Genomic DNA, 124,981 nt, shown 5'->3' with positions numbered 1-124,981 from the left:
CCTGAACAGGGATCTCCCTCACCTAAAATCCTTTCTCAGGATCCTGGGACAAACCTCCTGGTCTCCCAGTGGAGAAGGATTTAACAGTAACACATCATGGGGGGAAATAAACCCAGCACTGCTGCACATCCCTGGAAATGCACCCCACACTGATCTGCCAAAGGAGCCCCAAGGAGCAGCCACAGCCAGACACAGGCTCAGGTTCTCCAAGAAGAAATTCCCACTCAGCACCCGGGCAGCATTTCCAGGGTGGAAATTCCAGAGCCAGCTTCTGGAGTGGGCTGGGGAAGCAGCGAGCTGGCTCAGGAGATGGCAGCAAACAGCTTGCACGGAGTTTTGGGGTAACAGACACAACAGAGGTGCTTGAGCCACCCCTGGCTCTGCCCATCAACGTTCCAAGCAGGTAAAAACCCTGCAAAGGGCAGATTCAGAATGCAACAAACAATAAAAAAAAGGTTGGAGAGGAGCAACACGAACGTGTGACAACGATGGTGCAGATGCCTGGTGGGACACACCGGAAAACAGGAGCTGCTTTTGGTGATGTGACATCTCAGGTCCTTTCCTTGTTGCTGAGAACTCTCCCCCAAAAAACCCCAAACCAATCCCTTCCCTCCCACCTCTGAACATTCTCCAGCTCTATCCAACTTTGGGGGACCTTCCTGCTCCTCCCAGGAGTGTCCACAGAGCACAGCCAAACTCCAGCAGAAGTTTGCAAGTCTCAGTCTCTGGGTGCAGCTGGGGATGTGGAATTTTGGAGAAGCACCTACAACTGTCCCCAAGTGTTTCCATCTACCCTGTTTCCTTCCAGAGCATCCCAGTTCCCTGGATCATCATCGTGTTGTGTCCCACAGCCCCGGGGCTCATCTTGGAGCACCTCACCAGCAGCAGCTCTGAGCCAAAGCTGCTGAAATCCCTGTTCTCCATGCCCATCCTTTTGCAGCACGGATGCACATCCAAGCAGAGCCTGACATTTATGAAATAACTCCCAGTGTTGGTGCCAGGGAGTTTGGGGCTGTGGCAGTGCAGTTGTCAGCTGTGCTTCCTAAGCAATCCCCAAAGGGTTGCACTGCTTGTTCAGCAGATTCCAGCTTTCCACCAACTTCCCTTCATTTCCATGGACAAACACATCAAACCCCACACACAGCACGTCAGGGACGTCTTCAGAAGCGACAAAATAAAGTCTCAGACCAACGAAACCAGTCAGGTACAAATCCAATTTTAATTGTCAAGCTCACTTCTAGCTCCTACATTCAATGCAAGGATCAAAAACTACAAGTTTGAGAGTAGAATTTCATTCTCTCCCCAGTTTCTGATCGTTGTGGCAGCTGTCAAACGGCAACTTCCAAAATCCACTCGTTTCAGAAGCTTTTCCCTGCCTTGCAATGCCAGGTGAACCCCACGGACTCTCCCAACAGCTCTTGACACCTTCCAGACTCAGTTCTTTGGCAACAGTTATACAGAGCATTGTGCGTATATAAAGAGCTTATAATAAAACTTCTTTTACATTCTAATTGTCTTAAACCTTCACAGAAGTATTAAAGTGCTCAATCAACTCTGAACAAACCCTCCTTCCCTAGTCAGCTACTTCCTGGAAACGCCTGCACTTAAGTCAGCAAAACCAGAAGCAAACAAGAAGAGAAAAGGCATGGAAAAATAAAATAAATCCTCTGCAGGATCATGAAAACCCCTTTGGAGACAAGAGGCCTCGAGTCTCGCATCTCCCTTCTACCCAAATATTGAGACATAGGTCCAAATGTTCAACCAGTCCAAGCCAGCACAGCTTCTTTTCTTCCCCCCTCGAGCTGTGCTGATTTCCCATCAGTTGATTATTTGGCCCCTGACTTGTGTAAGAACAAAAACCCTGCAGAACAGAACCCTACTGATGCTACAAAGAAAATACAAACACCGAAGTCACACCGGTGGAGGAAAATAAAAGATACAAACAAGAGATGTGGTGGATATTTAACCCTCCCTGCTGCCTGGATTTTAAGTTCTCTCTGCAACATTTGACACTATCTGAAAGGGATCTTTCAAAAAGGCTTTAAATGGGGACATTTTGGGCTCTTCTAAGTGGGGGATGGAGGGTGCATCTCAAAACTATTTCATCTGGCAAGACCTGCAGGCCAGTCCACCCCAGTAAGGCTCTGTGCCCGAGGAAATCCCACCCAGAGCCTCAAAGAGGACCAAAGCCACGTTCCCTTGGGCACATCCTGTCCTTCCTCCAGCCACAGCACCCAAAATACCCCTTAAACCACCCCACGAGGTGACTTTTTCCTGTGGAGGCACCAGGAATTCACCCGCAGGACGTGTGTGTGTCAGCCAGAGGATGACACCTCTGATTGCAGCTTTGCTGAAATCTTCTGACATCTGTGGGAAAAACACATTATTTCAGCCTCAGCAGCCCTCTGCACTCCCTGGCTTCCAGCAGGTCCTGAACTGCTGCCTGTCACCTGCCCTTTTGCTGCTGACTGAAGATCAGACAGAGTTCTGCCACCTCTCAAAGCCTGCCTGCCCCTGCTGCTGCACGCAGCCCTTGCTAACAGCTCTGAGTGATCCTGGCTCAGAGATGACTCAAAAGCCAGGAAGTCTTGGGGAAAGTGGTCAGAAACCATGCTCAGGTTTGTACCTGCTCTTGGCAGGAGCTGTCCCTGCTGCCCCCGAGGCTGCTGAAAGCCAAATTCCCTGCCTTGATGCACTGGGGTGGTCACCCTGACCCTGACACTTCTCAGATCAGCTTGGTGCCACAGGAAGGTCGTGGTTTTGCTGTCTGTGACGTTGTTTTTCTTGCTAAGCTGAGGGGTTTCCCCTACAATTCTCTCAGGGATATAAACCCAAGGATTTAGAAACTCTCACTGCTCTCCACCCTCGAGCCTCAATACAAAGGGTTTCGTAAGAAAATGAAAAAATCAGATCTACACACGTGTTTGAGAGCCGTGGGCAGCTCCACAAAGATTAAATACCCTCTGATCTTTAGTGCAAATACACCAAATCTGCAGTGGCTTGAGCCCGGCTTAGCGTCAGCACAGGAGCTCTGCACCCAAAGCCTTCCTCCCTCACCATGCTGGGGTGGGAGGAAAAAACTCTGCACCATTTACTGGGCAAGCAACTGGTAAGAAACACTTCTTTGTACTGATAAATTCATATTTTACATTCCTCTTCTTCCCTCATTTCTGTTCTTTTGAAAGTCCACAATTCTCTGGACATTTTTAGTTCTGACCTGTGATGTGCCAAGCACTGAACTAAAGGGCAGCTCGTTTCACAGTACTCCAAATAAGAAAACTGACCATAGTACAAGCAAAATTAAATAAAGTGAAATATAAAAAGACAGCAGAAGTTAAGATTCAACCAGAAATATAATATAACGTCTGGGAGTGGGGGGAAACTGGAAATCAGCTACACAACAGAAACAATGAAATGACCAACAAATATTGATTAGGCGAAAAGAGGAAAACTTTCATTGCATTCTGTACATCAAAATTAAATGAAAAATTCACGTGTTGGAGCCACGAGACAGAATGATGAAGGTCTCAAGCCATAGGAAGAAGAAAGCAAAGAAAACACCTCGAATAAAGCAACACGTGAACAAAACCAGTAACTGAGCAGCTTCCAAAGGAACAGAAGTGACCATACCTCAAATGAGAAAAAAGCAGCACTGAAGCAGAGAACAAGAACGTGGTCAGGACGTGGTGGGTAACACTGACTGCACAAAACACTTGTGATATTTGGAGAGGACCAGGCCTATTTGTATATCTATGCAAAATATATACACAACTCCATATGTATATATGTACACATAGGCACTACTGTACATATGTATATGCAACCTCCACACAACTGCCCTCTGGGTGCAAGCAAAAAAATGCTGCAGTCGTGCAAAAACCTGCAATTCTGTGTTTGGTTACCCAGGAGAAACGGGAGGAAAGATCCAAATTAATTCCCAAACAGCTCAAACCCAGACGGGGTTTCGTCCACAGGGCCAGCTTCTGAATGTTCCCAGCTCGTTTGCAGGAATTAAAAATTCATCCAAAGCCGTGGATTGTAGCAGTACACACTGCAACTGTTTCCAAACCCATTAATCTGAGAAAACAGTCACAATCTCTCCTGACATCAGTGGTTCAGCACAAAGCCATCCCACCCAGAACACCAATTTGGGAATACTGGGTGCACAGGGAATTGGATTCAAAGGCCAGGCCAGGGCTGTTGTTCTATAAAACAAGGGTCAATTGCTGCTCTTAGTGTCGGGGAAGAGAAGGAGGTGGTGCATTAAAAAATCCCCCCCCACCCTCAAACAAGGGGACACGGGACAACTCTGGATGCTCCAAGCGTGCAGCCAGGCTGGTCTTTGGGGTTTGTGTGCTTGGGGATGTGGAAAGTAGCATTTCCCATAAAGCTTGTTCTCCTCACAGCTCCAGAGAGCAGCGTCCTCCCAAGTCCAGGCTGCCCTGGTGTGGCACAGGCCCCGTGGAGCTGCGACAGGAGCGCGCTGCCAACGTCAGAGCACGGAGAAAGGTGGTGAAAGAAAATGCAGGAGAAGGTCCCACGCCTCTTCCAGCCCCGAAGGAGTGGCCTCTGCTGCCGTCAGTACTCTGCATCCATGGCATCCAGGTACTTGGCCTCGATGATCTTGGGGAGCAGGTTGTACCTAAGGCACAGCAGGGACAGGGTCAGCCCTGGTTTGTACAGAGGTTTTCTCTCTGTCCCGAAGCCCCTGGGTGAGCCTGGCTGTGACATTCAGCCAGCTCAGGGGGACACAACGTGGGGGACAGCAACACCAACCAACGCTGCAAGCAAACAGAATTTACAGCAACAGCAGTGCCAGGCTCCTCTGGAAGAGCCTCCTCCTCTCAGCTGGAAAGGAAAGGAACATTCTCCTCTCACAGGAGGAAAATCACTTTCCTAGAGCTCTGTCACCACCAAGTCCTCAGCGTGACAAAAATACAAAGGTGAATTTTTGTATTTTTGACTCCAGACAAGACCACCTCGACCTGATTTCTGCCCTCTCCACGTGGAGACAGGGATTCCCTTACTTTTAAAGTTTTTTTATAAATTTTATTTTTATAATATTACATCCTCACAAATTAATACATTTTGGTGAGAAAGGCACTGTGAAGTTGCTCTTGTAAGTCCCAAGGCACATTTATGTGGCATTTTCCCTTGTTTAACTCTTCAGCTGTTAAAATAACTCATAAAGCACCAAAAAAATCAGTTTAAGATTTCAACATCTGTGCAAGAGATCCCAAACATCTCTTATTAATGAGAAATAACCAGGATCTCCTTAAATAGACCCATCACAGAAAAAAATGCTTGAGAGCCATGGGAGCCCAGACAACTTGGAGAGAAGATTCTTCTGTGGGCAACCAAAAGCTCATCATCCCAAAGTTCTGAATCTCAGCCAGGAACTGGGAATACCCAAAGAGATCAGGTTTTCTTCCAGCAGGCTGTTTTCTGCTGCAATAATGGATTTCAGTGGCTTCTCAGTCCCTGAAACACACCAGTGATCCCTCAGTAATGACAACACAAATCATGTTTCTACAGCTGTTGGATGGATGGAAATGTGGCTTTGGGACGTGGCTGGATGGGACACCAAGCCATGCCTCCCTCATTTGTGTTTGATTCTTGAATTTGCCCTCTGGCTACTGTCCCATCTCCTCTTTCTCCCTTCACTTCTTAAAAAAAAAAAAAAAAAAGGGGAGAAAAGAGATTAAATTTCTTCAACTGCCTCATCTATTTAGAGTGCCAAATCTTTGGGAAAACGTCATTAACTTCAGAGCTCATGGATCACGGTGCTGCCTTCTTGGCTGGAGGCCACAGAAACTACATGAAGGCAACAAGAAATCAGAGGAAGGGAAGCCAAGGGCAAATTTCCATGCTGTGCCAGGCAGCAGCATCTTCCCCTTGGCAGCAGGGCTGATTATCCAGCTGCCGGGAAAAAAGTGCCTGGAAAGAGAAATGAGTTAGCAACACAGAGGGCATAAAGTGACAGCATCTTATTTACTGAAAAGAAGATATATTTGCATATTAGTATCTAGCTCTTAGTACAACATCAGGTTTTTTGACTGCAATCTCTCCACGCTAATTGAGTTTTTCATACCATGTCCAATACCTGAATTTGGCAGAGTGTGGCCCACGTTTTCTGCTCTGCACTGAGCTGGCCCTGTGTGCAGAGCTGCAATTCCCACAAGAGCCACTCATTGCTCACAGTTGCAATATTTACCAGCCACTCATCCAGGCACCCCGAGTGCCACCAGTGTGAAGGGCAGGTGAGGCATCACTGCCAGAGGAACAATAATTTCAGTGTTTCCCAAACCTGTTTGTCTTTTAAAATCCAGTCCAAATGGCTCTGCCATGATCCTGTTGAAAGCCACAGTAGCTCTGACATTTGCTTTTGCTGCAGAAAGGACTGGAGCCATCTTTGTCAGCCAAGGAAAACACCACAGCAGGTGGTGCAGATCAGCAAGTTGGCAGCCCTGAACTTTGGGATCACAGGGAAGATCTCTGGGACTGCAAGCTCAAAGTCAAGCAGATACCACTGGTACCATGCTGGCCTAAAAATAATCAAGTGGATTGGAAACTTGAGCTGTTCCTTCCAAGATCTTATTATGGCCTTTCATTATATCAAAGGACTGAGAGCATGAATGATTTAACTGGAGAATGATGGGCAGTGGCTGCTAATGAACCCCAAGGAAGAAATTAGTTCAATTTCTTAATGATTCTCTTTCAAGACTACAAGATATTGTGGGATCCTCCCAGCTTTAAACATGTATTTTAAGTCTAAATGTAGCCAGTTTCACCCAACTGATCATTGACAGGGGCATCCAGCAGGTCTGTGAGGTCACCACAGCACTGGGTAAGGGAGAAGGATTCCTCTTAGGAAAAGTTTCCAGCTCTGCTGTCAGCACTGGCCTGAGGAAATCAAACTGCGAAGTTGTAAGGAACATTATCAAATACCACCTAGAGGTTTGGACTATGGCTTCTCAGGAAGATGAGGCATCTCATCAGGCAGTAAAAAGGGGGAGTTTTTGCTTCCTGGGAAGCTGGAAGAAGAGCACTTGCCAGCCCAGAACCCTTTACACAACTCCCAGCAGCAGTGAAATCCTGATTCCTCCTCAGGCTTGAGCAGCAGCTGGTAAAAACAACCCCTCATCATTACCCACTTCCAGAGCTGCTTAGTCTGGAAAATGCAGAAAACCCTCCTGAACTCAGACATCCTGCAATAGCTGGGATTGGAAGGGACCTCTGGAGATCACCCAATCCAACCCCCCTGGAGCAGGTGACACAGGAATGTGTCCAGGGGGGTTTGGAATGTCTCCAGAGAGGGAGACTCCATGGCCTCCCTGGGCAGCTGCACCCTCAATATAAATAAATTCTTCCTCATGTTGAGGTGGAACTTTTAGTGGTGGTGTTTTAGTTTATGGCCATTAGTCCTTGTCCTGTCGCTGGGCACCTCTTGAAAGAGTCTGGCACCATCCTGGAGATATTTGTATGGATTGGTGAGATCCCCTCTCACTCTTCTCTTCTTCAGACTGAACAAGCCCTGCTCCCAGCTTCCCCTCTCCTCAGACTTCCAGTAATCCAAGCCTGAAGACACAAGGCTCTGCAGACAGGGAAAACCAGACAGCCAAGCCTCCTACCTGATGGGGATCATCCCTATCATGATGAGGGGGAAGATCATCTTCATGTAAGGCAGGGGTGACATTCCAAAGCCACAGAGGATGAGGAGCTGCAGGACCTGCAGGCCTGTGAAGTAGTGGATCTTCCTCTGGGGAACTCTGCGGATGTAATGGGTCGGAGGATAAGCGGTCTGGGAAGAGAAGAGCCACACGTTAGACATGCCTGGACACGTGTGAGAACACACCGGGACTTGAGACAGCAGAATGGGCCTTTGGGACAGCAGGGTTTGAGGGAAGTCATCAATCTGTACAAGCACTGCATCACCGTCAGGCTCCTGAAGAGGTTCAGCAGCTGAACGTGGGATTTGTAGGGTTAATCCCAGTGCCTGAAACCACAGCGCTGGCAGCAGGATCCAGAGGATGACAGGGCACTGGGAGCCTGGGGAGGACAGGACACCCTCAGGGCCAGGACTGCCTCTGGGAACATCTGGAGTGCACTGTGACACCTTGGGAAGGGCAGCAATGAGATTCCCTGAGGAGGGTTGGGATTGTCAGGGCTCCACAGCCAGAGGAGCCTGCGGGGTGTGCAGGGGAAGGAGAGCAGATGCATCCAAGTGTTGTTCCTGTCCAGGCTTCCTCCACCTGACACCCAGCTCCTCATTATTTCAGAGCCTTCCAAGGCTCCAGGCTTGCCCCTGGTGCTCCCATCTCCCGGCTGAATCCCATTAGGGGAGGACCAGGAGATGAGGGAAGCGCAGGAAGAGGCTGTGCTCAGACTGCAGGCATCTTCTCAGCTCCTGTAAGCCACCCAGTTTTGAGAAATGAGGGGGAAAAAAATGACATTAATAGGCTAAATATGGTGGTTTCTTTTGACAGCTCCTTGCTCATGTCTGAGCAGAGGCTTTGACTCACTGTCTATACATCAATGAAGAGGATGAGCGACTGTCTGCTGGCAGCAGCACAGCCTCAGTGGCTTTCAGATTGTGCCACAACCCATTAAAAGGTTTCCACAAAAGGGAGTTTTCCATATTTGAGAATACTTTTTAATTTTCCACGCCAAAGCCTGGAAAATTCCACACATAATTCCTACTGAAACCAGAACTATCAAGTCACATACATCAGTAGCTGCTCAACCCTCATTCAAAAATTGACATGACAAATGTAATCTTTACCTGAATTTCAGAGTTTTAACCTCTGGGATGTAATATTGGAGATCAAGACAGATTAGCAGAGATGTAGAGCCAAATGTTGGGCTTATTAAGCCCTTGACCCTTGTTATATAAGAGAAGGTGAGCTGGAGATTGCTCCAGGTACCACCCACACTGCCAAACAACACCTTTTTAGCACTTGTAACAGAGACAGATTTAAAAAACATCCTACAGGTTTGTTTCCAGCCCACATCACAGAGGTTTCAATAACACAAATAATTTCATTTCGAGTTTAAAATCCCATCTTGCGGTATTTCACCCAAAATGAAACCGTAAAACAGCGCAAAAAAAAAAAAATTACCTGCCTGAAGCTTGGCCGGAGAAATCAAAGATCATAATTTCCTGATGCTGTGCTTTTTTTGTATTTTACATTATTACTTTTTTAAATTCATGTACTCTGCAGATGACACGACAGCGCGGGGAGGGTTTAAAACTCCCCCAAAAAAACCCCAAAAAAACCCCAAAAAATCCCACACTGAGAGAGCAACAGCTTGAGCAGCTGTTGCAAACCCAGCTCCAGGTACCTGCTCCTTGAGCAGCAGAGCCACCCTTTCAAAGAGCTGGTTGCCATCGATGGAGGTGAGGGCGATGTAGAGGAAGAGGCCGAAGAGGACGGGCTTGGGGATCCACTGCAGAGGGAAGGGCAGCAGCAGCAGCGACAGCCCCACCAGGACATGGGCCAACAGGCTCGTCAGCCGCGTCTCCTTCACGCTCACGATCCTGGAAGCAGGAAAAGAAGGGTCAGGAGCTGGGATAACACACCCCAAGAGCCGTAAGTGTTTATCCCAGCGGCTGCTCCGAGGAGGAGCAGGACACGTGCCACCAGGGAAAGGGAAACTCATCCCCACCACTCTGAAATCAGCACTTGAGGCCCCGTGCTGACACTGAGGAGGCAGAGCCTGGCTGGAGCCAGGCCAGGCACTTAATCCACAGCTCAAACAGAGCAGCTGGAAAAGTGCCAAATTCCCCTTCTGTAAAGCTCTACAGATCCTATCCTGAACTAAATTGCCCTCAAAACTGATTCTGTTTAGCACAATGCAGAAGAAAAAAAACAAACCAGGCAAGAATCCTCTTTCTTGACAGTAATCCTTCCCTTGCTTTACCCTGGACTGGCTTCTGTCCCAAAGAAAACTCACTGGCTTCTCCAGGAAATAAGGAACGTCTTGGGAAAAAAAAACAAACAAAAAGAACAAACAGAAAGTCAGCATCCTCCTGATGGCGAGTCAGCGTTTTTGATGGATACGAGGATCTCCCTGTTTACATGGAAGGGAATGCTTAGAGCACCACACAGGGATTCAGCCCTGCTGTGGGCAATTGCCTATTACCATGCAAAACATGTCATTAATTAATGCAAATTTTCCAGAGCTGACAGGCCACAAATTGAGCTTTTTTGAGGGGAAGACTGACAGGAAAGCAGGCAGCAGCTTTAGCAACCTACTTGAGAGGGGAGCCTGCTGTGTTTTCTTTGCACTTCAGCTAAACCTGTGAGCATCTCCTCCCAGTCTGAAAAAATCACCAGAAACAATGGGAGGAAAGAAAACCCACATCTGTCAAGACTACTTACAAAGAGAGAAAAAGAGGATTCCTAACTTTCTTTTTTTTTTTTTTTAGAAGATAAATCCAACAATTCAGTGGCTAAACCAGTGAATAAATCCCCCTATTATGAGGGATAATTTTTGTCTATAGGCTGTTTTGGTGTCATTTAGTGACCTCATTCCCTGGATGAGACCCCTCAAATTGTGAATTAACCCTGTACACAAATTTCTCTGAGGATTGACACCAAATATCTATCAAAAAACAGTTCCCTCCTTTGCACATGCACTGCTGGGACTTCATAATCCCTTCTGGACTAAAGAAGATTGGATTATTGCAATAATAAGTTGGGGAGTTTTGCTTAGAAGGAAGGTCAGGTTGAACTTGGAATCTGTTTATACCTTCAAGGATCAAAATGAAGCTGAGGGGATGAAGGAGCTTTCCACACCTGTATTTGGAGAGGGAGGGGAAGGGTGACAGCCCAAAGCTTGCTCTGAGGATTTGGACTACAAGGCAGAATTAACACCAGCAGTCATGAGACCTAAGCAACTCCAGGTACCACAAACAGTACACAAAGTCCTTAGAACAGCACTGAACTCTTCAGGTCGTACAAATCATCCAGGATTACCAGGACAGGATGCACAGAGGTGTTAACCTTCAAGTAACCTTCCAACAGGTTTAAACCACAGCTTTTCTCCTTCCAAACAGAATCTTTTGGATCCTCTTGCAAGTCTCCTACGTCCAAGGCATCCCTGCCAGTGCCTAGAGAAGCTGAGGGAGAGCTTCGCTCGTGGCAGCTCTGGTAGAACTGGGACATCCCCTAAACAGACAGAGTTTGGCATCTTCCCCACTGCCTCCAGGCCTGGATCTCCACAGAAGTCCTGGAGATGAACAGAGCCAAGCAGCTTAAAGTGCAACTGGAAGGGCTGTGCCAGAGTAATTCCAGAGTCTGGGCACTCCAGAGCTGCCAGAACCACGATGAGCCTCCGTGGGGGCTCAGAGAAGCAGGAGTTTAAAAGGATGCACTGATTTAACCTCACCCAGGTACAGCAAGAGTTCCTCCAGCACTGGGTCAGCCCCAGAGGAAGAATTTCTGCTGTTTCAGACAGAGATCTCCCCTCCTGCTGGGGAGGCTCCTGCCCTGCAAGCACACACAAGTCTGCAAGGGAAGTCATGCAAATGGAAGAGCTCAGGAACAAAACGAGCCACAAAACCACATTTCAGTCAGCTGCAAGGCTTCGAGTGCAAGCTCAGAGTGGCAGCCCTTTGGTAAGAGATCCCTGAAGTTCATGGAATTTTCTACCACCTCTTAGGGATGCAGCAATCACAGCACTGTGTTTGATCACAGACAAGATGTACTGCAATTGCTGCCAGCTCCTGCTAATGCCACTTAGTAGTTTGGAATATTTTATCAGAACATAGCTAAAATTGCTCATAATTGGCCAAACATGTTATTTTTAAGACTGATGTTCCCAAGCTTAGATGGGTCTTCTGCTAATTCTAGCACCTCATTTCCAGAGTAAGAACATCACAGTCACATTAAATCAACACAGGAATCCTTGATTTCCCTGTGTTCTGAATCTGGTTTGGCCCTTGAGGAAACAGCTCCAGAAAGTCTGTGCTGTGATGGAAATAAAGTAATTAATGGAGATTAAAGAGCATAATCCAGGCTCATTTCCCCAAAATCCTCTAAATATGGCTAGCATGGGATTAGCCATTCCTGAACTTCTCCGAGTAAGCAACAAGAGCCTGTTTGCAGATTGCCACAGGAAACTTAAATTGTTTCTCTACAGGGGAGAAAAAAATTTTGCTTTCACTGTGACAGATCTTTATCCTTGTTTATATCATCATCCTGTGGGAGCTTTGATTTGAGTGCAGGGAAGGAGCCTGCCAAGGGAGACAGAGCTGATTTTCTAATTGAGCTTCATTTCTTTTTCAGCAGAGCTGGCTAAGAGGGGAAAAATAATAAAAGAAAAAAAAAAAAAGAAAAAAAGATGACTACATTGCTTGGAGCCTCCTGTTCTAGCCCCAGTGCTTTGCAGAGAACAAAAAGCTTTGGTCTCAAAGGGAGTTCAAAGCACTAGGAAATCCTCATTCCCATTTTCACTCCCAATTTCCAGTTCCCAGCATGGATTTTCCTCCAGCAGAGCAGAGCAGAGCTGTGCCATGGGGGAACACGCTCAGGGAGATCAGGGCAGACCTCAGCCCTTCCAGGATAATCACTGAGCTGTATCTAGGTCAGAGGGGCCAAAAAGGCTTCTCTGGTCCTTTTTTGGGGGGCAGCTAGGTGAAGGAGGAGAGGACAAGTGCAGGAATTAGTCCTTAGTTCAGGCAGGGGACTTGACTTTGTCAAGGCAAAGCCAGAATACAGAATTATGACAGTGGAAAAACAGGAAAAAGAGGCACTCAGATATTAAAAGTGACAACAGGAGACACAGGAGGGAGGTTTGGTACATGGGTTTCAAAGTGTGAGCTCTGCATCTCTCAAAGGAACAGAGAGTGGAGGTATCCCAGAGCACATCACGAGCACAAGGAGCAAGGGCATGGATTAAAACCCTACAGAACTCAAATTTCAACGCTGATTTTTTCTTTAAATAGGGTTTAGCATTTATTCAAGAGAGAAATAGCTGTGGATACAACTGATAGCAACATATCCTAATGGATTACAAACCCTAGGGACTGATCTCCCAGGAAAAGATCTGTAGAAGAGTTACAGCAGAACTCAGCAATTTCCAGATGTGGAAGGTGAAATCTGACCCAAAAAATCAGCTGTGCCTGGCTGGGCTGGGCCATTTGGCACCAAAACAAGCATGAAGGCAAGACTGAGATAAGGAGACCCACTCCAACCCCACAAGTCAATGATCACTTAGCCTCACTTCTGATAAGTGGCAACTCAGAAAATGGAAACCAAGGCAGGATAATTAAAACTAATGGTATGTGAATGGAAATTGCCACTCCTGTGGTAAAAGCACTCAGCTGTAACAGACTGAGATCAAACGGGCCAGATCTGCTCCAGAGCAGAGATTGTTCCATGAGAAAAAGGTTTTTAATTTGTTTTTAATAGGTCTGTGATAAGAATGTGTTGCTCAACTCAGAGCAGCAGAAGAGTTGGTCTTAAATAGAAACCCATGACCCAGCCATGGCTTCACACTTGTTTTTGTTTAAAACCCAGAGAATTTAAGCAACTCCTTCCCAAAATGTGGTGGGAGATGTTATGGGAGCTCTGAAATAATGGTGCATTTTTCCTCCCCTTCGTAATAACCACCAGACAGGTTTCAGGCAGTGAATCAGCTTTGGATTCTTTCTGGGGAAAGCATCTGGAGACACCCAGCCAAACCATCTCCTCAGCTTTCCACAAGGCTGAAACTGGAAACGGCCTTGCCTGACTTTTCCAGAGGAGAATTTGCAATGGAGTGGGTGGGATCCCTGTGGGATGCTGCCACTGGCCAGGGCGTGAATTTGAGTGCTTGAGTGAAGGGGATGAAGCCAAATCAAGGCTCACTGGGTGCATCTTTCCATCGCTTTCATATCTGGAATACCACTGCCAACGCCCCAACCACGCAACCCGCTGCTCCCAAAGGGCTGGGAAGCCACAAACGAATCCAAAGGGATCTACTTACGTCTCATAGATGTGTCCACTCTCCACCCTCTCCTCCACGTAGGCCAGGGCCCGGACGTGCATGGGGGAGTGCGGGAAGGCCGCGTGGATCCAGGGCAGGCCGAACACCGACAGCCCCGTGTTGATGAGCGCCACGAGCAGCAGGTCCCAGTGATAGGCTGTGCCCTTCACCAGCCTGGAACGAGGCGTTGGGGACACTGGTTACACCTGGTGCAAACCCTACAGGCTGCCTTTGTCCAACACTCAAGTGCTCTCACACACACACACACAGATTTCACACCTCTGGATTTACCGTGTGCACGGTACAGCACTACATGTGAATTCCAAAGGCAGTGAAACGTGATGGTTTGCTCCCAAAGCTGTTGTCATCTGAAAGAACAGCTCTGAGCAGAAAGGCAGCCTGGTAAGTCACAGCCTATGAAAATTTCATCAGCATTTTTCTCAAACATTTATTGCAGAGTCTACATAAAATCCATGTGTGTGTCTGCTCACGGAGTCCACACAGGGAGTGGATAAAATCCTGAGCGTTTGCTGTCAAAGTACTGACACTGAAGTTTCTTGTTTGTAACCCAGATCTCTCTCCTTCCCCACGAGCAGAACACGTGCTCAGTATGCTGCAGTAATCCCCTAATTATGTAATTGCTACTGCATGATAAGAAAATGGGACAGGAATTCATTAAACTTCAGCTCCTCCTTGGTAGTCACCGAATCATGGAATGGATCACAGAATGGTTTGGGCTGGAAGGAACCTTAAAGATCATCCAGTTCCAACCCCCTGCCATGGGACCTTCCACATCCCAGGTTGCTCCAAACCCCATCCTTGGACACTTCTAGGAATGGGACAGCCACCGCTTCTCTGGGCAACACATTCCAAAAGGCTGGTGGCAAATCAAGGAGACGTGCTCCTAAGTTCATCAAATATTGCAGAGCATTTAATTTTTAGGGGATGGGAGACAGCCTTCACTGAGGAATCTGAGCACACCCAGGACTGTGCAGAAAGCAGCACCAAGACTGAACTCACATTTTCTTTAACCTTGCCATTTTTTGCAAGGTCTGTCCCTTTCTTGAACATTCCCATCTTGTACCAATTGCTGAGATATTATGAGTAAAGTTTAGAAAAAAGGCCAGGGAAGGATTCAGCTCTCAGACTTTAAACCCTCACTGCAAGATCTAAGGCTGTATCTCTGCCACTGGAGCACTTGACATCCTCACACACCGTGAGGGATCAGCTGAATTCTCTCTGGGCACCACCAGCTGGAAAGGGAGCATCATTTACATGTGTCAGTCCCAAAAAAGCTCCACTGAACACCTCAGCACAGACTTGGAGCAATCCAAGATTCCCGGACATGAGGCACATGGAGCTGGTAGAGTTGACCCAGCACACGAAGATCAAAGCCATTGTTTGGGCAGCAGAAATCTTGGGTGGGGCTCAGTTTTGGGACAAAAGCCTGGTCCCACTGGGAGTGTCCCCTTCCAGTGCCTGAGGAGGCCGTGGGGTGAGTGGGTCAGGCAGGTGTCTGCCCTGCAGTGCCTCTGGAAGGTGCTGGCAGGAAGGGTGGGACTGCAAACGCGTTTCCTGCGCTGGCTCACACTTTGGAAACGCAGCCCCTGCTCACGTGCTGCTTTCTCTGAGCAAAGGCACCCTCAGCACCCTCAGGGTCATTGTTTGCTGTCCTCCCCACTCTTTTCTGAAGGCTTTAAGGACATCAACCTGTTGGAACGAACCCAGAGGAGGCCACCAAGATTATCAGAGGGATGGAGCAGCTCTGCTGTGAGGAAAGGCTGAGAGAATTGGGATGGTTCAGCCTGGAGAGGAAAAGGCTTTGGGGTGACCTAACTGCAGCCTTCCAGGACCTGAAGGGAGCTACAAGAATGATGGGGAGAGACTTTACAAGGGCCTGGGGTGACAGGACAAGGGGAATGGACTCAAATGGGCAAAGACTAGATCTAGATGGGATATTAGAAAATAAACCTCCCCTGTGAGGGTGGGGAGGCCCTGGCACAGGATGCCCAGAGAAGCTGTGGCTGCCTCTGGATCCCTGGAAGTGTCCAAGGCCAGGTTTGATGGGGCTTGGAGCAACCTGGGATAGTGCAAGGTGTGGATGGCACCACAAACAGATGGTGTCTAGACCTAGTTTTTACATCTCTAAAAATCCCTGCCCTGTTTTTGCATCTTTAAAAATCCCTGCCCCAACACCCGATCAGCATCAGCTCAGCCCCGTACCCAGGCACTCTGAGAAACTCCAAAGTACATTTTACATTCCTTAAAGACACTCTAGTGGAAAATACCAAAAGTTTAGACGGAATTAATATTAGCCAAGAGATGACCCACTTACATACAGATTTATGCAACACTTTAAGGGATATAATAGAGATAAGAGCTGGTCAAAGGAAACTAAATTAGTGTAGCTGAATTTGAGCTTGACTCCTCTCTCCTAATACTGTGTCACTCCAGCTACAACATGGAGAATGCTAATGGATATTATGCAAGGAGAGAACCCTCCCACGCATCACATTAGCAAAAAATCCTCAGAGACATGGTAGTTTCCCTGGAAAAAAGTCATCCACGTTCATTCTTGACATCACATTTGATTGCAGTTGGCACAAAAACATCAGAGGGAATATTTTAATAGTGCAACATCTCAAGGTTGCACATAAGTGAGACTTATCAGACATTGGACATATTGTTTTATTGCACTTCCACCTTTTTTCAGTTGGAATTTACCAGCTCCAAACACTCCTGATGCTCAGAGGCAGCATGTTTTGCTACAACATTTATGTAGGTCATTGACTTCTCATTTTCAACAAATTCTCTGTACTGCAAGAGCAGTGCAAGTGTCCACATGTGTCAGACACTCCCTAAATATCTTGAGGTGCATCCAAAGACCTCAAACCATACAAAATATCCACTTCACATTCACTACGCCACCTCTTGGCTCCCAAAACTCTTCCTGAAAAATGCCTTGGGAGTTTTAGGGGACCGACAATGGTGTGGAGCAGAGAGTGAAGAAGAAACAGGCTGAGGTGATGAGCTGGCTGAGGATCTGTGGTTTTGGCTCACTGCCACAACGCTGAGCTTTGGGGATGGTGAGGAGTTAAGCAGCAGAGTTACCTCCCCCCATGACAACAAGGAAGTGTTCAAAACACACCCTGAATACATTTTCTGATGCTCAGGCAAGCTTTGGGCAAGCAGTGGTGGTGACAGAGCCGGGGACAGAGGGAGAAGCAGCCCCGAGGGCGTTACCTGTTCTCCGGGGCGCTGGTGAGGGAGGCGACGATGTTCTGCTCGATGAAGAAGAGCATGGAGAGGAGAAATCCCAGCCCCATGGCGCTCATCACCGACCCGATGGACAGGGACTGCACGGGGGCCAGCACAAACAGGCTGTCAGAGGCGTTGTAGTTGAATTTGGACACTGCAAAGAGCAGGGGAAGGATGTTAGGAGGCACCTTCTTGTCCAGACATCAACGCTTTACCCACACCGTGAATACTGGGAAGCAAGCAGGGAAGCAGGCGTGATGCTCTGGCATGTGGGAGCCTGGAGGCCATGGAAGATGGGTCCATCTGGCTGGTTTGGTTTATTTTTTTCCTCCATCCACTTAGGATTTGGCTGCCATCCTGATGGGGCAGACCACTGCTAGTCCTAGTGAGGCATTACAGATATTGGAGCAAAACAAAAGAGGGAAACTTGTTTTCCACAGATGCAAGGTGTTTTCAGATGAGGAAGCCTTATTTCTAACCAGCACCATCATGCTCAGCTCATCAACCCACAGAGGCATTTGAAAACTTCCTCATCTCCGACAAGCTGTGCAAAGCATTTTAGTATAAAATCTGAATCCAAACTCTGCTGCCACTGGAAGCAATCCATGGCTAGGGATAAATCACACATGGCCATGCAGCATTTTGCAATCCAACTGGATGGAATGGCCATCACAATTTAAAAAAAAAGCCATTTCTTTTTTGTTTCCATACATTTCCTCACATCACCCGCTCACGTCACTGAAGGACAATGCAATTCCTGTCCCCATTATCACTTCCTGATATGGAAAAGTTGATCTATCTGGCCAATGAATGGTGTCTCATTTTTAGATTTCCTTGTGTAACTTCGAGCTGCCCAGATGCTCTGCACCATTTCACTTAAATTAGGAAAACAAACTGGAGACTGAAAGGATAAACTGGGATGACCAACTCCATGTTGATATGACTGGCAACAACCCTTCCTGCCTGCTGATTACTGTGTCCTTTGTTCTTTGCCAGAAATTGTTCATCTCCCTTACTGTGACACACACCTCATTGAAATGACACATCTGGGTAATTGTTCTTGCCCCAGCCTCATTTCATCAGAGCTTTGAATGACATAAATCTAATGGTGAGGAAATCTGAGCTTTGGTGGGAGGTGCACACTGGATCTGTGAACTTATATGAAAGAACTTTACTTTTTAGCAAAACTTTTCTAGGATTTCACTTCTGTCTTTTATAAACCCCAGTATTCCAGAGAACAAACCCAGAACTTACTTTCAATTTCCCTGAAGATATAGGAACCCACAACAGAGAAGGTCAGGACTGAAATGGGTAAGGCACAGTCGGACAGAATTTCGCGTACCCTCGCGTGCAAATATGGGCTGCAAAAGGGACAAAAAATTCCCATCAACACCTGTCAGGACAATCACTCAATCCAGACAACGTTTAATGCTTTAGAAGCAAAAATTCAGTCCCATCTTGCAACTCTGAAGAGATGCTTGGAGTGACGAATTAGCCTGTCACTCAATCCTAGTTCTTCTGGAACCTACAGCCTTTGAAGGCTGATGAATGCAGAAGTAGAACACAAAGAAACAAGAAAATAAGATGCAAGCTAAAAAAAAACAACAGGCCTTCAAGCACCAATTTGTGTCTCATTTGTACTTTAATTGCTTCCTGCATTTCAAATGAAGAGTTTTAAGAGCAATAGGAGCAAACCCCAAATTAGAGCCGGTGTTTGACTCCCAAGAGCACACTGAAGGGACATTCCCAGTAGACCTTCCTGCACCATCAGGAATTTTTGCCCAGTAAAATGGTTCAATGCCTGTTTGGAGGGAGATACAAAGATCCCAACATGAACTGGGAACTCAAAGCTTTTTTAGAAAGTCATTTGTGAGGCCAAACCGAAGACGGAAGGGCATCGTCCACCGAATGAACGTTTTGCTTGCTGGGACTATTTTCCAGGTGGCCCTGCCAAGTTCACCTCTGCCTTTGGCTTCCTCCTGATTTTCCTGGGTTGCAGAATTAAGATCTGAGCTGTTAATGACTCCCTCAGAGAGAACACGAAATGATCAGCACTGAACAACCCACCTTTTCTTGAACTGGTAGAGCGTGTGGCCGAGCCAAAGGGTTCCCAACATCAACATGAGGCTGAGGATGGCGGTCTCGTGCCCGTCGTGCCCGCTGTGACTGCAGGTCTGGTTTTCACTCACTGAGGAGTTCATCAGGAGGGTGGTGTTGATGCCGAGGCCTGGGATGGCATCAGCCTGTGATTTTCCACCTCCTGTGTTCCCGTGGTGGTAGTATTTCTTAAAAACTGCACGAACAACCAACAGCCAAGCGTTAGGACAGGAGTGTGACAATCAAAGCACGTAAAATGAAGCGGGTTTCTTGCTAGATCATGAAGTATTAACGTTATGCTTCACCAGCTCTGCCTCTCAAGCCTGCAGAAAGAAATCAGAGCTGTTGCTCTTAGCAAGCCAGCGCTTCACAAATTGATTTTTTCCACTTATTTTAACAGGTAAGAGTTAAATTAATCTATAAAGCAATACTGTAAGGACTTCCAGTGCTAATTAGGTGGTTTTGTTCCCAACACTGGAAGCACTGCTCTTAGATATACATATAAATATTTCTATCTAGACACCTGCTTTCAGCAGCCTGGCAAACAAATTCCATCAGGATTCTCTGGAAACGCTAAGAGCAGCCAGGCTGCACAGATCCTTAAGTGGATTACAGAGTGTACAGTAATTACTTTTCTTCCCAGGCTAGTCCAGATTTTAGAGATAAGTGTGGATGATATGCAAAAACTGGCAGAACATTTAAATTTAAAATGCAAATTAGAGTTACAGGGCACCTGAAGTAAACCTGCACCAGCAAAATACTCAGTAAAGCTCCTGGAACTGTCCATTAATTTTTTAGATCAGCTCAAAGGCATTTATATAAGGAATGAACAGCTGTAAAGACCCTCTTGCTCTTGGGCATTTACTGTGTTCCCATTTCTATGTCACTGACTGGCTCCAATAAATATGGTTTTGGAATCATTTAACCTCTTTGGGGAAGAACGGCCTGAAGGATGAAGTAAAACCAGAAGATGGGAATTGGGCTTTGCAGCCTCAGTGTTCCCACAGTATCTGCTCAAATGGCAACATGCAGCATCCACACTTCCCTGTACCCACGGGAAATACAGGAGGCATGGAAATCACTATGCAAGAGCTTTGCAGTGCCACTTACCTTCTTCATTTTAGTCAAAATACCCTTTAAAACTCTGCATAGAGAACTTCAGGGCGGGACCATCCTCTCTAGGCAAAACACAACCACCTGAAGCCTAGGCTAAAATGCACCTCCTAACATTTCCCTCACCATCAAATAATAATCCAGGTTCTCAAAGCCTCCAACATTTCAGCTTTTCCATCTGCAGTGGCCACAGGGAAAGCAGGGCAGACTAATTCTGAATATTTGACTAAAACTAATTCTGAATATTTGAAAAGAAACTTTGAATGTTCTCGTGCAGCACAACCGATATTTGCAACCCCTCGGGTCTGGCTGAAGCCCAGGTTGTGTTACTGCTGGTTTGGAGCTCACCCTGGAGTAAAATGCCCCAAGTTCAGCCAAGAAGCCATTTGAAATGCAGTAATGATCTTTCTTGTACCATCCTCAGAAGGATTTAAAGGTGGTTTAAAAGGAGTCTGGGCATTCCACAAGTGGAGGTCAGCGTGGCACGCAGGCCACAAGAGACCAAGACTGTCGCATTCAGAACATCTGTACATAAAATTAAACATCACAGAAGGTTCACAGTTTAAAATTTAACCTCTCAAACTGCACCAAGAGCAGCCAGGAGTGAGGAGAGACCTTAAAGCTCCAGAAAGGTTCCCCCAGTGAGGAGCAATCCCATCCCGACCCCGGTCAGGGCTGCGCGTTCCCCATCGCGTGCTACGGAAGAGGCTCTGCTCTCCTTTATTTCCTCCCTCTGTGCTCCAGCTGCCCCAGGCCTGGCAGGACACCCACACCTGCTCTGCAAAGAGGTGACACTGGGGCTCAGGGCACTGCCACGACCCACAGCCTGGCACAGAACGGGTCGTTAGAAGATTTGCACTTTCCGGCTCTGAACGCCAAAGGACGCTTTTGTGCTGACAAAAAGGATTCTGGCAGCATTTCCTGGGAATTCACAGCTGGCCAGGGAGAAAAGTCTGCTCACCCTAAGTGCTACTGAGTCCCAGAGACACATCTGAGCATCAGAGAAACCAGCAGCACAAACAACCCAGGAACTACAGAAAATGTATTTGCATTCCTCTGGATTAAGATTTGGACTGGAATGAGAAACAAGTGACTTTGTTTTGGGTCTTGCAGATTTTCTCAAGCTCCCACAGATGGCTATATTGCAATACTGTATTTAGGGCTGGGACACATTGCAATAACATATTTGGGGCTGATCTTTGGTGCCCTGTGCTCAGCTTGATTACACCGCTCCATGTTCCACCTCTGAGGCTGCAATTCAATTTATATGCACCAACCCAGGCAGGACTGCTCCAATCCCTCCTGCACAGAGGTGAAAACCTTGCTTAACTCTTGTATTTTAACTAAAGCAAGGAGATCACACCAAGACAGAGAGTGGAGACCTTCATCCCATAGCACCTTGCTGGGAAGGATTTGATTCCTGAACATTTCTAGTTTGTTTTCACACCAGAGCTCAGCGAACCTCGTTGCCAACATCCTGAGAGAGCAGCGGAGCCGGGGGTGCCCTGGCTGGAGCCCTTCTCCAGCCTCCAACAACACGAGCTGGCTTTGTTTTCCTCTGCCTGCTCACCACCATTTCCTGCCCAGTGCAGATGTCAAGATCAAACAAACACAGCCTCGGTGGCCGGGCCAGGCAGCGAAAACAAAGTGTCACCAGGACCGCGTGAACGCTCGTGGCTTTGGTTCCTCTGCAGGGCAGGGCCACCCTGCTCCTTTCCTGCATGTGTACCTTGCAAAAAATCGTGGTTATGAACAGGCTGGGAAAACATCTGGGCAGAGGTGGCACTGTCCCCTGGCACTTAGGAAGCCCAGAGTTGGTGCCAGCTGGATAAGGCACTGCAGGTTTAAACAGAACGGGGAAAATACCAGCTTTCACTTCCTACTGAACTGCTCAACCAAAACTCTGAGTGGGAGGAGGAGGTGGCAGCAGCAAAGCATCACCTCCTCGAAAACAGGAGGGGAAGAACAGAGCCATGAGTTGCTCTTGTGTCATGTTTTTAACTATGGGCTCTAAGAGGGTTGAGGGTGAAGTCTGTGCCTGCCAGCCCGGTGCCCTCCTGTGTCTGGAAACAGCTTTGGTCCCACCTGTGGGTGCCCTGAACACTCTCAGGTGCACCTGAAGCCAACATGAGCTGGCAAAGGAGTGTTGGTGTGACTTTATTACCATCATTCCTACAAATTCGCCCCTTCACAAGTACAAAGAGAATTCAGCTGGTTCTCTAATCACGCATAAAAACACAGAATGTGTTGGGCTGGAAGGGACCTCTAAGATCATCTTGTTCCACCCCCTGCCATGGCACCTTCCACTATCCCACCTTGCTCTAAGCCCTGTCCAACTATTGGAGACAGGTGAAAGAAATTCTAAAAGAAAAGTCTTATAAAGTATAGATTAGGCCCTGCTATTTTAGTTAAGTGCAGATAACTTCCAAGTTCTCATACAAAACAATCTTGGGTATGAAGAGTTTGTTAGCACAACAATCTATTCTCAGGGAGAAAAATAAGTGCACCTACATAAACATTAGATCTGTTCCGTGAGAACCCACAAAGGAAAAATGTAAACAACCTGAACCTTAACATGTACACAAATCACCTTCTGACCAATAAATAAAGCAGTAAGAAAACTACCAAACAACAGGTGTTGCACATGAGGTCTGTGAAAACTGTATAAATTAGTTATGTAAATAAAGAATTAGCTTTCCTGCATGAAGAAAATGAGTCTTGGCTAACGTATTTCAACATCCAGCCTGGCCTTGGACACTTCCAGGGATCAGGATCAGCCACAGCTGCTCTGGGCACCTGTGCCAGGGCCTCACCACCCCCACAGGGAAGAATTTCTCCCTAATATCCAATCTAAACCTGGTTTCTGTCAGTAAGGTCACTGCTCCTTGTCTTACAGGATCCTCTCCTGTTCCCACCGCAGCACTGAGGATTTCCTTGCATATTCCTGAAAGTCTGGCAGACAAGACCAGTGGATGCTTCCTGCACTTTTAACCTGCACCCCACACCTTTACTATGGGAGATCAGCTCTGGGCTACAGAAACTTTGTTTATATTTGCTAATTTTTACAGAGCAGCTGGATGTTCTGCTGAGAGAACTGTTCTGTTTGGACACTGCCCCATGCTTCCAAGACAGGGCACTGAGAGCACACACTCAGCAAAGCTCCCAGACTCAACAACTATCCCAGAGAAACTTCTCCCTCACCAAGCTCTAAGCAGGAGATTTAAAAGATGCAGGTGTTGTGCAGAGAAAAAAAAAAACCTCTGATTGCACAATCAAAGCACACAAGGCAAATTAAGGATTCCCAGTGAAGCGAGAAAGTATCTCACTTCAAATTGCTCTGCAGTGTCAAATCTCTTGGAAAGCATTCTCTTGCAAGCCTGAGTGCCTTAAAAACAAGGAGTGTGCTTGAGTGTATCTTAAAGGATTTCAAAGTATAGCCCAAACTTTGGGATGCTGGACCACAGGTCTTAAAAATCAAGGAATTGTCCAACTCCTCACTGGGATGAACAGAAATGCTGCCACTCAAAGGTGTTTCTGCTGACGTGATTCTCCTGCTCAAACACCTCCTGCCAATCCCCATGGGGAGGGAGAGAGGTGTCAGAAGAATCTGTGAAACCCCAAGGCTCCCCATGGAGACTTAGAATTTAACCCAGAAACGGGAAAACCAAGTGGCTGGAAAGGGAAGAGGAGCTTTAGGAACTGCAGTCCTTGTACTGCCACTAAAGAAGGGCCTCAGAGCTCAGGGAAAAACAGGAAATCTCAACCCATCTTTTAACTCCTCTCCACAGAGTCTGAATAATGTGTCAAGGAACAAGGACTCCATAGATGCCATTTAAATTGGACTCTCTTTTTTTGCCAGGACCATTCAAAACCAAACTGGAATCAGGAGAAGAATCACATCAATAACATCATGGTTTCTCCATTTGGTGAAACTTTAGAAACCAATTCTGTCTCGACCAACTGAAATTAGAGCTGTTAAAAATTCTGCACACCCAGGTCAACTGATGACAATGGGCTGCTTCCATCTCACACACACTGATTTTCTTTTATTCCCTGAAGACTCTCAATGAACACAGAACAAGTAAACATCACACATTTTTGCAGCCTTGTGCTTGCCTTTGACAAGGCAGCAAAGCAGAGATCTGCTCTGAAAACGCTCTTGCAAGACTTACCTTTATAAATGCCTTTGATGGCATCAAGCACAAATGTGATGGATATAAAAAGTGCAATTATTTCTTCTGTTGACCTGTGGAAAAAGCCCAGGAATTAATAGAGCTGCATTCAACTCTGTTCAAAGAAAAATCAGCATATTCATCCATTTACATGAAAATATACCAATTTGAGTTGGGCTCCAACTTAGAAACAAAACCCAGTAAATCAGAGAACTTCTTTCAAGCTGGAACAATAAGCCAAAATGATACTTTCCTCATCTCATAAAACACATTTTGCAGCAAGTTCATAATTAAGGAGCTTGTGGAAGGTGTAATTTTTCCATTTGAACAATAATCTGATCAAAATATGACTTCTTGAAAACAGCTACCTTTTAAAGAGCTTCATCAGGAGGCTTAAATTAAAGAGGGAGTAGATCATAAGGAAAAAGCTGTTCCAGAGTCCAATCCAGGCATAGAAAGCGCCGAAATGCAAGTTGTAGTCATCACAGATTCCTCGGATGACTGCAAAAGTGAAGCATTCATGTGTCACAATCAACTCCTGCCACTGCCACCCAGTGATTCCCATCTGCTCCAGGCCAAAAAAAAAACCAATTTCAAGACTTCACCCCAAAGCATTTCTTACAGATACCATTAAATCCAAATTCCTGCACTTCCAGAGGGACGCTGGATCAACACAAACTGTTCTCCCCTTCCATCATGAGAAATGGGAGAGAAACTTGGAAAAATATTCCCCCCCAACACTGCTCAAAGCACTTTTCCTAGGGACTGAGGCCACAAAAGCAGCTGGAATTTGTTCTCACTGACATTTTGGGATGCTATTGAGCAAGGGGTCTCACGGCTGCTCTTTCCAGCTGGCCATAGCCCATCCTCTGATTATCCCCACAGATACTGAGCTTGTTCCTTTGGTTGATCTCTGCTTCATTGAGATCAGCTTGCAGTACCTGGAAAGCTGCTGATCATACTTTAAAACATCAATTAAAAAAAAATCCACAAACCCCAAAAAACTTTGTCTCAAGCTGGTTAAACACAGCCACATGAGGAAACCATTACTGAAACAGATTTCCTCACTGAAGCTGAAGAAATGCTCATTTTCGTGAACTTTTTTCTCTGCAAAATGATTTCTTTAGAAAAACAATTTGAACTAAACCAGGAGTTGGTCTCGATGATCCCTGTGGGTCCCTTCCCACTTAGGATATTCTGATGGTGATGGAAAAGGGAGGAATTTGATTCAGGTTTTGCAGAATCCCAGAACATCCTGAGCTGGAAGAGACCCCCCCAGGATCACTGATCCAATGGTCTCACACAGGACACCCCAACAATCCCACGATGTGCCTGAGAGCCTTGTGCAAGCATTCCTTGGCTTTGTGCCCTGTAACCTGCCAGGGGAGCTGTTCCCGTGCCCCTGGCAGGAGAACTTTCCCCGACAGCAGCCTTTAAATACCGATTTACCAAACACACACAACCCAAGCTGTACAAAGCTCTCCCCAAAGCTCCAATGCCCTGGTGCAGCCCTGCAGCAGACTCACCGCTGATGTAGATGGCCAGGGGAGCTGTGGTCAGCAGCACCACCAGGGGCTGCCCCGAGAAGAGGGAGTAGAGCAGGCCTCCGATGCACTGCCCGAAGATTGTCTTCCGCACATCTGGAATTGGAGGGGATGGGAACAAAAACAGGGATTTGGGTCAATCCCTCCCTCATCCAGGAGCACTCATAGGGCAGAGAAACCAAGCACTGACGAGCAGAAGAAATGTTTGAAGAGTGCAGAGGTAGCACATTCATAAATCAGAAAGTGACCTTTTATTTGTACCCATAATTTAGGCTTCCAGATGTTCAGATAATTGGTGGGCTCTGGGATTTTTTCTGTGTATTTTTATATTTTATATATACATTTTAAATATACTTATTTTATTTTAACACCTATAAGACATAACCAGTGCTTGTTTGAACTGTGACTGCAGCACAAACTGCTTCTTCAACTGGGATAAAGGATGATGTTTCTGTCCCAGGGATTTCAATCCTGACAATCAAATCCAGGTCAAAAGCACAGGAGCTTGTATGAAGAAAAATGGGCAAATAATTACATTAAGTCAGCATAATTCAAAAATATAATAGCATATATTTTTATCAGTCCAAGTCAGGTGATAATACTCAAAGCAGTGTTCAATTTTTCTGGTTTTCTACAAAAGTCATGAACTTAATTAGGAAAAAACATCCTTCAGTCATGGTTTTGGATTTGTTTTTGTGATATAAATAAAAACTATCAGAACTTTCTGTGACCAGAATGACATTTTGAATACATGGAATCAAATGCGCAAAACTGACAAATTTAAGAAGCACAAAACTGATGAACTCACCAATAGCTCCTCGGGTATTTTCATCATTGAGGGATCCAAAGGCAATGGAGGGAAGGAGGCAGGCAAAGTACAGAAACGTCATGGTTGTGATGTACTTCCCTATAGCTTTGTTGTTCCCAATAATACCTGGGACAAACCACAACAAAAATCATGTTGCTAAAGCACTGAAAACCTTCTCACATCAGCCACAGGCACCATTAGCTCATCTGGAGAAGCAGAAATTCAGTCCACACTTTAACACGTGTAACCGAATTGTTAATATTTGATCCTGCACAACCCACATTCTTCTGTTCAGCTGGGACCAGAAGTAGCACCAAAACTGCCACCAGACCTTTTTGGCTTCATCAAAACAGGAAATACAAGAAGCTTTTTGCTCAGTTTTGCCAGTCCCCAAAGCTCAGAAGAGGATCAAGGCAGAAACTGGAAGTTTAGAGTTCATAAACCCCCAACCCCTGCCTTTCTAACACCAACTTTTCAGGCATTCTGGACTGTGTCCCTAATGAGCTTCATGAAAATCTCTTGTCTTCCCTACTCTTGGGCAGGAAAACACGAAGCACTTCGTTTTTCCCTGGACAGAAGTCTAAGGCTGTAGATTTGAATCAATAATATGCTCCCCTGAGCAAAAAAAATGGCAGCAGGACACAAAATCAGCCTCAGGAATGGCTACATTGAGTTTTGCTTTAAGGCCCTGCTGAAAGAACAGCCTCTCTCTTTCCCGTCCACTCACCCCTCTCATCTCCATCGGAAAAAACACACCAGGCCAAAACACAACGCAGCCAGAAAGAGAATTAAAGTGTCAGAATATCAATTTAAGAGCCTCTGAAGTAGCTTCCCTTCCCCTTCCTGTTTTCAGGCTGATGTTGGTATGAGCTCACTGGGGATGCACAGGAGAAAGGATGAGATGACAGCAGCTGATACTGCTCCAGGAGAACACAAGTTTTTCCACATAACAGAGAGGATGCACTGGAGAAAATCTCCAGCCTGCCTGTGCCACCATCCTTGATGGTGCTCTTCCTCTGAGGCAGATGGAAAAGCTGGAGCTGCTCAATTCCGCTTTCTGGAAGGCTCCAGAGCAGAGAATTCCCACACAGGAATCTGCCCTGAGCTCCCCAATGCTCACTTAAGCTTTTGCAGCATCAGCCCCTTGCTGAAAGAGATAAAATCCAATGAGTTGGATCAGATAAAGGAGAGCTTGGCCTTAGAGGTTATTGGTGCCACACTGAAAATCTATCACCGGGATGAAAAGAACAAAAATCTCTCAATGGCTTTGGGATCTTATCTAACATCTGCTTTCTGCACCATTTGCAGGGCAGAGATAAGGATGGGAGGAGGATGTAAAATGCCCAAAATCAAAGGTGATGTGTAAGGAACAGCAGCCACGTGAACAAAGGGCACCTTGTGAGGTGCCTGCTTGCAGGCAGGAGAGGAACAGACACAAACAGCACTTGTGATGCTCAGCATCCTCAAACTCCAGGCTAAATCCTGACAAGAGACACCTCAAGCATGCAAAGATGAGCTTGACCTTTCGGGAGTCATCGGACCAGCTGTTCCCAGGCAAATTCCTTCCCATTTATTGGGAAGACCCAGAAACCACAGGTCACATTCCTGACCACTCCTGGCAACCCAAAGGGCCTGGAATTTAATTCTCAGAGATGAAGATTTCCCGTGATCCTGATCCAACAGCTGCAGGCTCCTACCTCACACTCCAAACTGCTCGAGACCTTTGGAGAAAAGGAAGGATTTGGCAGGACAAACAGGACTGAGGGGGTGGTTCCACGAGTAGACACGGTCACACCCTGCTTCAGAGGGTTCTCTGTCACTCCAAAATATTGCTTTTTGGACAAGGGAGTCTTTCCAGTATGAAAGGTCAGGGGCAACAATGCCTGGAAGCTTTGGAATCACTTCTGAAAGGACAACCAGGTCCAGAGAAGCAAATAATGTCTTTTTTTAAAAAGGTTCAGGTAGTTAAGCCATAATATGAGAGAGCAGAAGGAAGAAACCTTGAAGAGCATCACAAAAGCTCATTTTCAGTTTCAATCCTGGCAAAGGAGCCCTTGCTGGTCATGGAGGTCCTTATGTAGAAGGATATGGCCTCAAGCTGTGCCAACTGAGGTTCAGCTGGACTTCAGGAGGAATTTCCTCCTGGAAAGGGTTGTTAAACACTGGAATGGGCTGTCCAGGGAGGCAGTGAGTGCCATCCCTGGAGCAGTCCAAGGAAGGACTGGAGGTGGCACTCAGTGCTCTGGGCTGGTGACAAGGTGGGGTTTGAGCACAGCTAGGATTCAGTGTTGCAGGTTTTCCCCAATTTCAGTGATTCTGTGATTCATTCTGGCTGGGTCCAAGACTTCCAGCACTTCCTTTAATCCATAATCAGCCAGATAGGATTCTAGGATCAAGAATCCTTCTAGTGGGCAACAAAATTCACTCTGTAATGGAGACAATAATTACAGACCAGACTAAACACAGTCCTTGCCAAAGCTGATTGCTCACTCTTTAATTGCAGTCATGACCAAACATTGCCTCTCCCTGTACAGATCCACCTGCCACAGGCACTGAAATCCAGCATTAACCACAATTTACCTTTCTGCCTTTTTAAATTCAACATCTGGTGAAACATTTTCAGGATGTTCTGCAGCCCATGGACTGCCATGGCTTCATTCAGAAGAGGTTGAGCTGCATTAGGATGATATTTCATCTGTGACAGGCTCATAAAGCCACTGAAAAATGTGTCACTCCACCTGCACCACGGAAATTCACAGCAGAAAAATCAACTCCTGGTCCAGCTGTGGAATTTGAGTAGCTGATTATTACAGGAGCCTTCCCCTGAAATTAAGGTATAGCTACACACTGGAATGGGGAGCAATTATGTTCATCAAGGTGACAGTTCCATTTTACCTGCCTGGATTTCTGAAATGTCACAGTTTGTAGAGACAAGGTTACAGTTTCAGGGGAAACTGCAGCAGTTCTGGCCTCACTTTGCTTGGGATTCCACAGCAGTAAGTTAATGACCAGCAGCCTTAAAAACCGGGTTTACAGCTCCTGAAGTCTATTAATTGTACATTTACTAAATCAAAATCACAACTGATGGACATTCTCTGAACTGCCTGCTAATGTTTCTTCCCAGTTCTCTGAGATATCCCATGCAAAGAAAGTTTAATTACACTGATCTGCAGCACAGCAGCAAGGATGTGTTTATTAAAGCCCTAATTTTAAAAAAAACACTTTTTAATATTAAAAACACTGTAAAAGTCAGAATTACAAACTTCTCCCAATGCCCTCAAGCTGGGCTTTCATTTATATGATGGCTGCTGGACTCTAGCCAAGGTTGTGGAAATGAATCTTCCCTGAAGTCCTGTGGAGAGTCAATCACAGAACAAGTGGGACTAAGAACTCAACTGGAAAAGGAAATCCACTCAAGGAGTTTGGAGCAGAAGCCAAGCATATGCTGAGAGCAGAGGCATGAAAAATCAGATCAAGGTTCAGACCTTTCCCTTTCCATCTCACTTCCTTCAGCCCATTTCCCAAGAAATCCTGGGTCTCTTGGAAGGAAACATCCATAGAAAAAACACGATGCTTTTGTGCATCTTTAGAACATTCCCATCCACCCCTGACACAGAGAGACCCCAAAGCAACCCAGGCTGGATGCTCTGGGGAATCATTCCAAGTTCAGGATGTTAAACTTTGGTACTCAGGTGATATTTAGGGATGGAGGGCTGCAGAGTGATGCAGGAACTCCCTCATATCTGATCTGGGGCAGGAGAGGCACAGAAGAGAAGGGGAAAAGCCTCTCTGCAATCCTTTTATTTCCCCTCCTTCCTCAGGAATGGAATCCAGACAGACAGAGTGGCCAAGGCAATCACGCAGGAAAGCTGATGAGGATTTGGCACATGTCAAACCCAGTCCATGGTCAACATTTCAGCTCTGGGCTCAGATCAAGGTTTAAGCTCTGAGCTATCTCAGACAGCCAGCAAAACAAAAGTTCTCTTTCAAATCCCATTTCTGCAATGTTTTCAAGCCTTCCATCTCAGCATGCCCACACTGCAGGGAGCTTTGGAGATCTCCCTCCAGCAAAACACCACAGCAAATCCCAAGGATGCTGCCAGCAGACCTCAGGAGCTGCTCAGGGACTCTGCAGGACCAAGGACAGGGAGAAATCCACACTTCCAGCAGAACCATCCACCCACCACAGCCAGGTATCAAAGGCACAGGCCCAGAAAAACCAGGAGAATGAGAATAAACCTAAGTTCTCCTCTTTTCCCTTCATTTTCCCTCCCCAGGAGGTGAAGGGATACGGATCTGTAAGAACACAGCATCAAAGCTCAGCATAAAAATCTCTGGCACCTCTGATTTCCCACTGGGCACTTCAGGCACTGCAATTGTGTTTGTTCCTCTGTGTTGTACCAGAAAATAACACCAAAGAATGAGGACAGCAGCTTCCAGGAGTTTCAGAAATCTTGTATCTGAGCCCAGGCAGAATCCCCTTTCACTCAAGCCAGCCTCAATATAAAGAAACTTCTGGAACCTTCTACAGTTTGGGGCTTAAAGAGTAATAAAATTGACACACGAGTGCTTTGAGCCAATTTGACAGGATCGTGATGAAGCTCAGTCACACTGTTTTTTAAGACAGAATCCTGCACACAAAGGTCACGGTCACATGCCAAATGGAATAAATTCCAGTTTAAAGGAAAACTACAGGAGTTCTCAGGCTCAGCATAACCCAGTTGTTCATCTGCAGATGCTCCTGCTGGAAGACATCTATTACAAGCCATCTTTATCACCAAAATCCTGGAGCAAAAGTTTAGACAACTCCTCCTTGATCCTTTGACCCATTCAGTAAAACACACAAGACTTTGCCACAAAACAAAGCTGACAAGTTCCTAATCTGGAGTAAAAGGGGAAAAAAAAAAAGAGAAAGACTTTTCCTTTAAGGATAATTTGTGCAGTGTGTGAAGAGGACCAGCCCCACAAAACTCCAACTGGCCAAAGATTTGCTGGTCCTACAAAAGCCTCATTATTTATCACCCTGCCCCTGATGGGTTTATCTGTCTAACCCCAAACCCCAGGATGCTTCTGAGATTGAGGATTTAGAGACTCCAACCATTCAAAACGCAGCATCTTTGTAATTCAGAGCTCTTTGATGGTGCACATGTGGCTGTCTGGAGTGCAGACACTCGGCTCAAATCCCTCATGTTCTGATGCACCACTGCTTTGAGATGCTGCAGGAATTCCACATTCCTGATCACCTTCACTCTCAGTGGTTTATGGCAGATGCTTCATGCTCCATCTGCTTTTCATTTCAAGCAGTTCCTTAAGGAATTCATCCTAATTTCTGGTTTCTGGGAAGAAATGGCCTTACTAATATACAGTGGCTTTTAGAAAATCCCCTTTTCCCCATTTCCTATTGAAAGGGCACAACAGCTCCTAAGGTGAGAACCTCCCATTTAAGCTGAAGTAGCTGTGGAGTTTCACTGGGTTCTTTTCCACTCTCCAGAAGTTGTATAACAAAATACTGACATTTCTTAACCTGTGGTTGCATTTTACCCTATTTTTATGCCCATTCTGTACATCAGTGTGTGCAAAGCTTGCAGAGCTTACAGCCAAGAGCCCAGGGCTGAGGCAGCACCCACAGGCTCATCTGGATGCAGTCAGAGCCACAATATGGACCTTGAAGTGGTTTCCAAGTCTGCTGGCAGCCAGAATTTGCTGCAGGACCAAAACCCAATGTTTCTGTGCCCGTTGTGCTCAGACAGGCACAGCAGACTCTGCTCTGTCTTGAGGGGAACATGGATACCCACAAGGTGCTTCTCCAGCAGTTCCTTTCTCAAGTGCTTCAATATCCTTTTATAATGAAAAATATTTAGAGCCTTTGACAGCTCTAGAAAGCAACAGCCAAAGGGATGAAGTGTCCAGATTAAGAGCTGAAGTCCCCTGCCAGACCTGATGCCAGTGATGCACACGCCAAAAATTAATGTTTCTGCTTTATCCAAACCCCTGCTGCTCCCCCTGAAAATCATTTTATATCCCCCATCCTCCTGAAAAACCCTAAAATCCCCAGAGAAATCAGTGCTAGGCCTGCCATCACACTGAGTCTCCTGGAAATGGTTTCATCCCAGCAGTGCCAAAGCACCTGGAAAAAGCACCCAGCACTTGACCCCTGTGCTAAGCCTACATCTCATTCACATTCCTCTGCTGGCTGGAAGGGGGTGAGGACAAATTCAGCCTTGGCCAGGCTCCTCTGAAGCTTAAGCTGCCTGTGGAAGGTGGCTCTGCAAGAGAAGACTCTGAAAATTGGATTTTGGGTGGGCATCTTGGTGTTTTTATGTCTAATCCAAGGAAGATCACCTCATCTCCTGAGCCCTCACAGCACTTGGGCACTGAGGAAGGCAGGGACACACGCTTGAGCTAAGGTGGATTTAACAGCAGAAAGGGATAAATTCCTGATTTATCTGATAAATCTCCAAGGTTCTCCCTGTCTACATTTTAATTCTCTGTTTTATCTGAACTTCCTGGGTATGACAGTGAATATATTAACCAGCTCCCCAACAAGCTGCAAGAAACACGTTTTGATGTCAGCCTGGGGCTCTGTAATCCCGCTCTGCCCCGAAGATTCCTCCCAGCCTTCAAGAAAGTGAAAGTCTGCGAGTGAAAACAACTCTTAAAAACCCCAAGGCCACAGTGGGAGCTGCATCAAGCCCAAAAGCTGAGGCTCACTATAAACACTGTGCTGCTCCTGTGATCTGGCGGCAGCGGACGAGCCGTATCCTGTTTTTCACAACACCGGCCTGAAGTTACTGCGGCTCACATTTTGTTTAAGCATTCTCAACTCCCACAGCATCACTATAATTAGTGTGGAGCCGGCTTGCAGAGGCAGCAGAAAGGGCCTATCAGGCCAGTGCTGAGTAATTAGATTGCAACGAGTTGATCTGAGTCTACACACGGCAATAATTGATCCATTTAATCACTGCTTAATAAAAATTAAAATCCTCGTCCGCGCGCAGCCAGCACCTTCATTAAGGAAACGCTGCAGGAGCCTCATCTCCACGCTGCCCATTCACAGGCTTTTGCCAAAACACCCTTTTAAACAGGGGCCAGGAGAGCTGTTACACATATCAAAGCACTGTAAACAGGACATCACATCACAAAAAAAAAATCCCCACTCGGGCAGTGCTTCCACAAACATTGGCCAACGTACCATCGGTGAAGTCCAGCGCGTACACTGGGAATCTTCGTGCAATGTCATCAGAAATCCCCTTGCCAATACTGAGAAAGTCGTGCAGCTGAAGAAAGGAAGGAAGTGCTGTGTCAGTGTAAAGGCTCATGCATTGTTAAAGAGATTAAGCTCCTTATTCAACCCCAATAGGAGCGAGAGGGCTCGTTTTGAATAGGGCATTCAAAGCCCATCTTGTCATGATAATAAAAATAAACTCGCCGGGATTCAGTTTATATCCTCATAGCATTGTAAAAGAGAAAATCCCCCAGACCACCCTGTTTTCCTCCCTTCCTTCCCTTTTCCCCCTCCCATTCCTATCCACACCCCTGTTTTGCAGGTGAGGGAACTGAAGATCCACTGGAAGGATCCATGGGTGCCATGGGGTTAAACACATCTTGGGTGCCTTCCCCATCCCTCCACACGACTCTTCCTTTAGATGCCAGCCCAAAAATTCCCCTAAATCCATGTGAAACCTCTGAAAGAGGATCCCCAGCAAGTGCTTCTCCCTTGGCACTGCCACAGCAAAGGGAGACCTCAAAGAGATGTGAGGGAATTCAGGCTGTCAGCACCTCAAACTCCATCAACGGGGAAAAGCTTGGATAACACAACCAAGCCATCATTCCTGCCCATCAAAACAAAGTAAAAACACTGGGGAAGGGTTCCAAAAATCCAACATGTTCCCTTTTATTCCTGGTTCGGGGGCCTGCAAGGTGCAGGGGGATTGCTGATAGGATCTGCTGCTCACCACAGGCAAGGAGGAGCCTGTCAGGAATATGTGACAGCTGCTATTGACTCTCAGCCTCCCAATCCTCACAACTCCTTCCTTATGGAAAGCACATGGAGAGCGTCAGGGTAGGCAACACTTACAAATGAGGCACCTGTCAGATTTTTTCCTGTTATTCTCAGAGCACACAAACCACTCTGAAAACCAAATGCACCTTTATGCAGTGATAACAACCCCAGCTGCCTCAGCTAAAACATTTCATGTATTTGTTGCAGAAGCAGGCACAGAAGAGTTATAACCTCTGCTAGTGAGTGTAAGGGGGGAAATAAAAATCACAGAGACAAAATTTACACCGACAGATCATCTCAAAGCAGCAGGGAGCTCTTCCTTTGGCTGGTTCACGTGGAAATTGATAAAAACGACTGCTTTAGAAAGGACTTGACACTACAGGGCTCATTTAATGGACTACACACAGCCCTGACTTCTCTCCTGGGACTCACCTGTTTGCAGCACCTGGAAAATCAGAACCACAAACAAAATAAAGAAGGGAATCTTCTCCTTCAGAAGGAATACACTGGGCACAGTAATCACTGGGTTTGGGGTGCAAAAGAGCTCCTTTATCAGTGACTGTACTATCTCAGATTTCAGCCATTTAAGTCAATTCTGTTGCAATTTGCCAGTACACCTGTAGGACTTCTCGAACTTTAGGACAGTTTCAGCTCCAACCTGAACAACCAGGATGAGCAGACAGATGTGCTGCCAGCAGACACCAGCAAAACATCTGCATTCTAAGCATTTCCGAAAAACCTCTGCGCTTCAACCATATTTGGAGGCAGAGCTGGACATCAAAGCCAGATGCACTCGAAAAGCAATTTAATTTTTCCCCCAGAAAGAGATTCCTGAAGGCATGAGTCAGCCACAGAATCACAATGGCCTCAGACTGGGATGTTTACTTATCATGCTGCAGTGAGCACGGGGAAAAGGACGCTCGGGGTGTCTCATCTTCCAGGGAAGGAGGAGCGCGGCTGCTCCTGGCCTGGGGCAGCAGGGAGGGGGCTCTGGGGCACACCAAGCCTGTTCCAGGCACTGGGAGTGTGCAGAGGAGGAAAGCACTGCCTAACTCACCCCACAAGGCATGAGGGTTATGTTTAAGAGCTGCCCTGACTCCTTCATGCACGCATTTCTTGTGTGTATCAGTGTGAAATGAGGGTAGGGGGTGTCAGTGGAACCCCAGCAGCAGGAAAAGCTGCTCCTTCTGTTGGGCTGATCCTGCTGTGAGCTCTGCTCTCTGCTCTCCCACCCTCACACTCAGGCAGGGCTGAACTAGAGATATCACAGAATCACAGAATGGGCTGGAAGGGACCTCAAAGCCCACCCAGTTCCAACCCCTGCCATGTGCAGGGACACCTTCCACTGTCCCAGCTTGCTCCAAGCCCTGTCCAACCTGGCCTTGGACACTTCCAGGGATCCAGGGGCAGCCACAGCTTCTCTGGGCACCCTGTGCCAGAGCCTCATCACCCTCACAGGGAAGAATTTCTTCCCAATATCCCATCTAAATCTTCCTCTTTCAGCTCAATGCCATTCCCCCTTCTCCTCTCACTCCATACCCTAACAAGAACTCCCACTCCAGCCCTCCTGCAGACCTCCTCTCAGTAGAAAGCTGCTAAAAGACTGAGTGACAAAAGGTAAAAAAATACAAAATGTAAAAGACTAAGTTTACTGCCCCCCAAAGTTACAGCCCTTTTTGGTCTCACTTTTATCCCCCAACCTACCCAAATAGATGAAGTTCATACATTTTCCCACTTCCCATTCTACAAATCCCTCCTAGCTTCTTGCCATTATTTGGGTTAGGGGAAGAGGCTAAGCCAGCACTTAGTAGCTACAAAGCCAAACAGAAAAAATCTCCTTCAACAACTCTGACCCTTCCTCAGCCCTCCCTAAAAGTGCTGGGGGGCTGCAGGAGTGTTTTAGAGAGATCAGGGACATGAATCTGTGCAAAAATACTGCATCCTCTGTATCTTTCCTCCTGCTGATGCTGAGCACACACATCCCCCTCAGCAAATCCACACAGGACACAAAATCACAGCCAGAAAAACATCACAGCTGTTAGGGGCTCCTCCATGAACAAAATCACAATTAGATGCCTCAGTAAACAAGAGGATTTCAGGCTGACTTAATTATGATTGAGTACATAGCCCTGCCTAAATAATCCTCTGAGATGAGCCAAAGCAAAGTGACGGTGCTGTAGGCACAGCAGGGAATGTGACTGTCACATCCCCCTCAGTATTTCAGCAGAGGTAAAAACAAGCACTTGCAAAAATCCCACTCACACACAGAATTTCAGGCCCGTTTCCCATCACTGCAGGACCCAGGGGCCAGATTTTCATGTCACTCAGAGACTTTACACCTTCCTGAGAGTTCACTTGTCACAGTCCAGGGGCTCCAGTGAGGGTGTTTATTTCTCTGGGGGTGGCTGACAGGTTGAAATTCCACTCCTGGTCTCACATGGGTTTGTGCTCATATTAAATGCTTCCTCTCCACAAGGGGAGGAGATGCTGGAGATGAGCAGGAGCTGAGGAATCCAGCCTAGGAGCTCAAATCAACCTTACTTCTCCAGGCAAACCTTTGGCTTGCCAGGAAATCTCCTTTCCCAGCCCTCTGTGCTGGCAGGGCAAGGTGGGGACACAGAGGCTGCATCTCCCAAGAGCTCAAGGATAAAATGGTTTTAAAAGAGCAACAATTCAGCAAATCCAGGCCCACAGCTGTCAATGCCAGAGGCAAGAGCCGAAGGAAGAAGTGTCCCTCTCTACAGCACTGGCTTGGAGAAATCAGGATTCTGCCTGGCCAAGGCTGCTTTTCCAAGCAGGCCAGCAGGAATCACCAGTCTCAGGGCCAAAATCTACAAGCTCAGTACCTCACTCAGCCCTCCTCACCAAACCACAGAGCAGAAAACCCTCTGCAGACTTTTTTTTTTGCTATTTTTAGCAAAAGACAAAGTCAGACACTTCAACTGCTCTAACAAAAACCCCTTGGAAAGGCCAGGTGTAAAGGGTTAAACCTACTTTAGGTGAATTACTCCCCCAAATATCCCCGCCTTGCACGACCTGGGTTTAAAGAGGGTTTCAGGACTTGTTCTGCAAAGTTAAGAGCAGGTATGGGGTCTAGCAAAGTTCAAAGCACTACCTATAAGCAAGGGGATTCCGCAGGAAAAACATGAGCTTTGCTCACTTCCAGATGTGCAGATGAAACCCCTTAAACCTATCCCAGAGGGGGGAAAAAACGTGATTTGTGAAGCAGCTCCTGCAGTACAAGCAATCCAAAGCTTTGGGGTTATTTGTAATGCAGGGACAGGAGCAGCATGCTGGAGATGGCACAGTTTGTTTTTCAGGTATGCTGCCTGCTTAAAGAATGGATCTCTGAACGGAAAAACAAAGCAATGACCAACACACAGGAAATTCCAGAAAAGAAAGCTGAGTTACAGCATTTCCCTCGAACTTGAAAGTACAAAGCAAGTAATGTTTTACAGAGCTACAGATCAAACAGGGAGAATTCAGGCCAAATACTGACAGGCAACTTTTAAGTGAAATTACCGTGCAGAGATGGCCAAGAAGCTTTTTGGCTGCAGGAAAGACAAGCAGCAGCTTCCTCCAGAGCCTTCTGATTGTAAGGATTAAGCACCTTGGACTGACAAGGAGCAGGGATCCATTAATCCCACCCTCCACTAAGCATCTGGAATCAAAGTCCTGTAACCATTTCAACCCCCAAGGGCTCTGCATCTCTTCTGCACCTGCCTCTTTAAAGGGGCTTTTGGGAGATTTGCAGCACAATCTGAGGAAGGTGCATGTGCACACAGCAGAAGCTTGGAGAAGCCTTGGTGCTGGGAATGCTGCTGCATCCACTGGCCTCAAGTGCTCACCTCCTCACCCCAAATCCCCTTGGATTGATGGATTTGGACACCAGGGAAGCAGGGCAGAGGTGCTGGCCAAGCCTTACCTTGAGCTGTTTGCTACCGTGTGATTTGTGCCCGTCGCTCCTCCCTGAGTGTCTCTGGTTCGCCACCGTCAGCAAGTGCCGCTGGTGCACCAAGGCCTCCTTGAACTCCTCCTCAGTTTTGGTTTCCAGGAGCTTCTGCCGGAAGGTGATGTCTGAAAACATCGTGGCAAAGGTCCTGCCCACTTCTGTGGCCGTTTTGGTGCTTTTCTAAGCAGCGGGGGGGAAAAAAGGACATAAGTAAGTGCTTGTAAAACAATTTAATTTCACTTCTGAAAGGTAAATTCATAATTTACCCCTCTGAAAAGGGGTTCCCAAGATCCCAGAGACACCTGAGGGAGGGGGGCACATGTGGAAGCTGTTGATGAACACACAACCACCTGTGGAGGCACCAACACAAGTCCTGCTCTGAAGGCCTGATTGATCTTTACTTGATCAGCTTCCCAGACACCAATCCAAAGCTGAATCACGCTGAACATGCATTTCACCCCTGGGTCCCTTCAAGACTAGACAAAAATCTTTGCTGCCTTCCAGCACCTCAGCATTGCTGCTCCTGGGGTGGAAAGGTGCTGCAGTCAAGGCTTCTGCAGGTACTGATGTCTTATCTGAAAGACTGAGATTATTGTGCTCATCTGATTCCTATTTTCTGGGCATTAAAACTCAATTCATTGCCACTCCAGGGCAATTCTGGCAGCACAAGGGGAGACTGAAAGCTCTCACCTCAAGTAACCAAAGACACAGAGGAAAGGATGGGAAAAAACATCTGAGCACACACACAAGGAGCTCTTGTCTGTCTTCACTAAATGTTTGCAACGGACAGGAGTCTTGCACACATGAAAAAAGAGCTTATTTTCAGGATTTAGTATTTCTGTGAGACACAGGCCTGATCTTTGGGGGGGTTCAGCTTCAAACAGAATCCAAGCTGCTTTCCTACTGCAGGAAATTAAATGCAAAGGGAAGAATAAAGGAGGCTGAGCTCCCATCCCTGCACAAACCCACCAAATCCAAGCTCTCCAGGCCCTGACCTGCTCACCTGCTCCTACTGTGGCCAGGACAGGTAAAACACTTGCCAAGGCCACATCACACAGAACCACAGCTCATTAAAAGCTCCTTCTGATGCCAAGTTTTAACCCACCCACTTCTTCTGCACTCCACACTCATCATGCAGCAGCTACCAGAGACACCCAAACACTCCCCAGCCCTGGAGAACCTCCAAGCTCCTTACACTGCTGTGAAAGGAAGAGTGAGCATCTGTGATTGATCTCAATTGCTTCTCATGATTCACAACTGAACAGATGAACAATTTCTCCATGAACACAACCAAATAACTCAGTGTGGGTGACGCAGAGGAGCAGGCGTGGGTGGCACTGAGCTGGTCCCAGAGTCATTGCTAACGCTGCCCTTCCTCCATCACTCACATCGTCCTCCTCTCCTCCATTTGCTCACAAAAATTGTGGCTGCCCCATCCCTTGGAGCATCCCTTGGAGCAACCTGGGCTAGTGGAAGGTGTCCCTGCACATGGCAGAGCATTGGAATGAGATTGCCTTAAATGCCCTTCCCAACTCACACCATTCTGGGATGCCATCACCAGGAATATCCCTTCAAATGCTTACTGGAGCACATTCAATTTAAGTTTCTAGGGAGAGGTTTGGATTTAAGTGAAGGGTTTTCCCTGGGACTTGCTGTTAGAGTTCATGAACCAGCCTGGATCTGCCATCACAGAGGAGGCTCCACCTTTCACCTCTGAGCAGCAACAATCCATGGGCTGGATGCTGCAAGGACCAATGCTTCAACATTCCCAATGCTCTTCCCGTTTTTCCTTTACCACAGAGATGAACAGCTTAGAGGGGATAGATACTTGCAAGAAAACTCAAGTTTTTTCCATCCTCCATATTAGCAAGGCCAAGGATCTGGATTAGCAGCCCATGTTGTGGACTTTTTTTCCCCTCTCCAGGCAAGGCCCGTTGAACGTGTTGCTGTCAGCAGGTTAATTATTTTAACTGCTGCACCAGAAATGCGCACTTGGGGCTGGCTCCACCAACCCATTTAAAATAAAAAAGCACATTGGCAAGTGCGAGCTCTCTTGGCCTCCACTCCCTTCCCTTAATTTGATGCTGGCCATTGGAACTGCAAACTCCCGGGATCCGAGCGGATGCGGAGCCGCTCGCCGGGCGCTCTGCACGTAGCTGGCCCCAGATAACAATGAGGGACAGATCCATGGGACTGCACACGGCTCCAGCTGCTCTCCCTCCTGCTTTTCACAAGGAACATCAATATGTTTTCAGCCTGTTGGCTTCGAGACCGATGCCAAAAGCATCGAGCGGCTCGGTTGGGAAAGACCTGCCAGAAATCCTGGGAAAGAAGGAAACACCAGTATTCCCATTTAAACGGGGGTGGTGGTGAAGGGGGGGAGGAGACAGGCCAGACCAGCAGGTCCCAAGGTCACACAGATAGCATTGAAGAGCAGGAAGTTGAATCAGGACATATCCTGTCCCAGAAAAGGTCCCCAACCTCTCCAGCACCTCCCGGGAGCACAGACCCAGCAACACCAAGGTGTAAACAGGCAGCTGGAGTGTGAAAAGGTCTTGAGCTTTGAACCATTGAGCCATCAGCTGGAAGAACCACCTTGGTCAGGCCAGCGCTTTCTAGGAAGACAGGATGGTGATCCCCAATTAACCTTGATGCCCCCCATGATATTGGAGTCAGACTTGGATGATCCCTCCCAACTCAGGATATTCTGACTGCAGGAAAAGTGTTCTCTTGTGCCATTCTTGCCTACGCCAGAGAGTCAGAGCTTGAGCAAGCTTTAACCTTGCTGTTTCAAGTGCTAAAAGCTCTGAAAACACATCCCAGCGGGGCTCGGGGACACGCTGACCTTAGAAGCACCGCAGCTCCCAGAAAGTCTCACCCTCAGTGCAACAGGGCTCAAAAAAGAATCATCTTCCTCTTGGCTCCATCACCTCCAGCTGCTGCAGCCACACGTGCAAGGAAAATGTCAGCCCCATCAGGGAAGTCTGCTGGGAAGCAACCCAGACCTTTGCAGTGGGGCACCAGCTGTAGGCTCACAAGGGCCTTTCAAAAGCTTGGCTTTAGAAAGGAACTGCATTTCTTACTTCTAAAAACAGCAGCTACAGCTGGAGAGGGGAATCCACGAGTGTTAAGGGCATCCCAGGTGTGTACGGGGACTATAAAATGTTCTCCTCCCCATCAGGATGCAGGCCATGAGACAAGGACACAGCGCTCGTCTAATCCACCCCTCACCAAGAGGATAAATCTTCTTGACAGCTGCTGAGAAGACCTCAGGCCTTTTCACATCCCCTTGTGCTTTAAAAACAACTTTTATTAACCCTTGGAGGAGCCCCGGGACAAGCAAACTCAGGAGCAAGAAGACAAGACTCACCATCTTGGGAGGAGCCAGGACCAGGATGACAAATCTGACTTCACAGGAGTTCTCCCCCCAGTTCTGGGGCCTCTCCAGGCGGCTGATGCACACGTGGCGTCGCTGAAGGGACTTTATAGTGCAACTGCCAGGGAAAAAGGCATCGTTAGACTGGGCCCCACAACACCAGGCAGCATCTCCCCTGGTGCACAAAAACATATTTCACCTCTGAGAAACACCATGATGCTGTTGGTCAAAGACTCCTGAAGTCTTAAACTTTTAATTACTATTAGCCCAATTCTGCTCCCTTTGACATCCATGTGTTTATGGGAAGTACCTTTCAAGATTTCAAGGTGTATTCTGCCTTCTCCTCCAGCTGCTTTTTAACAGCCAAGAAAACAAATGACAGAGAGCACAACACACCGAGGACTTGCAGATCTACAGAAGCTTCTACACAAAAAAACCCCAAAGCCTGTTATTAAATAACACCTGCATTATTGGAAAGCAGATTACACTTCATTTCACCTGATCTCCCAAAGTGCTTCTGGAAGCACTAAGGCAGAATGCCAAGCCAATATACTCCCTCTTCTGCCTCAGGCAGACCTCTCTGTTGTAATGGCATTCCCCACTTGCTCCCAGCTGTTGTTTTCCCCTTTCTGCCTCACAAGTGTTAAAGAATCCAGGCTGACCTCCCTGCTCAAGATCCACAGAGACGGGATTAGTGCTTGGAGGGAAATCCTTGGCTGTGATCCAGGGGATGGGAGGGATGTTTGACTCCCAGAACCAAGACTAGCAAAAAAAACAACTTGTGTGGAATAAACACAGGGATCATCTCCAGAGGCTGTGAAAGACCAGGTCTGTCTCCACTCTGGGATATTTAAACACAGCTGGGACCTGCTTAGCTGTTACTTTTCCTGCTGGGAAGCTTTGGGGCTTGGTGCAGGGGCAGCAGTGGGTAATGCCAACCTGGCATTCAGCTCTCCTGTTCCCTTTAAAGCCACCAACCACTTCCCAAGCCTTCTGTAAACCACTGGTGAAAAATGCACACAGGGTTTGCCTACAGACACCTGGAAGAGGTATGGAAGTGTTTTCTTGCCTCGCAGTGATTTTCCTCTCCTTTTACCTGGTTCAAAGTCATTTCAGCTGCTTGCTCCCTTCTGCTCACCCATCACAGTCCTCCAACAGGAGGATTCATTTCTCTAATTTCTCTTCCATAATCCCATTTTATTTCTTTCCTTTTAGGATGTATTCTCACCCCCATGCACCCTGAGGGCTGTTCAATTAATAAGATCTTTGGCTGGAGATGTCCTGGTCAGAACCATGTTGTATTTTCTATCAAGTTCTTCACTATTTGCATTTAAAAAACCAATAAAAAATCACACCATCAAGTATTTTCTTACTGAGTTTGACTTCCTGATCTCAGACTGGAAGCAGCCTGCTTCATATAAATTATAAATTAATCTCAAAGAGGCACTCATCTGAGAGCAACCAAACAGTTTAATTAGAACAATACAGGACATGAGAAAGATGACACTGTTTCATTTATTTCCTAACTTCCCCTCACCACAGCCTCTTGTTCTTTTTGTGCTTGAATCAGCTTTGGAAGAGAGAAAGATCAAGGCAGGTCCTAAGGTGAGGAATAAATATCCTTTGAAGTAATTGAAAATAGAGAGCAAGTTACACTTGTTTTCACAACCAAAGCCAAGCCCCTGGTTGCAATCCAGCTGTGGCTGGCCAGCAGACAAATCTCCTTGTGTTACAGCTCAACAAGCCAGGGGGAACATGAACTCTGGGCTCTGGACCAACTGGAGAACCTTCAAGTGGCCCAACACCTTCAGTTCTCTCACCTTCCCCCACCTGCTCACCAGCAGTGATTCCTGCCCCACTGGCATTCATTCTGAGCTCAGCATTTCCATGCCTCAGCTGCTGAGCTCATTGATCAATCTGCTTTCAAAAGGAAGGTCTGCTGGGCATTTTGGACATCATTTCAATCCCAGACAGGGATAGAAGCAGGTATCAGCTACCTGTGGCTCACAGAGCTGTATCAACACTTCCCAGACATCATCCCTTCCCTACCACATGCACCAGCCAGGACCTGACCAAGCAAGAAACCACTGGAGTACAAAGCAATTTGGAAAAGCCCATTATAAAGTGCAATAATGAAGCAAGCCATGTGTTCTGGAGTTTTCTTTCTCCTTGGAGTGACAGGGTTATGTTGCAGCTCCATGAACTGTCTCCAGGGCTGTTTTTTCCAGAGAGAGGAGTCCTGCCAGCAGAGCCACAATCCCACTTCAGCTCAAGAACAGGAGGGGAAAACAGGACTGTAAAAAACTGAGCTTTGCTACTGGGTCTCTCTCACAATACAGGATCATTTTCCTGGGAGCCACCAAAATTTTGTGTTTCTCTTAGTCAGGCGTTCACTGTTTCCTTCAGCTGAGGGACTGGGCAAGAAGAGGATCCCACAGTACTGGAAGATTTCACACAGAGCACATTTACAAGACACCAAGAAACTCACTGTCATTATCAACCCTTTTTATCTGAAATAGTTTTATCCAGAGTGCTGGAATTTGAGGTTTCTCACACTTCTGAGAGTCTCCTCCAGCTCCTCTGTAAAGAACTCTATGGACACTGAAACATGGGTCTAAATCCCAGTATCACACCAGTAAAATTGAGAATTTCCAACACTTAGGTCAATGTACAAATAATTTAGATCAGTAACACCTTTACAAATCAGGCTGGAGTTGATTTAGTGAGGACAAATCTAATTAAAATCAGATTTAAATAGATGCCACAGAGAAGATGGGATGTACCTGAGCCTGGCTGCATGGAGGGGAGGAACAGTGCAGAATGCAGCCTCATCTAAGTCTGCTCTCCCTCTGTTATATCCATTCATTTGGGGAAAAAAAATAGTGTTTCAATACTCCCAGGGCAAGGCCAAGTCACTCCTGCCCATGCATCATTCAGCAGCTCAAGCTTTTCTTCAAATTTAAGCCATTATTTAGCTGACTCAAATTCTGTTCCCTGGGGAACTTACAGCTCCCACTTTTGTTTTAATTCCAGAATCCAGATTCAAACACAACACAAACCAAAACTGCAATCCCAACTAGACTTGTGCAAATATTTGTAAAAGACACAAAAAAAGTTCCCTGGCTCACATGGAGAAATTCCAAGTCAAGCAAGACCACAGGTAAAAGTCAGCACAGCTCAGGCCAAGAAGAAACTCACTTTCAAAATGAAACAACTTTTTTTTAAAGTAGCATTTAAACAAATTCCCACTAAGAAAAAAAAAAGGCTGGAGGGTAAATAGCCAAAGCCCTAAAAAACTGAGAACTAGCAAGACATTTTCAGCTGACTCTAAATCAAGTCTGGTTTGGTCAAAGCCTCCAAGTTCCTTTTTGGTTTGAGCTGAGCTACATTTGATTCTCCCTTGGTTTGGCTAGAAAGCCAAAAAAATCTATTTTCACCCAGTATTAGTCACCCCAGGAAATGCTGGACTATGATTTAATGAGATGCCACGTTGTGTTCTCAGCAGTTTTATCTTGATCCCCCAATAACTGAGCTTGTAAAAAAAGCATTTAAATTATAGCACCAATTCTGCTTCCCGGTGCTCCCCCTGCCTCTGGTGGTGCTGAGGGTGGCACTGGGATGGTGAGAACTGGCAGTGCTCCACCAAAATCCCAGATCCACCGGGTCCCACGTGCCCCAGGTCTGCCCCACACCCAAGATGTTATCAGAGTAATAACACATTGCTCAACCAAATCATAAAAAGGGTCAAATTATGGAGACCTAAGAGAAACAGAAACCCTCTTTTAAAAGGGCAAGAGAGGAAGTTAATTCAGAAACAAATTATCCCTTGCAGTAAGAAAAAGTGCCCAGCAGAGGTAATCAGCCAGCCAGCCTTTTCCTGTCCCCACACAGAACAACAATGACACTTCTTGTTCTCATCCCCTGCCAATAAATCTTCCTTTGCTGAGCAGCTCCAGGCATCAGCTTTGAGAAATCAGCATCTGCAAGGGAGGGACGAAGCCGTGGCCAGGCCAGGCAGCTCACCCACAGCTTGGCACGGGCTGGTCCCAGCCACAACACCCCCAGTGCAGGCTGGAAACCCTTCTGGCCTGGGAAATGCACCTTGCTGGGCTCCAGGAAGACTCATCCTCTCCAGGGAGAAGGATTTCCTCCAGGCCAGTGCATATTGAGAGCTCCTTTCCATCACACAGCACCAGCGGGAGCTCTCCAGCACAATTTGGAATGCCCCAGCATGGGTAGAGGAGAAATCAGTTAATTTAAAAGAAAATTAACTGGTTCTCTCAATTGAAAGAAGACTTGCCAGATGTTGGCTGTGGCACTTGGGATGTGGTTTAGGGGTGAACACAGTGGTGCTGTGTTAATGGTTGGACTTTCCCAACCTTCAGGATTCCATATGGAGATATCTCATCCCTGTACAGACACTGCAGGTAGCAGAACAAGCCACCTTTCTTCCTCAGGACCCAAATTCCTAATGCAGAGTTTGAATCTGAGGTTTTCTTTTCATAAATCAGAACCTGCAAGAGCTTCAGCTCTCCAGCATAAGCTGGGAAAACCCTAAAAGGGAGAGGCCCTTAAAAATTATATGGTTCTCTGAGCCCAAAGAACACTTGAGAGATGATGGTTGTAAATTCTGCAGAAGAGGCTCTTGCTTACAAGGCTCCAAATCTTGTAATCATTCCTCTAAATGAAAATATTTGTTTTAAGCAGTCCAACTGTTTTAATTTCCCATTTTGCCCTTTAAAAGAATAATCTGAGGAAGAGACAGCAACTGAAGCATCTCTCTTTGAAATATTCAACAGCTACATCAGACAATGTGACTTTTCTAGAAACCCACAGACCTCTGGGTCTGGAAAAATTTTTAAACACATGAAATGAACTGGTATTACTTCTGCTGAGAGAGACACCAGTCACATCTTTCACAGAGTAATACATTAAACCTGGGATCTTACTCCAAAGATTTTGATTATCTCAACAGCAGCCTTGCTGGTTATTCAGTATCATCTCACAATACCTATTTTTGAGAGGCTACCTGGGTTTTTTGAGTTAAACTCCTCCACAGGAGTCACTGCCATGACAGGCTACATCAAAGGCAGAAATTCTATAGCAACACAGAGCACACTGAACCACTCTTTGCTTGCAGAGAGGCTTTTTTCCCTCTGCTCTGCCTGTTAAAACAGCTTTAGGAAATCAGTTTAAAATCCAGTCCACGTGCCTTAGCAATCCAGCCAGAAGAAATGGCTCTACAACTCTACAACTACTGCATCCAGAATGTGGAGCAGCTTGATTTTGTGTTTTTGCAAGGATTCAGGTCTGGAAATCAGCAGTTATATCGATCTGCTGGCAAGGAGAACACAGCCTGGAAGCTGGGATGCCTGGGGAGTTCCATCAGCTCAGAGACATTTATTCCATAACCCACCGAGCTGACGTTTCTCCTAGCAGGACATGAGGGAGAAAAATCCACCAACAGCCAGTTAAGCTGTTTTCAAATCATATATCCTTCAGTCCAAGAGGAAAAAATTAAAAATCAGGCATTTTCATCTTCAATTGTCAGGCAGTAAAAGAAGGAATGGGGTGTGGTAGGACTTGGCTTGTGATAGAGTCACTTCTTCCTGGGATAAGGAGGGGCTTCTTGGTCTTTTTGAGGCACAAAGCTGCAACACCAAAACCAACAGCCCCCACTGGAGCTTCTTGCCCATTTTCCCCAGTCCAGACACGGAAAGCATCCAGTTTACCTCTCTGTGCTGGGATCATGGCAGGTCTGGGTGGCTCAGGAGGAGCTCCTGGCAGCACCTCTGCCTGCTTCAGTCATTCCATGCTGCAGGTCCTACCAGCAGCTGAGCTTCCCCACCTAAATAACTGAGGAGAACAGCCCAGCACTCCCCATTCTGGGACAGGACTATCCCTCATCCCAGGTTCTCCAAAAAAACAACCTGCAGCAGCTTCCCAGGGAAGCAGCAGGAGATCTCTGCGCCAGTTTGTGTTTTCCTGTTCTGGCAAACGCTGGAATGGGAGGAAAAAAGACTTGTGTCCATGGTTTCAAAGGTGTGAGATCTTGTCCTGGGCTGATGAAGCTCATCTATAACTCTCAAGATTTGGTTTCCAGTTAGGAAATGTGCATGTACACAAATAGAAACCTTCATTCTTCCAGAGCTAGACCCTGCTGGCCCCTGCGGGATGAAAGGCTTTGATACTTTGAAACAGAAGAATCCCAAGTTTTTCATAAGCTGATGTATCCTGGTGTGGCCTCAGCAAGATCAGGTTTTGGTCATTCCTGACAAAACCAGCCCCAAAGCCTGCAGTGAATCAGAATTCAGTTGTTTTCCTGGACTTCACTGGAACATTGAAACCCTGAGCTCTTCACATCCTCATGGGTTTGTTCTGCCCTGTGGCTGAAGCCCAGATCCATATGGAATGTCTGGCCTTGCTGGAGCTTCTCCTAACCCTCAAACCATCAGGAAAACACCAAATACAACAGAAGCAGAACAACTATTTCAACCTCAGGTTTTCCTCACTGCTCTTCTCACTGAGGATAAATCAGGTAAGAAACAAGAGCCTTCTTTCCAGCACAAAGGAGAGGGAAAGACATCTTTGTCTCCATTAGGAATGTTCTTCTGCAGCCAGGCTCTGCACAACTCAGTGAATATCCTACAAAATTCCTTCCTCTCACCCCAAACTAATTTCAGCTGTTAATATTTCCCCTCATCATCTATGCAGAAGCAACACCACCAAAACCTTATCTCTGAGCTCTCCTTCCTCATTAATATAATCTTATCTTGATACTCAATTCTATCTCATCCACCAGGAATTGAAAGTTGGTTAAGGTGCACCAACCCAGCAGTGCTAATATAAAATTTAGCAAAGAGTACAGACCAAATAAAGAATAGCAGATATCTTAAAGGTTCTTCCCACTCATAGGGAAAATTTTTTCATCAACAAATTCCTTTTACTTCAGAGGTTTGGAAGCTGTTTTGCAATCTGACTTCAAGAAAAATGTAAGATCTAAAAATATGGTTCACAATCTGTTGCACAATCACTCCAGCAGAAATACAGTGCAACAATTAGATAATTATAGTTAATAACTCATCATTGCTTTCCCACCACTTTCTTCTCCCTCTTCAGAGCAACAAAAGGAAGAAACAAGGAAAGTTTTGCACAAGACACCTTCGGGCTGTGAGCTTATTTTTCAAATCATCTCTTGTCATGGAAGCCAGGATTACTCACATGGATGCATTTAAAGCTCTGGCTCACTTTCTGAACAGGCTGAACCCACCCTTTTCAGTCTCATATATGTAATCACACCATTTGTATCATGACCTTTAAAATGCTTTGGTGTTAAGGCAACACTCCCCAAAACCCTCCACAGAGCTGTGTCACCCCACAGGAGAAACTTCCACCCTCTGCATCAGCAGCACCTCCATATCCTCACTGCTCTTACCCTTCCTGTGGCACCCAAAGTGCAGAAAACTGCCCAAAAGTCCTCTTGGTTGACACCATTTTACTTTATAAACTCATTTTCTTCTTCGTGGTTCTGCTTTGTACGTGCCAGGTGTAAAAAAGTAGCACACAAAGCAGGAAATATCATCCAGCTCTCTTCTTTCTCAGGACACAGCCCTGATAAGCCATCACTTCTTTTTCACATTGAGATCACATCCTTCTCTTTCATAACAGATTAAGAACAAGGGGGAGATTTTTCCCTGTTTGTTGATGGTGTAGTCTCCTTTTTGATTTTTTTTTAAATCCTCTATTTCTCTTCATTTTCCCCAGCCATAAGGGCAGGAGAAGAAGTGCAGGCAGAAGGAAAGCTATTGTGACAGTTGTCCCAGCAAACTGGCTGTGAAGGCTGAAATATGTGCATGCCTTTAGGCACCTATCCCACATATCCCAGTCATTTCTCTGGGAATTAACATATTTCTCGACAACTCGACTTCAAGACTGCACAGGAATAAAGCAACAGAGTCAAAGACACTGCTTTGGTTGGCTCAGGGACTCAGGTTCTGGCCTGTCCCTTGTGAAAGGACAGCCTGGCTCACCCCACAGGCCTGTCTTGGAGACAATAACTTCAAACCCCAGTCCTGGTCAAGTGCAAGCTGGGGTGAAGCCACCACATCTCATAAATCCCAGGTGACACAGTTCTCACTGTCTTCAGGGCCTGGTCCTCCAATTTTTAACAGTGTAGACAATTAATCAGCGTCCAAATTAATTGTCAGACAAAGTAATCAGTGTCTAAATAGCGTGGAATGTCTGACTTCAATTTTCAGCTACAAAGTTTGGATGGTTCTATCAAAGGACCTAAGAAATCTTTTGGTCCAGGCTCCCAGACTTTGGCAGGCAAAGCAGTCCATGAACCAGTTTGCCTGTCCCTCTGTGAAGTTCCTTTATTAGCATTTCCCAGTAATTAGCATTTTCTGGCTCGTTTTTTCAGCATTCTTAGCTTGTTAACAGCAGATTTCTATAACACCCAAGAGCTGAATGGCCTGGAGGGGCTGTGGTCACCTACTGCATGTGTTTGAGAAGAGGAGCGGCCCAGAGACAGACAGATCCCACAGGAAGGATGGAACAACCACCACCATCTTAACCCAAAGGGCACACTCTGCACCTCTGCTCCTCCCAGCAGCAGGAACAGGTTTGCGTGTCAGTGATTTTGCTCATCCAACCCAGGTACTTACATGATACAGAGCCAGGACTGCTGATACTGCACCCCCGTGACTGTGGCTGTGACCCCTTGAATTGTGTCTGATAAGAGGTGAACTGGGAAGAGAAGAGAGGCAAACATCACAGGCTGTCCTCATTTGTTCTGCAGCTGTAAATAACATTTCCTTCTAACTGGAAGCTGACTGCTAATCCCAAGCATTCCTATCTGCCCAGAGGACTGATGCAGGGGTGGGGGCTGACAGAGAGAGATGGAAACATTTGTCCTGCTGCTTTTGAACTGTGTCCTTAAACTATTCACAGCTTCGAAAGGCAGCTGCTTTCTCCTCCCAACATCATCCTACTGCAGTACTGGGTTATTAGATTAGCATTATCCACCACACACACACAGACAGGACTGGGAGGGGTGTCACCTTCCCAATCCCCTGCCCTCTCTCCCCCTCTTCCCACCTACTGCTCTCACATTATTTTATGGCACTACTTACTTTTTGCTCTTTATTGGCAGAAAGCCTAAATTAAAGGGATTACAAATGCGAAGCTCTAAGACAGGTAGCAAGAAGTAACCAAAGCATGAACATGCTTACTACATGCTCAGGACTTGACATATCTGTTAAACAAATTCACTCAGGCTGTGACAGTTACATTTGAGGTGCGATGGGTATGTTTGTACATTCATTCCTGTTGACTCTGAACCGTCAGGGGAGCCTACAGAGAAACAACGCTCAGTTAAGCTTCTTCACATCTTGGGCTAAAAGACAGAGGTTTTACACTCTACTACAACATTTGTTGATTGCTTAAGGTGACACCAGAGCCAACAACCTTGCCTAGGGCTGCCCTGGTCGAGCTTCTGGAGGAAACTCAAGTGTCTCCCATGTCCTCCAGTGAGCAGGGAGTGATACAAAGGATCAACCCTCCCCAATTACTCATCCAAAGCAGGCAAAATTCCCCAGCCTGTGTGAATTCAGGTAGACAATCACAAGGCAAAGGAGCCATTGCTGACAAGACACCAGCAAGAGTCTCTTGGCTGAACAAGAGACTGTCTGAACTGTCTGAGGACAAGCAAACCAAAAGAGTCCACGCAGACAAGACACCCCAGCGCTGCTGACTCCTCACCCCACAGAGCACCACAGCGGGTGATCTTAATGAAACAGGGGCAAGACTCCACCAAACCACAAAAACCCTGGAGCAACGAGGCCCTTCAGTCTGAGTGACATGGAAAAAAAACCAACCCACGGTGTCACATGCGACGTGCAAGCCTGGGGACCGCACAGTGAGCGTCCAGCACCCCGCCACGGCAAGGACGGCAAATGAACAGCAGCCCACCAAACCAAGAGGCAAAGCAAACCAAGAGCTGATTACCGTTCCCTTCCCGTGGGGTCCCTGAATCTGTGAATAAAGTGTTCATGATTTTTTCGAAGTTGCAGCTCGGCTCCATGTTCTCAGGATCCTCGGCGAAGTGTTTCAGCATCTCCCGGAGAACGTCGTCCAGGGACGTGGCTGTTTCATCCAGGATGATGCTGGCTCTGGCCAAGAAGCCATCCAGGTCTCGCTGCGCTCTGACCTCCTCCTCAAAATTCTTTAATTTCAGGTACTGTGTTGAGAAAAGGCATGAGACAGCTGAACACAGGACCAGCAAAGCAGAATCTGGGTCCTTCACAAGCAGTTTTGCTGAGGTTACCACCCAACCAAAGATTCTGTTGGCCATTCAGATCACAGGAGAAAAGGCATTTTGGGCATTAATGCATTGAAGGTTTGCATTTTCAAGGCTTATCCTAACAGTGTGCCCATGGGTGAATGCCCAGGTACCATTTATACCCTGACATAGAAAGCAGAATTTTTAAAAAGAGGGGTTTTGTGTGTGTGTATGAGTGGGGTTTTTTTTAATCTAGAATAAAGTAGGATAAGTTGGTCTAAAAGCAAAAATACTTAAGGTAGCATTAAAAATCTTCTTTAGGTTCCAGTCAGTTCCAGTAAGTTTTAAGGCCCTTTTGAAAAAACATGGGAAAGTATTTTAGGAGAAATGGACACTGAGCACAGCAGCATGAAAAATTACCAGTATGAATCTCAGTGCCAAGTCAACCCCGTTGTCCCTAAACTGGGAACTATCTGTCCCCAGTGCTCCCAGTTAGGGAGCCTGAAGTGGGAGGTGGGGAATGCCATCCAGCCCATCACTTTTTCTGACATTTGCTAAATTTCTATCCTTTCCACTTCCATGAAGTTTTCTTCTTTTGTGGATTCAGCTTTAAAGCAATCATGAAAAAAAGACAGCAGAGGCTGAAACTATCCCAGCTCTCTGCTGGCTCCTTCTGCTGTCCCAGACTTACTGGCCTTGAGATGGAAGAGACAGCCCCAGTGTGTTCCAGAAGCTCAACTCCTTTCTGTACCTGCCAGCTGTGAAGGTGATTAATTGAATGATCAAACTACAAATGCCTCGTTCCCATTGCACAGTCCTCGGAAATCCACACAGAGAGCACGGGACAAGGAAGGCTTCAACAGCCTGAGTGAGGACATGGGATCTTCCTTCCGATGGGAAAGCTGCCAGGTTGAATTCGTGATGCTGAGAACCAGATTGTCAAGAGACAGTGAAACCCTCAGCTCCCCTCAAGCTCAGGAAGAACCAAGCTTGGAATTGCTTTTATAAATCTGACCCCCCTCTGCCTGCACAGCCAGGACCATGGCACATTCCCCCCAGGGTACAGGGCCACCCCAGAGCTTGACTCATGGCTCCTCTCCTTCCATGCACTCTCTCTTACCTTTTCCATTTATAGACCCAGGCAAAAAAATGCCAACATCTCCCTAATTACTGTAATTATCACAGCAACTATCAAGTTGTCAGTACACATCCATTGCAATTAGCACTGTTTTACTTTGCATCAATCACTCTTTCCACAGCATCCTTCACAGGGAGGATTCTCTCAAGCGTTTCAGCTCCCACCCCCAAGGCTTTGGAACCATCTGCTCGTAGGAGAGGAGACGGTGACACAGCAACAGCTCCACCTCAGCAGAGCAAGCAGCGAGTCTGTCTCAAATTGAGAGCACATTAACACACATCTGCAGCAAGAGTCTTCAAAAAAGCAAAGGTGGATTTGTGTCACCGACTTCTGCACGAGAGAAGGAACCAGAAACAGAACAGCAGATGGAGAAAGTTGAGGGACAGCAAAAAATTAATCAAAGGCATTCATGTGGGGTATCTGCCCAGATCACAGAATCACAGAATGGTTTGGGTTGAAGGGACCTTCATGATTATCCAGTTCCAACCCCTTCCACTAGCCCAGGTTGCTCAGAGAACCATCCAACCTGGCCTTGGACACTTCCAGGGTGGGGCAGGCACAGCTCCTCTGGACAAGTTGTGCCAGGGCCTCACCATCTTCATGATAAAGAATTTTTTCCTAACATCCAGTCTAAACCTACTCTCTTTCAGTCTGATGCCATTCCCCCTTGTCCTGTCACTCCAGACTATTGTAAATAATCTCTCCCCATCTTTCTTGTAGCTCCCTTCAGGTACTGGAATGCCTCAATTCATCTCAATCAACCCCGATTTTGCAGTGAGCTGTGCCTGACAGCACCAGCAGCAGCTCACTGCAAGGCAGGAGGATTCAGCTCCAGCTGAGCCACAGGCTTCAAGCAATGCCTTGGGAAAATATCTTTCCATGCCTCACTGCTGTTTCATTTCCCTGCTGCTGGTCCTTTACAGGAAATAGGGAGAAGACTCATATTTATCACCCATTTATCATTATTATCACTCCCTAAGATTAGGGAAGGCATTATAGAGTCATGGAACGGTTTGGGCTGGAAGGGAACTCAAAGCTCATCCTATTCCAACCCCTGCCATGAGCAGGGACACCTTCCACTGTCCCAGGTTGTTCCAAGCCCTGTCCAACCTGGCCTTGGACACTTCCAGGGATCCAGGGGCAGCCACAGCTTCTCCAGGCACCCTGTGCCAGGGCCTGCCCACCCTCACAGGGAAGCATCTCTAACACTCAATCTAAATCTACTCTCTGAGCTTAAAGAGGCTTTATGCACATTAAACATCACAAGGCAAGCAGCCACCATGAAAGGAGAGAAATCCATCACCCCCTGAGACACACCAAAATCAAATTACTGGAAGCACTGGCACAGCAAAGCCTCGGCGACAGCTCAGGCACAACTGTTCCAGCCAGGACCCCCACTGGGTTCAGGGGAGATTAATGAATGCTCCCTCACTAATATTTTTAGCTGGATAGTCAAGTCACACCAGGAAACTTGATGCTGGAAACTCGATGCTGGAAACTGCTTAGGAAGAAACCTGAGCCAGCTACCCAAGAGCCATCTGAACAGCTCTGGGCATCCTTGGTTGTTAAAGCTCCACATTGCACCGTGACAGGAACAGAGGCTGCTGTGCCAAAAAAGGGGGGAAACACTGAAACAGCCTGCCCCGACTTCAGGCAGGCCAAAATCACACATTCTAACTCCTCATCAACAAGGCTCAAAATGCAAACTCTCTCCTGGCTGGCTGCTCAGGAGACACCTCCACTTAGAGCCGGTGGCAAACTTTTTGTGGCATCCAAAAAATCCTGTTCTCCTGAGCAGAGCCCTGCCCGGGCTGCTGCCATTGTCCTTTGGGCCAATTGTCTCAGAACCACTCTGTGACGGTGATTAAATAGCTCAAACTGTGTGAAGAAGCCTTTATTCCTGCCCACCAAGTGCTCTGCTAGATAGGAACTTGTCTGAGACACAAACTGCCCTTCTAGAACCACAGGCTACCACCAGAGACAGGGACAACCTACAGGGAAACCTCTCCAGACAAAGCTTCTCCCTTCTCTGCTGGTGATTCCCCCTTCCCAGACACTTGGAGCCATCTCCTCCATGAGTCAGGTCCCAATTTCCTTTGCATTTGAAGCACAAAATTTCCACTCATCCTCCCCGGAGGGAAAAACTGGCAAAAGTATCTTTTTCTCAAGGCCTGCTAAAGCTCTCTGGTATTTGTGGCTCCACAGCACACTAAAATGCTCAAGCATGATCTGTAGGCCAGAAAAAGCAAGACTCCTACAGCCCTGAAAAGGAAAAACAAAACAGAAGAGACACTTACGAGTTAGCAGTTTCCAGCTATTTCTTATCAGAGGCAGATCCTGCATTTGGGCTTAGAATTTGCACTTTTAAGTGATTAAGTTCTCAGGTTACTTTCAGTCAAGTGTGTATGACTGAGAACCTTGGCACTGGGATTAGACAAGACAAATTAGGGATAAAGGCATTTTCATTCCTGAGCATGGAATCGGTTATTTTAACTTTCCATGATTCTATACTAAATAATGTTTAAAGTTTTTTGGTGGTAGTGGCTTTGTTTTGGGTAACGCTTTCTTTGGTATTTATTTGCTTTGGGTTTTTTTATTAACTTGGGGAAAAGGTTTCTAAAGCTATCACACATTTTCCTTCCACTACTAATTCAGCATTCTGAAATATCTCTTCAGGATTTGAGCTGTCTTAGAGGCCTAAAGCAAAGCAGAATTAAAGAGCTCTCTGGGATTCCCTAAAAAGCCCCCAAAGCTTACAAGGCTACACAAACTAAAACCTCAAGTTACAACCTGCAACCAAGCGTGAAATCCAAGATCTCAGGCACTGGTTGAGGGGAGTGGTGGAGTCCCCACCCCTGGAGGGATTTAAAAGCCGTGTGGATGTGGCACTTGGGGACATGTCAGTGGTGGCCTTGGCAGTGCTGAGGGAATGGTTGGATTTGGTGACCTTAGAGGGTTTTTCCAACCTAAATGATTCTGTGATTTCCCAGGATCAGTGATGCTACAAGTTCCCATGACAACAGCCACTCCTTCCAGCCCTCAGGCAAGAAGCCAAGACAACTTCATGCACCACCAGCCTCAAAACCCTGAAGACAAAACTTCACGTGGTACTAAATGCAGATTGAGAGAAATAAAGAATGGGTTGGGTTGGAAGGGACCTCAAAGATCACCCAATGCCAACCCTAACTAACACCTAACACCTTCACTATCCCAGGGTGCTCCAAGCCCCATCCAGCCTGGACACTTCCAGGGATCCAGGGGCAGCCACAGCTTCTCTGGGCACCCTGTGCCAGGGCTTACCACCTTCACAGGCAAATTATTAAAATACCAACCCAATTCCTCCCTGAGTTCTTTCTGTGCCCTTCCATAGCTGAAGGTTTGGAATAACAAAGCCCATACAAGTTTTTTTTTTGCACTTTCACCTTATCGTTAGTGAGTTACAGTCTCAGGAGCAAGTGTAAACTAAGTGTGGGCTCCTAATCCTCCTCCTAGCCTGGTGGTTTCCAGGGATTTCCCTCCTGCTGAACCTCGTGAAGGACAACTGATTAGCTGGAATAAAGAGGGAAGCAAATCCCAGCATGTCTGCTGGGTGTCTCTGCTCCCAGCTCCAGAGGAGCTCAGCAGCCTGGATCTCTACAGCACACACTTGGATCCCTGTAGAAGCAGCTGCAGAAGAGAAAGTGATGAATTAACATGTCAAGGAAGTGCCTGGGACAAAAGCAGTGGAACAATCAGGATTACAAAGAAATTGTTTGAAGAACGAGCAGCACGTGGCTTTTTAGTTTTAAAGAAAGGGAGAGGAATTCAAGAGAAGAAACATTTAAATGCCTCTTGCTTAGGCCTCTGACAAGCAGCCCCTCAGTGTATTTCATGATTCCTTTTCTATACTTCTGGATGATGAAAAAACCAAACTGGTCACACAGCATCTCTACTTACCTTCCTTGATGTGTGCAGTAACACGCAGCCAGCACCTTCACTTTCAGCTGGAAAGAGGGGAAAAAAAAACCACATCAGAAGAGTGTTACTATCAGAGGTACCTGACAGGCAGCAGGAGCCGAGCAGGAGGCTCAGGAGGAGGTGAAGCATCACTCTCTTGGCAGGGGATGATCCCTAGAGAAAAGCAGAGATTCGGTTTTTACAACATCTCCCATTTTGGAAGCATGAACCAAGTGCAGGACTGGCATTATCTGATCACTAGGGGATTGTGTCTTGCAGCTTTTTTTGGCCGGGTTTTTGTATCTCTAATGTATTTTTACTCTTCCCTTCTGTCCCTCCCTCTCCACGTCCCCAAAAATCCAACTCTTAATCCTTGAAGTAATCATTTAATCCGATGCATCGTTGTTTGATAGATTGAGGCTACAATTTCATGAGTCACCCTCGTTTGGAAACCCTCCTTGTCCTCGTTAAGGAGTCAACAATAACAGCCAGGCAGTTCCAAGGGATTGCAGGCAGTGACTCCAAGATGAGCACATTAATGTCCTGTCAACTCACCACACTGCCTCCATAAATCTGAGGAGAAAGCAACACAGCTCTTGGGAAAGAAAACTGCTGTTTAGGGACTAGTAAATGTCATCGAATACACAGGATGGGGGAACCCGGGAAATTCCCTCTTCAAACGTCCAAGCGCCAACAACAACATTTTCTTAGAGTATCTATGAGGCATTTTTTGGATATCAGCTACAAAACAAAAACAAAACCAAGCTGTATTTGCCAAAAGCCCACTCCTTGCAGTCGAGGCTGCCTCTCTGGGGCATTATTTGCCCCACAGGTACTTTCTGTGCTGAGAATCACTGAATGGTTTGGGTTGGAAGGGACCTTTGAGGTCACCTTCCACTCGACCAGGTTGCTCCAAGCCCCATCCAGCCTGGCCTTGAACACTTCCAGCCTGGCATCCTTCTCCTTAAGTTCTCCAAAAAACCCCCCAAGCCTGAGCTGCTACCAAAACGAAACACGTGAACAGCTTTAATTCAAACGAGCACAGCAGCAGCATGGAAAAAACCCACTGAAGACCAAAACTTTTCCAGAGGCAGAGCTGTGGAAAACTACAGAGATCTAACACGGAGTTACAGTTACTCAGATGAGGAGTTTGTTTCCTTTCCAGATCTCTATTTCTAAATCCTAACCTATAAGAGCTGCTGCAACCCCATGACTTGGCCATGCACCTTCAAGGCAAGCCCTGCTACTCTCCAAAAAATAATCTGAGGGTGCAATTCATGCTAAAACTCCAGAACTCCAGAAAAAAAGCAATTATCTTTTGTATGCAGAAAGCTGCTTTAAACAAAATCATCGCTGATCAAACAGAAATTTGAGTCTTGCCCTCATGGGGTTCAAAGGCTCCAACTCGAAGTGGGAGCAGAGCTGGAGAAAATAAGGAAAGGATTGACTTCATCTCCCCCTAAACAAAATGAGGCGGTTCAGAGGCTTCGGTTACATCACCTAACTTCTCCCAAATTTCACTTGGATGCTGCACACATGATTAAAAGCATCATTTCACCAGACAAGTCTGCTGCTGCAACAGCCCCAATTATTTCTGCTTTTGACACGCCTTTTGGAAAACACAAGCTGTTTCATCTAAAAAGTGCAATTTATTATTAAAAAGCAAGCACCCAAATAAACCAGAAACATCAAGCATTTTCCCCAGGCTCTCACATTTGTAGTTCTCCAACGCTCACTTACCCAACTTCCAGCCTAATTACACATGCAGAAGTATGCAGGGAGATTTGGAAGCCCATAAATATTCATTGAGGAGAACATGTTTTGGTTTATCTGCTTTTGCAAGAAAGACAAAAAACACCCACAGTCCTGAACAATAGCAGGCACATGCCGAAGAGAGAGCTGCAGCCTGTCCTCATGGATACATGGAAATGGAACAGAAATTCTTGTTGTGCTTTTAGCAGGCAGAAACTCTTGGTTCCTCTTATCATTTTCAAGGTGTATCAATCTTTGCTGACAGCTCTCTCACGTACCCGGCCGGAGGAGCACCAAGTGCTGCTTTATCAACACAAGCAAAAACATCTCATTACATCTGTTGGAGCAGGATCTTTCAAACTTCTCAAAAAGGCTGCTCTGGGTATGGAGGTGGCTCTTTGGGAAGCCCACAGCCTCATTCATCATTCATCCCAACAACACACGGCTCGGATTTAATCCAGGCAGGGAGATGGATGGATACGGCCATGGCAGTTCTGGGCTGGTATCTTAAATGCTCACTGGAGTGCTACAACATCACTCAGGGACAGCAGCAAATCCACTGGAACATGACAAAGGGAAGGGAAAAATACACAGAGACTTCTCAAGTGCTCTTCTGCCTTGCTCACATTAAATATCCTTTTATTTCCTGCCAGGCAATGTGGGATCAAACCCTGCAGGAGGTTGCCCATGACACACCCAAAGCTCAAGTCCAACCACCACCAGCCTGCCACTCATTTTCTCCTCCTCCACAGCACCATCCCCGCCTCCCTCCAGCCAAGGAGAGGGTAAAAAGATCCAACATCCTTGGCCCTTGCACCTCCACAGAGGAGCCTTTCATGGGGGCTGACATGGATACAGATGACACTGATTCACCCTACAAGAAACTCTCTATCAGTCTCCTCAGCCAAATCTTACTACCAAGAGCAATAACTTGAAAAATCTCAGTAATTTGAGATTTCACACCTGAATGTCACAATTAAGCACAGTGAAACCCTACGAGGAGGTCAGGACCATGTGAAATTTTCACATCTATTTTTGTGGCCCTCCTTGCCGGACAGAGCAGGCAGCAAAAGCCTATTTTGGGCAAGCGAGCGAGCGAGGGGCGTTATTGTGTGTCCTCACACACAGCTGAGGGAGAGCTGCCAGGGGTGGCCGAGCTTATCTGTTGGGCTCTGCTCCAGGTCCTGCCCAGGGGAAAAGCCAAAAAGTCAGCAACGCATCCCCGACATCCCCTGGCAGGCACATCAAGGCGCCAGGCGCATCCCGAATTTCTGGGATGCGTGCACGCAGGCACGGAGCGTTACTGGGAATGCCACGAGCGACTCCCAGGGAGCTCAGTTCTGACAACGCCGAGGAATTGTCAGCACCAGAACTCGTGGCACACTCAGGGCCCTGCCTCTCCTTTTTATTTCCCACCATTCTCCAAAAAAGCCCCATCCAACTTCAACACGAACGAGGAGATTTAATGCTTAGAAGTTTATCTGCTCAGCTTCATCCCAGCTGCCCTAACACTATCCCTGAGAGCAACCCAGAGAAACAAAATCCCCTCCTTGCTTCCCCTCCACTCCCTGCTTAGGTAACAACATCTGCCATGCAAGCCTGAAAACAAACCCCTGAAAGCCAAATACCAAAGTTTAAGGCTTTTCACCTTTTGCCTTAAGAGATCTCCTTTCACCCAGGATCCCTTTCCATCCTTTTCCTCATCCAGGTCCCCAGTGCTGCCCTTAACACCTGAGAGGATCCAAAAGCGTTTGGAGCAAAGCCACCACTGGATGCCTGCAGCAGCTTAAGATAATATTTTATTTTGGGATAAAAGGTGTGGAAATTAGAGAAAAAGAGCTTTTTGGCTGTGCACATTTAGATCTACACACACTCCCTGGTGCATCTTCATGTTAAATATATAAGCACAGTAAAATAAATCAGAGCAGAATGCTGTATGAGCACTTCCATGTTTTTCCCTAAAAAATATCAAGGATCTGGTGTGAGCAGAAGCATTTAAGATTTGGAGAACTTATTACTAAAACAAAAAATCTATTTTATCTTGTTTTTTATCAGTGGTCTGTCCAAATCTAAGACCCAGCCACTTGTGTCGAACCACACTGCAAGCAGAAAAAGTGTTCTGCTTTTCAAATCTGCCTTAAAAATATTTAAATAAAACCCCACCACCACATGGCATGACAGGAGTTTGTCAGGAGCAGTGGTGACACCTCTAAGACACCACTGGCAGTGAGGGATTGCACAAATTGGATCTCAGAGGGATTCCTTGCTTTGCTGTCCTGAGCCTGGACTAATCACCATGAGATTTGAGTAATTTTGGTTAAATATTTAGGTAAGTAACTGTGCCTTCATTATCCCACGTTCCCACAACAGGTGACGGGCTGAGTGGGGAAAAAGAGTCTGAAGTCAGCTGGGTTCATCCTACAAATCCTCAGGTCAAAGGCTGGTGGGAATAAGGATTCTGGAGCAGCAAAAACATCAAGGCAGGTGAAGAACCATCCCTCAAACTCCTGGGTGGGGAACTGGGAAGAGAGGGGACAACATAGAGCATGACCAGGGACAAGGTATCACTTGTCACACCCATGTGCTATAAAAGCCAAATACCTCATGAAAAAACCCACCTGTGGTAGGTTCTGTCAATCAATTTGGAGCAGGGGGAAAATGTGCATTTTTTTCATGCACTCTAAACCCCAGGGGAAGCCGCTCCAAAGGACCAAGGTGGAGCAGGGAGAAGGGAGCCTCTGCCTCCGTGCAGAACCACCCGCGCTCCCCCCACACCTCCCTTGGCTTCCTAAGCAGCGCTTTGAAAACACCCTCGTCAGGAAATTCGGAGGGAGGCCGTCCCCTCCCCGCCACACAATCGGTATATCCACTTTCCATTAGAGGGTAGGAAGCCTCGGGAGCCCAACATCCCACTCTGACATCAAACTGCTAAAACAGGAGTTATCAGATGGAACGCGTGGGTCAGCATTGTGCCTCGAGACATAAAAAGGACCTTGGTATTAATGTGAGGAAATGTGACTATTGTGTGCAGAGTGATACCCATTCAAGCCCAGACCACTTGTCTCTGGACGCTACTCTCCCTGGAATATCCTTGGCGCCAGCATCCAGCTTTTCTCCTCGTCCCCTTGAAGCAAAAAGTCATCTGGGCAGCGGCCGGGCCAGGGCTTGGATGCCGTGTTTTGCCGGGAGCAGCGGCGGCGGGCGTGCACGTGTGTGCCTCTGGAGCGGGATACAGGAAACTGTTGATTCTCTGTATCTAGGCATGATCAATTGTCCGCAGGGTGGAACAGCCTTTAATTTCTCCTGAAGCGTAATCCGTGTTCCGCTGCTTCCCCCCCACACCCCGGCAGAGCCACATCCTGCTTCCCAATCGGCTTCTCGCTGCACTCAGGAGTTTGCCTTGTTCTCCCCAAAACTGCTGGAGGCGCCTCTAAAATCACCAGTCTGAGCATCAGCTGCAAGTGGGAGAAGTTAGGCAGCTACAGCTCCACAAATCCTTGATAAGTTGTGCCTAAATTTAAGAAAATAATCTGCACACACCTCCTGCAATGTGGGTAAGGAGAAGGCGAATTGTTTTAGAACCTCAAACTGCCGAAACAACATCCAAAGAACTGCTTTAAAACCCCAAACTACAAGAACAAGATCCGAATGATTGTTTAAAACCCAAAACAAAAAAAAAAAAAAAAAACAAGATCCAAATGATAAAAATCCATGCTTGGCTGATTTAAGGGAACTGCAAAGGAGATAAGAACGCTGTGACTGATGCCAAGGATATGTCTCCAGATATTCCAAAGACTCACTTGCATCACCTGTCCATTACATTTAAGGCCAGGTCTAAACCAAAACTGCTGTATTTATTTGCAGGAGTTTAATTCCAGGTGTGCTGCAGATAAAGCTTTCCTGGACAAAAGCCTGGAGTGCCAGGACAAGGGGGAATGGCTTCCCACTGACAGAGAGGACATTTAGATTAGACCTGAAAAAGAAATTTTTCAACAATGAGGGTGCTGAGGTCCAGGCTGCCCAGAGAAGCCTGGAAGTGTTCAAGGGCAGGTTGGATGAGGCTTGGAGCAAACTGGTGTAGTGGAAAACATTCCTGCTTACTGCATGGGGGTTGGACTAGATGACCTTTAAAGGTCACTTCCCACCCAAACAATTCTGTGATTTTACTTGCAAACATTTATTGTGACTTCAGAAAAAGCCTCAGCCTAAAAACCACCCTGATCTTCCCCCAAAAATGCAGATCCCAGGTCCAAAAGCCTTCCGCCTCAGATAAACACCCACCCTCCTGTTAGAGCGATGAACATTTGCTGAAAACAAATGTTACCACCAAAATCCAGGTTGCAAGGATGAAAAGCAGAAGAGAATTAAAAAACCTTTGATTAGTTAACGCAAGGAAGCACCGAAACACCCAGGAGAAATGACCCAAATGTCACCACTGAGCAGCACTTTGGTGCTCAGGCATCTGCACTGCTTTAGGCTCAGTACTCCCTGCAAAGGCAGCCAGTTTTATTAAAAATAAGAGAGGCCATACCTTAAACCCCAGATCTCTTCAAGCCATCCTGTTTTACACACACCTGTGCACAAAGCCCAATAATTTATGTCAATGGTCAATTGCTGGAGTTTTAAGGGTCGTGCTGTGTTTTGTTGGCTCAAAGCTTAATCCCACACAACGATCTTTTTAAAGCAGAATTAGAGTGGAGAGCATCCAATTACGCTCATGGAGAGCTGCACACACATCACATAGAGAGGAACAGCTCAACAGGATGATGGAGAGTTGTCACTGCATCTGCAATTCCACCTTCACTGCCTGCGAGCACCTGCATCCCAGGGTTCCAACTCAAGCCCTCCCTAAATGGGAATTTTGGATCTTTTAGCCCTGTATTAAGGTGGGCAGCAACCTCACAGCAGCTGACCCAAAAAAGTCTCCAGCAGGAGAGAGTTTGGGCACCACATTCAGCCAGGAGAGCACATTTTGACTCAAAAATTTCACCCAGATCAGAAAACACAGGAAAATAAGATGAGGATGCAAAGATTCCATTCCCGTGCTTGGTTTTCCTCTGTGTTTTCAGAGGAGCAGAGGATTGAGCAGGATCCTGGTGCCCCAGCTCCCCAGGGTGGGAAATGGGGTGTTTGTGGCCTCTGGCATCGCTTGGAGAAACCCTACTTCTATTTCCCCCTCCTTTCCAGCTTGTCTTGCTCTGGACAATCCATGCAAAGGTTCAGCTCCAGCTTTGTTCTAGGAAATCAAAGCCTGAATATAAAAACAAACCTCCCAAAGCTTCCAAAGAGCAGCAGTGATGGAAGGGAATTTCTGAACAGGGAACAATTCTCTCCCAGACACACTTTGGCTGTGGCATAATTAAACCTCAGTTTGGGAACTGGGTATTTTTTTCAGAAGTTTGGGGTTATTTTTCTCGGAAGAGCTTAAGGGGCTCATCTCAGACACCCAAGAAGTCACCCCTGAAGGGGGATCAGCTGTGCCCTGTTCAGCCAGAGACTGATGTGATGTGTATAAAATCCAGCCTGGAACAAACTCCGGTAAAACCATCCCTGTAAAGGAACTGACAGCCCAGATGACTCCAGCACCTGCACTGGTTATGAATTCTTTGCTTAACAGTGAAAAAGTTAGATTTTGGCTACCTGGATCACTTTGATGTTGTAATGGGCAAAAAAAAAAATCTATTTTTTTCACATATGGCCTTACTGAAAGTTTGGGCTTTTGTTCTGCCTGAAGCTCATTCTAAAAAATCTCCAGCCTTCCATTTGAAACAGGACCCCAGCACACCAGAAATCCATTTTCCCTTAAAAATCCTAAACATCTCAGCTAAAAAAAAAAAAAAAGGATACAACTAATAGCACCAGCATAAACAGCAGCGCTCCAGGGAAATAAGGAAGCCTTTTTTGTCCTGTTTTGAATGGAAGGGAAAACAAAAAAAGCCCAGGAGGACACACAAGGAAAGTGAACTTCTTCAGATGCAGAAGAATCCACAGCACTTGCATTCCTCATCCCCAAACAATGCACCCCACGGCATTAAGTCCAGACTTGTCACAGCAGAGCACAGCTCCCTTAAATCTTTCAATTAAGATGGCATTTGTAAAATTGCAGGCTTGGAAATTGCTGGATATTATTCCTAAGTTCAAGCCATCACTTAGAGTCAAAAAGCAGACTCCAGGATAGTCAAAGAGGGGTCCTGGCCGTGCCTAATCTGCATCACCATTCCCAGTAACCGCTCGCTGCAGATCAATTGGGATTTGTATGTAACCTAAAAATAACTTTTAACAAACTTAAAGGACTCTCTGACACGGTGACACCAAGAATAATCCGGAGCCTGTGCATTTAACCTCTAAAATACCCAGTGCCCACAGAGGCAGGCTCCAGCTGCTGGGACAAACCCAGGCTCCTGCAGTGTCTGAGAGCTGCATTTTCCCAGGCACATCCCACAAATTCCACCTTTCACAAAATGGGTGGGAAAGGACCTTAAAGATCATCCAGTTCCACCCCCTTTCCATGGGCAGGAACACCTTCCACCAGACCAGGTTGCTCCAAGCCCTGTCCAACCTGGCCTTGAACACTTCCAGGGAATAAAGAAGGTTAAGTTTTGTCTAACTTCAGGATTACTTATCTTACTATGACTGAAAACATCTAGAAAAATAAAATGGTTGCTACAGCTAAGCAAGACTGTCACAGCCACCAGCCACCACAAAAACCTCTTTAGCTGTATGACTTGATTTCTGTCCTCTCCTAAACCCTCTGTTTCTCAGAGCTGGCTTGGCACTACGTGGGATCTCAGGTTAGATCTGTATTCCTTATCTCTTCCAGCTTTACTTTCCAAAGGATTCACTAAACATCAGCACTGGTTTCCATGGGAAATTGAGTGAACAGGACTTTGTTTGATTTTGTGCAGAAGAAAAAAAGTTCAAAATCGTGTATGAAATGAGAAAATGAGAGAAGTTTTTGGTGAAGGGCTCAGCTACCTTCCCCCCTCACATTTATCACTGAGGATATTAAACCACTGTGCCAGAAGCGAAGGTTCAAGGATGAGTTGGACAGGGCCTGGAGCAACCTGGCCTAGCAGAAGGTGCCCCTACCCTTAAAGAAATGACATTTAAGGTCCCTTCCAACCCAACCCGCTGCGATCCCACGAAATCCCACCACCAGAACAACCCCTCCCTCCATCCCCATTTCCGGGGGTCGCTCACCGGTGGCGCTGGGAGCGCCCTCGAGGTTGACATTGACGAAGAAGCGGATGCTGTCCCCGGAGACGATGGTGGAGTTGACGCCGTCGAAGAGCTCCTCGCTCGTCCCTTCCTCCTTCGCGTCGTCCGTGTCGCACTTGAGGTACCCTGACAACGAGATGGGGGTGCCGTGAGAGGCCCGCAGCGACTCCTTGGACGGCGTGCGCCGGGGGGACTCCGACTCCAGCTCCGAGTCCGAGTCCATGGCCGGCGAGGCCTCTGCGGCCGCCGGGGCGCGCTGAGGGCCCACCAGGCCCGGGGATGCTCAGGGCACGGCCCCCAGCGTGTTTGGGGTGTTTTGGGGCAGCCTCTTCCCTCTGGCCTCACACCAACAGCGCGGGCGGTGAGGCGCAGCCTTGCTCCCCTCACGTAAGAAAGCACCTCAGGACAAAAACACTGCCTAAAAATCACCACCAAGAGCAAGAGTTGCGCCCCAGTTCGCCCCGAACCCAACACCTCTGGTGGCCCAAGGCTGCTCTGCGACGCGGCCATTTGAAACTGCAGGTGGAAAAATTAAAAAAAAAAAAAAAAAAGTTTCCAAGGAGACACCTGATATGGACAGAGGGACCCACAGGTGCCCACGGGGCAGAGGAGCGGGTCACTGAGGGTGGCGGCGCTGAGAATGCGAGACAAGTTTCTTAATTACACCAGACAACTCCTTAGCCTTTTGCAAGGCTTTAATTAGAGTTTAACCCAGCTTCATCCAACAGCAAAGTGGTCCCTGCAACATCTCATTATGGAGCAGCTGGAGGACTCTTGTAGCACACTCATGTATCATGTTTAATTAGGAGAATTAGGGACATTATAGAATGTCGATTTTTACATTACCAGGATTATTCAGCAGCTTCTCCTCGTCTTCTGACAAGTCTTTTATGGCTAATTTGAAGCAGGAGGGAGATATTTCATTAGCTGGCTCTAGGCACCACAGTGAAATGAAAAGGGGGAGCTTCAAGACAGAGGTTTGAATGGAACTAAAATATTGATTGCTTTTTTTAAAGCCTCATATAAGCAAATGTGGAGGCAGCAGCTGAAAGCAGCACATGCTGCCTCTGAGGGATCGAGCTGACAGTTCTCCACCACAAAACACAAACCCAGAGGAGCGAGGCCACAAACAGGAACTCAGTGACACAGGACAGGGGCTGCAGCATTTCCTGCCACGAGCTGATGGAGCTCAGCATCCCCCCAGAGGGCTCAGAGGGTGCAAAGGGGCTGCAGGAGCTTCAAGCCTCCAGATGACTCCTAAAGTGCTTATCAAAGGTGTGGGAAACCTCATAAAGCCCCTCAGATTAACCCCCTTCCTCCTGATCTCTGCCTGCTTCACCTTACAGCTTGACAGGAATAAATATGAATAAACCCTGTCTGAAGTGTTCTGAAGGCTTCAAAAAGCATCCAGGGTGCTGCTGTCCCCATCCAGCAGAGCACTCCGAGGACATCACCCCCTGCTGCTGGCAGAGCTTAGGGTGTTTGCATCCCTGCACGACAGAAACTTGTCCAGACAGAAAAACGTGAGGTGAGGAAAGTACAGGAAACATCTGAACGCTGTGGGCATCTCCAGATATAAAATCTCTGCTGGCAGATGGGGCAGGGATGTCCTGGAGGGATGGACAACAGCCAGACAAGGTGCCTGCTGCCTTCAGAAGCACTACAAAGTCCTCCATTGCATCTCAATCCCAAACTAAGTCCCAAAGTTGGAGTTTGGTTCCTCCAAAATGCATGATGGACACCGGAATCTCTCCTCAAAGCTGAACACCCGCTGTGCTGACACTCCCCTCAGCGCTCGGAGAGTCTGGGCAGCCCTGAAAAGGAAAATAATCAGCCTGGGGAAGACTTTTTCCACCTCCACCACATCCAGAATTGCAGCCTCAGGGAAGTTTTGAGCTTCATCTCCAACCTTCCCACTCACTGGGGCAGATGGGAGACACAAAAGGGTGGTTTGAGCACCCAGCTCTGAGAACGTGGCTGAGCTTTTCCTCCCTGTCCTAATGGAATTAGATGGGTAAATAGGGAAAAGCCAAGCTGGGAGAACTATTTATCCCCCTCCCCAGCCACTGAAACTGGTTTGATAAGAGGGGGGCAGTGGTGGCCTCTGAAAACAGAGAGGGCTGGAGACAGGAGAGAAGCAGCCCAGGAGCTGGAAGAAGGGCAAGGGTGGAGTAGGATCAGAGGGTTGGGCAGAGGTCAGCGAGGACTCTGGCAAGGGAAGCATCCTCTGTTCCTCCCTCCTTAGGGGAGGAAAGAGCAGAACAAAAGGCAGCCGAGCCTCGCGTCCCTTGGGCAAGGGACGGACAAAACACTCAGCTGGCAAATAATCCCCAACCTGGGCTGGACAGGAACTGCACTCCCAGACAGGTGTCTGCTTTGTCACTGAACCACCTCCAGGCTTCAGACCGCTCCTGTCTGGAATCCTTCAGCCTATTTCGTCTGCCAGGAGCTTGAAACCAGGAGCAATTCACGCCTGTCAAAGGCAGGATGACCTGGAGGTGACACAGGCTCTGTGCGTGGCAGATGCACCTTCCCTCCGAGCTCCAGCACTGCCTCCAGCCCTGGCAGCTGTTTCCCTCCTCATTCCCTGATGTTCACCCAGTGCCACCCCCGCTGCTTGAAGGGCAGCAGATGCCACAAGCGACAGCAGAAGCTGTTCAGCTGCTCTGGAAGGTTGATGGGTGTTTTGCAGAAGTTCAGAGCAGGATCTCAGGCGGCTGTGGCAGAATTTGTGCAATCAAGTTTCCATAGGGGAGTCCCAGTAACACTTCACAGACTTTGTCAGGAGCAGTTGCTTCAGAGACAGAGGGCAGAGTTAAATACCTTTTCATTGGCATCACATTTCCTGGGGGAGAGTTTAAGATCTCCAAACTGGTGTTCCCCCATCTTTATCATTCCAAGTTGGCCCCTTCAGATGAAGGCAGCGTTTGCTGAAGTGCCACCAACAGGGTCAGCCACAGCTCTGAGCACAGAAAGTGGCACTTCAACCCAAAGTATGGTCTAAAAGAACTGGGTAAAAGAGGTTTGGCTGAGAAGGAGCTGAAAGCCAGTTAAAGCTGGCTCAGATCACTGCAGCAATCCTGCACCATGAATAACACACTGTGGTCAGGACAATCCCCCTCAGTCCACCCTGCAGGACTCACGGCAAAGAAATGGAAAAATATGGGAAGTGCACGAGACCAAGGAGAGCAAGCAGCATCCTTCAGTGCTGCAGGAACAAAACCCCCTCCTCACCCTCTGCAGCAGAAGCAGCAGATGCTTTCACCTTAAAATCCTCCTTTACCTTATGGGCTTCCCTCAGCCCATATTACGCAACATGAAAATAAACCAGAATAACCAGAAAATAAACCAAATTTTATGCAGGTGCTGGGAAGAAAAAAAAAATAGGAATAATTATGATTTCTCTGGCAAGTCCCCTCCAAAGCATCACCCCTTTCTCTGTAGTTCATCCCTGGCCCAGACCTGCCGTGCTTTAATATTCCAATATCCACCCAAGATCAGGCTGGACGGAGCTTGGAGCAGCCTGGTCTGATGGAAGCTGCTCCTGCCCATGGCAAGAGGGTGGAACTGGATGATCTTTAAGGTCCCTTCCAACCCAAACCATTCCAGGATTCCATGATTCCACCCACATCCTTCTCTCTTTACTGTCCTCACATTCTCAGCTCCACTCCCAGCTCCTGCTGCTCTCAGCCCTGTCACAGCTCTGACAAGCTGCCTGCCCTGCAGCTATTCTGCTTTGGAGCTGAGTTTTAGAGCCCAGGGCTCTGTGGGGAGCAGCAGTGACTGCAGCTGCTGCCATCAGAAGTGGCACTGAGTGTCCCACTGCTGCTCTGGTGGCACCTGGTAGCTGCACCTGGGGTAATAAAATCAGCAGAGTCATGGTGAGCAGGAAGCTCAGCCTCAGCTCCATCGGATATATTCCCTGGAAAAGCTGAAGCAGGAGCAGCAGTCCCAGCCCAAGGGCTGCACGCTTCTCCAGGAAAGCCAAAAACCTTAATCAAGCTCAATTTCCTGGGAGAAAAGCAGCTTTATTACTAAAAACATCCTCTCACACCCCAGCTGATGGGAGTTATTCCAGCCACAGCCCCTGCACGACCTCTGGGGGTGTCTCAGGTGACAAAGCCAATTGTGGAGCTTTAACCAACATCTGCAGGCACAAGCCACTGACTCAGAGCAGTTTTCTGGAAGCAACTGATTTTTACCTTCAATTTCCAAGGCAATCTCCTTTCCAAGCCTGGAAAACTGTTCTCATTTAGAGCAGTGCCTATTCCCTCTGTCAAATCCAAGCCCAGGCTTCCAGAATCATGGAATTGCATCTCCCCCTCTTCACAAGTGGTAGTTACCCCTCCAAAAAAGTCTCCTCAGAAAGCCAGGAACCTCAAACGACATTAAAAGAGGCTTTTTGAGGTGTGATTGGCAATCCAACGCTATCCAATCAGCTTGTCGCGTTAAAAGCCATTTCCATTTCTCAAGTGAGTTTTTAGGCACAGAAGGCAGCAAATTGTTTTGGAAGAGCCCGAGAGGCATTTTTGCATCCATTTTCTCAAAGGAATTACAGGTCAAGTACAGAAGGTCAAAGGAATCAATGATAATAATGTATATTCAATAGCTTTTAAAGGTAAAGGAGCATCAACTGGGACATGGGCATTACCCTAAAATCCAGCCTGGTTCTTTTGAGCATCCCAGCTAATAGAGCACTAAGGAACTCAAGAGAGATTTAAGCCTTGTAGCTACCCAAAAACTGGTGATAATACTGGCAGTCAGTTTTAAAAAAAGTCATCCTCACCTAATTTTTCTCCTCGTGGATTTTTGACTTGCTCTAGCCAGGAACAGACACTAATTTCCAAGAAAGGCATGAAGTTTTAATTAACCTGAGCTCTCAAGAGGGTTTGCTTTGCTCCCTGCAGGCTCTGGCTCACTGCATCACTCGGGAAACACCCAAATCCCCAACTTTGGGTGCAAAAGGAAACTCAATTAATAACGGAGCATCCGCCTCCATCCTGACCTTTACACTCTGCACAGAACACACGGATTCCTGTGCCTCCATAGGATAGGTAACCTTCCAGCCAGCTAACTCTGGCACGGAGAGAGCACCTGGAGGATTCAGGAGAGACCTGGAAGAACTTTGTACAAGAGTTATCAGTTCTCCAATCTCTAGAGCATTCCAGAAAAAAAGGGGTTTAAACAGCACCCTACACATGAACCAAATAAAGTTTGTGGGCACATCTCACAGGCTGATTCCAGCATCATCACCTACATACCAAAATAATTCTTTTTTTTTTTTTTCCAGATAAAATGAGAGCAATGACATTGATATAACCATGTTTTCAGGTAAATACACACCTAAATTTTACACATCTCTGCTGAGGTTCAGCTGCAAAGTTTGGGGTTTGTTTTGCCTGACAAGTCATGAAAAACCCCTTCCTTCCAAACAACTTACTGCATTTCAGAGACAAGAAAAACTGCAAGGCTGCAGCCAGCCAGCAGCACCCAAAGCTGTCTCCCACCCAACTAAAACTGTAAGCTACAATGATTAAATAAAACTGGATGCTTGTTGGGATTTTAAGCTTTTCCTCTGATTCACAGCTGGGAGAGTCCCTGGCAAGGCTCACAGGAGATTTACCCCTGGCAGCCACAGGGACACTGTGCCAGCCCAGGAGACACCTGGGGCACTGGGGGTGTCCCCAGACCTCATGGTTGGACTGCTGAGGGTTTGCTGCTGAAAATTAACTGGCCAGAAGTACCTTGGGTGGAAAAACTCCTTTATTAAGATTCACAGAAGCTGTGGCTGCCCCTGGATCCCTGGAAGTGTCCAAGGCCAGGCTGGACAGGGCTTGGAGCACCCTGGGACAGTGGAAGGTGTCCCTACCAATGGCAGGGGTGGAAGAACTGGTCTTTAGGGTCCCAACTCAAATAAATAACCCCAGGTTTAAGCCAAATTATTTGGGTTGGCACAGGCAGATCTTCAGATTCTGTAAATGGGATTTAAAGCAGCGTCCCCCAATGCCAGACCTTCCATAGGTAACTTCAGAGCCAGGGAAGTGTTGGGTGATGCCTCCTGGCTCTCCAGCACTCCCTGGGAGCCCATCAGATACAGATTTTCTGGAGCAATGACCACCTGCTACGATGATGTCAATCCATTACCTAAGCTCAAGAGCACAGATTAAACCACAACCCGCTCTTGGGAAAGGAAGAAAAAATATCCAAACCAGAGGCAGAAAGTGCAGAGCACGTAAGTCACCACGAGCAGAGCTCTCCCACATCCCAGCACCACTGCTTGACCATAACTTCAGCTGCATCTTCCCAACCCTACTTCAGCCTTTTGGCATGAAGAGCCAGATGAAAACATCAAGCCTGCCCTGCCACTTCAGTGATAATTCATTACAGAACTCCAAGAGCTGATCTGCTGCAAAAAAACCCTCCAAAACAAAACCAAAAAAACAAAACAAACAACACCCGGGCACTTTTGAATTAATTCCAGTATTGTATTTTGCAGCCAGATTTCTAGGAAATGTTGTGAATAATCCAAGTAATTCAGTGGAGTGTTGCTGGGGATTTTTGTTTTGTTTTTACAGAACACAGGAGCACGTGGAGTTTCAGTTTTGCAGCAGAACCCTCAGAAATCAGGGGTGTTCCTACTCCTTTTATTATTAAAGGGCGCCTGATAATCCCAGAAATAAAAATGAGCAAGAGACCTGTGAGCCATCCCCTTGTGCTCTCCCACAGGTAGCAGCAGTTCATATCCTGCTGGCAAACTGGATATCTCATGGGGGAAAACTCACTATGAAAGGATTTGTTTCACAAAAAACACTTAAAATAATCTCCTATTTAAGCAAACAATTCCAAGATAGATAAAGTCAAATATTAAAAAAAAAAAAAGAAAGAAAGAAAAAACCCCCCCAGCACACATACCAAGCTGAACTGCAAACTGAAAAACAAAAACAAGCAGATAAAATATATCCAAACATCCCAAGCCAGACTGGGGCCTTGGGGCCCTTCAACACAACTGTGATTTATTGTGCCAGCAAAACCAATTAATAAGTCAGAGGAGATGAAGCAGTGAGGGATTTGCTCTGGAAGACCAGAAAAAAAAATAAATTTATGCTGCAGGATCTGTTGAGCCAGCTTTAAAACAATGCAACAATTCAGATATCCCCAGCACTGCACTGGGATTCCTTCTCTTGGATTTTGCAAGAGGAACCAGAAAACTTCTGGGTTTGTGTCTTATCAGGGAAAGTTCTTGGCTCAGTTCAAAACCTTATCACAATTTCGGCAGAATTTAATAACTTGCAGGTAATTCCAGGGCTTTTAGAGCTCATCCATCTCCACGAGGAGGGTGCAGGATGCTCACAAGAGACAATGAGGGGCTTGATGAGTTAATTCTGAGCCCTGATTGCTGAGCTGCATTTCATCAGGACTCCAATTATCCCCAGGTTTGGATTGGGGCTACACAACCATCTCATTACTCACTTAAATTCGCCAGAAAGAAAACTCATTTGTCAAAACAACCTTATGGGAGAATTAAGTGACTTTAACACACAGGGAGGGGGACACCAATTACTACCAGGCCCTGCCAGGTTTGTTTGTGCAAGAGGCTTGTTCCAGAAACTCAAAAAAAAAAAAAGAATAAAAACATAGTTTTTCATCAGCAAGGTGGCAGAGGACAACTACTAAAACTGACAATGCACATGAGTTGAAAACAGATCGTGGCCATCAGATGCCATCAAACCTGCTGCCACCACCCTCAATCAGAAATGTCCAACTGGGCAGGCACAAATTCATTTCCTTTTTTTCCCCGTCTTAATATTCCCTGTACAGAACAAACTACTCACCAGATTTTTTCCCAGCTACATCGTAAGTATTTACCTCATGCAAGGCACTAAAAAGCCACAAAAGTGGCTTTCAAATTCTTCCAGAAATAAGGGAAAACTTGAACTCAAAGCTGAAGATGTGGTCTCCTTGATAAACTTTCCAGATTTTTAGCTGGTTAGGATGGGAGATGGTTGGGACTGTAACAACTCCTGAACTTCCCAAATAGTCACTTATTTATTCACTAGAAAATCCTTCCAGGGCTTCTCCCAGCTCCCTCAGTAATTAACAGAGTTACAAATTACTAAACACTTGAAGTTTTCATGGATGTAAACATCCAGGAGGCTCTTCCAAAGCTCTGCTTTGGTGCTGCAGCCAAGGTCACCCTCGCTACAGCCCTTTCAACTGAAAAGGAGGTTTCAACCTTTAAATTTTAACCTTGCTGAGAACACAAGAAGGGTAAAGAAAACTTAGCTGGCAAAAGACAGACCCAGGCTCCGAACAGAGCCTCAGATATGCTCAGAAACAAAAACATCCTAATTACTAAGAATACAGAAAACCATATGTATATGCAAGATCCCAGGAGGAGATAAGGAAAAAAGCTCTACGCAGAGCAAGAGTATCAAAAGATACTGCTCTGCTGAGAAAAGGGAGGCAAGTGTCCAAAAAACAGAATTAAAGAGATTTCTTTTCTTCTTTGCCCTCTCCCAACACAGCACTGGGAGACTGGGGATTTTTTTATTATTTCAGAGGTGGGGCAAGAGCATCTCTTGCCTGGCAGATCCCCACAAGTGGTGCCACAAGGCAGCTGGGTGATTTCGTAGCTCCGTTTCAAAACAAGCTGTTTTGAAACCCTGTGAAAAGGTAACACCTTCATCTGTAGTTTCCTCCAGCCCTGATGACGTTTTGGGGTGAAGGCTTTGAGAATCTGAGAGCACAAAACTCCTGCAGGGAGATCACCAAAGCAGCGCAGCGGGACGGGAGCGCTCACACCAGCAACCTCCATCTGCTCCAAGGCCTCGGTTCAATCAAGCAACAGAAGGTGACTCATCACTCCACAGCAGCTGAACTCTTCCAAAAGGTCAGTTTGTAATGAGGAGTAAGAGTGACAGCAGCTCTGAGATGAAATAACCAAGAGAGCTGCTGTGTTTCCAGTCACAAATAAAACGACGCTCAGGGCTGAGCAGGAACTCGTGAGCAGCGTCCCCTCCTTCCCCAAACCGCACAGAAGCACAACAGGAAAGCACCACACAGCTCCTCGAAGCCCTCAGAGGCAGCTCCAAGGTGCTGTCTCCTTAAGACAAAGGAGGAAGATGAGTAATGACACAAATACAGGGCAGAAATGCCCATTGCCGTGGTACCAAGTCGACAAAACAAGAAGCCTCTCTCAGAGATTGGCACAGAGGATGCCACAACTACAAAAAAATGTTCAGAGATCTGCTTTTGGGTGGGTTTTTGTTGTTGTTGTTGTTTGTGGGGATAGTTTGAGGAAGGGAAGATTGAGTCCTGGATAGGGACATGCAGAACCACATAAAATGCTAGGACAGGCAGCTGGGCTTGTGTTTCCTGTGGCAGAAGGGTTTGGGAAGAAGCAGGGGCATGTCCTGCCTCCAAAACCAGCAGTGTTTCCCCCTAAGCCCTTACACTGCTCTCAGGCAGCTCCTGGGGGCTCAGTCACCTCCCCAGGTCCCAACCTGGGTCACCCTCTCACCCTCCCAGCCCTCAGGAAAGCACCAGCCCCATCCCAAGAGCCCACAGGCGAGGTGGGAAGGCAGGAAGGAGCAGGGCTACCCAGACCTCAAGCCCCACATGTCCTCAGGAAACCTCCCTGAGGTCAGGCATGATTTTCTGCCCTTCTGCAACTCAACCCAGCCTCCAAAGAACACCTCTGCCTAGAGATGAGAGGACTGGCTTCCAGTTTCACCCTTTGAGTCCCCAGAATTTGTTCTTTGTACGAGCAGGGGAGAGCCAGTGCCAAAGGAAGTGCTGTCACCAGTGGTGCTGGATCAGCTGACATCTGGCAGACATTCAGCTTCCTCTTCCAGATGTCAGCCTAAGGCTTGGCCCCCTGGAACAAGAAAGATGAGCCCTGTGACAGCTACAAGCATCTAAGGGTCTAAATTACCAGAGAATTTTAGTCTTTTCACCATTTGGAAGTCCTGAATATTTCCAGCACTTCCAAGGGCAGGAAGCCCCAAGCCCTCAGGGACTACTTCTTGCAGAGGCTGGAAATCTCCAGATACACGCTGTGTTGGGGGAAAACACAGAGTAGGGGGTTGGAACAAGATTATCTTTAAGGTCTTTTCCAACTAAAATTATTCCATGATTCTGTTTCTCAAAAATCAGCAGAGAAGATGGGGCTTCACTGTACTTCAAGTGTTCCTTTATCAGTACAGTATCTCCAAGATCTCAGTCATCTTTGAGGCAGATGATCCAAGTTTTCAAATACCATCATTTAATCTTGCTTCAAAGAAAAAAGAAAAAAATCTTTGCAGTAAAAGATGTGTCTGCCAGAGCCATCCAACACTTGCCTGATGATGCTCTTTGGCAGGATGTCTCCAAAGGGATCCAACACCCACGCATGATCCCCACTCCAGAAAAAGACAAGCAAATACACCTGCCAGGCTGCATGACAGCAAAACATCACGAAAGAACTTGAAAAACAAGGAGCCACCCAGAACAGTCACTGATGACAATGTGGAGTTGATTATTTACTGCCTGACTATCTCAAACATCTACAGGATTTAAAAACATGGAGCCTGCTCCCAGTACAGGGTTACACAACCACCACACCAGAGAGTTTTCACATCACACTTCAGCTAAATGGATTCTGTATCACCCATGTCAGGTTTGCAGCTACCCCTGCAGTGCAGCCCTCCCTCCCATATGGTGGGTGTGCAAAAAAGTCAAACAATACTTGCCACTCTCTTCAAAGAAATATCCATTTCTTGACATCGCTGCTGGTGGAGACTCTGGAGAAGACAGAAAAAAAATGAAACATGAGGATCATCAAGATGCTGAATGTCTTCATTTCACAGAAGCCAGTCCCAAAATACTGCAGGCAGCAGATTTTCCTGGACGTGGTAAACGTAATTTTTTGCTTACTGATGTTATAGGATTTTACCAGAACTTTCCTTTACAGCCACACGCAGTACTTGAAAAAAAGTCTCGGACATTCTGGGCTGGGACCACAGAAGAACAAGGCTAAAGATCAGGATGAGTCTGACCATCTCAGGAATCTACCAAACCTGAACAAGTGTGTCAGCAATAATAAAAACTAAACATCCAAAAGGTTTTTTATAAAAGCACAAGCCATAACGAAGCTCAGGTTGTACCTTGTGCTCAGATAAAAAGAACCAGTTTGATTTAGAAAAAACAACTCCATCTGGATAAAAATGGGAATTCACTTCCCATCCTACTGCTCCTAACCATTAGGATATCCCCCAAATAGTGCTTGGCACTTGAAGATAAGCCCCAGAACCCTGCAGCCCTCCTTGGCCCACTTCCTGAGCTGGGGTCCTGCAGCCAGCACCATCTGCACCAGCAGGGTCCGGTGAGGAAACCACAAATGGGAAATGACGCTGAGCAAGAGCAAATCCACAAACCCAGCAGCAGCAGCAGGGAGGTATTCCCATCATTTATTAGAGAACAGGGGTTTGGTACTGAGTCAGTTCTGCAATTCACTGCTGGCAAAGCGGCCATTGAACATTTCTTGGCGTGGTAACAGAGCACAGGAGCACCTGCTCTCAGGTGTGATCAAAACCTGGTGTCCAAAGCCAGCCTGGCTGTTCTGAACGCTGACAAAGGGTGACAGCTCAGCCTGCGTGGGCACAGGCAGCAGCTCCCCTGGACAGGTGCACAGCCCATTTTGCAGTGAATAACAGAGCTCTTGATTTCAAGCCCTGAGCAGGAGTCACCCAAGCAGCCCCTTGGAAACCTCGATGCTGCCTCTTCACACACTTCTTCCCAGCCAAAATGCAATCAGAAAGAGGAATAGGTTTGCTCTGTCTTTCCCCACTTCATTAGGCTAATCAAACATTACCTACGCAAGCCTGGGATGAATTTGGGCCAACAAGGAAAGAGGTTTCGCCTGCCTTATTGTTCTACAGATTAGGCTTCCTGCTTTTCCTTTGAGGTATGACACTGTTTCCCAAAGACCCTTTCTCTGCCCCATAACTTTTGGCTCCCAGGTTGCAGGCTTTTTATTCCCTCGTACAGTGTGCCACGTTTTCAGGACTCGCAATTCCTGCTGCTCCCCCGGGAGCCTTTGTGCACATGACGGATGCAAAGTCACGGCACTGACGGCAGCACCTCCCAGCCCTGTCACTTGTCACCACTCAGACCTTCCAGAGCCGACAGGTTCCTGAAGGGATACCCTGATGGCCGTGAAAAATATAATAAAAAAAAAGAGCCAGCACATAAACCAGAGGGCAATTCGAGTGTCTGGTCCAAGGGAGAAACACAATGTTCCAAAGTTCATCCCAGAACAATGGGCTGGAGGAACAAACGGCACCGAACTGTGGCCAAGGGGCACCCATTACACGAGTCAATTGTTTCCCTCCACCTGGAAGGGAAGGAGAAGATCCATCCATGCTGATTAGCATGTTAATGATCAAAGGAAAGTTTTTAAAGAGGCTCTTATTGTGCAATGATTGCATTTACGTATTTCAGGGAAACAAACAGAATACGCCTCGGCGGGCGGATTACCCAAGGAACCCACATTCCCACCAGGATGGTTTATCCATTTCTCACTCCTGCTATGGCTTCTGAGGGAGCCTGAAGCAACATGTTCATCCTTTACTGGGCAAAATAAGAGACTCTGCTTCTCCTTCAGCTGAACACAGCTATTTCTGCGGGTTGGTGCTGTCTAACCATCCCGAATTGGTTGGTTTCTTCCTCAGAAATTCCTTCCAACTGCAGCATCACCCAGGTTGGCATCACACCTTTATGGGAGACTGGTTTGGTCCCTGCTTGGACCAGGCATGAAAAGGGCAAGGCTGGGGTGTTACAGCAGGCAGTGCCATTTCATTAGGTGCCACTGGTTCCTCTGAGTCACTAATGAGCCACAGTCCCCCCGGCAACATGCTCGGGTAATTATGGTGGAGGTGCTGGTTTTTTCAGATGAGTCATAAAACAGAGGTCTTAACCTTGTAATTAAAGATGCAATGGCACGTTTGGAGGAGTAAAAAAAAAAAAAAAGTCAGGCGTTCACCCTACTATGTCCTGGCAAAAGCCCAGCCCTGGTAATTTGTCTTGTCCCAACATAATGCTGTCCCACAGCACCAACCCAACTCAGATTTCCAAACAGCCGTGTTGGCGCCTTTGGAAAAGCTGTTACATCCCCCACGGAAGGGGCATATTAACATCAGGAACCTGCGTGTGGCGTGCCCAGGAGGTAAAAGGTGATGGGTGTTTACACAAGCCCAGACATAGGCAGGGAGCCATGGGAGCAGCTGAAAGGTCAGGGATTAGCACAAGTGGAAGTAGGAAGGGTAAATTGGGGGCTACAGCATCTGCACCTCTGATGCACTACAGAATTCAACACTCACCTGACTTTTTCATACAATAATTTGGGTTGGAAGGGATTTCTAAAGGTCTGCCTGCCATGGGGTGGGTAACTACATCAGTCTGCTCATCACACCATCCAGCCTGACCTTGAACATTTCCTGGGATGGGGAACCCACCAAATCGCTGGGCAACCCAGTGGAGTATTTCACCACCATCATTGCAAAAAAATTATTCCTTATGTCTAACCTAAACCTCTTTTTATTTAAACCCATCACCTCTTGTCTTATCCCAACAGCTTTTCTAAAAACTCTGTCCCCACTGTTCCTAAAGGCCCCCTTTAAGCACTAATATGTCACAGTATATTCACCCTAGGACCTTCTGTCCCAGCTTTGGATAAATTAGGAGGAAACATCTTGAAATGAACATGTCCTCTAACAGAGGACATCTCTTCTCCAGGTTGAACAACCCCAAGTTTTGAACTGAGCAGAACAAACCAGACACATCTCAGAGGGAGCCCAATTAATCTCCTTCCTCCTTACGCCCCATTCCCTTTCTCCCCACATTCCCTGACCAGGAGCAAGCATTCCTTTTGCTGAGGATGCTACCTAAGGCCAAGGCCAGCTGGCTGGTGCTGAAGTGCAGGCTCAGGAGCAGCCAGCAAGGCAAACACATCAGCAGGCTCCACCTGCTTACGGCATCTCACATCCAAGGTCTCGGCTCCTCGGCCGGGTTTTGCTGCCACGGGCTCGGCTTGTGCAGAGCTGACAGCAGGGCTGAGCCCGCTCCGCTCCAGCAGCCACTGCCTGGCACACACACCAACCTTGCATTTCCTCTCCTCACCTCACCTCCATTCCTGAAATTAAAAAGGGTTCAACCAAGGGCCAGTTATGAAACGGTGATCGATGCAATTGCTGGGCGTAGGGAAGCCCGGGCAGGAGTACAAGTCTTCAAATTCATTAGGTATCAACATAATAATGCTCCAGTGTTTGCCTGAAGTTGCAGAAGTGTTTCCATGAAGGATAAATCTTCCTCCAGCCTGCAAAGTGCAGGGGCTCAGGGGTTCCCCCTCTCCACATCCTCACATCCAACAATTCCGTTCTTTCATCCAGGTTTTCTTTCAAACACTCCAGCAATTAAAGAAAAAAAAATCCAAGCAAAGAAATTTCAGCAGGACAAAGGCTTCTAGAGACAAAGCTGGAAAGCACGACCCCAAGGAGCAAAGATGCACAGCACAACAACTCAAAATGCAATCCCACACTCCTGTGCCTCTGGCCTCCCTCAGAGAGGTCCTGCCGCTCTTCAGACTCCTTCTCACCCATCACCTCCAAGGACAACTAGACTCTCCCATTGCTCTCCCTATCCAAAGGCAGAACAAGGTGCCACCTTCCACTGTCTGCCCAAAAGCACATGGTGCAGCTCTCTTTTTACAATTTAAACCATGCTCTTCTATTCTAAACCTTAATTTACTCCTGAAAGTAACTTCCTGCTGCCACCCCAACCTCATTCCCTGAAGGGACGTCTGTTAGGTGAGACTAAATTGGAGAAGCACACGGTGTTACCACTTCTTTCCTTTCTCAAAAAGGAAGATTTCTGAGCTTTCTGAGCACTGAATTCAGAGGTGAAGAGCTGAAGTGCTGCAGAAGAGAAAACAAAGCTGCTTTTTCTAGACTCAGGGATACAGCTGAAGATTTCATGGCAAAGCCACCACCCTTTGAGCTGAGGCAACAGCAGTGACCCCAAGAGCCACCAAGGCAGAGGAATATTACAGAATCACAGAATTTTTTGAGCTGGGAACAAAAAGACCATCCACTCCAACACTCTGCCATGGGCAGAGTGTCTTCTACCAGACCTAGGCATGACATTTATCCATTTATCTTTTAACTGGTAGCAGAGTCAGGGTTGCTGTTGTTGTTTAAGGTGCTTGGTTTTAGGACTGGGATGGAACAGCTGATCCACCACGGGAAGCACCAGACAAGAAGTGGGTATATTTCCTGATTTCTTACATTCTTATCATTTTTACATTTACATTTAACAACAAACCCCTGCCATGCCATCCTCCATTATTAAATTCCTGTGGGCACTGCGTCTCCAATCTAATAACCCATTTTGACTCTCTTGTTTTAAAGTTAGCAATAAGTTCTCTTGAGCCCTGCAATACTGGAGGATTATGAATAAAAACACATTCTCAGGATACTTGGGTAACTCAATTACAATGCTCTGGTGCTGACATCTTCCAAGTAAACAGCCCTCTGCAGCACAAGCCTTATATTGAAGTGAAACACAGCTCTGCAAAAGCCTCCTACAAGTACTACCACAGCCTTTGGCTTTTATGATTTCTCTCTGGCAAATCTCTAAGAATTCTAGTTCCTTGATAGTTAATTGAAGTTTATTTTGAGACAACACCAGTTTGAAAGAGGTACTGGGGAAACACTGTTTTATTTACAGGCCCTTTAATACTGGCAGCCCTTGGGCTGTCTCTGAACATGGGTAGCTCGTACATCTAGAAAATTTTGTTACCCCAAAAGTTCTGATCAGAAAACATCATGTATCTTCATGATCTTTTATTCAGTGTGCTCCAACAGCCCAGTTTGACAGAATGGTGTGGGCCAGAAGGGTCCTTAAAGACCATCTAGTGTCAACTCCATATTCCAACACCTTCCACCAGACCAGGTTCCTCCAACCCCATCCAACCTGGCCTTGGACACTTCCAGGGATGGGACAGCCACAGCTTCTTCAACAACCTCAATTTCCACCATTTTTTTTGCTGGAGCTCTGAGGACATTTCTCAGACTCATCAGCACGTGCAATGTCCTGCCTCAAAGCTGCTAAAGCAAAACACGTCAGACTTGCGAGTGAGAAGTTCCCACAAAAATCATCTGTTTGTGCTGAAAAAGCCTTTAGACTTTGCCCATTTCCTTCTAAGAAGAATTAGCAGTCATTGCATCACACTGAACTGCCCAGTCAGATGAAAGGGCAGAAATGGGATGGATAACTGGAAAGAAATTCACTTCCCAGAAGACATGCAGGACCTCAGCTTAGCAGCAACATTTTGGCCACTTCCAGCTGACTCCAGGAGTTCACTGAACACAAAATGAGGGATGTTACAGTTAAGCTGCAGCCCCTCAAACTGATCCAGGGACAATTCCAGCTTGGACAAATTTATGGTCTCATCCAAGGCTTCAACCTGGTGGATGATGCTGCAGCTTCCCCCATTCAAAGCTCCCCAGCCCTGGTGTTCAGTATTAAACTCTTATTAAATTCTTATTCTTTGCTCTCTCTCCCCAACATGAGTTAACATCCCAGGACAAGGGATTCCTGCACAAGGGATCTGGAAACTGCATTCATGTTCCTGCAATCTGGAGCAAGGGGAGAGTCACAATTTTATGTGCTTTAGATACCAAATAACCAAAGGTGCTGCTCCCCTTCTCCACTCAAAGTCAGCAGAAACCCAGACTTAGGACAAAAATCACACACAGAGGAAATAATTCCTACAGGGGAAGCCTGTAGGAGAGGAGGAATTTTTTAATTATGTGGAGCATTGACTGAAATGGAGTTTAAAAAAATCTCAGTGTGCAGCCAGAGCTCAACTGGAGGAGGACGAGGAAGCCTCAAACCCCTTTGATAACACAACTGCACCACAGCAGAACAGGAGCTTGACAGGCAGCAAATCTGATCCCAGACGAGATGATCAGCTCCAAATATGTCAATATTACAGTTTTTCTCCAACAGAGCCTCTCCTGTACTCTAAAAAAAGAGATTCTGGGAGTTTTCAAGAAGAATCAAGCAGCACAGGCTCTTGGTGGAGAAATTTCCTGCAAATCATTTTAAACCACCCAAGTCAGCAAGAATTAATGGACAGCAGCAAGCAAAAAGCTATTCTGCCTTGAGATGCCACTTCTCATTTCTATCTACACCTTCAGCAGCTGATTCCATCCCACAGCTCCACCTAATGCAGCTGGAAAAGCCTGGTGAAAACAAAGCTCCTGCTGGCACAGAGATCGGAATATGTCCCTGTGCTGCTGGTCTGGGCAATCACAAGTGACAGACAGGACAAGAGCTGGAGATCTGACTTGTTTATCTCCATGCCTACAGAGGTGTGACCAAAAGAAAAAGAAAAAAAGAATCACAGAAGTCAGGGTTTCCAAACTGACCACTGTAATTCAAGGAAGTGTAAGATCAGTAAGGGATGCTTGGTAATAATTGGGCAGGGAAGTGCCTGGTAAATGGTGTGGCAAACCCAAACACAGACCTCTCCCCAAAAAGGATCGATAAAGGCAAAGGAAAACATCAAAGACAAAATTCAAGAGGGGCAAAAAGACCTTCTGTAAGTCATTAAATGGGGAATGTCCACTCCCAGGGAGTTTTTTCTTGAAGAGCTGAGTCAAGATCAACTACAGGACTCTTTTTGGGCACAGCTTTACAGGCTCACCCTCCTTAGTCAGAGCAGACACACATCCATGCCCAGCAGAGCCTGAGGGGGACAATCCCTCCCTTCCCAAGGCACAGCAGAGCCCTGTCCCTCCCCAGCTCAGTGCCAGGGCTGCAGGGAAGGCTCCACAGGCACCAGCTGTGATCCTGCTCCTCTCTGGTTCCGTCACAGATGTCAAAACATCCTCCCAATTCAGCTCCCTGCAGCACCAGGAGAAGGGCAAAGAGTGGGCAACTTCCCCCTGCCTCCATCTGCTGCCCCTCACCTTCCTCAGCTCATCCTCCTCCTCCTCATGAGGCTGGGAGGGAAAACACATCCCCTGAGGGGAAAAAAAAAAAAAAAAAAAAAAAAAAAGCACAGCACACCTGGAGATTTAACACAGGCAGCAGAAGGGTGCACCAGCAGGGGCTGGACACGACACAGGGATATTTACTGCAGACTTTTACCTAAATGGGTGAATTAAAACATCATCTGCATGCAAATACCTCCAAGAAATCAACTTAGGAGGTCCTGAAAACAGCTTAGGAGATAGCCATGCCCCAGAAAGATTTAAATCTACTCCAAAGCTCTTCACCCCAGTAAACTTTTGGAAGACGAAGTGCTGCTCAGAGCAGACACTGAGGAGGAAGGTGCTCTTAAATAGATCAATTTGATGGCAAATAATTGCTCCAGCTCAGAGACTCAGACCTGCAGGGACACAGGCTTAGCCCTCCTGATGTAACATGTCCTCTACCAAACCTTATAGAGAGAATGTTCCTGTTGAATAATTCTTTAAAACTCCCTCTGTGCTTAACACGCTCCCCTTGCCACAGGATTGCATTGCTCTGTTGCTTATTCCCCTTCTCCCTACCAGAAGAGTCCCCAAAGGATTTTCACCACTTGTTTGCCTCCCAGAAGGGTTTCATTCGCCCAGATCCCTGTTTTTAGGACTCTATGGTCTGGATTATCCGAACTACACATTACACCCCTTGGAAATGTCCCATTTCTGGGATTTCTGGAGAACACAAACCAGTCCCCTGACATTTCTATGGCTATCTCAAGTCACCTGGATATAAAATTTTGCTCCATGGCTCTGTCCTCCATCAGAGTGGGATGGCATCCCAGTCCTGGTCCAGGCAGAAAACACAACTCTATGGCTTTGAGGCTCAGCAGGCACTCAAGGCTCAAATCAGGGATTGTATGGAAGGAGCTGGATATTCTTCTGAGGATGGAAATGGTGTGGGGAGGTTTTAAGTTATGCCCAGATAAATGAAACCCCAGAACTAATTTTCCCAGTGGCTGGCTGGGAAAATAAAGCATCATATTGAAAGGATAAAGCAGGAAGCATCCTCCTGCCTGCTCCCTGCCAGGCAAACACACACCCACACACAGGCTCAGGGATCAGACGTGGCTGTTTTCAAAGCCTTTTCCTCACTGCACTGAACAATTCCTCTCCTCAGCTTCCTCCAGCTCACCCACTGCAATAAAACCAGCAAACAAAGAGTCACTGGGTGCAGCAGTGACAGCTCCCAGAGACCTCCCCGCCACCCAAAAAAAAAAAAAGAAAAAAAGAAAAGAAAAGAAAAAGCTGTTTGGCTTTAGCAGGAGCACCACGTTCTCCAGATTGACTCATCACCATTTAGCCCACCCAAACAATTAATATCCGAGGCTGCCTCCCAGAGGTGAGCTGCAAGAGGAAGCCACCCTGCACATCCAGAGCCATGCAGCTGCTTTCCCAATGGGATATCCCCTCCTCATCCACCGCATTTCTTGGCCAACATTTGGCAGGTGAGCAGGACAATTTCAGCAACAAGGCACCAACATCACTTTGGGATTTGGCTGTTGGACTATTTTGGCTATTCTCCTCCTTTTTTTATTTTTTTTTTTAACAGGTTAAAGGGGGACGTTTTGTTTTGTTTTGTCGGACCCTCTAGAAAAAGTGATTTAAGACTTGCAAGGATTTCTTGCTTAAGCGCTTCATGAAGAGGAGAGACAGCAAATACCTCCAGAGATCCCACAAGCTGGCAAAAGCCCAAGATCAGGCCAGTTAAGGCTCTTCAGTAGACTTTTCCTGAAACATTTAAATAATTTAGAAAGCATTAACTCTTACTGACAGCTTCTCAGGCAGCTCTTTCCTTTGCAGGGCCCTATCAGAAGCCTCATCACTCTTAATCCAAAGGAAAAAGAGGTACTGCAACAGCCCCAAACCTTGGTCAGGGTTGAGAAGATGGATTTTAAAAGATGCCTGAGGTGTTTTTCTCAGCTGAAATGCCTTCTTTGTACAGGCAGGTCTTCCAGAGGCCACCACCTGCCACTTATCTGCAGTGGCACTGTGTAAACCATGCAAAAAAATGGTTAAGAGACAGTCTGACAACATTTCCCTGACTTGGGGCTATTCAGAGGGTGGGAGCTGCTCCCTGCAGGGGTTAAAATGTGTAAATACTGTAAAAATTAAGCAGCAGGGAGGAGTAAACTGCTGGGAATAAACCTTTCTTGGGGGTTAAGTAGAAGAGATGCTGCAGCACCACCAGTCTCACTCTGGGTCATCCCTCCCTCCTCCAGGGTACCAGGGTCATGTTTTGGAACAAAGTGAATTTCTAGCAAGTTTTCTTCCCCCTGCTATCTTATCGCCACCAGAAATGAAAACAGCTGCTGAAAAGGCAGCAGTGGCTGCACCAGGCTCTCACAGCAAAGTTGTTCCTGCACCCCTTCCCACCACCACCCCCAAAAAGGCACTGGATGGAAGAGGTCTAACCCACAGAAAACCACAAGTTAGGCCAAACCCAAGGTCTGTACTGGAAGCAGAAGCAGAGCACTGAACCCAGCCACCTGATCACCAAACACATTTTCTGTTGTGCTTCTCATCAAGAGTCAGAAAGAAAAACCTCCCTCTGCCACGAAAAGCAAGAACAGCCCAAAGGGTACCCAAAGGGCCACAGAGCTGCACTCTGCAGCCTCATCCATCCCCCAAAAACAGGGTCTGCAACTCCCACCAGGTTCAGCAGGGTAACACAAACCACCCCATGCAGTTCCCCATGGTTAGGAGCCATGAAACAACATCAGTGACAACAACAACAACAACACAGGTGGGGGGAGAGGAAGCAGCACCAGATCCCATTTTCCTGTCCATCATCGATCCAAAATTAAAATGCCCCAGTCCAGTGATGAAATAACTGCAGACTGGCATGCTGTGAGCGAATGTTATTCATTAGGATGTTGTTTGTGGTTCATCTACAAGGCTTCCACGGCTACAGCACCAGGGATGATGTTTGGGAGCATTTTAGACACACTACATACATGATTTTGTCTCCACTCAGCACTGCACTTCCCCCAAGTGAAACAGCTCCATGTGAAGCTCACTGACAGGCTGGGAGGATGTTTTGCCATTAATTAAGAGAAAAACCAGAACAGAGAAGCTCCTCAGTGCTCATCTCCCCATGCATACCTTGAAACTAAATTCAAACCCCGACAGCCAGCGCTCTGGTTAATTTAAATGGAATTCAAAAGGCATTCTCCATCCTTAAACACAGAGACACCCAGCACAGGCAATAGATATCATCACTAAGCAGAGCAAAGCCCACAGAAAATACATCAAGCACTGCCTTACTTTAGTGAATTAAATAATTCAAGAGCTGGCTGAGCTGCTTTTGTAGATTTCCTGACCAAATGCATCACCCAGCAACAGCAGCGCTTCGCTTTGGGGGGGGATTTTTAAGATCACAACTTACCTGCACTACTTCTTCAAGAGAGAGACGCCTCTGCTCCCCCCAGGGCTGCTCCCCCCGAGCCACCAGCACTTGTCCCCAAAGGCCACTCGCTCAGGTGGCCGAGGCAGCGCCGGCTCCTGCTTTTTCACTGGCTCCAATATGAATCCATCCAGAGCATCTTTGTCTCTCACTTCCAATTGGCGAGCGGCGGATGGGTGGAGTGAGAGCTCGACCCATTAGCTCCCAGATGGACACCTCCAGCCCGGCTGTGCCAGCCCCACACCTGGGCAGCCCCTCTGCCCATGCCACCCCTGCCTGGCCAAGGGTCTGGGCTGCCTCCTCCTGCAGCCACCCGGATCCCACCGCCCCTCGGAGCTGTCTCCTCGGAGAGCAAAAATAGAGGAGTTAAAGTGACCCAGCGCTCCGGAGCCAGAGAGTTTTGCTGGATGCAGGATGGAGAAAGCTCCTGCGCCTCCTTAAAAAAGAAAAAAAAAAAAGGTCTGTGCCAGGCAGGCTCAACTGAAGTGAGGAGATGCTGTACCTTACAGAGAGAAGTACAGGGAAAGCCAGAGGATGAAAAAAAAAAAGGAGGAGGGGGGAGAAAAAACCTGCTGCTGAGAGGGAGATGGAGCAAATTCCTTAAAGATACAGCTGCCGTGCCTGCCGGGCTCTGGTGTTTCATCCAGCTCAGCTGCACGGCGGCAGCAGTGCAAGGGTTAATGCATGCATGCAGTGGAATGAGAAACAGGGCGGCAAGTCTGTGCTCCAGCAGCAAGTTGCAGAATTTAGAGCTGAAAGACCTCACCTCATCCAAGGGGACTTAAATCCCAGCCTGTGTGCCCAATGCTGGAGCAGGAGGTGCCTAAAAAGCTTTGGAGGGAAGATGCCACATCCCCTCCTCCTGCTCCAGCCTATTCTTCACTGCTTCACTTTCCTTACAATTCGAGATTTTCAGCACAATAAGCCAAGTCTCCCCCAGCTGGATATTTAAAGCCCAGAGGAATGGTCTAAGCTGGCCAAACAAACAAACAAAAAAGGGAAAAAAGAAAAAAACCAAACTCCCCAAAGCAACATCAACTCAGCCTTCGAGAAGGCAGAACCCTAAAAGAACAAGCCAGAAATAAACAGCGAATTATCCAAACGCTGGCAAGGCTGGGTCTCTCCCCTACTCCAGTAACTCTGACAATCGCTGTGCCTTCAGTCAAAAAATCCCCAGTGATGAGATTTCCCAGGAGGCAGCAAACCCTTCCCAGAGCCAGGCAAGGGGAGGCAGCACCCGGCTGGGGAAGGGGCACCCCTTCAGCAGAGGGAGCCCCGAGCCCCCAGGCCCTGCCACGGGCTGGTTTCCGCTGCACAGAACCACAGGCAATGCGTGTTTTTAAACACCTCCCACGCGTTTTCTGTGCCCAGACTGCTCAGCCAGTCTCCTCCATTTTTTATTTTTATTTTTTTTTCCCCTTGCCATGCCACCTGACGAGCTTTTCCAGGTAAGGCACATCACAGACTGGCAATAAGGTGCTAAGGAGGTACAGCGTGGTTCAGAAAGGTTTGGATGGGGGAAGAGACCCCTGGAGGTCGCCAGTCCCACTCCTTGCTCCACCTTTACAGAGAAATCAGGACAACACCTCACCGAGCCAGACATCTTCCCCAAAAGAAGTTTTACAAGAAGTTGTGACTCCCATCCTTAGGATCAGCACTTACAGAGCTCAGCTCCTAACCCAGCAGGACTCACCAAGCTCCCCATATTACATTACAGCAAGATCTGAACCAAGCTGGAATTTTTAAGGTAATTCCTCACAGTGAGACAAACCTGCATTAGAACATCTTCAACCCTTCCTCTATCTCCACACCTGATACCCTCAGTAACAGCTGAGAGGACACCTGACAGCACCACAGCCCTAAAGGTGAACCGAGCCCGCTGAGCTTCCAGCAGGTATTTCAGGTTTCACGCGGTGCCGGATTCATTTCAGCCAGTGAACACGCTCAGGAAACAAAAGACTGGCTCAGATCAGTTTCTATTTTTAATTTTTTCCACGCCGAGGTTGTTTATCCTCTCCCTGGGTGTAGCAGGGACCAGAGCAGCTCCTTGGTGAAGATGCCAGCAGCCAAGCCGTGGCACCAGAGGTCCCAGAGCATCACCAAACCCAAACCAACCCATCCTCCAAATCCCACCTGCGCCGCCTCCCTCTGAACCACCATCTCCAAAACCTCCTCAAAGCCCAGCTGGGCTTCCCTGCTGCCCTGTCCCAACCCTGCCCAGCCCTGGCCACGCACCGTCCACCGGCCTGCTCCACCTCTGCGCCACCAAACGCTGCGGCCACGGCGCCAAATCCTGGGAAGAGCCAGCGCTGGCCCCGAACTGGCCGTAGGGTGAGCGGAGGAAGGTGAGCCGGGGGTAGCAGAAGGACGCCGGCTCCATCAGGACGGAGAAGAGAGGAGAGCCAGGTACGAAGCAAACCGCGTCTCCCTTCGCCTCCTGCAGCGCGTACTGTTGGGACATGCAGTCTCAGAGCCTTCTCCCAGAGAAGTTCCTTTTTTGTCCCCAAAAGGATTCAGTGCAAAAAAAATAAAGAGTAATAAAAGAAACCCCAAAGGCGTTGGAGCAGCCCTGCTGCTGCTGTCAGAGCCCAGCAGAGCACACTGGCAAGGCAGCGTCTCCAGCCTGTATTTAAACGCCCCTCTCAGAAAGCAGAGATGCAGCACAGGAAGAGACAAATTCCAGCCCTGCGTCGGGCTGATAAGCCAGGTTTATAATATTCAAGAAGTATTGGCATTACTACAGTTCCTCCCCCCCACACAACCTCCTCCCGCAACGAATATCTTGTGCAGGAGCTTGTTGTGCACAATAAGCAAAAAAAAAAAAAAGAAAAAAGAGCCCAATCCCTAAAAAAAAAATAGAAAAATCAGCGTGTTCCGGTGGGAACAGCCAACACGTTGAATAAAACAAACACACGCGTGTTAAACCCTGGGGACGCAATTAGGCTCGGAGCAGGGGGAAGAGGCGTTGAACTCCTGGAAAAGGAGATGGCAGCGGGCGAGAGGAAAAGGAGAATAAACCTGGTGCCTCACACTGCCCTCCGTGGGGTGGCTTCTCCCAGGGGGTGAGCCCAGGTGGTCACTGCAGGGTGCCAGCACCTGCCCCAACACCAGCAGGGGAGGAAGGTCACCTCATCCTCCTCCCCAGTTGTTCTGTCCTCCTAATTCCCACTCCTGAGCCCCTCTCAGGGGGTAATACCCAGCAATAACTCACTGCACCTCCACTGTTCGCCCAGCTGAACACCTTGAGACAAAGGCTGCCCAGTTCTGAGCATTGACCAGCTGAGATCTTCTCTCCACCAGCTTCAGATCTTCGTTTTCCCCACCACAGTCCCCATCAGCCCTGCTGGCATCCATCCCACCACGGCACAGTGCCACAACCCCACCAGCCTTTCTCCTGCCACTTCCATCAGGTCCTTCAGACCTGGGGAACACCAAAGGACACGTGGGGAAGAAAAGTCCTCACCCAACAGCAGCCTGAAGTGTAACCCACTCCAAAGCCTTGCTTTTCATGTTTTTCTCCCCGTGTTCTCGCACTTTCTCAGCAGATCTCTGAGGACTGACACTACTCTTGCCTCTGTTCCCTACCCAAATCACAGCCCCACTGGCTGATCAGAGCTCACTGAACCTCCTCCAGCAGCAGAGGCAGAGTGAAGCCCTCAGTCCTGCTGGTTTTAATTGGGAGTCAGAGCCAGGGATGAATTTAGAAAGAAGGAGCAGAAAAACCCATGGAGTTATGAGTGACAGCAGAGCCCTTTGATATCACAGCCAGCAGTGACAGATGCAGGAGCCCGCAGCGCTGTGCTCAGGGCCAGCGTGTCCCCATGCCCTGCTGAGAGCCTCTGTGGGGAGCTCAGCCCAGATCACAGTTAGGAAGTTGTATTTCCAGTGAGAAAGAGGGGGAAAAAAGAAATAAAATGAGATTTTTCAGCATAGCCAGGTGCTAGCACAACCTCCTGAAGGAGCTGCCCTGCAAACCTCACAATCACACAGCACTGCTCACACTCAGGTAAGGAGGAACTTTGAGGAATTGCCTCGGCATTCCGGGTTTTTAACCACACTGCATCCTTCCCAGCAGGCTCCCCACCCAGCCTGGATGGTAACAGCCAAGGTAGCTGGGATTTAACCTGTGCTGGATATCTTGGCAAGGATTTGCACATTTAGAGAACAGATAACAGCTCCACAATGATGATGATTGAGTTATTGAAATGTCCCCAGCTTTGTTTACTCCCAGGGCAATCCTACACAAGGAACCAGGATTTCACCAGGAGTGGGTTCACTTTAGGAGGAGGTAACTCAAGTGCCACCCAGCCTACTGCAGCAGAAAGGTTCCTGTGCCTTCCCAGAGACACCTGAACCACAGCACAGCATTAGAATTACAAAAAAACCCCACCAAACCAGCAGCTTTCTCCAGATAATGTGATTTAACACCTGTCCTTAGGCATAAAGTACCAATGCAGAGCATCAGTGAAGTTCTGCCAGGACAGATTTGGAGGTTTTAGTCTTATACAGGCAAATAAAAGAGCACCAGGCTAAGCTGGGTAATTCCAGACTAAAATCCAACTTTGCAACCAAAGCCTGACCTTGAGCCTAACTCCTACCTCAGCTGCCTCCTGCAAGGAAGCTCAAACCAAACAACAAACAGGCAAATGGAACAGCACCAGGTCAAGTCTGATAATTCTGGATTAAATTCCACCTCTGAAGCTAAAATCTGACCCTAACTCTTACCTCAGCTCCCTTCTGCTGAAATATCCAACTTCTCACTGACACTTTCCTTTAAGCCAACACAGAAAGCTTCCCTTGTGGATCCTTTCCCTTTGAAACCCAAGACATCTTTGTTTTCACACTGACTCAACACAAAAATAAAGCTTGTTCTAATAAATGTTTACAGCCTCAAATGATTTGCTACAGCTTTACTAGAAGTCAAGGCACTCTGAGCTTACACACAGATATCTTATGCCACCGGCTGGGTCAAGCAAGGGCTCCAGTTAAAACCCCAACCCTTCTTTTTATCTGCATTTATTTAAACAAGCTGAAGCACTCAAATTGCCAAGGAACAACAGGAGAGCCGGAGGGGAACTTCCTCTGCGGTCCATCATTCTTACGGAGCACCAACTGTACAAAAGCCACAGATATTTCAAAACTGGAGGGCTCTGGCTGAGATGGATTAGCCAAGAAATCCCGATCCCAGCCGGGAAGCGGCGACGCGCGGCTCAGGGGAGGTGGCAATCACTGAGGTTGCTGTGCAGACAAGACTCAAAGCGTCACATCGCCGCTCCAGCCTCCCAAAAAACCCCAAAAAGCAGCCACAAACCCCACAGCAGTGACCCAGGTGAGGCACAGCTGGATTTTCTCCACGCTGGGTCTCAAGCGGGTGACCCCGTGCTCCAGCACTTGAGGGGCAGGAATTTGGCAGAGGAGGGACAAGGCTGAGCTCACACCTAGAAACAATCCAGGAGAAATCCTGCGAACACCGAGACAACTCGGGGGAAAGGGGAGAATTCCCTGTGGATTCTCCACGTGCAAATCCGCTGCCCCTGGATCCCTGGAAGTGCCCAAGGCCAGGCTGGACAGGGCTTGGAGCCACCTGGGACAGTGAGAGGTGTCCCTGCCATGGCAGGGGTGGATCGAGATGAGCTTTAAGGTCTTTCCAACCCAAACCATTCCATGGTTTTCTATTCCTGCAGGACAGCCCGTGGCACCGCCAGGTCTCGAGAATGACAACACGGACAAGGCAAAAGCAGCAGAGCAAAGCCCTGAGGCAGAACTAAATGAAAACTCAGCTCCAAATGAAAACTTCTCCATTCAACCGGAGCGGGAAAAGCTGCGGAGGCACAAACCCTCCCCGAGCACCGATCCTCACGAGAGGTCCGGGGACAGCACGGGTGACAAAGCTGCTGTGCCACCTACAGTCCCTTCTGGTCCAACACAGAGCTGCTCCGCTGTCACCCGGGCAGTGTCACCCCGCGGGCCGCGGCCATGCCGGCGAAGGAAGCGCTTCCTCTGCCCGGCAGCGCGGAGACACCGCACAAACAACTCCGAAATTCACCCCAAATCAGCGAGCGAGCTCCCAAGCGCCTCTAAACCCCTCCTCCCCCCGCTTTTCAAATAAACTCCTGCCTGGGGGTCTTCCCCAGCACGCACAGCTGCCCCAACTCTTCAGGTTGAAGTTTCACTTTTTCAACTTTTTTGTTCCCCCCCCCGCTTTTTATTGAGGTTTTTACACCAACACGAAGTCAAGCAACCTCATCCGCAAGCAGCAGAGCGGAGCTGAGCTCCACACCGTGCCCTCCGGCCCACGCTGGGTGCAAACAAGTAAAAAGCGGGGATGGGACACCCCCAGAAGAGGCAGATCCGAAATTTCCAGCGCTCCTTTCCCCGCACCCCGCTCCTCCCGTCCCACCGCATCCCCGCGGCTGGAACATCCCGCTCTGCCCCAGCTGCTCAACTTTGGGGGTGTCACCACCTCCCCGCAGATACCAATATGGAAAAAATATAAACAATCAAACAAACAAACCCCTTCGGCGGCGATGCGGAGCGAAGATTTCTCTCCCCCGCTGCCAAGAGGGGAAAATCCAGCGCGCATCCCCTCCGAGCCCACCGCATCCCCCGCGCCCACGCAAGGGGCACAAGGCGGGGTGCCAAGCGGGGTGGCACAGGGGACACCCCGGTCCCCCTAGAGCCCCCCAGACCCCGTGTCGCTCACCGCAGGGCTGGAGGTGGAAGAGCCGCCGGGCTGCCATGCTCATCCCGTCCGCAGCATCGCCGCGCCTTCGCCTTCGCCTGCCCCGCGCCCGCCGCCGCCGCCGGGGGAAGGGGGGGGTGGGGGAAGGTTTCTTTATTTATTTTCCCCGGCCCGAAATAAATAAATAACTTCTCAAAAAAAAAAAAATAAAGAGAGAGAGAGACAACTCGGTTTTCACCCCCTCCCCCCCCGCACGCCCGCCGATTTAAAAATAATGATAATAATTTAAAGGGGAAAAAAAAAGCTGGAGAAAGTCCCGAGTGAGGAGCGCGGCTGGAAGGGGAAGGGACAGGCGGTGTCACACCCGGCCGGGTCCTAAAGCCCGCCCGCGGCCCCGGCGGGGACAGCGACACCGCAAAGTGACACCTTCACCCGCAGACCCCTCCTCGGGCAGTCTACTGAGGTTTTTTATATCATCTATTGCGTTGGGAGGGACATCAAAGATCATCCAGTTCCTGCCATGGGCAGGGACACCTTCCACTACCCCAGGTTGCTCCAAGCCTTGTCCAACCTGGCCTTGGGCACTTCCAGGGATCCAGGGACAGCCACAGCTGCTCTGGGCACCCTGTGCCAGGGCCTCCCCACCTCTTTCTTATTGAAAAAATTCTTCCCAACACTCATTCATACCTCTATGGACATGTATCCTTCAGGTTAAAACCATTCCCCGTTGTTCCAGCACAACAGGCCCTGGATTGAGGCTCGTCCCTTCCATGAAAAATTAAATCTGTGCTCGCTTTTCCAGGGATGCTGCAAGCATTAGCAGGGGAGATGATGTTCAGAACTTCAGAGCAGGGGAAAAGCACAGCAATGATAAATTTTGCTTCCCCCATGAGGGGTGTTCATGGATACTGTGAGGTCCCATCATCAGACTGGATGTCTTTGCCATTTCAAAGCTTTTTTTTTCCAAAAAAAACTTCAAAATTCCTCCAAAATAACCTGGCACAGGCACTTTTGAGTCAAAACCAACCAGCTGGGGGTCAAAATAAAGCCTTGGGGCAAAGCACAATGAGGGAGCTTGAGGTTCTTCACCAAACCAGCAACAACAAAGTTTGAAAAGCAGGTGCAGCAAAAAACAACCTGCAGCCTTTGCTTTAGGAAAAAACAGACACATTTAAGTTCTTATATCACAAAGATTGGACTGGGACTGTTTTGCTTCTCCATTTCCTGATTTTTCTTACCTCCAGAGGGGTCTCAGCTGATCCAGCTACAGCAATTTGGAAATCCTGGAATGGTTTGGGTTGGAAGCGTCCTTAAAAACCATCCAGTCCCACCCCACCTACCTTGGGCAGGGACACCTCCCACTGTCCCTGGTTGCTCCAAGCCCCATCCAGCCTGGCCTTGGACACTTCCAGGGGTCCAAGGGCAGCCACAAAATTTGGATCTTTGGCTATGAGAGGTGAAGAAGGTTTAAAGAAATCTTATTGACATCCTGGCTTTTGATAGCTACAGATCTTGGTGCAGCAGCAGCATATCCTGAGTGAACCTTCCCCATCCTCTAAATCAACAAACCACATCCAGGGGAAAAAACCCCAAATCACCCAGGAAAGCATTGGACATCATTTTAACTGAAGTGGGAAATTCCCTGCCAAAAGTTGAAGATTAAAGCTATTACCCCAACATTATTCTCATACTAAATCCAAAACACAGCACTTTACCAGCTCCTGAGGAAGAAAAAAAATCAACTCTGTCCCAGCCAAAACAAGGACATCACCCAAAAAGAGGAAAAAAAGGGGAGGGTTTGGTTTTAATCCAGTTACGTTGGCGTGGAAGATGCATTTATTGTGGAAGTGACTCCTTGTTTGAGTGGCTTCAGCTGTACATGTTGAACACAAGATTTAACTCAGAGCACACCTTGAGCACGTGGCAGCTGCGGAGGGGAGTGGGAGCCCAGTGTCCCCAGGGTCACCTTGCCAGCTCCTCCTGGAAGAGGATAACCAGGAAGGACTGTGGAATAATACACGAGAGCATGCAGGGATGACTTCCCAGGGCCAGGAAGTCTCTTCCAGGAGTTTTGAGATCTCTCCCAGTCCTTCATCCCATGGGCTCTCAGTCCATGGTACAAACTTGGCCCCACATTACCTCCCTTTCAATACACCGAACCGTGTTTCCCCATGATGATAAACTCTCATTATAGAATAAATATGGAATATTATATGTCTCATGCTAGAAATCTTAGCCCCCCACCAGTAGCATTTTCTGGGGGGTATCAGTTTATCTGACACGATGCCAGGCACCAGAGGGGACATCAGACACTGGAGTGTCTGTCTGGTCTCTCCCAGCGTCTCCAGACCTGATCTTTGCAGACATTCTCCACTGTCACTCAGGGGCAGCAGGATCCAAGGAGCAGGAGTTACACCCTTGCCCAAGCCCATCAGCTTCTGAGGAGCCTCATCCCAGCGTTCCCCTTCAGCAGGTTCTTAACTTGATGCACAAAGCCGTGCTCCCTCCCAGGCAGAAGTTCATTTTCCTCTCTTACTGACTGACTGGTTGGCATTAAGCAGCTCTTTGTAGCCAGGCTGGTTTGTGGCTGGAAACCAGTGGGAAGTGGATTTTTGCTTCTCAACCAGATCACACAGGACCTGCTTGCCTGGTCCAGCAGGATCAGCCGAGTACCCCAGCAGAAGTTCTTGGGTTCCCTCCAGGCCAGGGACACATGCCAGGTGTATTTGCTTTTTAGCAGGATGCTTTTCCAAGACTCTGATTGATTTTTTTTCCTTTCTGGTGGCCTCACATTGGAGGCTGCAAGAGCCTGGACACAGAAAGTAACACTAGGTGGACCCAAGCATTGCAGAGAAACCCTTATCCCATCCTCATGAAGCTGCACTGGGATTCCCAAGCTGTGGCACGGCCAAGACTTGAAACAAAAGCAAAGAAATTGCTTAGGGGACCCAAATTAAAAATTTAGGTACTACCATACCTGCAGCCTGGGTTGTTTTATTCTGTTTGAATCATGAACTCCTTAAATCCCACCCTACCTCCTGCTGCTTTGAGTGCAGCTCAAGGGAAACCCGAGTTCTCTTCCCAGCTCCTGCTGCGCATCCTGTTGTGCCATCACCTGCAGGGCACTGCAGGCAAAGGCACAGCAGAGGGAGCAGCGACCTGCTGGGAGCTCCCAGGTCACTCCTGCCTTGCATTCGGGGTCATTTGGGGTGGTTTTTAAGGGTTTATCCCATCACTGTCTCCTTCAGCTCTCTCTGGCTTTGCCCCTGGAGTGAATCCCACAGGAGCAGCTCTGGGGATCCCGTGTCAGGACACACATTTCAGGCTGCTCTGAGGAGACCCAGGCTGGTTTGAGGCACCAGGTTTGCTTTCAGGAGTCAAATAAATTAAGTTTAGAGGCCAAGGGAGCCAGTGACCTGCAATTTGAGAGGGTTGTGGGACTTTGAGGTGAGTTTAGCAACTGCCACCTTCTTCTGATGCCTGTCCAGCCCACAAAAGCACAAATAAATATTAGACTGAACAGCAAACCAGGTGAGAGGGAGCACATCAAGTCCTCCTCTAAGAGTCAAATATTTTAGGGTTGCCCCAACCTGAGTCACTCAAACCAGCAAGCAAGAGAAGACCATGAAAATCACAAAACAATTCCAGGAAAAGGCACAGCAGTCCCTGTAGCAGAAAGGGGTTAGGGGAGCTTAGGAGGCAGCTGCACGAGGAGCAGACCCACAACTCTGAAGCTTTGAGGCAAAGGCAATACCCTGCTGCTCCTCCTCATGCTCCCAACCAGGAGGTGAGAGTCACCTCCCACAAAAGAAGAAATCAGCTACATTTGATTGAAATGCACATAAACCCTCATTCCTTTGTCTCCCTCCTGCACAATCTTTTTCCCTGGCAAGGAAAGGAGCTCGGTGAGGGCCAGAGCTGGTGCTTAACCAAGAGCTGCTGGGAAGGTCAGACTCCTTCAGCTGCAGATTGCACCCAGATGGTGATTTCCTCCTGGCAGTGGCAGGAGCTGGGGAAGGCAGCCAGGCTCCAGCAGGCTCTGCCAGGGCTGGAGGCACAAACTCCCTGGCCAAGGCCATGCCAACATGCAGATCTCATTAGGCCACAGCCCGCAGCCAACTCGTGCTGCCCCGGCTGGAACGGGGAGAGGAGGGCAGGACCCAGAGCTCAGGCAGCACCACTGTGGTCACTGCACAGGCTCTGCCCTGAGCACGGCCCCTTCTCACGCCCTGGAACAGGATTCACTCCTTTGTCAAGATCTCCCACCTCCAGGAGTGTCTAAGGAGAGAAAAAGGGAGCCACTCCCACCCGACTGACACCTCGCTGGAAAGGAGCCACAGAACTGGAGCTTGAGAGGATCATGGAATTATGGAATGGCTTGGGTTGGAAAGGACCTTAAAGCCCAGCCAGTGCCACCCCCGACATGGACAGGGACACCTTCCTCTAGACCAGGGTGCTCCAAGCCCTGTCCAACCTGGCCTTGGACACTTCCAGGGATCCAGGGGCAGCCACAGCTGGTCTGGGAAATCCATTCCAGGGCCTCACTGCCCTCCCAGGGAACAATTCCTTCCCAATATCACATCCATCCCTGTCCTCTGGCAGTGGGAAGCAATTCCCCTTGTCCTGTCCCTCCATCCCTTGTCCCCAGTCCCTCTCCATCTCTCCTGGAGCCCCTTCAGGCCCTGCCAGGGGCTCTGAGCTCTCTCTGGAGTTTTCCCTTCTCCAGGTGAGCACCCCCAGCTCTCCCAGCCTGGCTCCAGCCCTGGAGCAGCTCCGTGGCCTCCTCTGGACTCTCTCTAGCAGCTCCAGGTCCTGCTGATGCTGGAGGAGAGAGGAGCAGCTGCACATGCACTTGGTTGTTCTTACAGCCACAGTCTGTCCTCAGGCTCCTGAGCACCATCCCAGGGCAAAATCTGAACCAGAGCTTGAAGCAACAATGATTGTGGTCAATTTTGGTAAAAAGGAAAAAGTTATTTCCTAGGGAGTGTGGGATTAAAATCCATCTCCCAAGCAGCAGCTTAAGCTCTACTCTGGCCCTTCAGTACCTGGGTGTAGTTTTCCCTCCTGTGGCAAGCAGAGATCTCTCCATGGAGCTTGTCAGAGCACATCCCCACTTCATGGGTGGTTGACAGCAGGGCTGGGGGTCTCTGTGTCACACAGGGGCTGTCACACACGGGCCTGGAGCCTGCAGGAGAGCCCAGGCTCCATCTCCCTGCTGCCAGAGACCCAACACATCCTTACAGGACACAGCAAACACTGGTAGAATACGGAATATCCTGAGTTGGAAAGGACCCAAAGGATCACCCAGTCCAGCTCCTGGCCCTGCACAGACACCCCAACAATCCCACCCTGTCCCTGAGATTGTTATCCAAACACTCCTGGGAGTTCTGGCAGCCTCAGGACTGTGCCCATTCCATGGGGAGCTGTTCTCAGCCTCTGCATGAGGAACCTTTCCCAGATTTCCAACCTGAACCTCCCCTGACCCAGCTCCAGCCATTCCCAAGGTTCTGTCACTGTCACAGAGCAGCGATCAGAGCTGCCCCTCCTCTCCAGCACAGTGGGATTGCTGAGGCTCAGCCCTGCCCCTGAAGAAGAGGGGACATTCAGCAGAAGATGGTTTTCCACTGCTCTGGTTTCTTTGTGGGTAAAATCTTGGGAAAATCCTACCCTTAAAATGATGTTACAGCTACACAAAGAGTCCTGCTGCCTAATGAGTACGTCTCAGGCAGAGATAAACACAATAGATTTGCACAGAGCCACAGCTGAATAGCTGACTTCAGCCTTCGTTTAGCCTCAGAGCATTAAGAGATTGTTGATTCCAGTGGAGAACACACTTGCCAGCCTTTTTTGGTTTTTGTGCAAGAGCACAATTTAAAGGAAAAAACCCTCAGTCACTCCAGGCCCTGGCAGCCCCGGCCCCTCTCGGGCAGTCAGCGGCGACTCAATGTGAATATTTTCACTGCTGCTGGAGGCAACGTGCTGGTGATAAGGAATTCAGCATGTTGGTGTTTATTTATTTTCAGAACTCTAATGGATTTAGTAATAAACTCTGCTCCTTGCCCAAGACTCAGCTGAACATGCTCTGCAGCCCAAAGCACAGAGCAGCAGATCCAGATGATGTCATGTAACAACGCAATAAAGAATTACACAATGAAGGACAGCAGATAAAAAACAGGAACAATCAGCAGCTCCTCAAGATGTAATGAGGAATGGCCTCAAACCCCAGCCATGCAGAGCCCCTTGACTAATTCATCCAGTTAAATCACACATATCCACAGGCATAAATATTTACCTGAAACCTTCATGATGAGGAAGAGGAGGGCAGCAGGACAGCTTCACACCAGGCAAAAACACACAGGAAGCAGCAGAGACAAAAACAAGCCTAATGAAGACCATCTTCCAGGCATAAAAAAAGCAGATTTTAACTGACTCAGCAGCAGGTTCATGAGGACTTGCAGCACAGAGAAGTTGTGAGCAAGTGGAACAGCTTCCAGACAAGCTAAAACTCCCACTTTTAACAGAAAAAGGGGCTGAATTCTGGGATGTGGTTGTGAAGAAGATTCTTCACACTTGGCCATGGTGACTTTCATCTCACTGAGCACACACAATTGTTGCAGCAAACTCGTAAGAACAGGGAGAAAGAAAAGGGGAAAAAAAGCCCCTCAAGTTCCACAATCAGCTTCAAAGCCCAACAGGGTTTTCCTCGCTGCTAAAGCGGATTCAGAGCTCATTGTGCTCGTGGGACTCAGGTTGGGCTGCAGGAAAAATCTCCTGCTTCTCTCTCCTTGAGGTGCCACCCTCCCCCAGCAAGGGGACAGAGGGGATGAGGGATGCACAGAGCACCCCAAAAAGCCACTGCAGCTTCACACCTCGAGCTTCCCCCAGCAGCCTGGACCAGGAGGGGACATTTGGTGAGAGGATGTGGCAGAAGAAGCATTTCAGGATGTGTCAAGCACAGGCATCAGCAAAGGGCTGAGTGGGAGAAATGCAGCAGCCCCTGAAGGAGGATTCACCGTGTCCTCCACGGGTTCACCAAGAGCACAGAGCCCCCACAGCCCCAGGTTTGAGAGCCCATCCCTTCAAACAAACACGACTTAAAGGGATTCTTTACTCTGAAATGAGTAGAGTAAACAAAAATGAAAACCAATGGAACAGCACAACCCAACAGTGGCACTGAGGTACTCTCCCCACTGCCACATTAACCAAAACTGAGCTCTTTTCATGCTAATGGCCCAGCACATGTTCTTCACATTAATTTGGATCAGCAGCATTCCCACCACCTGGAGAAGGGCATAAATACAGCCCTCAATGCCTCTAGGAAGCAGCTCAGCATCTTTATAAATATATTTTTGTATTAAATGCCACAGGCTCTTGATGCCAGCAGGGATTTAGTGACTCCCACTGAACAGTGACAAACAAAACAGGCTGAAGGCAGAGGGTTTTTTATTCCAGCCTAACACCTCCCTTTTCCATGAGGGGGAAGAAGGAATAACAAGCTGGAAAAGCCATTCCTGAGGTAGGGTTCTTCCAGCCAAAAGGGACCTACAATGATCATCTAGTCCAGCTGAGAGATCAGATCTGCCTTCTGCAACCCTTTCTGCACAGGAAAAGCTGTCCCAGAGGGATCTGGAGGTTTGCAGCTTCCTTTTCAGTCTTTACAAGACAGAAAGAGAAACTTTTGAGCATTTGATACCCAAAGTAAGAAGCCTGAAATCGCCTGCACGTTTACAAAAGAAAACCATTCCATGAAAAAATTCCAAGCAGACCACAAGTTTTTGCCTTGTTTTACTGCCACGAGGCAGAGGAACAGGAAAGGACCAGTGCAAGGTAATTTTGACTCACTAGCAGGGAAGTTTTCCAACATTAAGCCACTTAAACACCAGTCTGGCCATCATCTCCTAGGAGATTATTCTTCCTGCACAAACCAGAAAACCCCAAAGGTTGTCATGTAAAAAACAAGGGGGGTTTGATGAGTTTTATTCTTTTTTAATAGAGCAGAGCTGGAAGAAAAACAAGTGATTCTTATCTCTGAATCCAGTGTTTCACTATCAGTCCTGTGCCAGAATATAAAATTATTTCCTTGCTACAGGAAAGATCTCTACGTGCAAAGATATGCAAGGCTCCATAGCATTTATATTGTGTTTATTTTGTAGACAGCCCATCCATACTCCCCTTTCCTCACTCTCCACCTGAGGCTGCAGAACTGTAGGAAATATCTTTTAATCCTGTTGCTGCCTTTTACCCCAATGAGCAGAAAAACAACTTTTCCACACCAAAATGACCAAACCCAACCATTATTTGCCACTTTGAGAGCTGCACTCAGAGCTGCCCACCACGACAGACACCACTGGTGCTGCTGGGCTGCAGCTCCTGTTCCTGCAGAATTCGGCTGCAATTACAACTCCTGTAATTCCAGCTCCCTGTCCCTTCTCTTCCAGGCTGTATTTTGGGGTGTCCTGGCTGAAGAGAATGAGCAGACTTCAAAGAGCCACCTACAGCAGTGCTGGCACCTTCTCATGCATTCAGATGCTGCTCTCACAGACAGGCTGGCTCCTGGCTGGAAATCCTGAGAAAATAGGTAGAAATGACTGAAATGAAAGCAGAGAGCAACTTGAGAGTCATTTCCTTCTCTGGGGAGCTCCCACATGCCCTGCCCTTTCACCAGCCTCAAGTCCCAGGATGTGGCAAGAGATTTCACCCAAGGACAGAATAAAACACGTCAGGAGCACAATTCCTTTATCACAACATTCTGTCCTTCCTTTTTGGGGGGGGATGGTCCACACCCCCAAGAGCTAAACCAGTTTGAAATTTCCCCAAGGATGTGTTTGTGGAAGGAGCCTCAGTGCAATTTCTGAGCTTTCAGCACCAGAACCACCAAAACAAGGGGTTTTCTGAGAAAGGGAATAAAAGCAGTGCATTCCCTTGCGCTGGTGTAACACCCACCACAGAGCAGCTCTGAAAGAAACCAAACATTCCTGGTAGTCCAAGGTCTTTGCTGCCTCCCCCATGAAGAAACTAGATGAGAAAAACAATGCATTTCAAACCCTCTGCAGACCTCCAGAGCCTGAGAAACTCCAGCAGACTGATATGAAGAGAGGCAGCAAGATTCAGCTCAGACTGGCCTGCAGTTCCTGTTCCCACAGGAGAACGTGTTTACACCCTGATAAGCTGGGCAGCAGTTTGATTTCAGAAATGTTTTAGTTCCAGAGTGAGAAACAACTCCTCTCTCTGCAGAAAAAATTCCTCTCTCCCAAGACTGCACCAGCCCCGGATGATTTTGTCTCTGAGCACTGAAACCTGCTGGGAACCAGATAAGCAGCCCAAATCAGGGTCAGGTTGATATTATTCCAAATAATGCACAACGCTATTCAAAGGAGGATCTTGAAGTGATCGAGTTTACTGTCACTCCACACAGCTCCAAGCTTTGCCCAATGATGCCTTTTCCAGAGCAGCCAAAACTGACCTTCATCCCCTCCCAGGGACCAACCACACTGATCCACCTTTCCAAAAGCTCCTACAGCTACCAGGGAATCGTGGTTTGGGTTGGAAGGGACCTCAAAGCTCATCTCATTCCACCCCCTGCCACAGGCAGGGACACCTCCCTCTATCCCAGGTTAATCCAAGCCCCATCCAGCCTAGCCTGAACTCTTGATATTTTTGTCTTTATACACAAACATGCCAAGCCCTCATTCAGTTCTTCCCCAATAAAACATAAAAACCTTTAGGTGAGAAGCTGCATTCACACCTGCTTCATCTCCCTGTCCATGCAGATCACACCAGGCTGGTTGAAGACCCCTCCTCTCCCAGCTCTCGGGGGACATGAATTCCATCCCTCCAGCTCCTTCTCTGCCCATCACACTGAGGCACCCCCTGAACTGCTGCCAGAAACAGGGGAGCAAACACAGGCAGCGTTTGGAAGGAGAAAATCAGGGAGGTTGCTGTCCTGGCACGATTGTTTTCAGCCTGGAGACACAAAGCAGACACTCTCAAAGCTTTTTAATAGAGAGTTTGCCTGCCATTACAAGTATTTATTGATTATACACTGAAACATCACAGCAGGTCATTGCCAGCCACCTTCTGGCTCCAGGATTCCCCTCCAGCTTAGCCAGGCTGTTTTCAACATTGCCACACCTGAACTCTCACATCAGACTGTTCCCTGCACTCCAAAACGATGCCACAAACCCCACCAAGTACCAAAAGTTCATTGTGGTCATATTGGGTGAGTGATGCAAATCCCCCCAGGGCTTCTCTCACCTCCCTGGGATCGAGGCATTCAGAGGATTGGGATGGGGATATTCCATCCTGGTCCTTATTAAAAGATAAATTAGGTGTTCGTGGTCGTTTTAGCAAGAAATCCTCGCTGAGGGTTTGAGCTGAGTTTGTGACCCAACTCTGGGTGATTTCACCACGAGCAGCTCTCCCCAGACATCACACCCCTGGTTTCTTTTCCCCAGCAGGAGGAAGGAGAAGGGAATTCTGTCCTGTCAGAGAGAGCCTGGTTCTGTCCCAACACCAAAACCAATTCAGGCACAGCCTGAGAGAGCTCCAGAAGCGTCTGCACAACACTCTCAGGCACAGGGTGGGACTCTTGGGCTTTGATGATCCTTGTGGGCCCCTTCCAACTCAGAATATCCTACAATTCAACAATTTAAATTCTACCCCGAGCAAGGTGAGATCTGACAGCTCTAGAGGAATCCAAAGTCTCATCCCTTCTTGCCCAAGGATCATTCTGCAGCTCAGGAAAGTCTGGCCCAATTTGTGGTTGATTCCAGCTCATCCCTGCCCGGATCTGGTTGGGTTGGGACACCAGGCTGCCTCCAGCCTCACCCATTAAAAAGGTTGAAATCACTGAGGGGCAGTGTCCTCATCACACAAAACACCCTGAGGTGCTGACAATCCCATCCTGGCTGGATTCAGGGTCATTATCTGACTTTCTGAGAGTCTAAAGGGTTCACCTGGCACATTTCCTCTGTGGTGATCATCAACGAGAAACACAAACTGCGAGGGAAGAGTTGAGCAAGCCCTGTGAAAGCCATGAGGAGCAGGATGCAGACAGCCAAAGGCTCAGCCCCTGACCCTTGCAACATCCACGCAGGGTGAGAGCTCCTGGCCACAATTCCCAAACAAATATCCCATTAAGGTTTGGGATCTGCAGAGAAAGCAAAAGCCTGGAGCGCTGTTGCTGCCAGCCTTTGAACGCAGTGGGAGTTACTGGGAGTTACTGGGGATGGGTGTGGAGGGGGGAAAAGAGCATCTCAGGAACCTAAAAACAGCTCCTTCCACTGATCCACAAACCTGCTCGAGCCCAGAACCCTGGCTTGAATAAAAACTACCAACAAACAGCCATTAAAGAGCTTCTGCAGCTTCACAGCCTATGCAGAGGCTTCCTAAGGTGTCCTCCAAGTCTGGATTCCGAGGATCTCGAGTTAAAGGTCTCTACAGCACAGAAGGGCTCACTCATCCTCTGAGGTCATTCCAGCATCTCCAAAAATCCTGCAGCAGGGAGACCTACAGCTCTGCACTGTGTCACAGGAACAGTTACCTTTTGTTCGATTTTTAAGCAAAAAAATCTCCATAATATTTCATTTTCCCCACCTCTGACCACACTCTTCAGTCTCCTCCCTTGAGACTTTGGGGATTTTTTATTGTTTCATGATTTGTCTGAGTAAGGCAGAAACGTCTCCCTGCACTCCCAGTAACCAAGAGAACCCTAAATCCAAGGGAGATCAGATCACACAGAGCCCTTCAGATCTCCAGCAGCACAAACAGGATCAGCTGTGGCCTGGAGCAACACAACCTTCACAGGCTGTTTCAGGGAGGTTAAGCAAATTTGCCTCAGTAACACAAGTTTATGCCCCTCTCCTCTCTGAAAATCACGCCCCAGTCACGACACTGGAGCACAGATTAAAGAAGACAGGGTTGATTAGCACCACAAAACTCAAAAGAAGTTAGATAATTATCCAGCCATTATCCCAACAGAATACTTGTGGCTAACACGCACAAAAAAAAAAAAAAAAAATCCCAAAGTTTGGTGCTTGATGAAGCAACAGCACCTCTATTCCAAAGAGAGGTGATTTGCAGTGATTTCAACCATCTGGAAGAGTTTTTCAGGAGGCACAAAGCAGAGCAGCCCTGGAGAACAGAACAGGGAGCTCTGGGGAAGCAGCTGAGGTGCTTTGAAGCAGGTGAACGTGTCCCTGTCAGAGGGAGAGACACACAGGCATAATCCCAATAAATCATCCCTGAGAACAGGCTGATGTGGGGTGGGATCAGGCCAGCAAAAGCAAAAATCCCCTCCAGGCTGTACAATTCCTGCACTTCCCAACCAGGACTTCCACTGGGCAGAGAGTGCCCTCAGGGTGGCATCTCCCCTCCCAGTATGGGATGGGAGTCCTGGGAATGGGGTGGGGACACCACAGCTGGGGTGACCAGGCAGTCCCCAAGATCCAAAAGACCCCAAGGCTGCCAGAACCCCCCTCTTAACACCGTTACCATCCTGGAATGTGGTTTGTTGGCACAGGAAAAGGGGAAAGCACAACCTCCTCTACCTGCATCCCTCAGAGCTGGAAGCTCTCCGTAAGTTCCAGACCAGCAGTTTTGGGTGAGTTCCAAGAACTTTTCACCAACAGCTCCCAGCCCCTCCAGACTTCTGAGGGATCCCAGGCATGGCCAGCTTGGGCTGCTGCCTGCATGCCTGAACCAGGAGCATGGAGGGTGCTGTGAGCTCTGGAGATATCCAGAGTATCCCAAAATCCCTCCACCTCCTCCTCCAGCCACCCTGGAGCTCTGCAGGGCAGCAACCTCAGCCCCAGCTGCCCTCCCCACCCCACAGCCCGAATCTGACCCACAGGGCACTCTCTGTTCTGACAAAATAGAAAATGAGGTGTGTCCCCATCACATCAGTCGTGGCTTTTCAAGTCCATCTGCTCCATAGGCTCTCCCATCCCATGGGAAAGCAGAAGAGGATGAGCTGAGCAGATTCCCCATGGCAATCCTTGTCTCCAGCCTCACCACCCCAAATCAGGGCTCGTTCCCAGTCCTGCCATCACCCCCTCCCCTGGGAGAGCCTGACCACGGCCATGGGACACTCCACCACCTTACCCTAACCCTGAAGGGTTTTTTTCCTTCTCCCCTACAGCAGCCCAAGGCTGGACTGATCTACAGGAGTTGTACGGGGCTGTGGGGCACAGATCCCCCAAAAATATCCAGGAAAGGGCCACCATCCCTGTGCAGGAAGGTCCCCGCCTCTGGAAGGAGCTCCAAGGGGAACTCAGCAGCTTCCTGGTCAGGGCAGCCCCACCTGGGGACACCCCTGCACTTCATCCCAGCCTGAGGCAATTCCCAACATCCCAGGACAGCCCCAGCAGGATCAAAGCTACAAGGGCACCTGGGAGCATCCCAAAATCAGCTCATCCTTTCAGCATCTCCTGGGGAGACAGGCCAGGGCTTCCCTCAGCTCCAAGAAAAAAGGGTTGGAGGAGATTAGGACAATGATAAAAGCAAGTTCAAGAGGAGATTAGCACAACAGGAGCAAAACTTACTTCTCTGCACCCCCAGCAATGCATCTGGGTGATTTTTCCTCCTCTTCCCAATGGCCTGTGGTTCCTTCCTTGCTTGGATAAACCCAAAACTCCCAATCCCATTCCTTTTGTACCCACAGACAGGAGAAACAGGGAAGAAACCTCCAGCTGAGAACAGCAAATTCCCATTAATCTTCCTGGCTCATGGGGATAGAGGGGAAAGAAGAATAATAAAAATAAAAACAAAGAAGTGTGCACAAGAAATGCTGTCATTTATCACAAAGCAAGTTTGTCTATAAGGCAGATCCCAGTTAAGGGTGCCAGTTTGGAGTGGCACAATATTCCCAGCACCAATTCTGCTCACCTGAAATTCTTGGATATAATCAAGTAGCTGGCAAGGGGGAGCAGGTCCTCAGAGCCTGCTCTCAAGGCTTTGGGCTGGGGTGAGCCCCAAGCACAAAATAAATGCACCTTCTGCTTTTAAACATGGATATTACAGAAAAAAAGGGATTAATTGGGTTGGAAGGGACCTTAGAGACCATCCAGTGCCACCCAGGGACACCTTCCACTATCCCAGGTTGCTCTAATCTGGCCTTGGACACTTCCAGGGATCCAGGGGCAGCCACAGCTTCTCTGGGCACCCTGTGCCAGGGCCTCCCCACCCTCACAGTCAATAATTTTTTTCAAATTCCTGCTCTAAAGCTGCTTTTTTGCAGGACTCTCCATCCATAACAGGCACTTTAGGGTGCCTAAAAAAGCAGTCTGGGCAATTTTCCCCCAAGTGTTTCCCAGATCCAAGGAAATCTAAGCTGGTGTAGACAGAACAAAGCACTGTGCTGAAAAATCTCTGCAGCTAATTCATCTTCAGTGAAAAATCGCTCTCCACATTTCCCCCAATTTCTGCAGCCTTCAGCCCCAGATCCCAGCACTGAGCTGGCCTTGGAGGAGCTATCTGGGCTTGTGGTGGGGCTGACCCTGACTGGGGGCCAGAGCAGATCTGTCACCGCCCTCCCCAGCTGGACAAGGCTGAGAAAACACAACAAGAGGCTCAAGGTCGAGAGCAGGGCAGGCAGAGATCCCTCACTGGTTAAACCAAGGGAAAACCAGGCTCAGTTCAGGGCACTTCGTTGTATTTATTGCCAATCAAGTCAGAGCAGGGCGAGGAGAATTAAACCCAAATCTTAGAAACACCTTCCCCACACCCCTCCCTTCTTCCTGGGCTCGGCTGGGTCTGCCCTGGAGCCAGCTGGCATCGGCTCCATGGGAAACTGGGAAAATTCCAGCAACTTCTCATGGAAGCCACCCCTGTAGCCCTCAACTACCCCAGCCCCAGGGCAGGTCTTTCCCTCTTCCCTTGAGGAGTGAGGGACACCAGGGCCACCCCTGGGGACAGCCTCGCCTCTGGAAGGGTCCTCACCCACCTGCCCTGGCATTTCACTTCTCCAGGTGGAGCCAAAGGAGCCCCCTGGGCATTTTCCTCTTGGTGTGCTCCACCAGGGGAAACCAGAAGGCTCTTGGGTGAGCCAAGAGTGGTTTTTTGCAGTGGTAGGAACCAATAGTCAGCCCCTGCTTTGCTGCCTCATTTTATTAGTGACAATGTCTATTATTCCTGGGGCACAAGGGACTCCCAGGCACTGCTGGAATAAGGACACAGGGACCCAGGGCAGGTGGGACCACTGGAACCCCCCTGGGGACCCACAGGAGCTCAGGGTGCACAGGCCTGGAGAGCCTTATTAACACCCCATTCCCTAATAATCAAACCTCAGGAGCAGAATTAATTCCTGATTTTGGAAGCATTACCTCAGACGGGAGTGACCAGAACAATGATTTTACCTTCACACTCCTAAACCCAGCCTTATGGAGAGCTTGGAGAGACCACCAGGAAGTCACAGAGCTTGTTCTAGGCAGACAGGAGAGCTGCTAGACACCAATATCTTCATTTTAAGGGTAGCCATGGACCTGCAGCTGAGTGCTCCAGATTCTCCACATTTTGTGCAGAAGTCAGTGAGACACCAGAGGCATTAAACATGTTCTGTTCTTCCCATCCACTCTCATCAGCAGTGAAAGCAGAGTTGTAAATAGTTCAGTCTATCATGCAGCAGTGCTTATTTTCTAAGAGGTTTTCAGGTTAAACAGAGTGGGTGTTAACTTTTCATAATCCTTGCTCTGGCCTGAGAGAGGACCAGGACACCAGACATGTGGGACACCCAGGATCCCCTGGGACCCTCAGGCAGAGCTGGCCTGCACAAGGGGATGGGGAACCTGGTGATGGGGGAACCCTGGGATCCCCCCCAAGGAGGAACCCCCAAAATCCAGGGCCACTGGTGCCCATCAGCAGCAACCACAGGGCACAGAGGTGGCCCCAGGGGACAAGGGGCAGGACCCTGGCACCTTTCACATCCCCCTGGCACCCCACACTGGCACACAGACCCTTCCTCAGGGGTGACCAACACCAAGACAGTGACCAAAGTCACTTCAGTGGGCAGCTGCCCTTCAGTGCACTTTGCAGCAAGGTCAAACCATCAAATTCAAACATCTTGAATTTGTCAGAACGGGCTTTGCTACATCAAAGAGACTCCCAGGGAGGGATGAGAGTTTCTCTTCAGGGAGGGGCACTCTGTGAAACCACTGAGAAAGCCACCACTTAGCAAATGGGGTTTATGGTGCACTGGAGGCTGGTTCTGCTCAGCCAGACTGGGTTTGAGCTGCAAAACTTAACTCTTCCACACAAAGAGCACCCAGGAGGGGCACGGCCTCCTTGGGGAGTGACTGCTCAAGAGAGGAGCCCCAGCAAGACACACAGCACAGCAGGGCCTGCTTTGTCCTGCACCACGGGACTCCTGTTCCACACATCTTGGGCTGGACTGCAATGTCTTAAGCTTAGGCTTTTGTGTTTTTCAGACTCTGTTCAGACTGCCCAGGAGTGCAGCTCTGAGCTCACACTCAGGGTCACTCAGCTCTGCACAGAGCAGGGAGACAAAACAAATCCTTCTCCTGCTGCAGACCAAGGACAACTGGTACAAGTTTTCAGGCCCAAAAGCTCAAACAATGGTGAGCTGAAGAGAGAAAACAAAAGGATGGGACTTCATAATCTGAAGCTGTAATTAGACAATTAAACTACGCAAATGGACCAAAACTTATAAAAATGCAAGAAATCATGACCATTTGTCCATTTTGTGACCGGGTCCACCTTGGGTGTAGCCCTGGCCAGGCTCTTGTGCTGCCCAAGGTGTGTCCTTAAAGGCCTTTAAATAAATACCCACTTTATTCTCTAGCTCTGTCCAGTCTCTGTTCCAGGTCAGCCTTCCTAAGGCATCAACTGGGCTGTAGGGTTGTGTTTTTCCTCCTGAAAGAACTTTCTGGAGAGCCAACGTGTCCCAGCATGAGCATCTCTGTGTGTCAGGGGCGTTTCTGGAGGCAGAGGGTTTGTACAGCCACGAGAGGAGGGACCTCAACCACCACCAGGCCAACAAAACCACCTCCAGAACAACTACAGACAATCATTTACTTTGGAAAAGACCTCCCAGACCATCCAGTGCAACCTTTGACCATAGGGTTCATGAGGTTTTTCCCCTCTTGGCTCTGCCAGCACTCCCCTTGGCCTCACCCTTTTCCCACATCTTTTGTTTCACAGCAAAGCCTCCTGTGAGGTCACACACACCATTTAAGCCCTTGGGACCTCCCCAACCTCACACATCACTGTCACAACCCCCTTCTTGTGCCACCCCTACTCCTCCTCAGCCTCGTGGGGCCACTTGGCCACCAAACCCCCAGCCAGGGTCGCTGGGCTAAAAGCCCTCTGAGGTGGTCCTGAACTCCTGCCTGGCTGGATTGTGGAGGGATAAAGTTGAGATTATTTTCACACACCCCCAGTCAGAAATTTGTCAGGTGCAAAACTGGACTTTTAGCCCGAAAAGGGCTGCTGGAGCCCAAGTTTAAAAAACTCTGCTATAAATTGGCAAGATGTGTCACAAGGGAGAGAGTCCACAGGGATTAAAACACTCAGTGCCTCAGAAAGAGATGAATTTGTTCTCCAGTTGTAACATGGGGTGTTATCCCAGTGGTTAATTTTAGATTTTTAATAGGCAGAAATTACTCACATGGGAGCATTCTTGGAGGGGCTTGCAGACACAGACCTGTCTTGCAATCCAGCGTGGCTTTTGCAGTGCTTTAAACTTCACAAGCTTCAGTTTCAAAGAGTTGTTTTGCATGTCAGCTCCAACGTCATTTGGTTGGAAGGAAGCACCAGGGCCAGAGGAGATGGAAGGAATGTTTGAGGCCAGAAAATCCAGGGCCATTAATTAATTAACTGAAGGCCCATCGAGATGTGGCAACCACAGACACCTTATCCCCGTTAAATCCACAAAGGGGATGCCCTGCTATGGAAAATTCATACATCTTTTAAATCCCTCTGGGACTGGTGTCCTGGACAACCCCTTCATGAGGAAATTTTCCTTGATATCCAACCTGAACCTCCCCTGGCACAACTTGGGGCAGTTTCCTCTCATCCTGTCCCTTGTTCCATAGGAGGAGAGCCTGGCCCCCACCTGGCTGCACTCTCCTGTCAGAAATCCAGGTGTATTATCCAAGAGGAAAGCCCCAAATGTCCCACGGGACCTTCCCCCAGTGCCACTGAAGTGGATGAGGCTGGTTTTGGTCAGCAGGTTCTTGCTGCAAAGGCTCAGCTCCCCACAGGGAATTTCAGAGGCCTGAGGGTTATTTTGAGGGCTGTGCAATGGAGGTACAGCCTTACCCTTCAGTAAAATTACATTTTAAGTGCTCAGATGATACCAGTGTGGCTGCATCAAGGTAATGCCTGGTAACATAAGCAGGTATTAAATTGCTGTGGTCATTTAACACAAGCCTGACTAACTGCACTGTTCCCTAATAATCAAACCTCAGGAGCAGAATTAATTCCTGACTTTGGAAGCATTACCTCAGATAAGAGTGACCAGAACAATGATTTTATCTTCACACTCCTAAACCCAGCCTTATGGAGAGCTTGGAGAGACCACCAGGAATTCACAGAGCTTGTTCTAGGCAGACAGGAGAGCTGCTAGACACCAATATATTCATTTTAAGGGTAGCCACGGACCTGCACCTCCAAGTGCTCCACAGTTTGTGCAGAAGTCAAGAAGACACCAGAGGCATTAAACATGTTTTTTTCTTTTCATCCACTCTCATTAGTGGTGACTTGTAAATAGTTCAGTCTCTCATGAAGTGCTGTTTATTTTCTAAGAGGTTTTCAGGCTAAACAGGGTGGGTGTTAACTTTTTATAATGCCCTGCTCTGCTTTTGCTAACATTTGGATGGAGAAGAATGTTTATATTGGTTCATAGTAAGACAGCACACACACAAAAAAAACCCCACCACAGATTAATTTTGATGCTGTCAGTGCCAGATTGGACTCTAGGTGCAGCTAAAAATCACATGTATACAGATTTTTTTATCTGAAATTGTGTTGCAGATGTATTTGAAGCTGCCCTGTCCAGCCTTGTGTCAGACCCTGTCAGCTCAGGAGGAGCTGCTGGGCGACTCGTACAAGTTTATTCCTTCTCACACCGTGGAGGTAAAATAAAAACCAATAATCCTGGGTTTTAGTCACTCAACAAGCAGCTCGTGCTTCAAAATCTTCCCAAACCCCTCAGAAGTGAAAAGCAAGGCCAAACTCCCAGCGCTGCTCTCCAGGACACCTTCTCCAAGATTCCCCTCGGTTCTTTCACACCGACCTTGTGAGCACAAGCAAAAGCTGCAATTAAAGAGGAGTCCAGCAGCCAGAGGCCCTGGGGGGGTCACAGGGGGTGGATATTTAAACCCAGAGCTCATTAAATGAGCCCCACCCCACATCTGCCCGCAGTCACTGGAGCCGTTCTGAGAGCCTCTCTCCAAATTCACATTTCGTGCCGCGAGCGGTGGCCGAGCACTCATCCAAGCAAATAAACTCCCACTCTCCTCCAAGACACACAGCTCCGCTGCCTCCCCGGATGCAGACTGGAATATCCAACCTGTCCTTCCAGGCTCCCCCAAAAACACGTCACTGGCACATCCCCTCATCTGCAGAGCTGCAGCACCCAGCGAGCTCGTGGCATCTGGTTGCCCTCCAGCTGGTTTTTATCTGCCTGTGAGCCTGGAGTCACGCTCAGGGCTGCACTCACAGACCTCTCCTCCCCCAAGAACCTCTGCTGGGCTCCAGGCAGTGCCTGCATCACACCTTCCCCCATCCCCTGGCAGGAGGCAGCGCTCCAGCATCAACACATCAGGGTCCACCAAGCTGCTCGTGGGGTATGGGATGGAAACCACAGGGCTGGAGACCTGCCTGCAGCCTTCCAGGGCCTGGAGGGGCTCTGGGAGAGCTGGAGAGGGACTGGGGACAAGGGCCTGGAATGATAGGACAAGGACAAGTGGCCTTATACTGAAGGAAGAAAGGTTTAGATTGGATATTAGGAAGAAATCCTGCCCTGTGAGGGTGCTGAACCCTGGCACAGGGTGCCCAGAGCAGTTGTGGCTGCCCCTGGATCCCTGGAAGTGTCCAAGGCCAGGCTGGACAGGGCTTGGAGCACCCTGGGATAGTGGAAGGTGTCCCTGCCCATGGCAGGGGTGGCACTGGATGATCTTTAAGGTCCCTTCCAACCCATTCCAGAATACAGTGATAAGACTGAGGCATTTGGATTCTTGCTGCTCTATGCACAGACTGCTGCATTTGCAGAGCCCTCACCGGTTCCTTTTTTCAGGTGAAAGCAAAGCTACTCTTATTTCTAAGCCATTTGGTTTCCCTGAGAGCCTCAGCTTTCAACTGCTCTGTTTTCAGGGGCAGGAATTCCTGACAAACACTACCCCAGCTCCTAAAGCAGCTGGATTATATGAGGGACATCACAATTAAAAAGCCTCTCAGGTGAGGTGTTTGCATAGCCAGAAGAAAACACCATAAAGAGATACCTGTATATTAAAAAAAATAACCTCAATAAATAACCAACCCACTCCCTGCAAAGTGGAAAATGGAAAGGGCAAAAGGATCTTTTAGGGAGCAAACTGTGGGAAATTTGTGGCCCACAGGGCACCCTGGAAGAGCTGAACAGGAGGGTTGGGGGGCATTTGGTGATGCAGAGTGCACCAGGTTAAGATTAAACCACGCCAAGCTCAGGTGGAAAGCCAGCTCCACACTGCAGAGGCAGATTTTTAACTCTGCAGGGGAGTGACAACTTCCTGATGTGTCTGTCAGCGTGAAAAGAGCCAAAATCCTGCTTGCAGCTAAGAGCAACTGGAGGAGAAAGCAGAGGGACTCACAGGGCTAAAGAACCTCCACAAAAATCCGCCGTGGGAATGAGAAGCACTTGAGGTGGGTAAAACATCCAGGGGAGGAATTAATGATGAACCTGGTTCTCAGCTTGAAAAATCCAGTGTTTTCAAAGAGGGAACGGGATTAGCCAAGCTAACCAGACATCAGTATCAGCTGAGGAAAGGGGGTAAAGGCAGTGAAGACAAAACAAACACAAAATGTGCAGTCACAGAATCAATGCTCGGACTTTCCTTCCTTCAGGAGAAAGGAGCTGTCACCCACAGATGCACAGTGCTGAGGATGGAACTTAAGGAAATCTTGTTTTTTCCCCCTCTACCAAAGCAGTTTTGCTTACAAAAACCTCACCCTTTTTGCTTATTTAAAACCAACATGAGCAAGACTGATATCACCCTCACAGAACTTGTATCTATCTTTGTATTTTGCTAATTCTGGCTACAAACTGATCTGCTGGGGAAGGACCCACACATCCCTTCCCTACAAAACATCTCCCAGCCTCTGGTACACCACGTACTGCTTAATATACCCACAGAGATGAGTGAGGCAAAAAGCTCCAGCTGAAAATTACTCAAGGAACAGTGGTGTTAATAGAAACCTGCCTAGGGGAATTAGTGCTCATCATCCCAACCTTCCTGTGCCTGCCTGGATTGGGCTCCTTCCTGGATATCTGTGTCAAACTTGGGTTGCAGCACTCCCTGCCAGACTTCCATCTTGTACTATTTTAAGTAAAAAATGACTCAAATACCAAGAAGCATCACATTCCCCTTTTTTTTTTGCCAGTAGCCAGAAGTCTTATTTCCTAATAGTTACAGCAGGATTTAATGCACACTTAGTGCTTTTGAGATATAAAGTGTTATTTAAGTGTCATCATAAAGTACTCATGGAAAAAAGGCCAGTTAAAAAAAAAAAAGATCAAAGCTAATTCAGCAGGGAAAATAATTTAAGTAAAGGAAGGCTCTCATTTCCAAATGCTTTTCCAGCAGAGGTTCCTTCTCTGGGCTGTTTTTAAGATGGGAGTCACACATATATTTAAATAAGATATGGTGGGGAGCACTACTGTGGCTTCTCAGATCTTCTAGATCATCTTCATTACCAGAAACAAACCAAAAATTACCTTAAATTGTCAGAAACAACTGTTTATTGCTTCAGAGTTACCCTCACTCGGGTTCACTGTTTCTCTGCTCTGCATGAACAAAGTGATGAAATAAAAATCAGCAACTGAATTCTGTTGCTGCTGACAGAAATTCGCTCCAAATTTCTCTGAAATCTGTGATTTAAAGGCAATTCTTGCACTGTCTGGTCAGCTGAAGTCCAGGCCAGTTTTTAGGCACTGAAGAGCATTTTCAGGAGACAAGAATTGGTCTCCCCACCCCTTCATGTGGAGTCTGTAGGGAAATACTGAACCCTTCCAGCACAGAAGTTGAAGTGTTTCTAGGTTTTTAGTGGAAACAGCAAAAAAAACCTGGAAAACCAACCAGCTTCAAGAGTACAGGATGTCCTGTCAGCCTTAGAAAGTCAGAGCAGATTAAAAAAAATAAATTAAAAATAAATCTGACCAACCCTTGCCAGCTATCACCAGCCTCTAATGACAAATGGAAATACTGTGGCTCTGAGGAAATACCATTTTCTTATCTTTTGTCCTGCTGGCTCCTCCATCCCACTCTAAGAGCAGCCCCTTGAGAGATGGTCATGATAAAATCCAAATCAAATGTGGGGTGGGGTTTTTTTTAAGAAATTCCACTCTCAGAGGTGTGAGGGATACCTGGAGCAGCCACGACATGGACGTGCTCACTGCTGCCCTTTCTTGGTGCCTTTCCAAACTCCCTCTGGAAGCCCTGCAGAGGAAATCCCATTCAGCAGGGAATTAGGGAAGAGCAAAACTTGGGATTTCAGGAAGACCAAAGTGGTGGAAGCAGCTGCTGCAGCCTGAACCTGTGTCACACCTGAGGCAGGCACGTGCTCCTCCAGCTGCAGGGCTATTTTATAAGAGTGACTGAGCAGAACTGGCGATTTTTCTTATTAATGCCACTTCTGGTTACCATGGAGCTCTGCTGGGAGTTCAGAGCTGCTCACCCACGCCAGGCACCGAGGAACATTATTACAGGCAAGACCCTTCAAGGACTTTTCAGGAAGATAATTCAGCCCACCCCAAATGCCAATTTAAAGTTTCCAGCAAGCAGCGTAGCTTGAATTTGAAGTGACCACTCGTGGCTTGGGATGAGTGGGAGGAAGCTGGTGGTCAGCTGGGTTCATCTCAAACTTGGCACCCACGTTCATCCCAGGCTGAATATTAAACACTCTGCTGCTTTTTAAGGCTCAGAGAACGAGGAATTTGGACAGCAGAGGAAAGCAAAGTAATTAATGGTGCCCTGTGCAATGGCAGGAGTCACTGGATGATCCTTGTGAGGCCAGTCCAACCCAGAATATTCTGTGGGGTTCTATGAGCAGCCAGCATAATTCATGAAAAGTTATCCAGAGGTGATGTTCGGGCAGGATTATTCACAGGGCAGCACCTCGCAGTGAGGAAACAGGGGCAGAAACCCTGGCAGAGAAGAGAAACCTGGGCAGGGGTTCCTCACATTCCAGTATCAGATGTGGCATTAAAAAGGCACCAAGAGAAGAAGAGGAATGCATGGTTGAGCATCACAATTGTTATTTCCTCCTTCTTTTCCATCCAGGATGAAGGATGGCAAGGATCCTCCAGTGCTTGTGGGGCTTTCGGACTGCAGAAACTACAAAAAATTCTACACAAATCATGGCCAAACACATGAAAAAAAAAACCCAGAGTGGCTGGGATTGGAAGGGATCTTAAAGATTGTCTAGTGCCAACCCCATGCCATGGGCAGGGACACCTCTCACCAGCCCAGGTTACCCCATCCAGCCTGGTCTTGAACACTTCCCGGGATGGGGAGTCCACAACCCCCAGGGCAACCTGAGCCAGGGCCTCAGAGCAAAGAGTTTCTCCTCATATCCAATCCAAACCTACTTTCCTTCAGTTAAAGCCATTCCCCCTTGCAAAAGTCTTTTCCCCAGCTCTCTTGGAGGCTGCTAACACCTTGTGGAACCCTCCAAAAACTATCCAAACCCCCTGTGAAGCCTCAAGCAACCATAACCTGAGCAGCCAGACAGAAAAAAAAAAAGAAAATCCCATAACACTCTGCTTCTCTTTTTGCACTCCAAACCCCCAAACTGGGAGAACACAGCCCTTTTCCAAGAGGCTAATCCACACAGGAGAGCTTGTGCTGGCTGTCCCAGAGCTCCCACACCCCTGCCAGACTGGAAATCAGCACTAACCTCTCACAGGAAACATCTCCATGGCAAGGCACTCGCTGGAGTGGGTCAGAGGGACACTCTGGGAGTGCTGGTGACACAGAGGCCAAGGAGCAAGTCTGGAGAGCCCAGCCACTGGTGCAGCATTGATAAAAACCTCACTCAAAACACTGAGCTCAGCCAACTCCAGCCTTCCATTTAAAGAACCACCAGATCGACATCAGGCTCGCCCCTTCCAATGCAGACAGTAGGAGATGAAGCCTTTAAAAAGCTTTTGAATCACACCCATTCTTAAAAATAAATCAACTATTAAGAGGCAGGCCACTTCAGAGATACGTATTCCTCATTGTCCTAATTCCAGAGCTGGCTGGGGGCAGCCCTTTGGAGGCTGCACCGGGGCTGAGGAAGTTCTCCAGCAGACAATGTTCTCTCAACAATGTTCTCTCTGATTGTGGAGCTGAGGCAGGGCCACACGGCCCCTGACCCCTGAAAGGCACAGAATCACTTCCATTTGTGCTGCTGTGGTGGAGTCATGAACAACTGGGATGGTTAAATGGGATTTTGTAGGGTCTGGGGAGGTCTGGAGTGTGGCAAGTCTCAATTCCATCCTTCACATCCTTATGGGTGCTCAGCAGGACTTGAATTATTTTTTTCAGACTGTTTTTTAAGAGATAACTTTCCTTCCAAGAGCGCATCTCCAGGCAGGGTTATCAAGGCTGCCTGACTCTCCCCAGCCCTGCTTTCAGTTGGTTATAAATTCATCAAGCCCTGGCTGTTCAGGGTAGGAGTTTGCATGCTAGGCTGGGTCTGCCTGGGGCACAGTTCTCTTGGAACATGTGAATCCAACTGCTTCTCAGAAAGCAGCATGGGAATAAACACATTGTTTTGTTCAATTTCTGGTGGCTTTTTCCATTTTTTTCCCCTTAAAGCCTTGGACCCATGATTTAGAACAAGGGCCTTAATGAGCGAGGGACAAGCTTTTTGTGTCGAATTTCATTTTTGTCATCGCCAAAAATCCAGGCAAATTATAAGCCTTTTGAGAGGAGGAGAAAAAGCAACTAAATTGCATATGCTCAACAGCCCTTAGAGTTCAGGATTTAAAACTCGAGGGTTTTGGCTTTGCTGAGGAAAATTGGAAGCAGGTATGGGGCGAGCAGGAGGTAATGAACAGGAGGCAGTGTACAAGTCAAGGAAATGTGCAACAGCAGGGGATACACCAGGAAAATTGGTGACTGGAGGAGATTCAAAAGGCTTGAAGGCAACAGGGCCAGAGGAGCAAGCTGGGAAGACAAAAGGACAACATCAAGACAAAGGTGCCAAGAAGTGCTCTACGGGCTCCAGCATAAAGCAGAAAATTATGGAATGGTTTGGGTTGGAAGGGACTCAAAGATCATCTGTGTCCAACCCCCTGCCATCATCAGGAACACTTTCCACTGAACCAGGTTTCTCAAGCCCCACCCAACATTCTATAGGTTGTGCAGATCCTTGTTTCACCCTTTCTCCAGCAGTCACAAGAGCCATTGACCAGAACCTATTCCGTGTGTCACATTCAGCTCTGGAAAATCCCTCTGCAGTCAGGGGCTGCAGCTTTGCTGCTGGAGGTTGTTTTAAGGAGCAGGATCTGCCCAGCAGCCCTGCAAACAAAAACCTGCTGCCGGGCAGCCCTGACACCAGAGGCACAGAGAAACACTTTCCCAGTAGCAGGCAGGAATTAGCAAGTTTTTCTGATTTGGGGAGTGAAAGAGCACCAGTCAGTGTTTAATTACTGCCCCATAAAACATCCAGCTTTAGTTCTATTCTTCTGGGCTCCCCAGCACTGCTTTGGTGGCCTTCAACCATCTGGCACCAAGTTGGGTGTTGGTCCTTGTGCTTGAGGGAAAGGGATCCGAAACCGTGGCGTTTGTGAAGCCTTGCCCAGCGTTTGTCTAACCTTGGGTCTGAGGATTATCCAGTTTTCCTTTCTGCTTTGGGACAGGGGTGGAACAGCACGGGGCACAGGCCACAGCAGATGGTTCTGCCAGCACTGGAATAAACTGCTCCAGAGATTTCCTGTTGGGCTGGGTCCAGAGGAGGCACCAACTTGATCTGAGGGTTGGATCAGCTCTGCTGTGAGGGAAGGCTGAGAGGATTGGGATTGTCCAGCCTGGAGAAGAGGAGGCTTTGGGGTGACCTAATTGTGGCCTTTCAGTACCTGAAGGGGCTTCAAGAAAGATGGAGAAAAACTATTAACAATGGCCTGGAGTGACAGGAGAAGGGATTCCCACTGCCAGAGGGCAGGGTTGGGGTGGGATATTGGGAGAAAATCCTTCCCTGCAAGGGTGATGAGGCCCTGGCACGGGGTCCCCAGAAGCACAACCTGGAAGTGTTCCCATCCTTGGAAGTGTCCAAGGCCAGGCTGGACAGGGCTTGGGACAACCTGGTCTGGGGAAGGTGTCCCTGCCCATGGCAGCAGGTGGAATGGGATGATCTTTAAGGTCCATTCCAACCCAAACCATTCCACAACGTCCAGCTCCAGCACAGGGTTCTTTCTACACAATACTCAGACTTAAATCAGTTATGCACCAGCAGGGTTTAAAAGGTTTTAAATACAAACCCCCAGTTAAAAGTCCAGAAGCTGCAGATGGAGGTTGCACCTCCAGTTCTAAGGTGACATCAACTCCACAGGCATCAGTTTCAAGCATTTCATCACTTGTGGGGTAGAGGCTGTAGGAAAAGTCACAACTCTGATCTCATCCTCCTCCCTCACAGGAGCTTCAAGCAGAATCTGGTAACACTCAGCTCATTTCATGCTTCAAATGAGCCTCTGCTAATGCAGCTGCAGGGCTGGAATGGAGCATTTGAGAACTTCACCACTTGCTGGTGGGAGCCAAGGGCTCCTGCTTCTTTCTAACCAGGGGCAGAGCAGAGCTCCAAAGCCCAAAATCTCCTCAGGACCCAGACTTACACACCACCTCTTTTCCTTCAGTTTATTCACTCTGACTTTTGAGCAGGGAACAAAAAACTTTTGTCAAGTGTTTCAAGGCTTGTTAGACGTACAAGCAACTAGAAGTACACATTATGGAAAAGTTAACTTCAGATCTGACCCCGGCAGCTTTTCCTTCCCCTTTTGTCAGCCCACACTCCTAAGAAGGTGAGCTTTACGTGCTTTTGTCTTGTTTTTCTGGCCCCTGCCAGCTTCCCATACACACAAAGTTTTTCATACCTTGTTTAGGCTACCATAAAAGCATATGAGAGCATCTAAAAATGAGGCAGAAATGGATCCATTACACTGCTTTATTCAATTTATGGCTTGCAGGGAAAGGTAATGAAGCCTGAAGAGAAATAGAGGAACAGGAGTCTACCCCTAAAAGTTACCCCTCACAGTTCAGTTTCACATTTGCAATTCCACAGCACTTGGTGTCTATTTACTGAGACAAAATAAAATAAAACAAAACAAAAAAAAACCCCAAACTTGTTTACAATAGGATTGGTTTCATAAAAATGAGATTTTTTGGATCCCCAGCCTGGGTAGAATCCTCATTAGCAATTCCCCAGCCCTGCTGTGCTTAAGACAGCTGGACTTTAGTATGAGGCAGGTTGAACAGCCTTTTTCCCAGTCACTGCCAAGCCAAGTGCTTGTTAGTGGCCACAGCTCTGTCCCAAATATGTCAAACAACTTCCACTTGCTCTGCCACATCATCCTTACAACAACTGCTGGGCACAGCAAATCCCTCTAAAAACAGTTCTTGTCGATTTAAAGGTAACAACAAGAGCAGCAGAAAGGTGAAAAGGACACGCTCTGAAGCCGATGATAACAAGGCAGGGAATGTGTCTCATCCAGTTAGGGTGATCCCTGGGCTCCCCAAACGAAAACAAGTTGAGGAACAAGTCAACACCAATGTTGGGGGAGGTTCAACCCCCAGCTCAGCCTGTCCCTGCATTTCCACTTGTCTCTGACTTGGGCTGATCCCTTTCCTCTCAGCTCTTACACAACCTGGATGCATCCTGCTTTCCTGAAGCAACACAAATGTGGCTGTGTCTCCACCAAAACTTCCTTTTTTCCTGTAACCCCATATCCTTAAATGCACTTACACAACTGCCTTGCATGCTCCAAGGTCAGGGTGAACAGGTTGTTTAGGGGATTGCATTCCCATCTCACATCAACCGTGCCAGACTCTGGAGCAGTTTTGCTCTTCTGTCACAGAATCCCAGACTTTGGTTTGGAAGGGACCTTAAAGCCCATCTCATTCCATCCCCATCCATGGGCAGGGACACCTTCCACAAGCCCAGGTTGCTCCAAGCCCTGTCCAACCTTGTCTTGGACACTTCCAGGGATCCAGGGGCAGCTACAGCTTCTCTGGGCACCCTGTGCCAGGGCCTCCCCACCCTTACAGAGAAATTTTTTTTTCCTCTTATCTCATCTAAACCTTCTCTCAGCTTGAACCTCTTGCCCCTTGTCCTGTCACTTCTGTCACACACCATCATTCATCAGGAAATGCTCCAGCCAAAGGATAAAGGCTCAACTGTCCAGAATTAAGGGGTTTGTCAGAGGATAAATTTAAAACAACCACGCTCCCTCCAGCAAATATTATCTAACGTCACCACAATGCTCTGAACGTGGAAATTGGGACTTCCAACCCTCCCCAGTTTCCTTGGGGAGGGGAGATTAGGTAAAAGTGGCTTCATAATCCATGTTGCACAGTCTGGTATTTGAGACTGGCATTGGATAAACAAGTATTTTCTGGAGAAGAGAGGCTGTGGACTCCCCATCCCTGCAGGATGGAGCTTGGATGGGGCTCTGAGCAACCTGGGATACAGCAAGGCATCCCTGTCCGTAGCAGGGAGTTGGAACTAGATAATCTTCAAGATCCCTTCCAACACAAACCATTCCATGATTTTATGACTCAAATTCATCCCCAGATTCCAAACCCCAGGTGGATCCCTCAGCATCTGCAAGGAAACTCCTGCAGCAGGAACGCTGGTCAGCAATTCCCCTTCCCTCTCAGCCTTGTACCAGGCTCTGGGATCACCTGCCAGCTCTGGGGTGCTGCAGGAAGCACTCACGTGGCACCATTACATAAAACCCACCTTCCTCCAGGGGAAAGGGCAGCTGGGAACACCTCCTCCACCCTCGTTATCCTACTTCAAACACCCAGTGCAGAGACCACAGGAGAGCTCGGAGTGACAAGATCCGAGCACGCAGGGCTGGGGGCTCCATCAGCTCTGATTCCTCCAGCTCCTGGCACACACAAATCCAGGGGAGCATCTCTGAGGATAAAGCACCTCATTCAGTCACAGCAGCAGCTCGGGAAGACTCTGACATTTGTTTTTATTTCGGTTCCAAATGAAAGGCACCCCCAGGCTGAGCGAGCTGTCAGCCCCAAGCCTGCAGTGCACACAGAGCAGCCACTCCAGCTCTGCTGCACGGGGCATCCCTGTGCTGGCTTCTTATTAAAAACTCATTCCTTAATTCCCTTATCTGCCAGGGGGCTGATGGGGCCTGAACTGCCAAACCCTCGTGTTCAAGGGAAGAGTGGCTCATTTGAAGGGAATCTATAACAGCAAGAACACGGGAATGCAGAGATTCATAAACCAACAGTCTCCATTATTAGCCCAAGGATCACTTTGCACAGGCAGACATGAAAAGATATCGATTTAGAGCATGTTTGTTTTCATGTGTGGAGGCTCTGACTATTCCAGATTCCAACCCAACCCTTTCCTCCAGATCCCTGTCACCGTCAACACCAGCAGACACAGAAGGGTCGGTACTGGTGGGACTGGAGCAGCAGCAGTGCTCTGGAGCAGAGGGAAACTGCAGCCAAACCCAGGGCCCATGATGGGCAGAAAAAGGAACTCTGGGCACTGTAGCAGTACAGACAAACACTGGGAGAAACTCTGCAACACTAAAAGGAAAAGCCCAGCACTCACTTCTTTACCTTTAGCTGGTTTATCCAGGTGATTCAGCCACCTAACTCAGTAAAAAAAATAAATAAAAAAGTTTGACCAGACAAAACCTTGTTCTGATCTAGAGTAAGTTCCTCAGCATGCAAGAAACCACCTCTGACAGACTCCCTTGGAACCACCACTGAAACAGGCAGAGATATCCAATTTGGGATGCAGACACATCCCTGCCTGCTCCCACCAGA

At 47.9% G+C, this 124,981-nt stretch overlaps 1 protein-coding gene across 4 annotated transcripts; it reads right to left on the bottom strand.

Annotated features, from left to right (window-relative positions):
* Positions 1-3,797: 3,797 nt before the first annotated feature.
* Positions 3,798-94,958, bottom strand: SLC4A11 (solute carrier family 4 member 11). Of its 4 annotated transcripts, none has more exons than XM_063401355.1 (21): positions 94,794-94,958; positions 77,350-77,400; positions 66,602-66,745; positions 57,650-57,696; positions 52,302-52,533; positions 51,585-51,647; positions 50,960-51,041; positions 42,288-42,411; positions 38,891-39,097; positions 34,156-34,240; positions 26,964-27,089; positions 26,138-26,251; positions 24,980-25,112; positions 24,612-24,685; positions 19,297-19,522; positions 18,484-18,590; positions 17,215-17,383; positions 13,972-14,145; positions 9,343-9,538; positions 7,632-7,801; positions 3,798-4,642 (listed from the first exon to the last, which is right to left on the bottom strand). In XM_063401355.1, the coding sequence occupies exons 1-21, from the start codon at positions 94,834-94,836 to the stop codon at positions 4,579-4,581; spliced, it is 2,631 nt and encodes an 876-aa protein (XP_063257425.1). In that variant the 5' UTR covers positions 94,837-94,958; the 3' UTR covers positions 3,798-4,578. The 4 variants fall into 4 exon arrangements, with proteins under 4 accessions (XP_063257425.1, XP_063257423.1, XP_063257426.1 ...); XM_063401353.1 differs by lacking the exon at positions 94,794-94,958 and adding an exon at positions 90,326-90,835; XM_063401356.1 differs by lacking the exon at positions 94,794-94,958 and adding an exon at positions 88,073-88,479.
* Between the last annotated feature and the right edge of the window lie 30,023 nt (positions 94,959-124,981).

Source organism: Prinia subflava, chromosome 7 (genome assembly GCF_021018805.1).
Source record: "Prinia subflava isolate CZ2003 ecotype Zambia chromosome 7, Cam_Psub_1.2, whole genome shotgun sequence".
NCBI classification, from domain to species: Eukaryota; Metazoa; Chordata; class Aves; order Passeriformes; family Cisticolidae; genus Prinia; species Prinia subflava.
Note: the sequence above shows the minus strand (reverse complement) of the source record. Positions and strands in the feature narration are given on the sequence as shown.

What these genes read in the sequence shown, in the direction of transcription:
- SLC4A11 (XM_063401353.1), bottom strand. Translation starts at nt 90,551, where the DNA reads ATGTCCCAACAGTACGCGCTGCAGGAGGCGAAGGGAGACGCGGTTTGC. An exon ending in TCCTGGCTCCTCCCAAGATG is followed by an intron (nt 39,098 to 42,287) that starts GTGAGTCTTGTC and finishes CCCGCTGCTTAG; the next exon opens with AAAAGCACCAAAACGGCCAC. An exon ending in CTCTGCTGCTCAAGGAGCAG is followed by an intron (nt 7,802 to 9,342) that starts GTACCTGGAGCT and finishes TTCTCTTCCCAG; the next exon opens with ACCGCTTATCCTCCGACCCA.